Source organism: Sturnira hondurensis, unplaced genomic scaffold (genome assembly GCF_014824575.4).
Source record: "Sturnira hondurensis isolate 20B ecotype Veracruz unplaced genomic scaffold, ASM1482457v3 Scaffold0008196, whole genome shotgun sequence".
NCBI classification, from domain to species: domain Eukaryota; kingdom Metazoa; phylum Chordata; class Mammalia; order Chiroptera; family Phyllostomidae; genus Sturnira; species Sturnira hondurensis.
Genome location: NW_028080827.1, coordinates 27,263,187 through 27,407,365, shown reverse-complemented (window position 1 = coordinate 27,407,365; position 144,179 = coordinate 27,263,187). Strand labels below are relative to the sequence as shown.

The following is a 144,179-nucleotide window of genomic DNA, read 5'->3' as shown; positions in this document are numbered from 1 at the left end:
GACTGGGAATCAAACCCATGACCTTTTGGTTTGAGGGACAGTGCCCAACCGAGTCACACCAGCCAGGGCTCCCTCCATTTCTTTTATGTACTTTTTCTCTTTTCTTTTTTTTCATGTTCTTCCTTGATTTTGGTTCCTTTCCCTTTTACTTTCATCTTCCCTTGTGAAAATTTTTTCTTTCTTCCTTTGTCTTTTTCCTCGACTTTTCATCTTTTTCTTCATCACTTTACAAATATAACTCTATCTACAATATACTAATTATTTTATTAAATATTAAGCATTATTAAATAAGTATGAAATTTGAAATAAAATCTTATCAGAACTTAGCCTGTAAGAAAAAAGAAAACTCATCAAGAAATTAAATTGTCCCTGGTTGGTGTGGCTCAGTGGGTTGAGTGCCAGCCTGTGAACCAGAGGGTCGCCAGTTTGATTCCCAGTCAGGGCACATGCCTAGGTTGTGGGCCAGCCCCCCAGTAAGAGGTGCTCAAGAGGCAACCACACATTGATGCTTCTCTCCCTTTCTTTCTTCCTCCCTTCCCCGATCTCTAAAGATAAATAAAAGCTTTAAAAAAAGAAATTAAATTGTTTTTCTGCTTGTTTCTCATTTTACACAATATTTATAGACAATAACCTTTCTTATTCAAGAAAGGTTGACTTCACCTTTCTTATTCAAATACCAGAAAGTAAAAACAAAAAATATATAAAATCACTATTTAATCAAAGTCAGTTTTAATGAAAATTTAAAATAAATCATATAGCTTTAGTTTCTCTTACTTTTATATTACCAAATATAACACATCTGGCAAAATATTTGCTCATATTTGTCACCATTGGTTCATAAGAAAAAGTGACATTATAGAATAAAAATATTGGGTGACAGGAAATACAATAATCACAAGGAAGTTCCTTAGGAAAAATGGTGCCTACAGATCAAAGCGAAGCATTTTAGAAACTAGCAAAGCATGGTAACTTCAAAGGTTGTTCTCTGCACAGCTGTGAATCTGCTTTATCTGCTTAGGTATAAAGCTTACAGGAACTTGAGCATCCTGAAAATATTCCAAGTTAACTTCCCAATTTGAAAGAAAGCAGTTAAAGGCCCTGAAGAGAAGAATAGTTTGAGACCTAAAGCTCAGAAATTCATTTCTAAGATATTGCTTTCTCCAGGAATCTTTTTCTCAAATAAAGCATGACTGAACACTTTGTTCAGGAACTGAGTTTCATAAACTATGAATGTTCAAACTTAGGAAGAATAGCAAACATAGATGGATTCTAATTTGTAAATGCATTATCAAAGATCACACCAATAATACCTGATATTCTTTCCTTTTGGGGTGTCCAACCTGTGGCCCATGGACCAAATGTGGCTCAGGATGGCTATGAATGTGGCCCAACACAAAATCATAAATTTACTTAAAGCATTATGAGGTTCTTTTGTGTGATTGTGTATCTCGATGTATTTAATGTGTGGCCCAAGACAGCTCTTCTTCCAGTGTGGCACAGAGATGCCAAAAGGCTGGACACCCCTGCTTAGGTTTTGCTGCACGGATGTCTCACCACCTCTTCATCTCTTTCATTACTGTTGATCATATTGCATCAAGTTGCTCCATTATTACCTTTCCTGTATCTGCTCACTTGGCTTCTTCAATATGCTCCAAGGATGACACTTTTGTTACGAGATTGGAGAACATAGTAAGTATCACTCAGAATTGCTATTTCAATATAAACACAATATGCTTTTGTATTGTAGTGAAACAAATGTTCATCACCCTTTGTGCATTCAACATCAATTTCTCCCTTCATTTCTTTTGTCTCAGTGATGCCACTTTTCCTTCTACAAACCTCAAGAGTTTTCTGTGCTCAGTGTGTATCTGCTAAGACTTTCAAGGGTCTTTTTCTATGTTGTTTTCTTCCCTGCCAAATGTAATTTTAATTTTACCGCACATTGGGGCTTTCTTCTCCCTTGCTCTCACATTGTAATGCAACTCAATTGCCCAATAATAATTCAGCAATGAGGTAAATTGTCCTCATTATATATTTTACTAACAGTTGAATTTTCATACTAGGATAAATTGCTTTTGTTAGCAGGAATACTCACACACACACAGGTATAATAAGTACATATTAAAACTCAAAGGAAAGTGCCAGGTGAACCAGAGTGCTTAGTTAAGGCAAAGCAGGAATAATGTTTGGTCTCCTGACTTTAAGTCTAGTGTGTTTTTTCTCCCTCGCCCTGTTTTTTTAAAATATATTTTATTGATTATGCCATTACAGTTGTCCCACTCCCCCCTTTATTCCCCTCCACCCTGCACACCCTCTCCCACCCACCTTCCCCCCCTTTAGTTCATGTCTATGTGTCACAAGTTCTTTAGCTTCTACATTTCCCATACTATTCTTACCCTCCCCATGTCTATTTTCTACCTACCATCTATGCTACTTATTCTCTGTACCTTCTCCCCACCTCTCCTCCTCCCACTCCCCTGTTGCTAACCTTCCATGTGATCTCCATTTCTGTGGCTCTACTTCTGTTTTAGGTGTCTGCTTAGTTTGCTTTTGTTTTAGGTTGGTTGTTAATAACTGTGAGTTTGCTGTCCTCTCACTGTTCACATTTTTTATTTTCTTTTTCTTAGATAAGTCCCTTTAACATTTCATATAGTAAGGGCTTGGTGATGATGAACTCCTTGAACTTGACCTTATCCGAGAAGCACTTTAGCTGTCCTTCCATTCTAAATGAAAGCTTTGCTGGATAGAGCAATCTTGGATGTAGGTCTTTGGATTTCATGACTTGGAATACTTCCTTCCAGCCCCTTCTTGCCTGTAAGGTCTCTTTTGAGAAATCAGCTGACAGTCTGGTGGGAACTCCTTTGTAGGTGACTGTCCCCTTATCTCTTGCTGCTTCTAGAATTCTCTCCTTCATTTTAATCTTGGGTAATGCAATTATGATGTGCCTTGGTGTGTTGGGTCCACCTTCTTTGGGACTGTCTGAGCTTCCTGGACTTCCTGGAAGTCTATTTCCTTTGCCAGACTGGGGAAGTTCTCCTTTATTATTTGTTCAGAGAAGTTTTCCATTTGTTGCTCTTCCTCTTCCCCTTCTGGTGCCCCTATAATTTGGATGTTGGAACATTTAAAGATGTCCTGGAGGTTCCTACACCTCTCCTCATTTTTTGGGATTCTTGTTTCTTCATTCTTTTCTGTTTGGTTGTTTATTTCTTCCTTCTGGTCCCCTCCATTGATTTGAGTCCCAGTTTTTTTCCCATTACTATTGGATCCCCGTGCATTTTCCTTTCTTTCATTTAGTGTAGCCTTCATTTTTTCATCTAATTTGCAACCAATATCAACCAGTTCTGTGAGCATTCTGATCACGAGTGTTTTGAACTATGCATCTGATAGGTTGGCTATCTCTTAGTTGCTTAAAATTATTGGCTCTGGGGCTTGGACTTATTCTTCTGTTTGAGCCATAATTTTTTGGTCAGGTCACACCTGTTATGTATGAGGGGCAGAACCTTAGGTGTTCACCAGGTTGGGGCAACCAGGTGGCTGGGTTACGACGCTATATGTGGGGCCAGGGTCAAAGAGGGAGCAATGTTGCTTTTTCTGTGCTCTCTCAGATTTTGGTCACTTCCCACAAATTGGGCCCTTCTGGCGCTGGTTCCCAGGTAGGTGGGCTTGTGTATGTTCTAGGACCTTGTGGGTCTCTCCAGTGAACTCTCCTGGGAGGCTGGGAGCCTCTCCTGGCATGTTGACCTCCACAAGTGTTTTCAATTGGTGCTTTTAGGCTTTATTTCCCGTCGCTGGGGCCCTGGGTTGCACAGTCTGTCTCACTGCCTGTTTTTTGCCTGGTTTATCTGCGCACAAATGTGTGTCCGAGGTCAGCCAGCCGCCTTGTGCGTCTCACTGGGTTTGCTTGATTTCTCCCTGCACCCGGTTCTGCTAACCATCGCCTCTTCCTGCTGGGACCCTGTAACAGGGCAGAGCCAAGAGGTGGGGCCCAAAAAGGGATTTGGAATGGGGTCTAGAACTCAAGGTGTCCAGGAGACATATAAGATGTCCTCACCCCTTACCCCCACCATAGGTGTCAGTTGGGGAAGGGAAAAAATGGAGCAGGGCCATTGAGAGCTATTTTTCTTTTTTTTTTTTTTTTTATTTTTTAAATATTTTATTTATTTATCTTTCGAGGGGAAGGGAAGGAGAGAGGGAGAGAAACATCAATGTATGGTTGCCTTTCGTGCGTCCCCTGCTGGGAGTTGGCCTGCAGGAAACTGGCCTGCAACCCAGGAATGTGCCCTGACTGGGAATCGAACCGCGATCGTGAGAGCTATTTTTCATAGCAACAGTTTCACAGATAACCTCTAGAATTTAACATATCTATAACCTTTAACTGGTTTCATAGATATGTTAAGTAGCTGTGGCCATGCTTTGAGCCAGGGAGAAGGAAGAAACTTCCACCCAAGATGTAACTGGGAGGCAACTCTCAGTCCCCATTACAGTGCCTGTGTGAGAGCTTGGAGAGGATTGGCTCCACGCCATGAGGCTACACCTGCCCAGACTCACAATGGCAGCCCAGTAAACTTGGAATAATACAGGAATGCTGGCAAGTGTAGCTGATTGTAGGAGGAGTCAGAAATGTGGCTGCAAAGGAGGACTGGTGTGGGGATTTAAAAACCAGACATGGCAGCCATTGGGGGGGTACCACGTGGCTTTGCCAGAGTGGGGACTCCTGCAGCCGAGTGAGAAGGAGAGGAGAACCATGCAGCTTTGCCAGGGTGGGGACCCCTGCAGCCATGTGAAAAGGAGAGGGAACCATGCAGCTGTGGCAGTGCAGAGAGAAAGCCACGCGCTTTTGGGCAGAGTGGGGACCCCTGCAGCTTTAGTAGGGGGAACCACCATGTGGCTTTAGCAGAGAATCACCACTCGGCTTTGCCAGAGTGGCGACCCTATGGTCTCCGCACCTCTGGTGGAGGAAAGAAGAGACTTTGCCTGGAAGAAGGGTGAAAGAACTCTTTGCCACTAAGCCATGAGAAGGTGCCACATGGCTTTGGAGTAATTAGAGATCCTGCCTGGACAGCGACACAGCTGACAGTGACAGTGGCCCAAAACATGGACGTGTGCTTCTTTTCCTGAGTTATGGTACCCCGAATTAGGGCAAGGGGGATAAGGGAGTGCTGTGGGCATCTATGGGTGTCCAAAAGGACTTTGATATTTTAATGGGGACATTGGGTCACTACTTAAGTCTGTATAGCTTTAAATAAACTGTTCCTCTCCTTTTCACAAATATCTGGCATTGAGAGATGTCTTTCTGATTGGCAGCAAACAATTGAGCCCGGTAGGTGGCCCTTTTGGTATCAGCATACCATCCTCTGGAGTCTGGGCCCCTGTGTGTCTGTTCTGTAACAACCCCTCTCTGCCGGCCACTGACTCTGCCCCTCTTACCGATCTGGATGGATGGTTATCAGACTTCCATGCAGTTCAATTTTCTGTCTGTTCTGGTTGTGTTTTTGTTTCTAAATCTTCGTTGTCCTTAAATTTGGTTGTGCCAGGTGGCACAGAGTACCATTATGTGTGTCATCCTCAGAACTGCCATCACTTTCACAACTTTCCTCCAGGATAAAGGACTCAGGACATTAAGAATTTTTTGAAATTTTGTAAAATGAAAAACAAATGCCAAACACTTTAAGACATTGTACTCTGAGTACTCATTCATATCGTTACTCTACTTGGTCCCCCTGAGTTGCTTTGAAAAATATAGGAGGGTTATCGATTGCCCAGAATTGTTCTACTCCCTTTAAATAGTTCCTTTTCGCTTTGATGTTAAGAATTTATATAATCTTATTTTCTCTAGTAATACAATGTCTTTGAGTAATAGAATCATAGATCTATTTCATTTAATCTATTTCATTCTTTTGATGCTAAGCATAACTATACTCATACTAACCAAGTTCATATTTTTAAAAATCTCTATGAGGCTCTATGGCTTTGTGATTCAGCATCCTATCTTTATGTGCTTACTTCTGTCATCTATAGAGCTACTAAATTACTCAGAACTCTGCTATTTTAAAGGTTATCATTCTATTAAAGTTATGTTACACATTCAACTCATATATTTTATCTTCTTAGTTGAATAAATAGCCAAAAATGTTAATAATCAATGTTGCATTGGACTTAGCTAATGATAAATAATGTCCTTTTAAAGATTCCTATGTTCTGGCTGAGTAGCTCAGTTGTTTAGAGCATTGTCCTGATATGTTAAGGTTGTGGGTTCAATCCCCAGTCAAGGCACATATAAGAATCAACCAGTGAATGCATAAGTAAGTGGAACAGCAAATCAACGTTCCTCCCTCTCTTTCTCTCTCCTTCCCTCTCTTTCCCACTCTCTCTATAAAAATCAATTTAAAAAGTAAAGATTCCTGAAAGTGTGAATCTTATTTTCCCAAGTCCTATAACCAATGGAAATGTTTTTGATAATTGTGAATAAAAGTGATAAAAGGCTTTTTATAAAAAAGAATAGACGGGAAGCACAATTCTACCTTTAATTTTTTGTGGAACTGTGGCCTCTTCATTTTACATTAACACCAGCAATGCATGAGGGTTCCAAGTTCTTCACATTTTTGCCAATACTTGTTAGTTGACTGTTTTTTAAACATTTTTTATTGATTGATTTTAGAGAGAAGATAAAGAGAGAGAGACTGATTTGTTGTTTCACTCATTTATACATTCACTGGTTGATTCTTGTATGTACCCTGGGTGGGGATCAAACCTACACCCTTGGAGTATTGGGGCAATAAAAATGTTCTAGCCCCCTGAGCTACCTGGCAGGTGCTAGGTTTTAAGTTTAAAATATAGAAAAAGAAAACACTTTAATTTTTTAAAGGACTCCAATAATCAGCAAAGTACATATTGTACTTTTTAAAAGATCTGATTTTTTAAAAGATGTGTTTAACATTGCTAAACACTCAATAATAATGTTTGAAACAAAAAGAAACCTGTGGCTTAAAGCTATTTGACACAGGGAAAGCATTATGACTATACAAATCTCTTTTAGTCCTAAACCTAACCCGTAGCTAATTTCTTTCCTTGGGGATACAATGGGCAGAACGGAAAGACCAAAATATTCTTATAAATTTGGTGAAGTCCCCCGGGTCGATGATTAGGGACATCCTGTAGCAATGGCTGGAGGCCGAACATCTGCCAACTGTGCTACCATAAGACAGTTGTTTTCTTACTTTTCTTAAAAGCAGAATTTCCTTTTAACCTCTAGCACTTCTTAGCAGTTGCTGCCTGTGGTATGATTGCCTGATGGTGTACTTTTAGCCAGCAGGTGTCTTCACAGGGGTTTGTCTGTCTTGAACATTCAAAGAAAAGGAATGGCTAGTTAGACACGGGCAATCTTGTTAGCTAAGATTTGAAACAGGCTTAGATAACAGCTGATGGAAATATGATGTGTATTGTGGAGGAAGGGATAGCAGATGTAATAGTGTAAAAAACCATTAAAAATAATAAGACTAAAAAATTATGAAAACAGGTAAATGGCTATTTTACCTAGAGGTCAAATTCTTGGAAAATTGAAGGTATGAAATAGAATTAAGTGTTTTGCAAGTACTCTATTACTCAGAAACAGCAGAGGGTTTTTGCCTAATAGGTTGCAGGAGCAGAGAGGGGGTAGGTGGCACCCATGGAAACACCATCCCTGGGACAACTGGGAGCTCTGAAGGGCAGCCGGGCGGCCAGTGCCCATAGGCAGAAGCAGGTAAGCCTTTGAACATGACCAGTCATGTCTATGGCTCTTGGTCCAGCCAACCTCTAAATTGAATTTTGCCTCTTGCCAAGGTTTTTCACTTGGGACATTCAAAGCAAGACCAACAAAAGAACTTAGGGTGTTGTCATGTTTTGGTACTATGAAGAATAAATAAAAGAGTCCTGAAGATTCAGGCATTTAAATCGATTCATCTGCTTTACTCCTCAGGGTCCATGTTACTATTTAATTCTATTTCACAAAGTACTTGTTCCTGTGAAGTTTTGTGTGAACACTACCACATAGCCATAAAGAAATGGCTTCAAAAATATGTAATAAAAATTTGTCTCTTGACAGATAGTACTTTGTGGATAGTTTCTATTCTCTTTTATATTAGATACCTAAGAATCTGGAAAGTTTTCCAAAAACATGTTCTTCAATGTCACAGCTTCCAGCAAGGACAATTATGCTTACTGTACTTACAAGAGGCAGAAGTGGAAATTGTTGAAGCAATTTGTCGAAATGATCTAACGAATTCATGATTGAGCTATAATTGAACCTGACTTGGTAGGGTCCTCTCTTAATGATTTAGCCACTGTTTGTTCAAATAAAATTATGTTGAATTTAAGGCAATCACAACTGAGATGCAGTTCACACTTCTAATAATTTTCTCAGTAATACTGTTTCATTTCTCACCTGGAGATAAAAGCATGTGTAAATGTGTTAAATTATGTATTTCAGTAGCACAGTCTCCAGGTTTTCACAAATTAGAAAAATTATAAGATGGAGACTTAGGAGTCAAAACAAGAAATTCAAGATATTAACATATAAGGTCCTTTTTATGCTTTGTACTTCTTGGAGAAATAGTAAGGAGAAGAAATAACAAATAGAGAAAATACAAAATTGAGACTGATCTCAAAGTAAAATGAGTAAGTACCTGTGTTTCTGTCAAGTAAACCAAAACAGCAGGGTATATGTAATTGGCTAACTGAATTTTTAAATTGTAAATTTTCGAATGACCATCTGCATCAACTAGCTCCTTTGCTTCAGCCATAGTGCTATTTGAAGGCATAGGTTATTTACAGTGAACAGTGATAGCATATTTATTTTCCTAAGATTAGAATAAATTATGCTAGATAACCTCCCTGGAATACTATAAAATTACCAAGATTGTGGTCAGAGTTTCATTTTTACTCAACAGGTAAAAACAAGTTTCTAATTTAAATTAATATGCCTTCTGAGCAAAACCAGAAAACAATTGCATAATTAAGCATATACCAAGAAATAATACCTTATTCAAAAATTCTAATAGAACAGTTACATTTATATTGATTGGCCTTAACATTAATGGCAAATATATATTTGAATATGCATAGCTTACTATTGTTATAAAACCCAGCATTACATTATTGACAATTATAAATAACAGTAAGATAAGCATATTTTTAAAAAAGATTTCATTTATTTTGTGGTTTAGAGAGAGGGGAAGAGAGGGAGAAAGAGAGGAAGAGAAACATCAATGTGTGAGAGAGACATCCATGAGTTGCCACTCACAGACCCCCAAGAGGGGACCTGGCCCGCAACCCAGGCACGTGCCCTGACTGGGAATCGAACTGGAGCCCCTTTGGCACACAGGCCAGCACTCCGTCCACTGAGCCACAGCAACCTGGGCACGAAAAGCATCTTGATAAACACAAAATATCGTGGAAATACACTTTGCAGTTACATAGTTCTTTCATTGAAGTGTTTTCACATTTATTATATCCTTTTATTCTCAATTTTAAAACGATGACTTATTTTTACCTCATATGTATTCATGAAATTAAAACATCTCTTTAAAAAAATCTCTTTCCACTGAAAAAATAACAACCAAATATTCACATCTCTTCTACCAATTATTTTTAAACCTAAGTTGATATTCAGTGTTGTTTGTTATTAACTCCTGTTTCACAGTCTCTACTTTCCTTTGTTCTAGTCTCTGGAATACTGCTACCTCAGGAAAATCTTTATCCTTGTGATTAGAATTCTTCTACTCTTTTTCTTTCCTTTTCCCATTGACTAGCACCAGTTAGTATCTTCTTTCATAACTAGGGCATATTCTTTTTTGTATTATTACACTATAGTGTTTTGCAGCAAGATGTTGTACTCTTCAGATTATTTTCCACATTTCCCCAATTTGTACTTTTCTTTCAGAACATGGAGCAGAGATAATAAAGATTTAATAAGGAATTAAATTTAAAATCAGTTGTGTTGGCTCTATAATAAAGGCTGTATCTATTTGTTCTAATTTCCTTTAAGACATAAGAAATACTATATCCTATGTTTTTATAACAAGTGCTCCTTGGTTAAAACAGCTATAAACATATAACAATATGTACTTAATAACTATTACTCTAAACAAAAAAATCTTTTTTTTAACAGGTTTTATTACACACAGGGGCTCAAGGGTGGGGCTCAGTCCTTCTTGGCTGCTGCCTTACTCATGGCTGCAAGGACATGGCTCAGCTCACTTCTCTTCTCCTTGGCACCGAAGTGTGTGCCAACCCTTTTCTTGATGAATTTCAGGGACCTCCTGTCCTTAGAGACCTCGAGCAGCTCCATGGTGCGCGACTCACATCAGGAAAGCCACCCATGGCTCAGATCATGTCCTGCACAAACTTGGTGAGCTGGGTGAGATGCCCGCTGGGGCTGTGCCTGGACTTGCTCATGTTCTTGGTCGCCTTGTGGCTCTTGTTGAAGCCATAGCTGTAGGGTAGCTCAGAGCCTTGGCTTCTGTTCCTCAGTGGCTGCCGTGGTGGAAGGGAAGCAAGCAAAAAGTGTTCTTAAGATACTATCTGCTGAATTGTCATGAAAATGTCAGTAGGAAACCAGATTTACCAAGATGATAACTTGTCTTATTTTTATGCTTCTTCATATATTTTCTTTGCCAAAACTAACATCTTGTTTATTTTTGTGATTGTTTACAGAGACAGTAATATCAGTTACTTCTCCAAAATTATTGATTTTGTAAAATGTTATAACATGTGTTGGTCTATTGGCTCACAACTGTACAAATTGTATGAATTTACAATCTCATCAGTATTATAATACCTACTGTTCAAGATCTATGTGTTTTCTATTCTCTCTGTTTGGTTGTCTCAGCATACTCAGAAACCCACTATGTTGTTCCTCAAGTCTTCTAGTGTGGGAGCTATCCAGTTGTGATTTTTCATAGAAATTATTTGTGGCAAGTGATTGACTTATGTCTTCCAGAGCCTTTTGCTCCCAATACTGCCACTGGTGTCCCACCATGTCTCATGATGAAGGTCGCGGTCCATACTGAAGAACTGTGATGGACTGTGAATGAAACAATCACTGTCGTTCTTCACCCGTTTTATATTTTTTAAACTGGACTCTCAGAATGAATTACTAAACACGCGATGACTAAGTCTGCTGTGACACAGCTATGTTGCTGCCCCTTTCACACCGTGTTTTCCTAGCAAGTTGCGAGAATGAGTTATTGGGGTACATTTTAAGGGGTAGTATTAGTTGCAAGAATAGTCATCACATTATTATAAACTATTTAATGACTCTGTTTGCTAGAGTCACAGACAGTATTTGAACTTAATCCAGTGCCATTTCCATGTTGTTCAAATAAGAAAGTGGCTCTCCTGGGAATTCCTTCACCGTTTCGGTCTGCCACCAGCTATTAGCAGATCAGAGCAAATGCTGGGCGTGTCATGGTGTCTAGGGGAACAGTAGCGCATTTACCTTTCTAACTTCAAGGATCCTTGAGGGTTGACTTTTGAAGAGACTGTTTCCTGAACACAAAAATAGACAGATACCTGACTGGAATAAGGATCTTCGAACCACATACCTACAAATAAGAAAGAAAGCCAAATAGGACAGGCCACTTTGCTTGGTGTCTGCTTCTTCAGTGTGCTGGGGACCTCCCAACCTGTAGACGTTTCCTGTTCAGAGAGGCCCTGTTTTAGACGCCCAGCATCGCACTGGGACTGGGACTAGTGGGCAGCGGCCCTATCCTAGAGTTGACACAGGAGAGAATCCAAAAAGGATGGCATGAGAAGTGTTTTTTTCTTGCTACAATTTTATGTTTCATTAAGTATGGAAAGGTGTAGATTTCCCTAGGCTTTCCTGCATTGATAAATAACATCATAAAAACAGTTAAATCCTTTTATAGATGGTTTTCCTGGAATTTTTCACATCCCCACTACATAATAGGGATCTGCAGAAATCATGCAACTAGGCTTTATTTCCTTTTCTATAAAATGGAAAGAGTAGTGGGTGCCTCTTTCTTATACAATAGGATGTTCTATACATGTTTAAGAAATGTTCATTTAAGAAATGAACCCTACAGGCAGACAGTTCTTAATAACCATAGTATCTTATTATTGTTATCCATAATACTAGATGAAAGAAAATGTTTTTCATTTACTTCTTATTACAGAAAACAGTGATTTTTTAAAAAGTTATATACCAGCTGGCAGGGGACACTCAAAAGAGTGGCCTATGAGGATTAATGGGACGGTAAACAGCCAATGGGTAATTGAAAGGGTTGGGGTTGTCAAAGGGTGATGCGGGGGACATGTGCTGATAATAGAAGCATGTGGCTAATTCCTTAGGCCTCCAGAAAAGAAAAACTGCATTTGGGTTTAGTTATTGAAGAAAGAATTATTTTTAACAGTTGTGTCATGCCTCATTTTATAGTTCATTAAAAAAAAAAGCTCCAGCTTAGAATCGGTGAAGCCTGAGGAGTAAAATCTCCATATGAATAAGCATTCAAACATATACAGAAACAAGGGCTTTCAAAGACTAGAGTGCTGTCTTCTCGCTGTGGAGAATTTTCCGGAGGTCCAGAGGAGATGTGTCCAAGCTTCAGCTGGAGGGGGGGGGCAGCTGCTCTTCCACGAGAAGAAGGAAAAGTGTCAGGAGTTCACTGCCATCAGTTTGGTATACCCCGTGGTGACCGCCAGTCGTTTGTGGGCTTTTGTCTATTCTTTGTGTAGTGTTTGACTCAGCTGGAGGCGAAAGAATCAGCTGCTAAAGCTGGAGCCTACCTTTCTGTAGAGAGAGTGATGTTTGATGTTTCTGGACATTTTGGTAACGCCTAACCCCTACCCCAAGCTCCTGCTGCCTTTACCAGCACTTCTCACATGAAAGTACAAGACTCAGAAAAACAGTACCTTCCACACAGTGCACTCCTGTTGAGGAGGCAAGCAGACAGTGTTTTCTGACAGCTGGCTGTCCATCTGGTGTTTGATGTGGGGCCGAAAAGTGCAATGGGGTAATAAGGGAGATGGATGTTTTTCTAGGTGACAACCTGGTGTTCCTGAGAGCAGACTTCCCCGGGCTCCCTGCCCTTCTGCCCTGCGCTCTGCCTCTCCACATAGAATGGCCGACAGGGTTTTAGTGTAGCGCAGCTAAGCCCTCTGTGTACCTACCTGGCTTTTCATCAATTTGCAATTTCTCCATCACAACAAACATTTCAATCACTTTGTTGTAGTGTTGTCAGCGTGAATGCATTGGAAAGTGTGGGGCTTTTTTTAAAGAAAAATCAACTTCCATTCTTTTTCAATTTTTTTTGTGCCTGGAATTCTCCCCAATTTTTATTCATTTGTCAACATTTTCTAGCCTCTCTGTTCCAGAAAACTAGGAGGAATATGTATGCTAGGCAAAACGTAATCATCTGGCAAACTCTCAGACCAAAGACAATTTTTTAAAACTAATAATCTTCAGTTTGTTGTGTTTAAAGCTAATAGATAGTTCAAATATCAACATACACATTGCCATGCTATACAAATCCTGTTTAAGAATTGTTCAGATATTTTCTGAAATAACTACATTTAAAAAAGTGTTCATGTCTACAAAAATGTTTTGAACTTTTGACAGAATATTGTTGCTTTATGAGCAGTAGAACATGAAGAAGCATGAATTGCTTAAATGTCAGAAATCAGAATTCCCTTATTACAGCCCTGACTGGTGTGGCTCAGTTGGCTGGGCATCATCCCACAAAGCAAAAAGTTGCTGGTTTCATTCCTGGTCAGGGCACATGCCTGGGGTTTGGCTCGGTCCCTGGTTGCTGTGCATGCAAGAGGCAACCAACCGATGTTTCTCTCCCTCTCTTTCTTCCTCTCTAAAAATAAATAAATAAAATCTTTAAAAAAAAGAATTACCCTATTTCAGATAAAATGACTATTTTTAAAACAATATGAGTACCAAAGTTATAAAATACAATTGTGTATGCACTTTAAACATAGAAAGTATTTTAAAAATCAGGTTATTTTATTTTATTTTAATCTTCATCTGTGGAAATTTGTTTCATTGCTTTTAGAGAGAAAGGAAGAAAGAGAGGGGGAGAGAGAAACATCTATTGGTTGCTTTCTCCTATGTGCCCCAACCGGGGATCCAACTGGTAACCTGGGTATGTGCCTTGACTGGGAATTGAACCCGTGATCTTTGGGTCCACAGAATGACACTCCAACCAACTGAGCCACACCAGCCAGGGCATTAAACACAGAAAACATTTAAAATTTTATTTTCGGTCTTAGCATGTGATCTGAAAATAAGCATCACTCAGAATCAATTAAAGAGAAGGACCCAAAGGCTGCAACTTGAAAAGAAACAACTCTTCTCAGCTGTGATTATTAGGAAATTTATTCCAGGAGGAAGGAGAGGGGCATCGCAAGGAGTAGCCAGCCTTCTCACCGATACAGAGCCGCTCCTTGGGATGGATGGGTATTTTGCTGTAAAGACAATGCCAGCCTTCTTTCTCTTTATCCAGTGTTGTCCTCTCACTTTCCTTCTTTTTCTCCTCACATTCTTTGCCAGTTGGCAGTGAGAGCGAGGCCATCATTATTAGCCATGGCCTGGCATCTAGTCTCAGGAAAATGGGAGAAAACAGTCCAGAAATGGCCGAACTCAGCCAGGCCCACTCTGGGCCTGGCTTCTGCCTCCTGTATTGAAAAACCAAGTGTTTTTTGTCCTTTCCTAGTAGACAGAAGCAAATAATGGATTGCATATTCTTGCTTTGTGAGGCCAAATTGGCTGGATGTCAGGTTAGCTAAATTGGAACTCTTTGCTGTGGTTGCTAGCAACACAGAAAAAAGATGAAATTTAAGCTTTCCAATAAGTGAGTTGAATATACTCCTTAGGTGTTAGGACATTTCTGTTTGTCTTATTTAAAATGGAAAAAAAATCTCTTCTTAGGAAGCACAGTTTTAAGAGGCCTAATGAAGCATCTAATATCTGCAAGTAAGGAGATTAAAAGGTAAACCAAGGGAAGGCACGCAGTGGTCCCTGTCCCAGAGCTCTAGTCAGAAAGTCTCTGTGGTCTGCATCTGCTGAGCAGAGCTTCGATTTGGCCCACCCTCCAGTAAGAGCTGAGAGATAAACAAGCAAAAGAAGCCAAAAAACAAACAAACAAACAAAGACCCCAAAAGCAGAAACCACCATAGGAGTTTTTCTTCGAATTTTGAATTCTTTCCTTAAACTACTTTATTCTTTTTTTTTAAATTTTCATAGTGCTCAGGTAGTTGCTTCTTATCCTTTGTCCAGAGTTTTAATTTATATTTAGTGGGAGAGAGAAAGTTAAACATATAGTGTGACTATATATATATGTACATTTATAAATGTAAAAATATATGAAATTATACATAATGTGTTTTTTTAAAAGACCAAAAGGTCAAAATTATTATCTTGGCTATTTTGGACTGGGGAAATTGTTTCCCCCTCTGTTTTCTATTTTTTAAATGTTTTATAATACAGCTTCCCTTTAGCTTTAATCATTTTCTTCTTCTGAGTCATTGGTTAGCTGAATCTTTTCTAAAGGATCATGTAGTTTATGATCATTATAAGCCATTAAACGCTGCACCAGTTAGATTGCTTTCAGCTGCAAAAAAAACCCTAGAAATTACCAACACAGTGCCTTAAACAATAATAAAATATATTTTCTCGCGTAATAAAAAATCCACAGGAAGGTAGCTGCAGGGTTGGTTGATACTGCAGCTCCGTCTTATCACCTGAGCCCTTCTGTTTGGCTTTGGCCTCTGGCTGGTTTCCTTCCTGGTGGCACAACAGCTGCAGCAGTTTCCCAGTGTTACTTCTAGACACAACAAGGCGTGGAGGCTTAACATCGGCCATCTCTTTCTCTAAATGAGTCAGAATGCGGCTTGATAGTAGATGACAGAAAACCCGAGATAGCAGTAGGTTAAGTGTGGCATCTTTTTTGTTCTTCCATACATGGTCTTCATTCCCAAGGTCATTCATGATCTCAAGTGGCAATTTCAGGTCCACCCGTCACATCCCTATACCACATAGCCAAACACAGAAAAGGAAACAGAGCAGGTAAACGGCACTTGTCAGCTTTTAATAAGAAAGATTCCTAGGAGTTGCCACAGTGCACTTCTGCTTTTCCGCTATCAGTCAGAAGCTTTCAGGCCTAAATGGGCTACAAAAGAGGCTGAGAAATGTACCCTTTATCCTGGATGTCCAAGTACACAGGTAAACTTCCTACTGTTGTGGACTACACGGAGCATGCATCGTGGGTAACAATGAGCAGTCACTGCCATATTCTTTTCCTCCCAACAAGCTTTCTTAGAAGCCACTAGCAGGTTTTCCCCTATGTTTATTGTCCAGAAGAGCATTGCCTTCTCATGCCTAAGCCAATATCTTGGCAAAGACTAGTACTGCCATAATTAGTTCACATCAAACAAGGTTCACCATCTAGGCTTGGGGCTAAAAACATCTTTGCAAAAAAAGGGGTAGATAGATACCTGAATGAAGTCAGAATTTTTAGGAGGAAGGGGTATAGGAAAAGGAGGGGCCCAGAGCGGAACTGGTAGGCAAGGTCACCTGCACATTCTGTGTATGGAGTATAACAGTGCCCATGTCCCTGGTTTCATTTTAAGTGTCGTTGAAATGTTTATCTGTGAGAGCTCCTGTCACCATTCCGTCTCTTCACAGCTGCTTGTCTCAGGGTGAGAGACGGGAGTGGAACAAAGCCCAATAAAACTCAGTTACTGCTAGTGGCTCCCCCAATGTGGGTTCTTTCCTTCTACCCAAGAACTCATTGGATTTAAGTTCTGAATGTTGAAGTTATTTTCATTCAGAAGTATAGATTATATAAATGTCTAGGAAAAATGTGTTGCTTCTTTATGGTTGACTAGGAGGATCCCTAAAGAGAATAAAATAGAGCAAATACACTGGCATTTAGGGGGGTTGATTAGTCACCTCCACTCTTCCTTTGCCACACACAAATGTGTTGGGGAGGAAGGAAGCCAGCGCACAAAAAAAGATGAAAAAATTAGATCGAAGAACGGGGCAGTGAATCAAAGTAAGTGAAAGAGAAACAGTAACAGGAATATATGTGACAGGGAGGGAAGAGGCTGTGTGATTTTTGTCACTATTGTGTTGCTATGGTAATGAAGCAAAATTAGGCTGATGTTGCTGTTGGTTTTGTTTTGAATGAGGAACCAAAAACACGCAGGCAGAATTACAAATTAAGTCTTTAGTAAACCAAAGAGGCAGTATAACTATCTTTCGCCTAAAAATTCAATATGATTTTTATAAGAATTCCTACATTCTTATAAAAATGTAGTTATAGTTATAACTATAACTAGAGGTATAACTACCTGTTCTTTCTACAGGTGGCATTTACTTTTCTATGGTTTTGAAACCTGAGGTTTTGCAGAACCTGCATCTACCTACATAGTCAGAATTTGGAGATGCCAGCCCAGCAGATAACTAAGCATTGAAATAATATCTAAAGAAGATTCTGAAGACATACAATAATTCTGAAGTTTTTGTGTGAGTTAACTTTGAATTAAATCTTCTCAGTTAGAAAATATATATTCACCGTAGAAAAAAATACCTGAAAGAACAAAGCAGATGATCGAAAAAAGACGACACCTGAGCCTATCAGTTAACTTTTTGATGTGTGGTTCTCCAGCCTTTTCATTTATAGGTTTGTAGCAATTGGGATTGCACTTTCTGTAAATTGAATGTTTAGGTCAATTCCAGGTTTAGGTGAATGTCTTAGCTTGGGCTGCTATAACAAATCTCCACAAAATGGGTGGCTTAAACAAGAAATATTTATTATTTCTCACAATTCAGGAGGTTGGGGAGTCCAAAGTCAAAGGTCAGCATATTCAGTGTCGGATGAGACAGTGAGCTGGTTGCGTCCTCACGTGGTGGAGAGCAAAGAAAGAGACAGCAGATTTCGTGTCTCTCCTTAAAGGGCACTGATCTCATTCCTGAGGTCTCTACCCCCATCTCCAAATACTATCATACTGGGGATTAGGGGCTCAATATTTGAATTTTGGAGGGACACAAATACTCAGTACATAACACTTTTATAAATATGAGCTTAAGGAAAAAATTACAAACTATTTTTCTACACCTACACAAAGTACCTAGAGCTGCTCTTGACACAGTGTAGTCATTCAACACATAGGAATTATCGTTTTCACTAACGACCAGACCTATGTTTAGGGGGTCAATATTTTGTTGACTTAGCAACCGGGTTGCTCTTCAAATGTTACAAAAGGTGTCTTGCAGGGTTCCTAATCAAGTGTATGGCTCACCCTGGAGGGGTGAGCCAGTCTTCTGCCAGGGGTTCTTTCTACAGGTGGCATTTACTTTTCTGTGGTTTTGAAACCTGAGGTTTTGCAGAACCCGCATCCACCTACATAGTCAGAATTTGGAGATGCCAGCCCATCAGATAACTAAGCCCGGCAGAGATGGCTGGATTAAATTCTAATTGGCAATGATGAATATAACTGCCAGACAGATGGTGCATTCAACCTGTACAACCAATATATTCTCTTACGTAGTGGACCTACTGTTACCGAACAAGGGTCCAAGGAGGGAGGCAATACTTGACCCACCCAGGGATGTCAAAAACTGCTTCAGAAAACAGAGAAAGAGACAGCAGATCTCTTTCTCTCCTTAAAGGGAGAGATCATTATAAGCCATTAAACTCTGCACCAGTTAGATTGCTTTCAGCTGCAAAAAAAAAAACACCCATAAATTACCAACACAGTGGCTTAAACAATAATAAAATATATTTTCTCGCGTAATAAAAAATCCACAGGAAGGTAGCTGCAGGGTTGGTTGATACTGCAGCTCCGTCTTATCACCTGAGCCCTTCTGTTTGGCTTTGGCCTCTGGCTGGTTTCCTTCCTGGTGGCACAACAGCTGCAGCAGTTCCCAGTGTTACTTCTGACACACTGGGAACTGTGGGTCCTCAGGCCCCTCCCAAGGACGGTATACTAATATCTACTGGGCTCTTCTGTCCGCTGCCAATTGGAAAGACATCTCTCAATGCCAGAGATTTGTGAAAAGGAAACAAAATGTTTATTTAATGCTATTGAGTCCTAATGCCTTCATTAAAATATTAAAGTCTTTAAGGGTATACACCCACACACACACACATACACACACACACACACACACACGCACACACAGCACTCCCTTCTCCCACTGTCCCAACTCCGGGTACTGTAAATCAGGAAAAGAGCACACGTCCGTTTTTCAGGTCACTGGCACTGTGGGCTGTGTCGCCTGTCCAGGCAGGATCTCCAATTAATCCAAAGTCATGTGGCACCTTCCACTGGCAAGAGTTCTTTGTACCAAGTTCCAGTCAAAGTCTCTCCTGCTTTCCAGGCCACTCGGCCAAAGGGAGCGCCCCAAAGCTGCGTGGGCCTCTTCTACCAAAGCCACACTCCACCAAAAGCGCATCTTTCTTCTTCACCTGGCCACAGGGATCTCCATTCTGGCAAAGCTGCGTGGTTTTCCTTTTCACCTGGCCAAGAGGGGGTCCTCACTCTGCTAAAGCTGCGTGGCTCTCTCTCCTAATGGCTACAGGGGTCTACATCTTTCCAAAACAGAGTGGCTCTCCCCCTCATCTGCCCGAGAGGGGGTTCTAACTCTGCTAAAGCCACATGGCTCTCAAGCAGGGACTGTCTCAGAGAAGCAGCCCCCAATTCCATCCTGGGTAGCAGCCACTCACTTCTCCCTGGCCCCAAACTTGGCCACAGCTATTTAACATATCTATGAAACCAGTTAAAGGTTATAGATATGTTAAATGACTATTCTAGAGGTTAGCTGCAAAACTGTTGCTATGCAAAACAACTCTCAATGGCCCTGCTCCATTTGTCCCTTCCCCCAACTGACACCTGGAGGGGAAGGGTGAGGACATCTTAATATTTCCTCCAATATTCCTATACACTTTGAGTTCTGGACACCATTCCAAATCTTTTTTGGGCTCCCCCCTTGGCTGCACCCTGTATCACTACCACAACGAAAATGAGAGGGTTATTGAAAAACCAAATCAGATAAGATTTAAATGTGTATGCAGCCTTGTCATTTAGATAGATCACTCTCTTTTCCAGTAAGCACAGTCTCTCCCCAGTTTTGCTACCATATCATTCACTATATGTTTTCCCTTTCTATACATATATTCAGGATCACCTTGATTGGAGTTGTGGGGGTTCCTAATTGTGGTGGTGGGGGTTAAGTCACTTGTTAACACAGTCTTGCTTTGCTTCCTCAGATGGCTGTTTATGTTCGTTATATGTATTACTAGTTTAGCTCTAGGGGTTACTAAATAACCATTGTTGCATCCACCACCCACGAGAACAAATGTCGGAGACTTTCAGGGTTTATGATCTTACTTTATTGGCCAAGTTTGACCTGTGCAGGGGCGAACTCTCAAGACGTCCGAGGACATAATACCCACAAGGGCTGCAAACGAGAGTCGTGCCTAGCGCTTACAGCTAAGTCCTTATATAGGGGCAAACAAGCAAGTGTTACATAGAAGCAGACATGGCAGTTAGCTGTTTGCTTACAGAGCCTGCGCGCGCGCGCGCGCACACGGGAACAGGGTGGGGTCTGAGCGGAAAATTATAAAATAAGTCCTTATATAGATTATAATCAACCTAGTTTGCCCAAGGGAGAACATTTGCACTATGCCGGATAGTTGCTCAACTCCATCCTGTTCTCAGTGTTCTTTTCTATTTTTTTTAATATTTTATTTATTTATCTTTAGAGGGGAAGGGAAGGGGAAAGGGAGAGAAATATCAATGTATGGTTGCCTCTGGTGTGTCCCCTGCCAGGAACTGCCCTGCAACCCAGGCATGTGCACTGACTGGGAATTGAACCGCAATACTCTGGTTCGCAGGCCCGTGCTCAATCCACTGAGCTACACCAGCCAGGGCCTCAGTGTTCTTTTCTAGTTTCCCTTGGCCTCAGCACACTACTAGTTCTCAATTTCCTTGTTCCCAACACCATATTTCTTGTTATCACCATATTTATCACTGGTCCCTGCTGGACAGAGCATTTTAGCAGAGAGAATTAGAAGGTTTCAGCCTCCTCACTAAAATACAGAATAAAATTTTAAAGGCAATGAATGTAACTTGAGCATATTATTTGCTGGACAAATATTATTGAATACTTACTGAAAAACAAGTGGAGTAGCTCATTAGGAACTCTAAGTTCAGGAACTGTAGCTTTCTCTAGTGGCACGGAGGAGTTGTCATTGTAAAACCGTGGTAACACTCATGGCATCTTCTGACTTTCCTAAGGGGAGAGGAAAGGCTTTGGCCCGGGAACTCAGCCTGGGGCCACTTTATAACTGCTTAATTTGGGACTCTGCAGAGTGGTTGTGGGCAAGTCAGCTGAGTGTCGTCTGAACCAGGACATGGCAGGAGTCTGTGAATATTCAGATCTCAGTCCAAGGGATCAGTCAGGATGGCCATGGCCTGCTCTCAGGCTGGTCAGTGTCATCTGTGAGCTCCTCATGATTCTATACAGACCCATAATCAGACCAAATAGGATGACCCTGTGGTCCACGGTGAAGGGAAGCAAGTAAACGTGGCAGGAGGCCGGTACAATGCACAAATGAGCAAGAGACTGCAGACTGGCACCTTGGATGAAGCTGAAGATGGATTAAGTGCGTGTGTGAGATTGAGGGCGGGGAGACAAATGTGGAGTGAGAGAAGGCTTTGAGGGGAGAGCGGAATTTCTGAGGTGGAGGAATTCCAGAAATACCCATTTTCAGGATGTGGTCATGAGAATGGGTTCTTGTTAAAAGATAATGGATAAAGGATGCTAGGGACATTTGTCACTTTGCCCAGCACCATTATATCCGTTGGGGTATAATCCTTCCGTGTAAATGGTCCTGGTAGAAGCTGCCAATTGATACGGTCCACCCTCTTGGTCACAGAGTTGGGCCTATCATCCAAGCCATTCAGAATTCTTCCACAGGACATTTTAATACTTGGTTGGAGAAATGGGTGGCAAGAGAAAAAGGGAGTTTCTTTCTTGGGCGTTAAATGGTAACAATATGATCCTGGAACATTGCTTCAGTTCACTCCCAAACCTTATGTCTGTGGCTCTAATCTCCTTTGTCCTCTAGAATCCCTTTAGACATCTCCATCTGAAGGTCTCATTCACCAGGGCCAAGGCAGGATTCTTCATTCTTCCCAAGCCAAACTGATCTCCATCCTTGGTCGCTGTTCATGGCCCCAGGCATCCCCGCTAGAAGTCATCCTTAACTTCCCCCTCGCCTTCCCCCTCACCCTCAGACACAGTCAATCAGTAACACCTGTTAATTCTACTTTATACATTTCTTCCCCTCTCTCTGTTTCCACTTCTGTGGCCTTAGTACAGATCTTTATCACAAACTCTTAACTGGTCTTCTTGCCACCAGTTTCAAAAAATCTCCAATCTGCTTCTTCCTGTTCCCACCCCACCCTCACCCTGGGTAGAAAGAGCTTTTTCCTTCAGCACCTCAGGGCTTGCTCCTGCTTGTTCTGCAGCCATTTCCCGGGACACAGCCCTGCTCGCCAGCCACACTGAACAGCCTGCAGGTGTATGGACTGTCCATCCATGGGTTTTCCCCTGCTTTTAGCTTTAGCTCAAAGGCTCCTCCTCACTTTGCCTCAAATGCCCTGTTTTCTTCACAGCTAACTTCTGTTCTTGCTTTAGACGGACCTTGTGCGTTGCCCCTCTGGGCATCCTTTGCTGACATTTTCACCTCTTCCTCCCTGGCTGAGATCCTCCTGGACATGTTCTCACAGCGCGTTAGCAGAGGGCTCGCCGCCCTGTGTCGTGAAAACAGAGCTGTCTGTCTTTCTTCCCTACTAAGCTGCAAGCTCTTTAGGGGAAAATTGAATCTTATCTAAATGTGTATTCTGTTTCCTGGATTCTGATTCACAGTAGACCCATTGACTAAGTACCTATGGAAGAATAAAAAAGTGAATGAGCAGATCCTGGGAAGATGCATCACGAACTTTAGTTCTCTGATCCTGTGAACCCATTCTGTTTTTGAGTAATAAGGGTTCTATGATGCACTGCTAAATTATGTCTTGTGTGAACACTGTATCCTCATTAAAATGTACTTTGCCATCAAACTGGAAAAACAGTCAAATGTCTTCATTGTCACAGATGAAGAAGCAAAGACACAGAGAGGTTCAATGGTGCTCAAGAGCACACAGCTGGACCAAGCCAGCGTGGGCTCCCGGCCTCCTTTGCCCTGAACCCAGAGTTTTCTCCCAGCTATGCTGCCTCCACAGAGCAACTGTAATTCTGAGTACTTTTGATCTTGCTTCTTTGAGGAATGTGTTGGTGCTTCTGGCCGCAGGAAAGGAACACTTCCACTTTCAGACAACTCTCGGAAAATATTGATCTCCTTTCTAAAATGATGTTAGTCCATATTTCAGGCAGGAGAGTTAAATGTGGCGCCTTACAATTTGGCTGCCCCTGGCTTGTTCATACAGTTCTGAAATTCCAAGGAAAGTCATCTCCTCTCACCGGTCTGGGAGCATGAACATGGGCTCTGAGATAGGATTGACTTGGTTGGGTGATGCGCCTTCCTGGTAGGTTTTTATAAAAACCATTCACAAGTCAGCGATGAAACAAAAACATTTGGTGCTGGCGGTGGTAGGGTGGGTGTCCAGAAAGTAAAATGCAAAGTTGAGAGGTGTTTCATGATCATTTTTCGTAATAATTTATGCTTTTTTTTCAAGACAAATCTGGTGTTAGTGCCTGTTTTAATTTCCTTTTTTCTTCCACTCTCTCTCTCTCGCTGACTCCATCTGTTAAAATGATCGTGCTAAAGAAATAAACTGATTATTTGTTTCCAGTTTAGTTTTGTGATCACTGTACTTGTTGCTTGTGGGATTTATACACGTCTAGCAAGTCAGCTTGACTGAGGTTTTCTTTAGTTATATGATGTAATAGTTTAACTAGTTGATTTAGTTGAATTGCTACATTCAAAATATTGTTGGGCATTTTACATTAATTTTTTAAAAATACTCACCTGAGGACAATTGTTTTCACTGCGTTTTTTAGAGAAGAAGAGAGGGAGAGAAACTGATGTGAGAGAGAAACATCAATCAGTTTCCTTCCCCACACATGCCCCAACTGGGGATGAAACCTACAACCTAGGTATGTGTCCTGACAGGGAATTGAACCTGCAACTCTTCGGTTAAGGGAGGATGCTCCAACCAACTGAGCCATACTTTCCAGGGCATTTTACATTACTTTTTAAAAAATATATTTTGTTGATTATGCCATTACAGGTGTCCCATTCCCCCCTTCACTCCCCTCCACCCTGCACACCCCTCCCCCACCAATCCCCCCTTTCATTCATGTCCATGTGTCACAAGTTCTTTAGATTCATTTTATATTAATTTTTAAATGAAGATGTTTTATAGATGGTTAGTCTGTCAAAGCGTTGCCTTTTATCATTTCTCAGATGTTTTCATATTTCTTTTTATAAGTGATTGTTTAGGATGTTTAATTATACCCCCAACCCCCCAAAAAGAAAGTAGAAAAAAAGCCATAAGCCTGGACACTAAGAGGCAAACTGATAGTGAACTTTTCAATTATCGAGGCCTTTCTAGGTTTACCTTTGAGCCATAGATTGCATGATATGTATATATACACATACATATGTACAAATGTATTTTGTGCAGATGTATATGTATACCCACTACATACGCTTGTTGGGGTGTCAGATCAAAGCACCCTCAGAAACATTTTCCACTTAGAACAGGAACAATTTTGAGCCCTGGGGGAATTCTTAGGAAACCTAATTAAAAATATTCCATGAGCAGAGAGTGCTCTTTCATGTCAAGTATCTATCACAGCATTTTAGCTTTCTTTTAAAAGGGCACTCCAATGTTTATTAATAAAACCTTCTGAAACAATTTCTTGTTCACTTATACTTGAGAAATAATTGAAAAAGCTAGGTGATCAACCTGCAGTTTACGATTGCGCAATAGAGAAGAGATGATTCTGGAACTGAAGGTGCACGTGCATCCCATGGCCGAAGCTTCACCTGCCAGGTGCGGGTGTCGCGCCCTCACAGATGCTTGTCCCCCAGCCCAGCCTTCCCTGCCAACTCTGAGATCGCCAGTCTGGGCGGCCTCCAGCTTCCGGCAGGGGCTGCTGTTGTCTGATCCGAGGCCTATTGTTCTCACTAGAATTTGGTTATTGCTTCGGATCTTTTCTAACCTTTGCTCTTTCCCAGGATTTAATCTGTTTAAATTGATATTGGTTATTTGCTCTTGAGTTTACTGTGAGTTTAATCTTATGTTACTGTTTAATACATTAAAGTGCTATTTTGGTAGCTGCCGCTGCACTGATTAGCATTAATTTTCCCCCAAATGTGTTCAGAATATCAGTGAGCTTGTGTTCAGGAGAATGAATAATTTCATTGTTTTAAAAAGAGCGAGTGAAATATTTGATTACTTTATAAAAATGCATGAAGTGAATTTTGATGAGGTCGGTTCTGAAATGAAACTAAGACTTTCAGAGGAACTGAAAAACTGGCCTTAATAGACAAGTTTTGCTTTTAAATGTTCATTTTTCTGCTGGTACAGATGCTTTATATTTGCATTTTTGAGCCTGAATAATTCTAATTCCATTTTTATTGCCCAAACCCAAGAGGAACATTTACTTTGTTTTCACTGATTACTTAGTTATGCAATCACTCTTTTCAGATACTACATGGCCTGTGAACCATAATATTATATTCCTTGCTAATACGTTTTGGAAAAAGTATTTACATGAAAACACAAAACATAAATGTAATGACTTTCTCCAATGAGTACATTGTTGCCATGAAGCAATCACCTTTATTTTAATACAAGAAAAATCCATTAAATTTTTCTTAATTAGCAAGGCAACTTTTCCAAATGAACCAGTGAAGGAAAAACACTGCCTGTCTTATCCTAACCCAGCTGATTTACCTTTATTACCAGATGCCTGTTTGAGGAGGAGGAAAAAAAAAAGAAGTGTTTAATTTTAATAAAGTCGACGCAACACTATCTCCTAGGGGATTCGCTATGGTTCTGATACACTTAGTTTCTTTTCGGTTGGTTTCAAAGCAAAAGTTAGATTTGAAAGCAAAATCCTTTGAAGCAAAGATACCACCTTCAAGACTCTCTCATGTTGAAAGGTGGAACTTGGAGACTCAAATGAACAAACCCTTTGAATTGCAAAAGTTACTTTTAACAAAAATAATAATGTATTTCCCCTTTCAGTAAAGTGTTTACATCCCACTCCCCCCACCCCCATAAGTCTGATAACTGGATTATGTCCTTTGACACGGACGGCTAAGTTGGTCCTTGTATGTGTAAGTACAGATGTAGCTTTTAGGGAAAAATACAATTAACTTTGAATTCACATTTACGTAGTATAGATTTCAGATTAATTTAATGTTAACTGCCCTTTTCTGAAGCAGTTTTTCATTTCTAGTGTTGGTTACTCATTTTATGTGTAGAGTGAAAACATCTGTTTTCCCCCTTAATATAGATTTTAAAAAATGGCACTGGCAACACACACACTGAAAGACTCAGAATGTAGGATTTAAAATCTGTTAGTTATTCCTAATAAAAATGTGAAGACTAAGAAAGAGCGCTATCTTGTATACTAATGGGATTCCTGCTTTTAAAATACTCAGTGTCACTGAAACTCATTCTTGGAATACCTGTTTAACCTTCTTCAGATGGATTATAAAATATTAGTTAAGTAACATTTCTAAAGGTATGATAAGGTTAAGACTGAAAATTTCAATTTGTAGTGCTGTTTTTCTAGGACAAGGGATAGCTAATACAGTCTCTGCCTAGTAGTGAGGTGTTAAAATAAAGTTTATACTAACCCCGAAGAACGTTATCAACATCCTTCTCTTTCCCTGGTATTCCCAATAGCTTTTAAGGCGGGGCAGGGGGAGTCCTTAAAAAACTCACAATAAATTAGGGGTATGTGACCTTTTCCAAGAAAAGGAAGTAGGCTCCTTGGGAAAGAGGCATTTGGGATTTAGGGTGCAGGCTGTGATATTCGTGAACCTGGAGCATCCTATACTGCCCAAGAGTACGGAAGTGCTTAAAAAACAAAGACAAACAAACAAACAAAAAATAAGGCATGTTAAAGGAAAATAGGAGTCAACTTAAAAGAACTACCAATGGATGAACCTGGAACAAGTTGGACAACAAAATAAATAAGATAACTTATGATCTAAAGTATAAAATAAATATCCAGGCATCCACAACTGAACACATGACTTTTTCCAAGGAAGAGTTCCAAATAATTCTTGTAGGTACTCACCACAGCTCCTCAAAGAGGTAGAACCCAGCTCTTCACTGTTTGAGTATCTGCTGGGGCTGAGGAGACATGATGAATACATATAATGTGAGAACCTGGAACAGGGTCCTTGAACAGGGAAAGATTAGTGAAACAGAGCAAACTGTGGGGTTCACTTAGTAAAGTACTGACGAAGACTCTCCAGTTCTGTCAAATGAGCTGCTCCGGACGGTAACAGGGGGAAACTGCGTGAGGTGTGTTAGGGGACTCTCTCTGGTATTTCCGCAACTTTTCTGTAAGCCCCCCCGCAGAGTATTCTAAAAATATTCTAAAATAAAAAAATGATTAAAAACAAAGGGCATTTAAGATTTTATTTCTGTTACATAGGTCTGTATCGATTTGCGGGAAGTTGTGGGTAGAGAAATAGGAAAATGTGACCCCCAAACGAATCCTTCCTTTAAAAGGCATGTGTGACTTGTGAAAAATGCTCCCATCCTGCACCCACACTCACACCCAAACCCATCTCACCCGTCTGGATATCAGCAATCATAATGTAAATCAGGTCTGAAGAAGTGTATGTTTTGTGTTAAGCTAGTGGCTAACATGATGGATATGCCTGTCATGTGGAATGTAGGTAGAACTGTTATTCCGACACCACCCAGGCTGGCATCTTACTGCTTTTGCCTTACGGACTCCCTTTGCCTCTCAAATGTTTAGGATCCTCAGTTTATTGGACTCTAAGTTTGTTCTTAATGGGTTTTCTCCCCTTGCCCCCCCCTTTTTTGTGGGATGGAGAAAGGACCTCCTCCAAAAGTTACATGAAAAAGGATTCATAGGAGACAAATGTGTGGGAGCTTGAATTTCCGCAAATGTCTCATTTAAGAGATATTTTGACTGAGCCTGGAATTACAGAATGGAAGTTATTTTCACTCAGAGTTAAAGGTGATGCTCTATTTTCTACAAGTTCCTTGTATTCTCCTGAGAATTCTCATCTGGCTTTCAATCTCAATCTAATCTATTTTCTCCCTTTGGAAACATCATGAATCTTTTCACTGTCCTCTGAGTTCTGAGACCTTATATTTATAAGCCTATTGTAATTCTATTTTTATTAACTATATTGGACATTTTCTATATGGAAACTCATATTCTTTATTTAATTTTGGGAAATTTTCATTTTCCCTGGCATCCTATTATTCAGGTGTTGGATCTCCTGTATTTCTCTAATTTTCTTATGACTGCTTATATTTACTATTTGTTTTTAATCTAATTTCTAGGAGAATTTTTCAGTTTCTCTTCTAATCTATCCATCAAATTCTAATTTCTGTTATTATACTTTTAATTTCCAAGAACTCTTTTTTAAATATCTTTCTGTTTCTTCATACTAGAATCTCTAGTTTCAGGTTTGCAACATCATCTCTTATTTCTCTGAGCATTTTAATGATAGCTTTTTAAAAAAAGGTTTTCATGTCCTATAGTCTTTGTTTCTTCCAAGTTGCAATTCATCTCTTTTTCCTTTTGTTCATTTGGACTTTGTCTTTGATGTTGAAGATTTTCCTCATATACCTGGGGATTCTTGCCTGCTCAGTAATAATTAAGATTGTATCACTTAAAAGCTCGGTGAAAGGTTTGTGCTTAGCCAGGGAGGCCTGATGGCTGTGCGTCTCACTGTAGCATGGCTGGGCAGCTTTGTTTATGAGAATGTCCAGCTCACATCAGTACTTCTAGGTAATTTTTCTTGGTGAGGTCAGATTTCCAAAGAAGAGACTTGCTCACTCTTGCATGTTATGACCCTCACTGTCTGCTTTCTGGGAGCCAAGTCGGAATAGTGCCAGCAGTGGTTTCAACATTTCATATGCGTACATATTTTACTTAATTCTTCTCTTTTCAACATGGTGTCCACACCACTAACTGTTCCTAAAGGCTCCAGTCCACAGGCCCTCTTTTCTCAGCTCCCTGAGGGAACCAGGCCCCAGTTTTCTGCCGGGTAGAAGGGATGGACACTGGTGTTTTGCTTTCCCCATCATTGCCTTAGGATTCAACTCTCTTTTGTTTATTAGGTAAAATACCTGTCCTCCGGCTTTCCAGCTTCCAACAGTTTATTGCTATCACCTCCTTTCCCATTGTCTTTGAGACTTATGCCTTAAAAAAATCCTTTGTGTGTGTGTATGTGTTTTGTAAGGTTGTCACAGGAAACGTCTCATGTTTAACTTGCCATCTTTAGGTGGTAGTTCAACGTGCCTTCACTGAGTACCTGCCCTGGACTAGACTGTCCTGGGAACAGTGGGGAATACACAGATATTCTTTTGGGTCTCAGTTTTTACCTGAAATCTAGACTTGAACTTAGGAAGGACTGAGTAATTGAAGATGCTGATTTCCTCATGATCAAGAGCCAAATCAAAGGTGGAAAGAAAGCTGATTATGCAATAATGGTACCAATTAGAATGAGCAAGAAAACCTTTATATAAGTACTTTATGTATTGAGTTTTCTCTACGTGGTAGTATTTTTTTCCTTTTTTTCTTTCACTAATAGACCAAAAAAATTAACGAAGAAGATGGAAAAAAAGAACGACTTTGTTTCTTTCCTTGAGCATGTCTAACAGTCATGGGAAAATAACTCTTCTTCGAAGGGCTCTTTTTGAAGTTCCCCGAGATTCAAATGTGTTGAAGTGAAAGCCACACAATCAGATGTCCGTAGAAGCCACACAGGTGCTTATGGAGTCACATCATGGACAAATAAGAGTGTGTAATAAGACTATATGGCAAGAAGCCTTTGACCCTACAGCGGGGGCACTACAGGAAGCAGTGGGAGCTGCGGAAACTGTAAAGGAAACGCTCTGAGTGCTTGCCACAGAACTTCCGCTCGTTGTTGCCTGGTGGAAATGAGTAATCCAAGTTGTCCATGGAAATCAGAAATCTGTATTTTAATATAAAATAGAAATTTAAATATTATTATGAAATAACCCAATTTAAAATTTTAACTGTTTTCGAATAATTTTTAAAAATTTAAAAGTACTGTACAAAGAACACATATTTATGAGCTAAATTGAATTGCAGGTCTTCAGTTTACAACCTATTTGCACTGGCTTCATTTTTCAAGATAATATAGGGGCTATTCAAAATTTCTGTGGCAAATGTGCTTGGCTCTGAGGCACAATGGATAGTGCATTGGACTTCTAAAATTTCTGTGGCAAATGTAACCTTAAAGTTTGATGCTAACCTCTGAGGAATAATTAGCTTGTTAAGATGTTTTTAAAAAAGGAGATTTAGATTTACTTAAAAGACGGGACTAGAAATTCTGTATTCTCTTTTCTCTGGAGTGAAACTGCTTTTTTATGGTGTTAACCCAGCTCCTCAAAACCAACCCACATTTCCAGGATCCTTCTGATCAGAACGACCCTGTAACACCACCTAGCTGCTGAAAGCAGTGAAGATGCTCCCTACCCACTGGCAGGAGAAGACTGACAAGGCACACCGTTAGATGAAGAAAGCAAGGTAGAAAACAATATGTTTAATGTGATACTTTTTGTATTAAAATAGAGAAAAATAGATATAATAGTTTCATAGTTGCTGGTATATGTGTAAAGAAAATCTATAAGGTTACATAAAAAAATTGAGAATGTTAACCTATAGGGTGGAAACTGGGCAGATGGGGCAATGTGGAAAAGGAGGCTTCACTCTATGCCTTTCATTTCAAGTATGATATCACCTTTTTGAAAAATCAAATTTAAAAATTCATTTTAATCACAAATCCATATCCAATTACTTAAGTTTGGAAAGAAAGGATGGTTCGCTGGCTGTGCCCTGTTCAGTGGCAGGGCAGCTGGAAAGGCATGGCTGGAGAAATCAGAACTTGTTTTTTGTTTTTTTTCTGTCTCTAACTCTCAGGTCCTGGGTGTTGGCTGCATTCTCTTTTGCAGCAGATGGCTGCCCCACCAAGGGTCAGGGAAAATGGCCACAAGATGCATGAGGCTTATATTATTCTGATAGCTTGTCAAAGAGGGAGAAAAAACATCTTTCCTGCTCTGGCAGTTGAGTCCCAAGATAAACTCTGGACCGGCTTGGATCACACATCCTTCTTGATCCCTGTACCTCATTGTGATTAGGAGGTAGAACATTCCCTCCGGTTGGCCAGACATAGGTCATATAGGGGTGGTGAGGTTGCCCTCCCTTGTACCACACAGAAAGGGGAGAAATATTGCCCCAAGCCAGGGGTGATGGGCAATAAACACATATCTATTATAAAGCCAAATGTGCTTAAAACCATATGAAACTTAAATTCCTGTGGCTCAGACAATCATGTCTAGACTTGCTGAAGAACTCAGTGAAGCACAGGATGATAGAGACATTGAAAATGACCATTAACTATACAACAGTGTATTCTCCATTTATATGGGTGACGGACTTGAAACTGGAATACACCATCGTTCTCTAAAACCCTGCATGGTTAAAGTTGTTGCAAACTGGGAGTCATCAAACCCCTTCCCTTCACAGGCTGTTCATTCATTTCTGTGTTGGTAGTTACTGGGTATAAACATAAATGATGAGACAAAGGAAAATGTTGTGGTCAAAAGAAGGAATAATACCAGAAGCTCAGATATCAGAAATGCTAAATTAACCTCCACAAACCTGCCACATTTTTAGAAGATAAAAACCTCAGTTAAGTTTATTAAAAAATCATCTAGCCTGATGACTGAAGGCAAAAGTGTGTCCAGTTAGCAAGATACCTAACTCATGCATCTTGCAACCTTTTCAGAACCTTGAGAGAGCCCATCTGCTTCAGGAGAGAACCCAGGTACACTCAGAAACAGCTACACACCGTGCACTGTGAGAGGAAGCTGGGTGAACTAAGCCGCTTGATACCCACAACATACCAGTTTCCTGGTCTATAAGTGGAGACAGTAAGTTTGTTTTGCAAAATTATTGGGAGTTGTACTAGTGCCCTCTTGCTACTATAATGTATTACCATAAATTTAATGGCTTAAAAAACCACAAATGTATTGTCCACAGTTCTGGTGGTCAGAAATCGAAAATAGGTTGGCAGAGCTGTGTTCTTTTTGGACTCTCCGGAGGGAGAATCTGTTTTCTTGCCTTTTCCAGCATCTGGAGTTTTCCCATATTCCTCGACTGGTGGCCTCATCACTCTGACATCTGCTTCCCTTGTCATGTCTTTTTTTCTGACTCTGAGCCTCCTACCTCCCTCTCAATGTCACTCCTGGTGGTGACATTAGCCCACCCAGACCATCCAGAATAATCAAGACCCTTGACTTAATCACATCTGCAAGGTCCCTTTCACTTTCTGAAGTAACATACAGGTTTCAGAGACTAAGACATGGACATCTTTAGAAGGCCATTATTCTGCCTACTATAGTAGTATAAAATGAAAGGATATCTGTGAAGTTCTTAGCATTGTACTTGCCACGTATAAGATACTTGAGCAGTGCCAATTTGCAGTTTGTAACTTTTAACAATCCAGATACTTACCTACATATGCATCCTGGCCAGCATTAAATTCTTAGATGTTAAATACCCTAATGGGGGTAGAACATACAATGTTATGTTTGTGAGGATGCCATCCTTTTGTGTGTGTGTGGGGGGGGTGTGTGGGTGTGGGTGTGTTTGTGAGCTCTGTGTACTGACCTTAGTAGATACTTTCGGTCCAAAAGTAAAGGACAGTCCTTGAATAGAACAATTTTCAACAGCAAGACAGCCAACATCCAAGCTCTCTTCAATGGCTCTTTAATGAAGACTAAATGCAACACATAGGTTGTGGAGAATTTTCGGAGAATGCACAGTGTCCTGTCTCACATCTTACAAAAGATGTGGTGGGAGTTCAAAATTTGGCAATACAGATGTTTGGGCCTGAACAGATCCCCTCATCTGTGTGTCCCAGGTTTCCAGGGAGACCCACTGTCCCTGGGGAGGGTCCCGCTAGCTCCAAACTATGCTTAGCACAGCCTAGTGGCCCTGAGTCAGAAGGGTGGATGCTGAATGTTGATGGTTTTCTCCAGGTTCATTGTGCTCCAGGGACTTCACAATGGCCGAACAAGACTCCCTATCACTTTAAAGAAGGTGTGTGGTGGCCTCTGAGAGCCACTCTAAAGATTCATGAAGCTCAGTTCATGTATCTCAAGAAAGGTAACGATTTAGGCTCCCCTAATTTTAGGGACAAAACCCAACACCCATGCTAGCCAGAGGGGCCAGTCTTTGCAGCAGTGGATTTGTATTTGGTGTGCTGGGCCATCCCTAGTATGTGTCCTTTGTGGTTAATAATCGTGTTTGTTTAGCAGTCACTTCCCTAAGAGGGCTTGCTAATGTAATACACACTGAGTTTTCTGCCGCTGGCTGGGAATTAGCCGTAGGTCATAAATAAACTACCACCACATAGGAAAGACAATAAAATTACACATACTCCTACTACCGCCAATTACAGTAAGTGCTACAATTATAAGGTTGTACTCCTACAGCCACCCTGGGGAGACAATGAGAGGAAACTGTTCCATTAGCTCGGTGCAGAGAGCGCAGCATGCTCTGGTGGAACCCCTCACTGTGCTCACCCATGCTGTGCCCCAGTGAGTGCGTGTGTGTGTGTGGGGGGGGTGTGGGTGTAGCTCAAGGGGAACTCAAGACGCAGGCCAACAGTAACAGTGAAGCCTGTACGTTCCCTGAACCTGAAGAAGAGAAGGAGACATTTCTTTTTATTATTATTATTATTAAAGATTTTATTTATTTATCTTTAGAGAAAGGGAAGGAGAGAAGGAGAGAAACATCGATGTATGGTTGCCTCTCCTGAGTCCCCTGCTGGGAACTGGCCTGCAACCCAGGCATGGGCCCTGACTGGGAATCCAACCTCGATCATGTGCTTCGCAGTGTGGTTCATAGGCCGGAGCTCAATCCACTGAGCTACACCGGCCAGGGCTGAAGGAGACATTTCAAAGAAGCACATTTACGTTTTCTTCACTCCTTCTTTATGAAATGAGAGTGAGTGTTTTCACTTGTGGAAACAAAGTGAGTCGGGACCGAAAGTTTATTTTACACAGAACTCTGAAGTACTGTCGGCAGCCTTGCGGGACAGCGCACATCAGTGCATGGCGCTGTGAGTAGCAGGGGAGGCTGAGGACCGTGACAGCAGAGGGGTGTTCATGCCCACCTGATTAGGGGAAGGATGCAACTGGGTTAATATGAGTGGTCTAGCTCCGGCGTACGTACGTATGCTACGAAGGAGACCACGAGAGAAAAAAAGTACCTCTGAGGACTCTCACTCCCACTGCCAAAGAATGCGGGTTGCCCGCTGGAAGGCACTGGGACTCAGGGAGAAGAGATTCCCTGAGCCTGGGGCCCTGGGCTCAGATTCCGGCCCCACCACTTAATCTTGTCAAGCCCCAATCTTCCTCTTTTGCAAAATGGAGGTACCAAACCTCCACGGGTTATTGGGAGGATTGAGGAGAAGATGGCTGGGATTAATCAATGAATGGAAAGTGCTTAATGAGTGTTAGTTATCGCTATCTACCTTCAGAATCAGCCTAGAACAATATGAATTTGTATGGTATAAGTAGATATTTATGTGATGATGAATACTCTCACAATTGTCATCTGGAGACTAGGATTTAAATTTAGGTGTAGACAGTGAAAAGTTACTTGCTTTCATCTCTATTTAAAAAGCAAGAGATACTTGTGCGATTTGAAGATGTCTGAATTGCTCTTCGAATTATCCAGAAGTATATGGATAAATGTGGGCATATAACGGGTTCTCCCCTACTCCACCCCCTTTCATTCAGAGCACAGGGGGCTTTTGTTTAGCTCAGTTTCACCCAGTGAAACCACACACTACTGACCTGGATCATGCCAGTCCGCTCCTGCGCACCAGTCGGCCCAGTACCTCTGGTTCAGGACTGGTTCAGCATAGAGCCCTCTCTGCCCTTCCCCGGAGTTCACGCCTCCAGGAATTGGGCAACGTCTCAGTTTAAACCCTCAAAACACCCCCAGAGGGGTTTCCTGAGTTGCAAATTTCCAGACTCTGACTTCAATACCTTACTGATAGAAAGCTGAAAAAGGAAAATGACAAGTGCAATAGACTGCATCTTATTGAGAGACAGTATTCCTTCCCTAGGACCTAATGTTTCAAGTATTAGTATGCTTAGTGTCTGATTTTGCTGGTAGGTCAGAGGGTAGTTTGCAACTGCAATTAGGCTTTAGATGTTTTGTGGAATTACTGCAGTTGTTTTTGTGTCATTTAGTTTCTACCCAGATAAGGAGTTTGAGAAGTACTTCTCAGTTACACCTTCATCTGTTCTTGTGACAAGCAAGACACCTCTGCTGTCCTCGAGACAAGCAAGGACCGGTTCTTGGCTAGTGTGGACGCCACTTTTCACAGGACTTGGTGCTCTTTTTTTGATTACAAAGGTTCAGTGTTGCCCCCACCATGCCCCGCCTTCTCTGACAATTATGCATTCTGCTGTAAAAATTGGACCCACTTCCACCCTCCCACACGCCTCAGCCTTCATCCTTCTCTTTCTTCTTCTTTTTAAAAAAACTCCTGAGAATTTATGACTACCTGAAAGACTTCCATCTTTTATTGGTATGACTTTGTTAAATTAGCATTTGTTAAGCAGAGCCCCAGGATGTCGGATGGTGAGCGGAAGGTTCAAAAACAGACCACAAGGAAAAGTGAAACAGAGGAGTTTATTACTCACAGGTCCTGTAGGGCACACAGAATGCTTTGAGAGGCCGTGGGGTGGTGATGAGGGGGAGGGGGATGGAATAATGTCTCTAGAATAATGACATAGCAGATGCTTAATCAATAAGTTGTAAATTAAAGAAGAATCTGTAGGTAGGAAATTTATCAAAATCTTTGTGTGTGTGCATGTGTGACCCAACCAGGAAAAGTCTATAAGGGAAAGATTTTTATATTTCCACAACTTCCTAACCATGACCCCTGAAATCATTCTCTCCACCATCATTTTTTCCTGTTATTAATAATTTGTCTCCTCTCTTTCCCAAAATGACATGGCTACACATGGTAAAATTTAGTTTATGTAAACGTTGGTTTACATATACATGATAGAAGCAAAGAAGGGAGAAGAACCTTAGACATCTTCCAAGCATCTTGCCTGTTCCCACATTTTTCAGCTGAGGAAACTGACAATAAACAATCCAGTAGTTGTGATTGGATAGCTCTACCCACACTGCCTGAATTTGGGGGGTTTTGTTTTAGTTTTAGGATAGAAGTCTTCTGACTTTACAGAAAGATTTGAAAACCCTGTCCTCCTCAGGATAGAAGCTCCCATTAGCTCATAAGCCCTAATTCCCCGTTCGTAATCATGAGGTGATCCTTTGGGCTGAGTCACCTTATCAGGGTGGACCACGTGAGTAAGGAGTCCTTGATGTGGTGTAATCTGAGAGGTAGCACAGAGGCCCTATAACCCAAATACAGAATACACACAATGTCAGAATTTGCATCACTGGCGTTTGTGCTAAGCTTCACTCACTCCGCAATCCTATTTGAAAAGCAAATCCCCTGAATGATGAGATACACAGATTTCTAATACTTTAGTGGGCACACAGAAACTTCAAAGTGACCCCAGAAATGTGGGACCACAGGCACACTGAGGTTCTAGGTTTGGGGAGGGAACAGAGTGGGAACTAGGAATCTGCTCAAAGGTGAAGCAAAAAGGTTGAGGGTGAACTGCCCACTGATACCCAGCTCTGCGTTTCCTCTCCAGTTATATAACTAAAAAAATCTTGAAAGTGTAAATAGTGGGATATAGCGCAGAACTAATCATGTTGTATGACAGCACTGGGATGCAGTAACAGGGCTAGTTAAGAATTATTAACTTTATTAATAGACAGCGTGCTCGGATCTCCTCAGTGAACATTGATGAATACATAAAGTGAACTTTGGGATGCACAAGGCACTGCTCTGGATGTCTTCTGCAGTTGTAGCTGGCATGGAACAAAGCTGGTTTTGTGCGTAGAGATGAAATTAGAATGGGCAGGGATGTGTTAGGGGCAGGGCGGTCCCTCCTGATGTAGGCAACGAGGGGACACACTGTCTGTTGAGAAGCTGAGCACAGGAATGAAACTGACCAAAAGTGAGTCTGCTTTTCATTAGTGTCATGTGCCAGCAATTCTAAAAATGTTACTGATGAAATGATCATCTTCTGTACTACCTCTTATTAGTCTAAATTCTAAGCAATTACGGTGATTTTTGTTGAGTTGAAATATAATATATGAAAGTTTCAAATTAGCACATGTTGATAATCTATCCTTTTATAAACCTTGCATCCTGCGTATAAGTTAATTTGGGGAATTCCCAGTCACACTGTTAGCCCCTACACTTGGACTTGGCTGCACCCATTTCTCTCCAGAGTCATTATGATGGCAGATGGTTGAAGCTTGCTAGCTTTGAAGTGATTTCTACCTCCAAACTTTGGGTACTACATAATCCTACATTTAAAAAAGTGTATTTGAGAGTAACAGTTTAGCACAGTGATTTGAAAGATGAAGAGATAGAACTTGAGTTCCTTTGAGTTTGTCATTCTGTGCAGTTTTCATTGCAATAGGGAAACAGCATGCTGCCCTAGAGCTGTGATATTTGTATTTGAGAGGTGTCAATTTTATTGCAAACCTCAAATATTTTACTAAATTTGATATTTTACTGTTAATTATTTGTTTTAAACTAAAGAAGAACTCAAGAAAATAGAATGTTTGGCCAGTGGTACAATTTGTTGTCTAAATTGTACCTTTCATAGATGTTTTAGTTTTATTAAAATTTACCTCTCAGTTACTACAATGTTGTATGCATTACTGTGACAGACTAGTTTGTAGCTATAAATTTGTCCCCTTTTAAAAACATATCTATATAATTTAAACATATTGGCGTATTATTCTTTATTTGCTCTGTAATAAATAATTTTATTTTACACTTCATGGGCATGATTGTTATGATACACGAAGGGCCGTTTTCACTGCCAGCGCTCTGTTTCTGGTTCTCATTATTTCTTTCATAATTATTACTGGAAATAATTTTGTCACATGGAGGTGATGGATGTTCAAAATAACCCACTCGGGGTGTCCAATACTCCTGGTAGGCCACTAATGTCTACTACACTGAGGTCTTCTCTTAGGGTCTGTAGTAACTATTTGCAGCATTGAAAACATACTTGCACTTTGGTTGATTTTTCTAGTGATTCCAAAGCCAGCAATGGGCTATATAAGAAAAATTTGAGTTCCATTTTTAACTCCATCAGCAGGTAAGAATCCTATGATTGTAATTACTTTGTCTTTGCTGGTTAAATTAATACTCAGCTATTGGATATTTTACCTACCATGGGTTCAAAGCAGTCTTGTCACAGCAACAGCATGCCAGCAAAAGAAGCTTTATAGAAAATAGGTAAATACATGTCTTTTGTGAATTAAAAGGGGGTAATTATGTCAGTCTTACTGCATTTGTGGGTGAATGGCTAAGAATAATAGAAGTAAAAATGTCAGGAAACTTTAAACATTAAATACAAATAATCACAAGATTGTCATAAGCATGAGAATAATATATCAAATGTGATTTTTGTTGCATTTGATAGAGCACCCAAGTTAGAATATAAACACACAAGCACAAACACCCCTTCATTTTCCTTTCCTTTATTTTAAGGAGCCCCAAACCTGTATACCACAGGTACAATTGCTATAATTTTCTTGTCAGAGTAGACCTTTGTTACAAAGAATCCCCAAATTATTATTTTTATTTAAAAATTTCTCTCTATGATTTATACAAAGTAGCCCAAGTAAATCCTGATATTGAAAATATTTTGGCTTCTTAGGAACATGTAGGATTTTGCTGTATAAAGTTGTGCTTATTATCGAGTCATTTGAAAGTAAACACACCACACCTTGCAACTGAGCTTCAAGGTATTCTCTCTGCTTAACCACACACCTACTCTGAGATTCAGTCATTGTGTTATTTTTTTCTGGGAATTCCTTTTTTCTTTGTGAATGACCTTCCAACCAGGTGGTATTGTCTTTAAAATATTTGATTTCTTAAAATGAGATGGTTGATTAAGCTCAGTAAAGTGGTTTTTACTTTAAAAGAAGAGGCAATCCCAAGGTTCATTTTTCTTCTGTAGCTTCTGAGTTAGTTTCGAAGGCTTTTGCAAAGGGAAGTCCCCTAAATATTTCCTGGCTGTGATGGCTTCACAAGAATCATCCGTAGAGGAGACTAACTTGAAAGACTGTATCTATTTGAATACATGAATGGGTATAATTGTTAATGATGTCAGTGCCATTTTAAAAAATAGTGAAATAGATTCCAGTGGCAGTTGATGTAAAACAATGGTTGGGAGCAGAAGTAAGTTAGTTGTGTTTGAACAAGAATGAAATGCTTAAAGTTAGAAGTCACCAGGGAACTGTCTGACTTAATCAGTTTTAGGATCATATTAAATTTTCTCCAATCTTTGTCTTTTAAATTTTGCCTAGAACATTATCAGTGGTGGACTAGTAACACTATTTTGCATATATAATTATTATTCTTAGCCTATTCCAAAAGAAATGTGAGGAAACCATAAAAGATATAATAGTATAACATTAATAAAGATCAGTATAGTAGAATAGTATAGTACAGTAGAATACAACAGAATAAAAAATAAATTAAGCAAAGGGGAAATATAGAATAGTAAAGTGAATGCAATACAAAGATAATAACCAAAAATGCATATAAAATGCTCTGGAAAAATTAAATAAAGGTCAAATTTTCAGCTCTCAGCTTTTAGTTACGAAAGCAAAGAGGAAAATTACCTATTACAAGAGTTCATTTCCTGTGTGTGTGTGTGAGAGAGACAGAGAGAGAGGGAGGGAGGGAAAGCGACAGCAAGGGCAGCGGTAGGGCTGGTCAGCATAACTAGATACAAATCTAAACCCAACTTGGCCATCAACACAAACTCCTAATTTCTCTGTGTTGCAGTAAGTGTGGGAATTTAATATTTCTCTTTTCCCCATTTGGCTAGCACATTAAAAAAATGGAGTCTAAGTAATTGGGACCTACTGGCAGTTCCTAAGTCTTTAGGAAAAGACAGCTGACGTGTTATTTGAGGGGAGACTCAAAGGAAATGAAGGAGCATCACCTATGTCCCACTCACTTTAGATGTGCTGTGTCATTTCATTCATGCACATCCTACGAAGTAAGATTCCTGTTTCACAAATGACGATCCTGGGTCGAAGGTTTACTGAAACAGATGTAGCATGTGAACTGTGTCTGCCTAACCCTAAATCCAGAGTGTGTTTTCCACTGATGACCCTGCTTATTAATCCCTCCAAGGGCTTCACTGAAAAAGTCTTAAGTAGCCTAATGAAGTTATTTCTACTTCAGATTCTCTGAGAATCAATCTTTAACTTTCAAAAAGCCTAAGATAACTTCTGTGCACTCATCTGGGTCTAGACCTATCTGTTAGCCATTTAGACCTAAACTATTATTTACTCAATATTTTAATGTATGTTTATTTCTCAATTGAAGAAGGAAACTTAATGTCACTATTAAAAATGTACAACCGGTGTGTTTGCTAGAAATAAAATGAAGTATAAAGAGAAATAACTAACAATAGGTGTGAACTCATGCAGCCCTTAGAAAGCTCTCAGGCACCACCAACTGGGCAGGTGCAGAACTGGGAAGTCAGTGAGTTCTTCCCCTCTTGGGGTTTAGGGGCCAGGTCTTCAGCAGAAGTGTCCTGGGGCTCAGAGAGGCTTGGCATCGTGGTAGAGACTCAGCTCTAGGGAAGGTGGAGGAATATGCCCACTGCTATTGGAAAGTTGTAGCTGCAGCTTAGACTGCTTTATTCAGTAAAGCTAGTTTGGGCAAAAAGTGCTGATGGAATGAATCAAAACAAAATGTCTCTATTCTATGAGAAGAGAACAACTTATTTTCAGATCTTTTTAGCATTACTAATATTTAAATGCTCTCATTCTAAAATTTCTGATTTCTAGGAAGGTAAATTTGACAACTTAAATGTTTCTTTAAATCAATAAATCAAGCAACCTGATATTTAAAAGATATTGAGTTGGCAAAAAAGTTTGTTTAGTTTTTTTGTAAAATAAGACATATTTTTCTTTTTTAATTAAAAAAATTTTAAAGTATATTTTCTTGATTATGCTATTACAGTTGTCCCAACTTTTCTCCCTATGCCCCTTTCCACCTGGTACCCCCATTCCCCCCAACAATTCCCCCTCCCCCTTAGCTCATGTCCATGGGTCATGCATATAAGTTCTTTGGCTCCTCCATTTCCTATACTGTTCTCAATCTCCCCCTGTCTGTTTTGCATCTATCAATTCCTGCTTCTTCATCCTGCACTTTTCCCCCCTTCTCCCTTCACCTCCCAACTGATAACCCTCCAAATTATCTCCATATCTATGATTCTGTTCCTGTTCTGCTTGTTTGCTTAGTTTGTTATTTAGACACAATTATTGAGAGTTGTGAATTTATTGCCTTTTTAATTTTCATCATTTTGATCTTTTTCTTATAGAATTTCCTTTAGCATTTAGTATAATAATGGTTTAGTGATGCTGAACTTTAGTTTTGCCTTGTTTGGGAAGCACTTTCTCTGCCCTTCCACTCTAAGTGGTAGCTTTGCTGGATAGAGTAATCTAGGTTGTAGGTCCTTGCTTTTTATCACTTTGAATACTTCTTGCCAATTCCTAGCCTGTAAAGCTTCTTTTGAGAAATCAGTGGACAGTCTTATGGGAGCTCATTTGAGGGTAACTCTCTGCTTTTCTCTTGCCGCTTTTAAGATTCTTTGTCTTTAACTTGTGTCATTTTAATTACGATGAGTCTTGGTGTGGTCCTCTTTGGGTCCAACTTCTTTGGGATTCTCTGTACGTCCTGGGCTTGTATGTCTATTCCTTTCTCCAAATTAGAGAAGTTGTCTTTCATTATTTTTTTCAAATAAGTATTCAATTTCTTGATTTTCCTCTTGTCCTTCTGGCAACCCCATGACTAGCATGTTGGTATGTTTGAAGTTGTCCCAGAGGCTCTTTATACTATCCTCATTTTCTTGAATTCTTTTTTCTTCTTGCTGTTCTGATTGCTTTTTTCACTCCTTGTGGTCCAAATCATTGATTTGATTCTTGGCTTTATCCCCTCCACAGTAGATTTTTCTTTATTTCACTTAATGTAACCTTGATTTCTGCCTGGATCTTTTTTATACTGTTGGAGTACCCAATGAGTCCCGGAGCATCCTGATAACCAGTGTTTCGAACTCTCCATCTTATCTCCATTTCATTTAGAGTACTTATCTCCATTTCATTTAGTTCTTTTTCTGGTGTTTTGTTCTATTCTTCAATTTGGGCCGTATTTCTGTTTCCTCATTTTGGCAGCCTCCCCATGTTTGTTTCTGTGTATTAGGTAGAGATGCCTTGACTCCCTTGGTAGCATGGACTATCGTACAAAAGTGCACCTGTAAGTTGAGTGGGGCAGAGCTTTAGGTAATTGCCAGGGTGGGGCAACTTGTGTAGCCACTCTGTGAATCTGTCTTGGGGTGAGGACTCACAGAGGGGACAAGTGTGGGGTTTTTGGCAATTGCTCTGTTGCCAATCAAAATTTCTCCCCATATGCCACTGGTGCCCTTCCAGCTGTTGTCCTGGTGCTGTATACCTGGTGGGGTGGGTCTGCATGAGTCCTAGCTCAGTTGCAGGCCCTTTAAGAGGAGTCTCCTGAGAATCCCAGTTTCTTCCACCACCTCAATCCCCACTGGTTTTTACAACCAAAAGTTATGGGTACTAATCTTACTGGTGCTTGAACCCTGGTCTGGAAGGTCTGGACTAAGGCTGAAATCCTTTGCTCCTGAGTAATCCCTCCCAATTTTTATCCACCAGACATGGATGTGGGACCTTCTGCCCCGTATCTCTGCACTTCTCTGTGCCACTTGGCCTCTCCACCTCTCTGCACCTCTCCACGCTTCTGCCTCTCCTCCTCATCTGGACGAATGTGTCTTCTTTAAATCCTTGGTTGTCAGACTTCCATACAGCTCAATTTTCTGACAGTTCTGGGTGATACTTGTTTTGTAATCTAGTTGTAATTTTTGCTGTGGTTGTACAGGGAGGTGAGATGTTTTCTCATGCCTCCATCTTGACCCGAAGTCCAAAAGACATTTTTCATTTCCACCAATAACTTTATTGATTTGGATATTTTAAAAAAATTTAAACTTTTTTATTTATCTTTAGTGGGGAAGGGGAGAAATATCAATGTATGGTTGCCTCTTGTGCGCCCCCTGCCAGAAGAGAACTGGCCTGCAACCCAGGCATGTACTCTGACTGGGAATCAAACCATAATCCTTTGGTTCGCAGGCCTGAGCTCACTCAATCCACTGAACTACACCAGCCAGGGATGATTTGGATATTTTGAACATGTCAAAGAGATGAGATTTTGAGCTATCTACTGCATGGTATAATGTTGATTGTTCTTAATGTCTCCATTTGATTGCTATCCACTTCAACTGGTCTACCTGTGAGCATCACCCAGTGAGAAATTTCCAGCATGAAACCTCGAAAAACACTTCTGACACATTTGGTCAGTCACAGAGCCTCCTCGGTATGCTACACAAACAAATCTTTTCTTTTGCGTTTCAGTTGTATTTTTACCTTTCTTGAAATAATAAAGCATAATATGCCAAAAATGTTGCCTATTTCCTTCCATCTTCAATGCTAAAATGGCCACACAAAAATTTACCCATTTTGATGTCTTTTTAAATGCATGCCGATATGACAGCTGCCACAATACAATCTAACAAAATTGTTTCAAATGAAGTTTAAGACAACCAAGTGCTACTAGAGCCATGTTATGGGGGAAAAAATGAACCTTTTGGCCAATTCAATATGTGGTCAATTAAATCAGTATTTTTGTATTATATTTAGGAAAATTTTTCAAGAAAATCCAGTGGTACACAGCTGGGACTTAAAACATTTCTAGTATCTTCCAGATTGTAAATTCTGGGAAAGCAAGGGTTTGATCTTTAAATTTTTTCCTAGAGCCTAACACAGTACATTACATAAATGTCTGTGTCAGAATGTTCTGAATGTATTCGTTTCCTTGCCAGACATCAAACTCAGGTTTAATCTGGTTTATTTTGTGGTTCACTTGTAGCAATTAGTTATGAATGGCACAGGTCACATCTCGGACCATATAAAGCCTCCCAGAAGTTGAGTTCTATTAATAGTTTGTGGGTCACTACTGCATTTGTTCTATGTTCAGATGAATTTCAGTTTTGTTCAATCCTATTTTTGTCAGAATATGACTTTTTTTTTCAAATCTCATGTGAATTTCGAGTAAATGTCTTTCCACATATAATGATGAATTATTAAACTTTAGCAACTTTTATAGAACACTAATGCCCACTTCATTTTATGGCTGTTTTAAGTCCACAGACCCATTCAAACAACAGAGAAGGCATTTTTGCAATACAATGTACAGCTGAATATTCAAAATTAAGGTCAAAAGGATAATTCAGCAATTTTGATGATTTTAAGGAATAACTAATTCTAGCCAGTAACAGTTGCATGAAAAGACCATCTTTTAACTTTGATATTAGAAGAGAATGAATATTGATTGAATACCTTTGAGCTTAGAACTTACTACCATTATTCACTGCTCAAAATAACCCTATGAAGCCAGGAAGAAAGCGAAGACCACAGAGGGTGAGTGATTCATAGGGAACCACCCAGCTTGTAAATGGCAGAGCTGGGACTTGAAATCAGGCCTGTATGACTTCAAAGACTGCATATTTCCTCTATACTACTCTGCCTTTATGGTTAATGAAAATATTCAAAATAATCACAATTCATGGGTACTGACAACTTTATTTCACCCGTATGCAGGAATCACTGAAAAGCTGTTGCTTTACAGGGTGTGAAGAGTCCAACATATCAGGTCATATTATATTAAAGTCAAGATCAACTCTGGGAACAGCGGGGAGCTCACAAAGCTGTTGTCCGGTGAGTGCCGGAAGGGCATTTCTACGACGGGAGTGCAAACACTTCAAGGTTCACCGAAGCATAACTGCAAAGAATGTGACCGGGACGGGGAGCAACGGCAGGTGGAGCTGGAGCAGGTGGAGCCGGAGCGCCGCACAGTGCGTCGGGAGCAGCGCCGCAGTGCCCCGGGGTCTGAACAGTGCCAGAGCGGGCGGTCGCAAGGCAGAAATCACCCGTGCACCATGTGGATTCAACCACTGTTTGCAGGATGGACTTTTTCTACACATGTGCGAAACCACCACTCGAACATCATCGATTTATTTTGGGTGGAAAAACAACCTACTTTATTATCTATTTAACATTTTGCTACTTGACTGAATCAAGACCAAGCTTCTTTGTGTTTCTGGTGGCACTGAGAATACAAGGCCTTCAATGTTGCCTTCAAGAAAGTTAAAAATATTGGCGTGAAAAGTGGAGGAAAGATTTGTAAACACACACACACACATATACATATTTGCATTTTTTCTTGTTTTATACATACACATATGTGTGTAAAACTGTTCACTTATCTAACAGTTCACTTCTTATATAGTTTCCTCCTAATCCTATTTATACATATTTTCTTCACGGGTATCATTGGAAAATCTCATACTAGTATATGTGAACATGCACTCAAAACCAGCAGCAAAGGGGTAGACAGTAGTGGAGTGCACATCTAGTTTGTAGGAGTCCCTTCACGTTTCTGTGTATATTAGACTGGAAATTAAATATGGTAATTACATTCCTTAGAAATTTGTATATATTTAAATACTCAAATCTCAAACATTTGGAAGAAAAAAATATGATCTTGCATGCTTATTCTTACCATATAGAATGTCCAGTTGTCTGGGATTCTGCTCATCAGACAGATGTACAGAGATACGATGTTGCCCCTGGGATGCCCTTCTTTCCTTCCGCCATCACTGATTTGGATGGTATTTAATTAACAATGTCTACAGTAAGTCTCCAATAGTACAATGCTAACACGTCCTGGATTTTTTTTTTTAAGATTTCATTTAGTTACTTTCAGAGGAGGGAGGGAGAAAGAGAGGAAGAGAAACATCAATGTGTGCTTTGATGTAAATATATTACAGAAAGGGTAAATAATAAAGTAACTGGCTAAAAGGTTCTCAAGGGCCTATATACAGCATGAACTAATAATCTTTGCTATAATAATCAAGAGTTTTAGGCTGAAACATGGAAGACTGACAACTTTACTGTTGGTGAATCTAATAAAATAGTTCTTCAAAATTAATCCATAAGAAATTACAGAATACTGAATTGTATTCAATAAAGACCTGCTAAGAGATCAAGTAAAATATGGCACTTTAATCCCTGTTTAATTCTATACTTCTCTTAATTCTAAAATATAGGTGATTTAAATTGTTCATTTTAGGCGTAAGCTTAAATTCTGAATTTTTAATTAACTTTCCCCGTTTCACTAGTACTTGTTAATTTTTAAATGTCAGAGTGGCATGTGTTTTCAATTGTTGTCTATTCTTAATTCAGTTTTTACAAAGTAGCTCAAGATAATTGCTCACAAAAGATCTCTCAATTACCAAGCTATTTCTCTAATGAACATATTATATACTCAATTACACACATCACTAATTTCACAATTGTTTATTTTTTGATTTTTTTGCTTATCATTTCTGAGGCACTGCAGTTTCTGCAAGGAAAGTTACATAAAGCACTTGTAAATAATTGGATTGCATCTCAACATTTCAGATAAGATCAAGTGTGAAAATAACTGGAAGTCATATTCAAGCAAATGAGATTTTTTTTTGTAATGTGACACATTCCCTGTGATAGAAATCTTTAAAAGGGAAAGTATAAAGTTTGATACTTAAATATTTTGAAGGTAGTTCACACACATTTAAGTTAAATGTCATTTACTTTCTAAAACGTACAAATGTCTTATTATTATCACTCATACACTATAATAGTAGGAAGAACAGCAGGTTGAAGATGCAGCAAATATTCTTTGAACACTTCCACAAACACAATGTAAACATTCACTTTAATAATGTTTCCTTTGTTGATACAAAACTGAGTGCATTTTTTCCTTGCCTCTGGCTGAGCCGTGACTGAGTAGCAACAGCAGAGTGCTGAAAGAATTTTTCAACAGCAATTTGCTTGTTCTAATTTACTTTTCAGGGTTGATGATCAGGATCACCATGTTGCTAGCAAAAAGATCCATTTCCATTAATTCTATCCAATCATTCCTCTTGTCCTCATTATATATAGTTCCCCTGACAGCTTTGAGTGAATCACAAGTGCCTCCAGTGCTCAAATTCTGTAATTTTATATATAACAAACTCCTATATCCTTAAGAAACGAATCTATCACACCCATTGGGAAAGATGGGTACAGAAATGAGTGACTCAGATGTGACCCCTCTGCCCTTTGTTCATCATACAGAAACACTCTTTTCTTAGTCAGCAGACCTATGAAACAATAATGCCAGAGCATTATCTGTTCAATCCTAATTCTGTTTAAATGAAGAAATTCTCAGGGGCTTTTGTTTTTTAGCTTGAACATAATCATCACTCATCAGCAAAATAAAAAAATAGAAACTGTAATTTAAAAACTTTTGCATATTGCAAAAGAAAGGCTTATTTTAAATGTATTAATATCCTAAAAATGTAATGGGAAGTAATCAAGTTATCATCCACATCTTTCATACATTTCAAAATAGGTAATTTTCCCAATCTCTTTTCTGTGAGGGACCTTGTACAGTTTCACTGTGTACAGTTTCAATGTTCAAAGAGCCCTAGCTAAGTGATTTGGAAAATTCAATGGTATTACATCTTCACACTAAACACAACTACAAAAACTATAAAACAGGCCAGGAAAAGAAATTCTTCTCTCAGTCACTGGAAAATTAACAAAGTTAATAATTAAAAAATATAGATCACATTTATGCAGGTTATGCTTCTAAAAGGGAAAAATCACAGGGTTTCAAAGTAAATATAGCCATAAATTATCTCTTTATAACCTGCAGAGGGCACTCTAGTCCCTTGAAAGAAAAAGTAAAAATTTTAAGGGTGATAACTTGTTCCATTTTTGTTATTCAAAGTGTTATCTAAGCCATTTTTAAACAAAACTACCATTTAAAAATACATTTAGAGAAAACATACACATTGAATTTAAATGTTTAATAGATTATTAAAATATACAAATTTTCACATCCTATTGGAAAAACAATTCAGCAGGTGGTTTCCACCCCAGGGCACGTCAGTCTGCAAATGCTGTGCATCACCGTACGTTACCACCACATTCACCGCATTGCCAACAATCATGCAGAGTGGCCAGGGCCTTAGAGACATCAACACGGACCTCAGAGTAACCTGCTGGGAAGGCAGTAAACTAGGTCTGCTCCAGGCTACATATGAACAATATTATAACCATAAAATGGCTGATGAAAAAAATCAGAAGCTAATGGGAAAGCTAATAAGAGTTTTCAATCATTTTGTAAGAGTGATTTCATGAGTTCTTTGGCAATTTTTATTTTAATGAATCGTTTCATTGCTGCTAACCAACACTGTGTTTGGAGGGAAGATATTTAAATATTTGACTTTAAATGTTCTTCCTCTGACACAATACTGAAATATTTCATAAGAAAACTCACCAAGTCACACACACTACATATTATGTATATTACATATTTTATATAGCTTCTTATACATATTTTATATAGTTTCTCTAATGGCATATTTCAAAATACATTGCAACATTTTATTACCTAAATATTTACTGCATAGTGAATTATTAAAAATAGTAGTATCTTAGCAACATAGCCAGGGGATCTTGCCTTTCATCTTATATTTTGATCCTCAACTTCTGTGATTAAGTAACTTACTATCAAAAGATAATTGGAAACAGTTTGGTTACTAAAATGAAATTCCAGAGGCTGATACCAAGGTAAGTTAGAAACCTACTTCTTTGAGTCATTGTTTCAATTTAGAAATTGGGTCATAAAAACCCTGAGCGAAAAAATGTGTAAGTAAATTATTTAAATACATACCTTATATTGCAAACTGCTACTAGAATAATGAACACTTATAAAGTATTTAAAACATGCTTTGTGTACAATAAAATTAATCACTAATAATAATTTAATATTTAAAACAAATTTGGTTAAAAATCGTTTTCTTTTTTAAGGGTCTTGAAATATGTGAGGAATAGATTATCTTGCAAGACAAATATTGACATTGGTAAGTTTTAAAACATGAATTTTTTGAGAAGTCCTGGCATGAATACATCTTAAAATTTTATTCTTAAAATACTGTGCAAAATTCCACAGAATATTTCAAAATTTCAAAGTTATGGAAGAGATACACAGTTAAATGAAAAGAAGGTAGAAGAAAGATAAACAGTACTGTGGAAAATGGCTATTTTGATAATTTAATCCTTAGAAGTATTTCTGTAATGGCATCATTTACCTTTAATGAACAAAAATCTTCATTATGAACAATTAACCTAAAATTAAAAAAATGAATGCAGGTATTCTTAAGTTGGGAAAATAAGTTGTTTTTCTCAAGAAAGAATAAAGTGAACAAATAAAGCTTTGAAACCAGAAGTCTTAAGAGTAATTGTGTATTACGTTTTCCCCAGTTGGATTCACCCCACAGCAAGGCGTTTTTTAATGGGAAGAGAGTGGGAAGAAATCATGCCGTTTAATAAAACAGAAGCATTTTTCTCAACCTAAATTGTAGCCACTGCTTTGATTTTTGGGTTATCTCAGGGCTGATAAGTATACACTCCAGTACATGAAACAAAACCAGAAAATACACCTAAAATGTACTCTTTGTTTCTTCTTTCTTCAAAGCCTGTTTTCTAAAGTCATTCTTAGGCAAAGCAATGTTTGTTTTATTACGTAAGAAATACACTTCATTTGGTATTCAATTGACTTTCTAACTTAGCAGACAGGACTTTACATCTCCAAATACTGGAAATAAATTGCATTCTTGGCCCTTGCTTTAGAAGGTTAGAGAGAATAAATGCACACCCTGGTAGTGTTCTAGTGATCTCCCTAATCTCAGCTGCACTTTGTCAGAACGAGGTAACTGGTAGTTAAGTGAAATACCCTAGATCAAAGGGGGATTAATCACCAACCGAATCCTTGCTGAATAAACCTGTCATTCAAGAAAATTATTTCCCCTGAACTTAGCAGAGGATTGAAGATATTTGCATAACAGGGACCAACATACTTCAGCCAGGTTAAAAGGTTCAGAATTCATCCTATGTTTAGCTTTTTGCCTCCTTTTCCTTTCAGCGGCGTGATACAATGGTTTCTAATCTGATAATACAGCTAACTATCTAAATGATGTCAGAACAGGAAAGTATTGCAAAGTTCGGATGAGGGATGGATCAATTTCACTTTCAGTAACTCCTAAATCTGATTTGTTGGAATTTAAGATGTAATCCTAAAAAAGTCCCTTAAACCTGAGGACTGTTTATTAACATCCCTTTTCTGACCTTTGTCTTAGAAACAACCGTGCTGCTGTGTCTGCTGTGTTCGGAGTCCAGGCTCTGGATGAAAGCCCCACCTACCTGCCTCCCAGGGGCGGAGCAGGAGTCCATGCAAGTCTCTAAAAGTGGTTTGAAATACTATCACATAAATATTAGTTGTTGTTCTTATGTATAAAATTGTGCTTTCATACAGTATATAAACTCACAATAATTTAACTCAAATATTTAGCTGGTGTTGAAAAAACTTAAATGTTATCAGACTAATGTTTAATTAAGAAAACATTTTTAAACAAATAGTTTAAAGAACTTTTGACAAGGCTATTATTTACTTCAAACCTGACATTTAAATTAATTATTAAAAAAGTTATAAAAAAAAAGCCTACCCCTATAAGGGTATTGCTGGCCTTAAAAAGTTTTAAAAACCTTGTTTAGAAAAGAAGGGTTTTATCAACATCATGAGACATCTTTTCTGGAGCACTTTTTTTCAGAAATGTAACATTTTCTGTACCTTTTGGGTCTACTGAAGCATAATTACTTATATGATAGACATTATATTTCATAATCATATTTTTCCACTAAAAGGGAATTTAGCCATTTTGCACCTAGAGTAGGTGTGATACCATCCAAATGTGGGGAAGTAGGTGCTCATATTCACTGCACACGCAAAGCATCTTTCAAGTTAAAAAATGCAAAGAATAGCTATCAAAGAAAATGAATAAAATCCATAGTGAGATAATTTTTTAGAAAATGATTGAAGTTTTAACCCAAGAAAGGACTCTTAGAGTGTCTTATAGCTTAGAATAAGAGCATGTCAATCACGATTAAGCTTCTGGAATCGGAATCCCTTTGAAATGCAGCTGTTTCTTCTTTAATTGTGGCAGCAGACTCTCAAGAAAAGAAAGGTCCAGCCTTAAAGATGAGTAAGGAATACAAAATAGCTCAGGATTAGTTGTGGAGTTCAAAGGTCGCTAATTACACTAAGGAGTTCCCAGACACAGGGAAAACATTAAACAGGTCACCTACCAAACGGGAAACGGACCTTGTCTTCAGAAATTATCCTGAAGTGACAGGTTTCTAGACAAAATCAAAAGCGTCACAATGTGTCCAGCTGATCCTAACAGGATGAAAACATGAGTTGGTTTCAGTTCTGTAATGTAACATTAGGGTGGGATGGAGACAGATGGCATCAGCTTGCCCATGGCCCACACTCTTTCCAGGACTCCCTAGATTTTCCTCAGGTTTCTCTAAATGTCAAATCAAAGATTCACTGGTTTTCTGATTGCTTATAAAGAAAGTTTTCCCTGGGGCATTATTATACCGAATCTTTTGTCAACTAACTAGATAAATGACTCTTGCCTATTTTAGTGTACTTTGCTAAACATTTATACAATCATGATGTCCAAATGGCTCCATTAATATTAACATAAGTTAAATGTTAAGCTTTCCTTGAGTTTAAGAGATCAAATAACTTAGGGGAAATATTTTTCTTATTCTTTCAAAAGAAAGGTTTTTACTACTGATTATCAATGATTAAGCTAGAATAACAAGTTAAAAATCCTGGTCAGGCAGTTATTCTACTTCCTTTGTTACTTGGGATAATTTTGAATGGGGAACACTATGCCATGCTAATGCCTTGCAGAAAATGAGTTTATAATGAGGAGGATTGATTTTAATTTAAAAATCATATTTCAAATCCTAAATTTATATGCTATATTCCTTCAAACTCTTTTTCAAGGACTTAGCAGCTTTTTCTATGCTTTTCCTTGGGAAACTCATTAAAAAATAGAAACCAAGATACAATTTAATTAAATACTAATTTATAACGTATATTTTTTCATAATACTTCTAATTCTGTAAAAAGAAACTTGACATGAATTAAGTTTTGAGAACCTTGAGATTTCATCTTTTTTTGAATGGTCACTTAAAGTCCAACTTGACAATGAACTACTTTGGATACAGAATGAGACATATAATTGTCAAGACAGGTAGAGAATAAAGAGTATGACTAGATTCTGAGGAACACAGAAGAATGCTAATAAGAGAGTAAGAATAACCACCTTCAGTAGAATTATGCAGATTATTTATAAGTCAATTGGATAGTTCTGATTAAGAACAGTTTACTGTTTACACAATTTTCCTTTGTTTTAATTGGCTGTTTTTTCAAGAGATTTACAGTTGTTTCTAATACGGTCTCTGGTATTTTGTAACAACACGATGTAGTAGGAGCTTAGTACTCAGGTTTGGAAGAGCAAATAATTTTTTATTATCTTGCATGTCATCTACAATTCATCAGGAGTGGATGCCTGTAGCTTTGTACTGAAGAGGAGGCTGAGCCTGTATCCAGAAATCTCAGTGGACAGAGGGGACTGTGATTGATTAGCCATGTCTGTGATTGATTAGCCATGTCTGCTGCAGGCACAGGAAGGACCATGTAACAGGCTGACCCAGGACGAGTCTAAAATAAGCCTGAAATGAATAACTGGTGGTTTATGCTCTGAATTATTTTTGAGTAAAATCAAAGAGTAATGAAATTGGAGACATTAATCTTTAAAAAAATCTTTTCAAACTATGTCAGACTAAAAACATCAAACAAGAGCATTTTTTAATGATTAAAGCACTCAGTGATTTCTCACTTACAGGTTATATGCATACACATTAAAATTAAAGACTATGATTTAATGTAGGCTATGTTACTATTGCATAAATCCCATTTACACATGAGATAATTATAGTAATAATGATCCATATGTTACTGGAGCAGGAGCTTTAGAATTCCATATGTAATAGTCAGAAGAAATTAGTTTCCGGTCTGAAAAATGAAAGAAATGATAAGACTATATTATATTAACAAAATTTAGTAAGAGACTGATACTGTAAAATTGTGGAGCACAATTATTTCAAGGAAGGAAACTTTTAATTTGATTTTATCAAGGCACATTTACAACTTTCACCACTTTAAAAACATGAGTTCATTAAAATATTTAAATAATCTACTTATAAACTTATTTATGACAAATTTATGCCAATATGCCTCACTTAACGCCAAATCTGCTAATCTCCCCCTCACATTTCCCCTAACTTCTGTTTCTTATGGGCCGTTTACTTTGAGAACAAGTACTCCTCTTTGTAATCTCTTTACCAAGGTCCTGATTCTGATCTTGTAATTATTCTCTACTCAGTCAAAGTTTCAAAGCTATAAATATACAACCTTCTAATAATGTTTTTTAAAGACTGCTTCAATGGTTTCTTATTGTTTTGATCAAATTTAAGCTTTTTGCTTCAATAGCTTTGTAGCTTTGGACAAATGACAACACTCCTTGAACTAAAGTTTTCTGATATACAAAATTAAGATAATGCTAATTTGAACTACACATATGTACTGTATATTTTGGACTATAAGATGCATCGCGTGCCCTCCTCCCCCCAATTTGGGAGGAAGAATGGTTGTTATTGCTGCTGTTAAGTTCTGTTTATATTTACACTGGTGAAATACCACGTTATTTATGTTATTAAATATTTTACCATATTTTTTGCTTCAATTTTTTTTCCTATTTTCCTTCTCTAAAACCTAGGTGTGTCTTATGGTCCGAAAAATACAGTAAATTCTTTTTTTCTTTTGTTCAAGTACAGTTGTCTCCATTTTCACCCTACTACCTCCCTCTGCCCTGTAAATTTTTATTATCATACCCTACTGATATTATCATATCACTAAACATCCAATTCTGCCTTTTTTTACTTTTCTTCTTCATAATGAAAGAATACAGGTAGGATAGCTAGGATATATTACTTTATCTTTTTTTTTTCCCAGTTTGGGAACTCAACAACATTGAGAGTCAACACAGCACATGGTTTAAGCAGCCAGGCTTGGAGACAGACTACTTGGGTCTGGTTGCCAGTTCTGCCACTGACTAACTAGGTGGCCCCAATCTCTCTGTTCTGTCAGCATCCTCATCTGTAAAATGGAGATAACACTTAATAGGATGTTGTACAGATTAATGAGTTAACACACATGAAATATTTAGAATTGTGCCTGGCATATAGTAAACAATAAATGTTAGTCATTATTATTTAAATTAACATTCTGCACTCAGTAACTCATGGATATAATCTACAATATTGGTGTTTGGATTTAGACAAAACCAGTTTGTCCAAACTGACATTACTGTATTATGCCTCCACATACATACAACTTGCACTATGAAGACTATTTCATATACACGCATCTCTTTAAAATACTGCCAAAAAATGATATAGGAGAAAACAGGAAAAACTTTGGGGAGGTAAAGAGTATGACATAGAATTACATAAAATTTATTATTGCCCTTACAAGTAATTGCTTAGAATACTGTAGTTCTGAATTCTGTAATTCTTTTGAACATTTCAAGTAAGAAGTCCTGTCCTATCCTTCCTATTTTAAGGGCCCTAATCCTTAGCTTTAAAAAACTTATCTAAATACAGTAGTTTTATTCTCCTTAATATATGAGGCAAACAATTTCTGCTTATATTTAGCTTATTCTACCTCATTCTAGCTACATTTCTGTTCTATATCACATATGTGTATTTGTTTTGGATTAAATAATTTTGAATTCATTTATAAATTACTTTTTGTCACCCTAAATTTTCATATAGACCATATACATATTTTGTTACGACCAACAAATTCACCAAACACAGAAAACTTTCTTTCTATTGCCTTCCTATCTGTAAGATAGAGAAGGTACTAAATAATGCTCATTGACTACAACATTTGCTAGAAAGTTAAAATTTTAAATACTCATATGTAGCATTTATTGAATCCATACTACATGCTAAGCATCATGCTAAGTGCCTGGCCAATATAATTTTATTTAAATCTCATGAGTCACAAGGTAAATAATACTATTATTTACATTTTACAGATGAGATAACTAAAACTTTGAGCTGTTTACTTACTTGCCTAAAATCACACAGATAACAAACTAAGCTAGACTTAACCCTCTTATCTGTTCAACACCAAAGTGCCTGTGAGAAACCCCTAAATAACAGTGTATGTTAACAAAGTAAAATAAATGTAACTTTATACTAAAGTCCAACTCCGTCAATCCTTGCTGATCCAGACAATTATAAACAGAAGACAGAGGGCAATGTAAAGTATACCAAATGTTACATGGAACAGAATCAGACCAATTTTTATAAACTGGGATTGCTCCCTCATCTTTTTCTGCTACATTTTAATTTTACCTTAGGTAATAACTGCATAACACCATTTTAATTCCCTCAAGTCAATATGAATGTATACAACTTACGTGTACTTATTTTTGGTTTTCCTGACGCAAAAACTTGAACAGAATGCTGATCTGCATAACATCCAGTAAGTGTGTAATCTAAGATCCTAAAACGAAGCTGGAAAAAGAGAAATGTACCAAAAATTAACGTGATTCTTTGGTAAAAATAATGGTCACACTTTTTCCTTTGGCACAATTTTAGGAATTTACTTCACACAGTTCACAAAATTAAAATCACAGAATATTAAACCTGAATATTGCGTGTGTGCATATGTACAAATATACACACACCACTTCCCTTTTCCATTACTGTCATTTCTTGGTAAGGCTGGCATTATGAAGTCCTTCATATGTACCACTTCGCTAACATGAACTCTAACCCTGCAAAGTATCCCTACTGTACAAACGAGGGAACTGAAGCTATGAGCTGGCATTTGAACTCAGACCTGACTGATTACAAAAGCTGATGCTCTGTATTTTCTTTTCTATCTCTAAGGCTATGCAGTATATTTAGATCGTAATTCTTCTATAAGCAGAAACATATACATGTTCTAGCAAAACATAAGAATGCAATTACTAAAAGAGAAACACCAGTTTATTCTGGTGTTTAGAGGAAATGAGATGCTGTACTTAATGGTCTAGATAGCTGAAATTTAACTTTTATATAACTAAGCTTAGAAATCACCCTTTCTCTCACAAAAGCTTTCTAAAATGTAATTCTTAGTTCCTAGGTCTAATTGATAGTGTGGTATCATCAGTATAAACGCCAATTATTATTTTGCACTATAATAGAAAGGGCTATTAGTACCTTCTCTGAAAGCAGTGCCGGGTGCCTGCCTCACAGTGACAGTCACAGGAACTATGAAACTTGTGTAATTGACACGGCTCCAGTCTCCTTTTGCTGTGCTTCTCTTCATCTCTGCTGCTAAAAGTGCCTGATTTTGCAATATTATGGTATCTTTTACTATGTTGTTTCCCTCCCATCTCCCATCTTTGCAGATTTATCCTATTTCTTAACTTTCTCCTTTCAATTACCAAACTGATCACTTTCATAGAATGTAATTTTTAGATCTTTGACATTTTTTCTCAAATTATCTCAATAGTAAAGGGCTTTTGCTTGCTTGTTTAATATAATTCTGGATGCTTAAAGTTACAACAAGACTGACTTCCAAAAACCTAGATATTATATAAATCTATTCAGTGAACACAGATTGGTTGTGCATACTTTCGATTAAATTATAAGTGGTTAGGTGATGGAAATGAAAAGTCATAATCCCTACCTTTGAAAGACATACAGTGTAGTGACACCCCACATTTTTTTCTGAAAAATATCTAGAAGCAGGAATTTTTAAAATAATCCTTGAAACATAGCTTGTGGACATAGTTGAAACCAAGACAGAAGAAGTAAGTATCACAAGTGTACTTCTGACTTCACCATTTCCCCTAACGCTCTCATGTAGAGATTTCAATCTCTCTTCTTTGATACCACTCTGTGTAGGTTTTCTGCTACCTTTTTGATCACCTCTTCAAGCGCCTTCACTGGTTCTTCCAAATCTTCCTCCTCCTTTTATCTTTTTCTTGATCTTATTTCTACTGTCTCAACTATGGTATTTCTTATCCACAGATAACTCCTAAATCCTGTATATAGTTGAGCTCTCTTTTGAGAATCAAGTTCCAAGTCGTTAGCTCCCTACTAGACACTTACACTGGGATAGGTTGCTACCAATAGCAACATACGCGACATGAAATGCACTCCCTCTCAACTTTCTCCATATCTGTATTATCTTCTAAGTACTATATTGATCCACTCATCAAATATTTATGTGGCAGGTATTGGTCTGGATATTGGTAGTAAAACAAGGAATGAATGAGACTCACATGGTCTCTGCTCTCTTGGAGCTTCATCTGGTTTAAGTGACATACTTTTTAAACCGGGGGCCCCCAACCTTTTTGGCACCAGGGACCAGTTTTCCCACAGACTGGTGGTGGAGGGTGGTTCTGGTCCACAGCCTAGGGGAATGGAGATCCCTATTTTATGTAACACCATCTCTGATTTTAAACTATTTTTTGTCTCTATATTTAATTAGTGGCCAAGGCTTTACCTTTATTACAACTCCTGTCACAGTCTCTTCCATTCTCTTTCTGTGATACCACAGGAGTTCAGCATGATCACCTATTACTTTTTAACCAGAATACTATTAGAGCTAAAAAAATAGTTTCTTTGTTTATAGTTACTATTTCTCTTGCCTTCCTCACATACATTCTAGATTAATCTTCATAAAGTATCACTTTCTGAAACAAGATTCCCCTCTCAAAAAAATTCTTATTTTCTAACAAAGGAATAGAAGTAGATTCAAACCCTCTATAATCCAGACCTGAATCTTATCCAGCCATATGTGTCACTATTGTTCCTGATACTAGTTCCTACTTGTTTTGTTATCCTCATTCTCATGATTAAGTTACCTCTTTAACCTATACAAATGTTAGTCAATCTTCATGGTTTCATATTTATGCTTAGCTGGGTCTCAGAGTTTTGTTTAAATTCCATCTCTACTGTAATGCGTTCCTTGACCACTTTGGTCAGAAGTGCTCACTCTCTCCTTGAAACACCAAAAACAGTTAGCACTGATCAATTATTGACATGGACCACTGAAAAAAAGTCCCTAGAGGAAAAGGACTATATCTTACGTTTCTGGCATACAAATCTCAAACATGGTAATTACAGCTAGGCAGAACTAGACTGAGTTGAGATGTGTAGGCCATACTTACCTGTTTCATCTTAAAAGTTTTATAGTATAAAGTGAAATAGAAAGTGACTAATACTAAACAAAAAGAATCTCGCAAAAATAAAAAAATAGCACAGACAAAAAAGTACGCACCCAGAATTTAAAAAACAGTGGCTAGCAAACATTAAAAATCAATTAGATATATGCAATTTAAAAACCAAGGAAAGGTTTCTAATATATTGAGTAATATAAATATATTTACCTTTAAATATGCTGTATTCCCAATACAAATGTGGTCAAATGGCTGCTTCTCATGGTTCTTGGCTCCGAAAGTTACAGTTCCAGAAAGACTAATTTCCAATGATTTTGGGAATTTCTGTCCTAAAAACAAAAATACACAATATCCTAAGTTAAGTAGATTCTATAGCTAACGAATGAAAAATAATCAATAAATAAAACCCAGCTCACCAATAATCCAGATCAATAAGCTTTTCTCTCGAAATACTTCGAGCTGGCCAAAACTAACTTTGTATTCCACATGTGTGATTGGACCTCTTTAAAAAAGGACACAATACAAAAAAAATTATCACACATACAATAATTTTAAGAAATCTAAGTCAAATCTTGCTACTGTTACTTAATATAAGAAAAGATAAAAGCATTTCTACATTCAAGTTTGCAGAGGAGAGTAGAACAGATAATTATTACATCTCAAAAAAACACCAGAAACACAATAAGCATTTTTGGTGATGACATATATTTCATTATTAATTCTGAAGACATTTTGGTGATGGTATACATTTTATTATTATTCTAAAGACAACTATAAAAATCATACAGAATATATAAACAGTCATATGGATTGACATAACATTAAAACTATGATTTTGTTATACATTAGATACCCTTTGAAAAGAACTATGCTGTAGAACAAGTTTAAGAGTAGAATTATGAGGAAGCAGTTCACCCTTGAATAACACGGGTTTCCTACACAGTTCAAACCCACGTTTTCAAGGGTCAACCTTTCAAATCCATGGTTGGGATCTGTAGGTGCAGAGGGGAAACTGTAGTTAAATTTTTGAGGGCCCGAAAGTTATACGTGGTGTTTTCCACTGCGCAGGGGTCAGTGGCCCAACCCTCAATTGCTCAAGGGTCAACTGTAATCTTATGATACTACTGACTTAATTTACCAGATAGCTGATAGTTGAGCTTGACCTGACTTGTATGCAGAATACAGAGAAATTGTTAGAAATAAAGCCAGGAGTGAAATAATCTCTGAGAAAGCTACACTGGTGTAAATTTATACTTACTGGCAGGTTTAACCAAAAAATAAAGACACATGTGAAGGTAAATAGATTATTTTTACTGACTATGTTTTGGTTCAGAATCAGCGTTCATTTGAATGACATAAAAAATCTTAAAAATAAGGTAGAAAAACAAAGACAGGTAATTTATGGTTGGGCAATGAAAATGTACTAAGGAAGGAAGAAATTATGGCATAGTGCTATTTTATTCCTACCTATTGTAAAAGGGTATATGAGCTTCACAGAATTCAAAATTGTTTTTCACACTTTCGTGAAGTTTTAAATTGGCCGTTATTTTTAGCTGTACTCCTTCCTCTTTCATTTGATAAAAGCCCAAAATAGGTGGGACAGGAACCTGGAAATAAACATAAACTTTTATATAATACTAAGGTTAATAAGTCTAAAATATCAATGGTGATTTACTCATTATATACAGTAATATACTCATTATATACAAATACGTCTTTAATGACTACTGGGTTACTCCAAGTCGTTTGGATAATAGATGATGGAGTTACATTTGTTGTAAGTGCACGGATTCTTCCATTTCTTTCTGTTTTCAGAGATGAGAAAGGTAGCTTACAAAGGTGTGCAGTACATTCTTACATTCTTTTTCCTACTCTTGTTAGTCTAGGTTCCCCTCTTTCCCTCCTCCAGATTCTCTATGACCTGCAATATAGGACATGCACTAACACCCTGCCCATGGTTCCTGCTGCCCTATTTGAAAATTGTGATTACCCCCTACCCATCAGCTCAGCAGCAGCTGACTTAATTAGTTATCAATAATTGATTGAAAGGGAGATAATCTGTACGGTGAATGAGCCAATTACTATTTCCGGTACATACGAAGTAAAAAACAGGAAGCACATATTTTACAGTATATACCCTAGAGCTGGAGGACAGATACAAGCAGAGAAAGCCAGTTGGAAGAGGAGACTGAGAAGCAGGGATGAGACAGGCGGTGTAGACCTTGAGTACAGAGTGATTTTAGTTTTAATTTTCTGATTCTAGTTCCAGTATAGCCTGGGCCTTCTACTTCTCATCCCTGAATGACAATGAGATTGACTCCTGTATTCATTCTCAAAATAAACTCTCTTACTTAAGCTAGCATGAGTACATTTTTCAAAACTACAGATTCACAACTACAAGAGACAAATGGTATAGTAGAAAAGATGTGGGGTTCAAATGCCGGCTCTGCAACTTATCAGTTATGTGACCTTATACAAGTCATTTAACTTCTCTGAGACTCTCCTCATCTGTAAAATGGGGCAAATAATACCTATTCTCAGGGGTTTTAAAAGTACTAGAGAAAATACATATGAAATGCCTATGACAATGTTTGACACATAGCAGTTATTCAATAAGCAATAAAGAGCTATTAATATATTTGTAACCACAGTTGCCTAGGATAAGAGAGGTATCTTTAAATGCTCACAGTTCAAACAATGACTAAATCATACAAAGTTCTTTCTTATGAGCATGAATTCCTTACTGGAGAACATTAAATAAAAAATCCCATGATTTTGAAAATCATTCAGTGCTGTTACAGACACCAGAGATTAAGAGGCGTCCTAGTTAAAGAACTGAACCTTCATCGTCATCAATTACTCTCTGGTAAATAACTCATAAAAAGTTTTCCTTTGGACCAAATGTATGACTTGCAAAGTCTGAACTTTTCTGAGGTTGTTTACCTGGGAGGTGTAGTAGCATAAGTTGAATGACTCTAAAGGTGGACTGAATGGAAATTTGTAAGGTCCGCTAAATGCAGAATCATCCATTGCATCAATGCTACTAGAAGTCAGAATGGCAGAGTCAAGAGAAGTCACACAAGGATGAACTAGAATGTCCTGAAGCGGAGATCCATTGGTGGGGAGACTCAAGCTGATGGTAACATTTGGCATGATTCCTTCTAAATCACACTGTAATACAAAAGGAAACACATTACCAAGATCTTAGAAGTATAAATCTTCTGGGAGAGGTTTTCCTGACTTTATCTGAGTCATTTTCCACAGTATAACTCACTTTTCTCTCAAGGTATTGTTCTCTGTGCTTTCTGAGTTCTCCTTAACAGTTTGACCAGGCTCTCAGACATCCAACCCAGAGACCAGGAGAAACTTCCTGGAGCCCTCTGCCTATATTTACAACCCTTAAAAAGCTATTTCAAACCCACCGACTTCTCTCCATTCCTGTTGCAAACTTATTGGTACAGGCCCTTACAATTTTTGTCATAGTCTTCTAAAAGTATTTGGATTTGTTTTCTTCTAATCAATCGACCCTCAATCAGTGTCGAGTTATCTTTTTTTTTAAAGATTTTATTTATTTATCTTTAGAGGGGAAAGGAAGGAGAGAAGGAGAGAAATATCAATGTACGGTTGCTTCTCGTGAGTCGCCTGCAGGGAACCGGCCTGCAACCCAGGCATGTGCCCTGACTGGGAATCTAGCCGTGATCGTCTGGTTCGCAGGCCCGTGCTCAATCCACTGAGCTACACCAGCCAGGTCAAGTCATCTTAATAAAAGATAATTCTCGTATTTTGACCACATTCAAAACCTTTCAGTATTCTCTCCATTTTGTATTACTTTTAAAGGCTTTCACATTTCTTTTATCATTTTCTACCCTGTTACCCATTAGGTAGCATTTCTACCTAATGCTGTAGACACAGGATGCTTTAATTTTCCTGAATAAATTATATTGTTTTACCTCCATGCTTTTGAATGTGCTATTCCCTCCAGCTACAATCTTCTTTTCTCTCTGTAACCTCAGCTTATTTGATGCTTTGTGCAAGTCCTTACATTCTGTACTGTCACCTCCAGAGCCTACCCCTGCAACGGAGAGAAGCCCAGGATCTTTTTCCTGTGTGGTCTGGATTGGTTTGCCAATGAGAGATACTCATGAGAGACTTGGAAGGTGGAAGGGAAAGGGAAGTCAGTATTCTAGGAAGGCCATGGAAGCCAAATTTGACAGCTCCACAGCCTCTATTTTTCTTGGTACCTCTTAGTGTCTAGCACATGGCTATGCGTAAGAGACACTCAGAATATATTTGCTGAATGGGTTATTGTTTTCTAATTTAAAAACCTACCTTCATTTACCATTCTAATATGAAATGTTTTACCTTTTTGTTTTATCTACTGCTTGACATGTGTGTGAATTCAAGAATATATGTGCTATAAAATGTAAGCATATAGGGAGCATGCAAGAATATAAACAGTACCATGTATATTTAATGTCCTATAAAGGTCTTTGGTGACAGTTACAATAAAATCAATCACATTTGAAAATAAAAATGCCAAATAATCTTACTATAAAACTTTAAAATATTTTAGTGTTTCAACTTCTAAACCATCTGCTACTTCACTTTCTACGTGTGAACCAGCAAGAACAAAGAGAGATATGATTTTAGACAGATATTTGTGAAGATAATAAAATAAGCAAATATTAATAGCAAATACTATTAAATTTCAAAATATTCAATTTATACTTATTAAATTAGCTTCTAACATTCTTACAGGGATCAGAAAATTGTAGCCATTATGGAAACCACCAACAAATGATCCACTTCCTAGGTATCCACTTCCACTTCCTGGTCTGTTAAAAGACCAGATCAGCAGTCATTTACTATAGAATAAAGACATCTATTCCAGAAGAAATCTATGTGCTACCCTTTAAATCAGTCTAGCATATGTAAACATAGACTCTTATCTAGGAATTATGAAAACAGAAGGGACCTAGGAGTTTATCTCATTTTAAAAATCAGAAAAGACTTAAAAACATTATGAATTTTCCAAAGGCACACAGAGAGTTAGTGATGGAGTGGGGACTAGAACTTCAGTCCACTGGCTGTCGGTTGGCTACCAGGACTAAGACAAAGTGAAGATAATTACCTTCTATTTATAAGAGGCCTCACAATAAAACTCCCTTAAATACTAAGTATTTAGTATTTAGACATCTCCTTTAAAAGATGTTTGGCTAACAGAAACACTATTTACATATAAGTTTAAAGAAACATTTAGGGTGTGGGTTAAGGTACACCCTTACACTTTTTATTTTTAGAATAAAGTTTTTCAAAGAAGAAAGTTTTCCATCATGATAATTTGTATCAGACAAGGAACAGGACTCAATCCAAAATTCCCACACACAATAAACTAGGGTCAGCTTATTAACAAACTGCGACATTTAAACATTACGATATTAATTAATAGTAAATGATATATAACATATCGCCTATTTATTGTCACAGAATGAAAAAAAGAGAATTGATGGTTTTTCCTACTTTTATCTCACAGAATTTATGAGAAAAAAGGATTAAACTGTTTTAAGATTTACAAATAACAATCCACGGACATCTCAATTTTGAAGCTCTTCACGATACCTACTTCTAGTGACCTTAGTAACGGCTATGTGTTTTTGATCATGATGGAATTGAGTTTAACATGCTAACTTTTAGATCAATTTAGGTTAAAAGGGAAAAGGAAGACCCGATTTGTCTGCCAGGACTGTTCTACTTCCCTGTTCTTGAAATCCATTTTTTTTAATCTATAGAAGTTGTATACAGCTACTCAATATTAAATTTGAGATACAAAAAGTTTATATTCACAATGCAGAGAATAAAGAAAGGTATCAGAAAAATAAAGATATCTGAGAATATTAATATGCACTTTTATTTTTATTTATTTTTTTAGAATAATTCTTTTTTTTTAAAGATTTTATTTATTTATTTATCTTTAGAAGAGAAGGAGAGAGGGAGAGAAACATCAACGTATGGTTGCCTTTTGTGCGTCCCCTGCTGGGAGTTGGCCTGCAGGGAACTGGACTACAACCCAGGCATGTGCCCTGACTGGGAATCGAACCTCGATCCTCTGGTTCGCAGGCCCGTGCTCAATCCACTGAGCTACACCAGCCAGGGCAATATGCACTTTTAAAAACTGTACTTGGAAGGTTTTTATTTTGGATCACTATTCAACATGGTACTGATCACTGCAAACTGTGTTGTTTTTTCGTCTTTTCCTGTTTTCTAACCAGGTAACCCTATATTAACTCACTGACTTGTTTAAATAAAACAAGAGCCCTTCAAAAGGGTTTTAGATATTAAATCAAACGTTTGTCAATTTCATTCCTGCTAGAGAAAATGGAAAATAGATATAGTGGTTTTAAAACATTTTCATATATTTTTACTCTTCTTGAAAGGTGGAGCCTAAGTCCAGCCCCCTTGAGTGTGGACCAGATTAGTGACCTGCGCTAACAAACAGAAAATGGTGAAAGTGATGCTCTCTAACCTCTCAGTCTTGGTAATAAAAAATTGCTTCTACCTGTGCCCTGTGTCTGTCTCTTGTCTAATCATTTGATCTACAGGAGACTAGTCACTAAGCTGTGAGGACTTTCTCCAGCAGCTTGTTGAGAAGGCCACATGTAAAGGAACTAAGTCCTCCCACCATTAACTGGTCGTGTGAATGAGCACCTTGCAAGTCTATCTTGAACCCCCATCAAACATCTAGGTGACATTGCTCCAGCTGATATCTTGACTGTGATCTCATGGGAGAGTCTACACTAGAAGTTCCAGCCAAGCTGTTCCTGAAATCCTGACCCACAGAAAGTATAAGGATAATAAATGTTCTTTGTTGGGACAATGGGCAATTGATTACAGAGCAATATATAACTAATACAGTTAGTAGAAATGCAAAAGGTGCCTTTACTAAATTTGACATGAATCTAACATCTAATGACTGCTGTTTATAAAAATCAACAATGTCACATAATAATGTAAACTAAGGTTAGCCAATTTTACCTTCTCCACAGATGATAAAACAAGTACCAGCGAAGAATCTTACCTTGCAAGTGACAGTTCCAACTACTTGCCATGTATCTGCTATATCCTGTTTATCGTATTGCATAGAGTTCACCTTTTCAGTGATAGAAATAGAAACTTGTGGTTTTCCTTTGTATGTTCCAGCTTTCCAGGCTGGTTGTTTTTGTGGATGAGACACAGAAGCAAAACTCATACTATCCAAAGAATTCTGTAAGTTGGCATCTAACAAAGTTCCAAATGGGCATGCCTGTAGAAGCAAGTCAGGCAGTTGGCTCAATTTTGTATTTAGCTCAGTGTCATTTTTTTGACTTGAGTAAAGAAAATCCTGAATCCCAAAGAGAAATTCAAAGCCTTGTGAAATTGCACTAATGCTAATTAATGGCGGACGAGGGGATAAAGACTGTTCAACTAATGGAACACAAGCATATATTATGCCATTCTTCAGAAAAGCAACCACTGGCCAGAGTTCTTCACTTCCCACTTTAAGTCCATAGACAGAGGTTTTATTGATGTGAGAACAGTTATCAAGACTCTCCACGAAGTCCTTATCTTCATCCAGTAATCTAAGTTCCCAGAGCAGTGATTTAAGAAAGGGACCATCTTCAGGAACAGGCACATAACTTGCTCCATTGAAGACTTGGGCTCGTTTTTCAACAGTTGGATACCGCCTGCAGTATGGAAACAAAAACATTACAAATGATTCTTCCAAATAAAATACCCATGAAAGAATCCCCCCCAAAACCCCTCAAAACTGAAGGCAAACAGTAATAACAAAATACTTAATAATACCTACACACACAAAAAAACCACAACCTAAAAATATTTTATTACATGTTAAGTTCTGACTATAGTAACTGTTGTATACTTAGTATATTATCTCAAATGATAAAGTATTATCTATTTCTGAAAATAATTCAACTTAGTTCATTTTTTAAAATAGGTAGAGCATTCAAAATCCTAGTCTCTTGGCCATTCAGATTCCCATTTGGCAGGCAAGGATTGTATACACATTTTGGGCATCTATAAGAACTTTCCCCCCAGATTCCATCTTAGTAGAGTAGGATCAAAAGAAGGGGCTTGATTTAACCCTCTATAATTTTGAATTCACTAGTTGAGATGATACAATTGTAAAAAGAATGATAGGTTATTCAACCTATCATGAATAACAGGTACCCTGAGTTTTCTTGCCAACCCCTACAAAAATACATGAGCATTTCAGTAATAATGGTTTACCTCTCTGGCCCTGGAAGATAGTATGGCCATAAAACAGAATACAATCTGAATACTTTTTTTATGATTTGCATGTTCTAGGGTGCATGGTAAGTTACTACTAATTCACCCCCCATCATGTGGGAAATCAGATTAAAAGGTGCTTTTGTTCATTTACAGAAATGTTAGATCAGGTTTTCTTAGTTCAAAAAATATGTGCTTTCCCTATTCCTTACCTCTCTATTCTACTGTCCAGAACAAAGTCACCTATTGCCTATTAACTTCCCTGTAAATCAGCTAACTTCCCCAAGTCTTTTTTTCTTATTTGTAAAATAAAGAGGTGGCTAAAGAATATACCAGCAATTCTCATCAAGGATCAAGAATATACCTGGTAAAGATAATTTTTCCACTAATTCTACTAATAAAATATTGATGTTTACTAGTATTCTTTAAAAAGAAAATAAGAATGTATTCAAAGTCATCAATATAGTAAACCTCACTCATTTATATTCTGATGCATTTTTTTGATTGAGAAGGGGAAAGAATTAGCACTCTAGTAAGGGAGTAGCAGGTAAATGCCATTTCTTTCTTTGAGTCTCTGAATAAGAATCATTGAGGACTTTGGACTAAATTCTAGTACAGTGTCTAATCCTCTAGTTACCTAGAGGATAATTAAATTTCTTCTTATGTGCAAGATTCTTATGACTGAATGTAAACATAAGTTAATCTGGGACCTTCTACAATGGTTCAGTATGTGATCAATAAATATTTTTGTTGGATAACTCAACCTGTCATTTTAAATTTATTCAAGGCCTTTTCTAAAATAGGACTCACGCCATAAACGGCCCTACAACTATGAGGTACAATACTAACCTCAGCCAGACTTAACCCAATACTATTTATCTGGGCAGCAAACCTCTAAAACAGAATCTAGACCAAGATTTTTTTTGTGGTGGAGAGGAGAAGAAGGGGGAGTAAATAGATAGGGGAAAGGTCATTTGACTTTTTAAATCTTAAGTGATGGCCATTATCCTTTGGTATATATGTGGATAATATGCCAGTACATACCTGTTTAACCCTACCCCAGCCCCAAGAGGAAAGAAAACTGACATAGGAAAACTTAACTAGTTCATTCAACAATACAGAATTAGTAAGCGACAAATGAATTATTTGAACCCAACGTGCTGCTTCCATAGAGATGTTGAAGTGCCCACCCAAACACACCTTTTTTTCTGAAATATTCTGAGCACAGTGGGAAAAAATTCTGAAAACAAGCATGACTTCTTTAAGGAGCTTATTTCTGTAAGCAGGAAAAATCTGACTTCTATGAGATATTGAGATAAGCTACAAAGCCACAGATATAAATACAGTATGGTACTGGTACAGTAACAGACAAAGTAACAGAACTGAGACAGACCAATGTTTACATGGGAAACACAATAAACTACCAATGGCTCCATAAATCAGTGAAAAAGAATATGTATCGTTTGGAAGACGATATTAGAAAACTGGCCCACAGTATTGAGAAAAACAAACTGGGATCCCTGTATTAACAACATATCCAAGGATGGACTAAATGTAACAGATACAATGATAAAGTTAGGAAAACGCAGGTGGATATCCTTGGGAGACAAGCGTAGGGAAAGACTTCAACAAATTTCACGAAGCACTAACTACTTTGCTTGCAATAAACTCAGTGATTTCTATTTAATCAAAGGCAACATCAGGTAACTGGCAATGATAAAGTATTTGTAAGAACTAAAAAAACAACATGGGACTAATGTCAAGAATACACAGTAAACTCCTGCACATTAACAGACACTGCCCCCTCCCCAGCGAATCTGAAAGAAAAAAATGAACAAAGAATATCTACAGGCAATTCACAGAAGAGGAAACCCAAGGGCTAACAGTCTTTGCAACACAGAGAAAATGAAATGAAAATAAAATGCTATACTGGCAAAAACTGAGTTTTAGGAAAGAAGGGAGATATGGGAAACCTTTGCTCTCTGCTGATGATCAGAGTGTAGACTGGAGAAAGTATTACGAAGAGCCAATTATTTGGAAGCATTTAGTCAAAATCAGCATAGATATGCCCCATGGACCTTTTGAGAATATCTACTGCAGCCCAGTTTTGATGGCAGAGCTGGAGGTAACCTGGGATACCTCAACGGGGAACAGGATAATAAGTAAGTAACACGTGGAGGGTGAACTATAGAGTACTGAAGAGTAATGACCTAGACATGTACTCGTCAGTGTAGAGGCCACTATCCATGTCACTTTTTAAACTTAAAATGAACAAAATTGAGTCCCTCAGTTACAGCAGCCACATTGCAGAGGCTGCATGTGGTTAGTGGTTACAATATCAGACAGCATAGATTTAGAACATTTTCCATGTCCATCACTGCAGAAAATTCTATTGAACAGTGCTGCTCTAGATGATCACAAAATAACATGAAAGTTTCTTTAAAATAATGCTGAGAAATCTAACAAATATAAGAAAAAGAATGAAGTCTATAGAACAATTACAGTAATTTGAAAACTGCATACACAGACACACAAATACAAGGATAGCAAAAAAGAGATACAAGTTACCTATGAGGCAGGGAGAATGGCAGAAATACAGATACCCAAGGGACTATATAAGTAAAATGGGGAGTACCTCTTACAGACCAATGAGGCTAATGAACCACATTAAAGAGTATTATTAACTCCCTTACTTCAGGTATGATAACAACTATAAGTCAGGTACGCTGGGGGAAAATGTTAAACTCCAACTGGGATGTCCTTACTAATAAAAATTGTTAGGTTGCAAAGTGGGAATTTTTCATGTTCACATTGCCAACCACTTTTTATTTAAATTTGCACTCGTCTTTATCTGTCTCAACCTCAATTCAGGGCTACACTACTTCACTATAGAGCTTTCCTCAGGGAAGAATTAATTTGTTGGCAATATCAAATTGTCATAGGCACTGAGAATAAAAGGTGAAACAAATTACTCGCACTCACATTTTACCAAGAATTATTGTACAGTACTCTTTCACAGAGCCATTTTGATCAAATGTGGCAAATTTAAAAATGAAGCCAGATCAGCTTACATTATCTAAGAAATAGTGAATACAATTTAATTTTTGTATTTTTTCAATTTTATTCAACAACCAGGAACGTTAAGCTATCTGAAATTTTCTAGGAATGAAAAAGAAACGTGGTAAGATGAAAATAACAGTCTGGCATTGCTCAGCAAGGATTTTACACAAGAATAAGTTAAAGCGTCATTGACTGATTTTTATTAATGAAGAATTTTAAAACGTACAGTGCTCAGTAAATTTCCTTCCATTTATCATCCCCAAATCAATGCCAAGCAGGTGGAGTTAAAGATACCGTGATACTAAGTAACACTGTATTAGAAAACACATAATACTGAATATGTGTCAGTCATCAACTCATTTAATTCCCACAACACTAGGAAGTAGTATTATTAAAACGTTCACTTGACAGATGAAACAAAGGTTAAATGATTCGCCTACACACTGCATCACAAAACTAGGCTACAGGATCCATCCCTCCGACTGATCGCCCCTGACGATGCAGACTTGCATTTACCTGGAGAATCTGACGGTTCCACAAACTGGGGTTCCCGGTTCGTGGCTTACGAGCCACACTGCTCGCTGAGCCATGATACGCCGCTAAAGCATCTGTTCACTTCCAAAGCCGCCACGGAGGAAGAGCGCAGACCAACTACCTCAGATGGACTTTTGTTTATCCGAACCACCTTCTGCCCGACCACAAATACTTCGGGCTCAGCAGAAAATCTAGTTCCTTCAAATGAAGAGAAATAAAACCTCTGAGTTCGTCAGGAGCGACCCAAACCACAAGAAGTTCCGTGAGTCCTCCCCTAGAATCTCGAGAACTCAATTATACCCAAGCAACCCTAGTAGTTACTTCCTCTAAATTCCACTTCCGGGATGGTGGCCCGCACGGACCAGGATTCCTCACTCGCCCGAGCGACCAGCGTCTGCGGTTTGCCGGCGGTTCGTTTCCCTGGTCTGCCCCTCCCGACCGCCGTGCCGGCGCGCGCAGCTCCACTTCCGGCGTACGAGGGGGTGACAATGGGAGCAGCGCGGGCGGCGCCGGGAGGCAGCTGACAGGCGTCTGCGGCTTCGCTTCATGGCCGCTCTCCAGCCCCGCCTGGGCTCGGTGGGAAGTCGGGGAGCCCGCAGCGTCCTGGAGCCGGAGCTGGCGAGCTGAGCAGGGACCTCTGCGCGGCGCCGCTGAGGCGCAGCATGTGAAGCGGAGACGGCGTCCAGTGCGAGGCGAGCCTCTCAGCCGGCCGGGATGGCTACGACGGCCGAGCTCTTCGAGGTGGGTCCTGGCAGCTTTTTAGAGAGTGCCAGGCCCGGGGTGAGGGTAGCCAGATGGGCGGACTGAGGAGTGAGCGTGTGGTCACTCGCGGCCCGGGAGCAGCCCGCGGAGGAATGGTGCGAGAGCGGAGGGGTGGGGCGGCGGCTCGGGTGTCGGCGCTAGCGGAGCATGACATGGGGGAGGGGTGGGTGGCACGGGGACCGGGGTTTGCAGGGGAGGGAACCCAGAGTCGTAAAGGAGGGAGGGGGGCTTGGGGGGTCGGGGCGTTGGACGATGTACTCGGGTGAGTGGTGGCAAGGGCTGACCCGGGCGCGGAAGGAGGAGTCAGGAGCCCCAGGCTGGGCGAGCCCCGTCCTGTCGCTTGGATCCTCGCGTAATTTTCTCAGGTGCCACCTGAGATCCGGACGACGGGGGGGCTTGTCGTTCTTTGTAATCACAACGTTAGTAAGTAGAAGTGGCACTCGCCTCTTGCCCGTTGACCCTTACGTTGGAAAAGGCCGCCGTATTTTTGAGCACAGTAAAGGCCTGCTGAGCCCTTCAGAATCCTCGGAGGCGAAGCTACGATGAACATTTGTGTGCGGGGCTCGGGGAGTCGGCGTGGGTTACAAACGCCCCGACTGCGAGCGGGGGCGTCCTTGACAGCGAGCGTGCTGCGGTGTTTCCTTTTGCTTCCCAGTCTCTGAAAGTTAAGGTTTAATTCAGTGAGAGCCAGTGTGCGAAGCTGCAGTGTTTGAGATAATAGGATAGGAAAATTCTCATCGGACCACAAAACAATGAACAAGGAACAAATGTGAAGAAAGCGTTTCCTTTTGTGAAAGAAGTCGAAACGGGATGCGAAGAGAAAGGAAGACCCAGGAAGACCCGTTGTGTGCGCGCTTGTTTCCTATTGAGTAACTAAGTGGGAAGTGAGGAGGTCGCAGTCCACAATAGAGAATTTCTCCAAAAGTGGAAATTGGACCCTTTTTCTGCTTTAGATTCAGCAGTCACTTCTTTTCTTTTTGGCTTACAATGTAAATCCCACCGTTTTTATTACAACTGGGAATTTTTCATGTTTGTTACTGTGACTATGTTTCAGGTTTCTGTCGGCTTTTGGATAGAGACTGCTTTTGTTGACAGGAATATTATGCCGTTGTTATAATAATTTGTAATAAAATGGTGATTTGAGAGTGAAGGGCTTATTTACAAGAAAGAATTTGGAAATACTAATTACGTTTTCTCATATTTAAGTATTGAGTACATTAACTTTTCTAATTCCATCTGTTTATTGATTGACACAGGAGCAGGGGGACATTTTTTTTTTTTTAAAGATTTTATTTATTTATCTTTAGAGGGGAACGGGAGGAGAGGAGAGAAATATCAATGTACGGTTGCTTCTCGTGAGTCCCCTGCTGGGAACTGGCCTGCAACCCAGGCATGTGCCCTGACTGGGAATCGAACCGCGATCGTGTGGTTCGCAGGCCCGCGCTCACTCCACTGAGCTACACCAGCCAGGGCCTAGACGTTCTTTTTAAAGCTTTTACTGTGTGTTGCTGGGCATGATGCTGAAGAAGTTCTGTAGTTCCTTGTCTTTTTTTATTTACTTATTTATGCATTTATTTTACATCTTATAAAGGTAGAAAACTATTTTTAAAGTTGAGATTTGTAATATGCCTAATGAAATACTTGGATAGCTAGCTTTTAATTGAAAACTGACTTTATCATACAGTTCCTAAGGCATTAATCTTTCAGTTAATGAATACTGTGTGTCGTTCATTCCCAGTTGTGTTTCAGACAAAACTGTGTCTGTTTTTCTTTAAATGTTTTATCACATGAGTTCCACTTAAATTACATGAAAGTGCATTTGATTTATGCTCTTCTCCAGGAGGAGGGGAGGAGGTACAGAAATATATATTTTGCTTTTTAGGGTCTCGCCATTTAGTAAAGTAGTTAAACCAAATTAGGCTTTGACTTAACTCAGTGACCCCAGTTACGTGATAGCTGGTAATATTCACTTGCGGATAGAGCAGCGATTTTTGAACTGGTGAGCTGCAAGAATTTTTAAAACCTGCAGTATTTGACTATTTAGTCAGGGGCACATACCTCTTTTCCCTTAGGTTGTCAAATAAAAAAATGACAACAGCCAACACAACAATGGCTATCCAGTATGAATGAATCAAAATTATACCTATTTTTGTCAGATCAGCAAAAAACACATTTTTGATGTGCCATAGAATTTTAGTAATTAGATTATGTGTACCATGAGATGAAAAAGGTTGAAAATTGCTGCTGATAGGGTAATGTTAGAGACAGACTAGTTCTTTGGCTGAAGGGTTCATAGAGCAATTTTAAACATTCTAATGGATCTTGACTCATGTGACTTTCTTTTTCCTGACCATATGTTTGTGGTTTGTTGTTTCATCAATATGAAAAGCATTATTACATCATTACAGTTAAATGTTAAGAATGATTAAGAAATGTATTTACCTTTTCATCCCTAGAGTTGGCTCTCTCCTCTTGAATAAGTTTTCATTCCTAAGTGAAAAATTGGTCTCTTTGCTTTAGAGGGAGGAGAGAGATAAAAAACCAAACCTCAGGCATTGCTGCTGTTTTCCGTTGCTATGTGGATAGCCTCTAGGTTTCAGGGCAAATAGGGGAGTGTCTTTTCCTTGCTTCCCTTTCTTGGTCACAACTGGACAGCTGGAGAATTGTGGGAAGCAGAGGTCAGAACATAGTCAAGGATATTTTGTTTTTATGCAACCTGGTTTTAATGCACTATTAAGTTGGATTGTGCTTTCATTTCTCCACATTGAAAGAGGTCAGTACAAAATTATGCTTTGAATTCATGAAATCTCATTTGTTAACTCTACTTCTTTTAAAAACTTACTGGTCCCATGAGACTGCCTTATTTTTTTTTAACTTAAACACTTTAGTACAACAAAATTAATTATAGGATATTTTCTCACTTTACAGAAATGATTAGTAATATATTCAGTCATTTTAATAGTGAAGTATCCACCCTGGCTGGTATGGCTCAATGGATTGAGTGCCAGCCTGCGAACCAAAGGGTTGCTGGTTCGATTCCCAGTCAGGGCACATGCCTGGGTTGTAGACCATGTCCCCAGAGGGGCACATAAGAGGCAACCACACATTGATGTTTCTCTCCCTTTCTTTCTCCCTCCATTTCCCTCTCTCTAACAATAAATAAATAAAATATTTTTAAAAATAGTGAAGTATCCTAGAAATTCACCAGAATACCTTCTTAGTTTCAGCATACATGAGCACACCTTTCTGAAAGAATGTATGTGCAGTGTTTCTAAATGATCACCTTGGGATGGACATTCTAAACAGGCATTCTGTGTGGTTTCCTCCACATATAAAAAGTGACTGGGGTATTGAATTCTTTTTCTATTGTTGTGAATATTCTTTTCTCCTTCTGTACTACTGAGGACATTGTACTCCCTTCTCACTTGCTTTTTTTTTTTTTTTTGTCGTTATTCTTCTGGAGTCTTCACTTCTCTCTGGGCAAGTTACCTTAATGGGAGAGTTGTTAACTAGGGTCAATTACCCATTTATCCAGCAAATATTTAAGTACTTACAGAGTTCAAGATAAGGTGCCAAGATTAATGAATTTGCATGCCATAGAAATATTAATTCTGTGCTATATGCTGCAAAAAGTTCAAAATGGTTTAGAGGCCAAGTAGGTTTTGGAAATGGACATACTTTTGTTTCATTAGAGTTTTACAGTATGCCTTAGTATAGTAAAATTTTTGAGAAGTTCATTTTCACAGCTTCTTTGATTATGATACTCTTAGTTTGTATTGCTTATTAATTTTGTGAATTCCATGAACATACTTTCGAAAATGTTGAATTATATATAGAACCAGCCCTTATTGTTAAATAGAGGAAGGAAAATGGATATATAACTACATACTCTTGAAATAAAGCTATAAATGGCATCAAAGAGGTCTAGATAAAATCCTATAGGACTTGGGAGGATGGGAAGACTCCTTCTAGAAGTGGGAAAGGATGAGGAGATGGCATTTGAATGCTATACAAAGGATAAGTTAGATTTGAGTTTGTGGAACTGGGTGGAGGAATTTTCTAATACAGCAGGCAGTGAAATCTAAGACATAAAGGAAGGTAACTGGAGACAGGAAGAGTTCATTTTGGCTGGAGTGCAGAAGAGGAGGAATGGCACGTAAGGTAAATTGAGTTTTAATTGTACAGGTCCTGAGTGCCAGAATTGGGAATTAGGTGTTTTTTTTCTTTACTATAAATGCAGGAGCCTTGATTATAATAGTATTCGAGGTCATGTAATTTGACAATGGCTTTTTGACATCTAGATTAGAATTAGAATAGTTAAGAATGCATTTTCTGCTCTGGCTGGTGTAGCTCAGTGGATTGAGTGTGGGCCTGCCAACCAAACAACCACGGTTGATTCCCAGTCAGAGCACATGCCTGGGTTGCAGGCCAGTTCCCAGCAGGGGATGCACAAGAGGCAACCATACATTGATGTTTCTCTCCCTCTCTCCTTCCCTTCCCCTCTAAAGATAAGTAAATTTTAGAAAAACTTTTAAAAAAGAATTCATTTTCACATACAGGTTTATGTCTCTTAAATTTTCAAACTAAGTTACTTTTCTAAGTCTGTTTAAACAGACTTCTCTCTTACAGTGTTAATAGCTAAATATATATTAACAAATATGAGATATTCAAGTAAGGACCACTCCTTTACCTTTAAGGTGCTGAAATGTACTTGTCTTCAGCCATATTAGCTGTTAAATAAATGTTTGTGGAACCTGGCTGTCGTGTGTGAGTACCATGTGTGTGAGAAAATGTATTCATTCAGCAAACATTTTATTGAACACCTTACCTACCTTCTTCCAGAAGTCATTCCAATTACTGGAGTCAAAAGGTGTTTTGAGTTAAAAATCTAGTTGAAGTGAAAGAAACAGAACACTTTCTTCTCTCAGCACTCTGCCACTGATCTCAGTACTTTACCTCTGACACTAGATGTGTGGGGATTTTCCCCACAGTTCAGTTTTCTGGTAGACACTGACTGGGTGTCCTACAATTCAATTTAATTCTGACATACTCTGCCTAGAGTTAGCATCGCATCCCACAAAGTTAAGAGCTCAGGTCCCACAAGACACCTCTATTTCAGATACCAGTTGCAGTCCAGGTTGTTACCTGTGCTTCCTGCTGACTGGCTGTGTATTGGGGGTTTTCAGGACCCCCTCTTCAGATTTGATAATTTGCTGGAAGGGCTCATAGAACTTAGGAAAACTACTAGATCACTGGTTTATGATAAAAGGCTCCAACTTGGGGACAACCAGATAAAAGAGCTGCATAGGGCAACATATAGGGGAAGGAGTGCAGTGCTTCCGCGCCCTCTCTGGGTGGGCCACCTTACCAGCATTTCGATGTCTTTAGCCACCTGGAAGCTCTCTGAACTCTGCTTTAGGCGTTTTTGTGGAGGCTTCATCATGTAGAAACAATTATTAACCCAATGTCTAGACCATCCCCCCTCCCTGGAGTATGGGATGTGAGGCAGAACGTTCGTCTTTTAATCATGTTTGATCTTCTGATGATGAGGCACCATCCAGGAGCCCACCAAGAATTTCTTCAGTAGAACAAAAGACACTCCCATCATCCAGAAAATTCCAAGGGATTTAGGAGCTCTGTGTCAGTAAAGGGGGTCAAAGACTAAATACTAGGATAAAAGATGTTTCTAGCACCTTTATCATTCAGGTAATTCCAAAGGTTTTAGGAGCTCTGATCAGGAACTGAGTACAAAGAGCAAAATGTGTATTTCTTATATCACAACATTGCAGGGGACATTGGTTAACAAATAATGCAGTGCAGTGGGAGTACAGACTTTCTGGCATAATTAGGAAAGGTTTCAGATAGTAATGACATATATATTGCACATTGATAGGTGATTCCAAGACATAGACAACTCCACTTTGTAAGGCGAAGTGTATTCAGGAAATAGTGTGAAGAGAGAAGATCCTTATAAGCATTAGGTGTGGAAGTGGTGGCTCATAGTAAGGCATTGCTGCCACAGTAAGGGCAGTTGGGAGAAGCTTTGAGAAGGCTTTGTAAAGACCATGTCTAAGGGAGCTGACATGACTTTTGTCTGTGGGGGGGGGTATGGAGAGACAGATATGGGTGGTTGTAACACATTGTATTAGATCTATAGTGGAGAAGATGCTATAAGAATAGAAAAGTTTAGTTGGGTATCTCAAAGAAACAATGTTAAATTAGGGATTTATGTTCCTGTCCAAGATCTTAATATCTTAATTTTTAATTGAAGTGATCCCAAACCCCAAGTTTTCCTAACAATTGATAGCATATGTAAGGAGTATAAATGAAATCAGTTTAATAGAGCAACACAGTAACCAGTTATGTAAAGTTGAATTTAATATGATAGTATCTTAGTCTGTAGTTTATATTTCTTCAACTTTTGTTTTTGTTTTGGCAATTTTTGCTTTTAATTACTGTAGTAAAATAGAAGGTGAAGATGCACCTTTGTCAGGTTCACGAAATTCTAAAAGATTTTTGGAGGTGGTACTTGTTTACAAGTATCCTTGAGAATCCTCTTGGGAGGACTTGGTCATTTGGAGGTCATAGAGCTTGCTAATTTGGCTTTTTCTGATTGTAAATGCCTTTGTAGCAATGTTGAGTACTAGAAAGCAAGTTATAGAGATTTATTTGGTTTTAAACACAGAAAGCAAGTTATGGAGAATTATTTGTTTTGTGCTTTGATGGAACTTTGGTTACATTAGGTTCATTTATCTTAAATTTCTGTGGTGAATGGATTGCCTCTGAAGAGAAATCCTGTGCTTTGTTTCCAGGACATTGTTCTTTCATAATTTTTCCCTCCTCCTTCACTGGTCCCTCCTGCTATGTTTATTTTATTGGATCTTTTTCCTCTCCCATGTCTAAATGTTGGCGCACTCTTCTTCCTAATAGGTGATCTCATCCAATTCAGAGGTTTTAAATGGTATTTTAAAAATTATACCTAGTTTCAGTTTCTTCTCTGTAATACAACTTATTTTTCTGACTGTGTGCTTTCACTTGTATATCTAATAGGCATCTACAACATAACAAATACTGAATAAAATTCTTGTTCCCTTAATCTCTCTTCCATCTCTTTCCTCAGTCTCAGGAAATAACACCCACATTCACACTGCAAACCTCTATGAGTAATCACAATTCCTTTTTTAAATTTCTCCCCACATTAATCCTTAAGTAATTTGTATGAGTACGTCCTTTAAAATGTCACATGCCTTATCATTTTTCAGCTCCCCTCCACTTGCACTTGCATCTGAGTCATTATTGTCTCTGATTAGACTACTGCTGTGTTGCAAGTTGAATTCTCTGAGAAGACTTTGAGACAGAGTTTAGTGTGCAGAATATTAGGAAGTACCCTTGGGATGAACAACTGTGAAGCAGCAGTGTAAGGATGCACGACTGGACCTATGGAAAAGTAGAGCTACAATGCTGGTCCAATGACAGTGTTGGTGGCCCCTTTGGGGAGTTCTGGAACTAAAATGACCTATCAGAGTTGTCCTGCATTGGACCAAAGTGCTCAGACATTTATAATCCCCATCTTGGTCAGTCATTGGGTATAGACCTCATTGGTAAAGGTGTAACTTTGAATGAAGTGTTTCTCTGCAGCTTAGAAGATCTCTGAAAATACTGTCAGATGAAGGCCCTTTGAGGATAGCACTGCTAAGAGGTAGAGCACATCCCTCTTGAAAGGTGACCTGGATGACACATCACTGTATCCACCATAGCCCAGCATGATGCCCCTAGACTCCACTTCTTTGTATACATTTGAGGAACAGTTCCTTTAGCTTTCTACTTGGGGTTCTTATCTTAGAGGAAAATTGGAAATTTAGTGGGATTAGTTGCAGCTCTTGGGTTGCAGCTGATAGACACTGTTTCCCTCCTCTACTCTTCTAACCACCTCTCTCCGGCCCCGCTTCAGTTAGTACTTCTGCTATTCTTGGTGGTTTTACCATACCCTTCTTAGGCCAGAGTAGCCATATTTGTCCATGTACTTTAGAATTGGTCAACAGAGTATCAAGAGATCTCCATGAGGAGACCAATGTGTCAGACATATTATCTGTACCCATTGTGTAATAGCAGCCCTGCTTATAATGATTAGCCTCAAATGCCCCTGACAAAGATGGCTACTCTTCACCTTTTTCCCCCCCTGAATATAAGCAGTCAAAATGTATAGGCAGTACCTATAGTTAGAGTTTAAAGGGACTTCTTATTACGTTCCCAGGCAAAAGTGTTTCCCATTGGGAGTGTAAGTCCTTTAACCCTGAAGATGCCAGAAATGCAGGAATAGCAAGCACAAATCAGGGATCATTATAAGCAAGGCCATTTCTGCTTTTACTCCTTGTTCCTAGACTCGTGTTTTTCCAACTTTGAGGACACAACATCGTATAAAAGTTTTTAGTTCAGAATGTATATACGTCTTGGAGGATAGTGCTCCATCGTTAGAGTATTGTCTGTGAACTGGTGCTTCAGCTGTGCCTTCAGTGGGCTGGTCAGTGCTCTGTCAGACTGGCAGTGGCAGCTTCTGGTGGTATGGTTTGTAATATGACCAGTGGATCCCATGGTCACCACCTTTGCTATAAAATGGGTCTCTTGATCTGATATGATATATGGGCTCTCGTGCCAGGGGAACAAACACTCCCTCGGAGGAGAGACAAACCCAACTTGAAATGTTTTTCATTTTCATCGGAATGAATTACTTTTCCAGACTGGAAAGGGCTCAACGTAGTCAGCTTGCCACCACATAGCTGATTAGTCTACATGAAGGATGGGATTGTATAAGGGCTCAGAGTTGATCTCTGTCACTGTTAGCCTAGATATTTGGCTTTCACGGATATTTAGCTTTCACAGTAGGTGGATCAGCCTAGGTAAGTAGGACTTCATGCTATTGGGGCCATGTAGTGTCTATACTGTGCCCTGTTCAGTGTGCTAATAATGCTGGGCAGAGGCTGGCTAATGTTGACTGGCAGAGGAATTTTGTCTTCTAGGTTGTTTAATTCTTCTTTTGTGGTGGATGTCTGTCCTCTGGGGCTGATAACATGTGATACAAAGATCTTTATACTTCATGCCCACTCTCATGTATTTGTTCACATGACTCTACCCCAGACTTCCCTGTCTTCAGTCTTTCTTTCTTTTTTTGGTTTTATTTATTTATTTTTAGAGAGAGGGGAAAGGAGGGAGAGAAACATGGACGTGTGGTTGCCTCTTGTGCACCCCCTACTGGGGACCTGGCCTGCAACCCAGATATGTGCCCTAGACTGGGAATCAAACCAGTGACCCTTTGGATCATAGGCTGGCACTCAGTCCACTGAGCCATACCAGTCGGGGCTGTCTTCAGGCTTCTAATCTTTGTCCTCTGAGAGCCAGGCCCTTTGCTATTTTCTCTGAGTCTGTGTATATTCTAACCTCAGATGTGTTCTCTGTCCACTGAAGAGGATGTCCACGTATATTTCTGAACCTTTGCCTCTTGGGAAGATACTTGCCACTGAATTTCATGGCCACCCCTGAGTGAGGATGTGACTACAGCTGCTGTCCAATTTTAGTAAGCACTCAAATGCCTGGCCAGCTCTTCGTGAACCAAGTTCAGGCTTTTTCCTTGTCCTTCAGCTAGTTGTAAAAGATCACCTCATAAGGCCCTAGGTGTACATTGAGAGAGGGATGCTAGTGCAATAGTGGTGGAAGACAGAAAAGTTTGGGCTATCTGCTTAGGCAGTTTGCTTTCTGGTCCTATTTGCGTGTTTGGTTCTGCGTTTACCACCTCCATTTTATGATGGATAGTTCCTGAGTCCGCTTTTCATTTAGTAAGTGTATTAGAACCCAGATAATGTATAGTTCCAGATGCATGGTCACTTTGTCATATGTGGTCAGGTGTGCTATCTACCAGTGTCCAGTAACCCACCAGGAGTTGTTTCTCAAAAGATGTATAATTTTTTGCTGCTGCTGGAGTGATCTTGTTTCACATCCAGGGGTCTGTGCCATGATTATCCCCTTGGACTTTACCATAACTCCATATGACATCGTTTCTTAACATTGATACCTTTAATACTTTAGTAAATACTGATTACTTTAACACTATAGGGTCTGCTAGGTTGTATGGCTCAGACAACCAGGGTTGGTTTATGGCCCCCACTTTCGCAGAACCCTTTTCTGCTTTTGTATCGCCTGATATATGTGCCAGGGCAGGTGTGGAATATGCTGCCTCTAGAACCGCAAAAAGGTCTACCAGGCGTTGTATGTCCTACCTTGTTATGGGAAGTGCAACAATTTGTTCTTTATTTTGGATGAGATGTCCAGCATGCCCCTAACAACCTTAAAAATTTTACTGATTCATTTTACCATTGAATCTTTGTGCAGAGTTATGTCCCACTCTCTGGAATATAAGTATTATATCAAGGCTCCTCCAATGTGCTAGTTGCTGCTTGCTTAACCCAGCCCAATTATCGTGATGTCAGTTAGTATGGATTAATAAGATGTTCTTAGAATGTCATATGGTACAGATAATGTTATAATACAGTGTAGGAGAGTTCACACTGCTTTGAAGCAAAACTAGATGTATACCGTTGTCAGTTCTGTGTGACTGTGAATTGTCTGATCCTCTTTGCTGTTAAGGGTAGAAAAGTATGTAACTGCCAAATCATTGGCCATGTACCATAATGCTGGGAGATATTACATAGGTTGATTTTGAGGTAGCTATCCTCCAGATTTGTCTGGTTCTGAAAAATCCAGACTGATGAAAATGATGGGTAAAACCACCCCTGCATTCTTTATATCTGGAGTCAGTAAACTTATAGCTCATGGGATAGAGATCTGTTTTTAAAGTTGAATTGATAAACAGCCATATCCACTTGTCTATACGTTATCTATAGCTGCATTCGTACTATAATGGCAGGGTTGAATGGTTGTAATAGAGACTGGCCTGTAAACCTAAAATACTTACTGTCTGGCCTTTTAAGGAAAAATTTGCTGATCTTTGCTTTAGAGCATTAAGAAAAATCCTAATTTTTGCCATCCTACTTGATTTACTACATTGAGTTAGAGAGGGGCAATTTCAAAGACTTCTATTTAGACTTCCCCACTGCAATAGCCCTTATTATATAGATCAAGTGCCCAAAATTATAATAATGGTGATGATAAAAAGTGCAAGGTTATCTTCCATTGGTCTAAACTGGATCTCTTCCGCATGTGGTTTCTGTCATCTACTCCATGCTTACGTCTTAGTCCTCTAATGGGTTAAGCTCTATCTTTCTTTCCATAGTGGTCTGGAATACTATTTATTCCATTTCTGTCTGGCTGAATTTTCTCCTTTCCTCTGGTACCAGCTTAGTATCATGTTCACAGAGAGTTTATTTGTTGCAGCATCACTTCTTGCCATTCTTCTTCACTCCCTCACCATCTGCCTATCCTTTTCTGTTTCTCTTACACAGGGTGGGCAAAGTATGTTAATAATAATTAATACAATGATTAATATATAGTAATACAGGAATAAACTTGTAATATATTATAATAATATATATTATTATATATTAATCTCTTTCACATACTTGGAATTACACACCTACTTTTGCCCATCTCTGTATACTCTTAAAATATACAGGACTTTTCTTTCCCTCACATTTATTACATTTTTAAAGTATATTTTATTGATTGTGCTATTACAGTTGTCCCAGTTTTTTCTTCCTTTCCCCACCTCTTCCCAGTACTCTCCTTCCCTCCAGCAATCATCCATCCCCCTTAGTTCATGTCCATGGGTTGTGCATATAAGTTATTGGCTTGTGCATTTCCTATACTATTCTTTACCTCCCCCTGTCTATTTTTAGCTACCAATTATGCTTTTTAATCCCTGTACCTTTTCTCCATTCTTCCCCATCCCTCTCTCCACTAATAGCCCTCCAAATGATCTCCATATCTATGATTTTGTTCCTGTTCTAGTTGTTTGCTTAGTTTTTGTTTTTTAGATTCAGTTGTTGATAGCTGTGAGTTTGTTGTCATTTTAATGTTCATATTTTGATCTTCTTTTCCTTATAAGTCCCTTTAAAGCTTTTCTTTGTCTGGGAAGTACTTTATCTGCCCTGCCATTCTAAATGATAGCTTTTCTGGATAGAGTAATCTTGGTTGTAAGTCTTTGCTTTTCATCACTTTAAATACTTCTTGCCAGTCCCTTCTTGCTTGCAAAGTTTCTTTTGAGAAATCAGCTCATAGTCCTATGGGAACTGCTTTGTAGGTAACTCTCTGCTTTTTCTTGCTGCTTTTAAGATTCTCTCTTTATCTTTAACCGTTGGCATTTTAAGTATGATGTGTCTTGTGGTCCTCTTTGGGTCCAACTTATTTGGGACTCTGTTTCCTGGACTTCTATGTCCATTTCCTTTGCCAAGTTAAGAAAGTTTTCCTTCATTATTTTGTGAAACAAGGTTTCATCTTCTTGCTGTTCCTCTTGTTCTGGCGTCCCTGTGATTTGGAAGTTGGCACTTTTAGAGGTGGCCTAGAGTCTTTATTCTCTCCCTGTTTTTTTGAATTCTTGTTTTTTCATCCTGTTTTGGTTGATTATTTATTTCTTCCTTATGTTCCAAATTGTTGACTTGAGCCCTGACTTTCTTCTGTTCACTGTTGGTTCCCTGAGGGTTTTTCTTTATTTGACTTAGTGTGACCTTCATTTCTTCTTTTATGTGTTCGCTGTGCTCAGTGAGTTCTCTGAACATCCTTATCACCAGTGTTTTGAACTCTGCATCTGATAGGTTGGCTGTCTCCATTTCAGTTAGTTCTTTTTCTGGGGTTTTGTCCTGTTTTTTCATTTGGGCAATATTTCGTTGTCTCCTCTATTGGGCATCCTCCTTGTGTTTGTTTCCATGTATTAGGTAGAACTTTGATTCCCTGTCTTAGGGTACCGGTTAACTGTGTGGGTGGAGCCTTAGGTATTCTTCAGGGTGGGGCAACCTGCTGCACTGTTTTGTGGCTCTGTATGTGGAGGAAGGGTTGAAGAGGCAATAAAGCCACTGCTTGGCTGCTGGAGGCTTGCTCAGCACTCACTCCACTTCCACTCTCTCCATCTTCTTCCTGTATGAGACTGCTGCCCCTCCTGCTGCTGCCCTGTTGGTGGTTCCCATAGTGGATGGGCGCGCCTACTTTTTAGGACTGTGGGAGCCCTTTAACTGGACTCTCCTGAGAGACTGGCAGTTTCTTCCACTGCCCCAACCCCCTAGTTTTTACAGTCAGAAATTACGAGGCTTTAATTCCTAGTGCTGGAACCCTGTGCTGGGCAGTGTGGCTTGGGGCTGGGATCTCTCCCTCCCAAGATAGCCCTCCCAATTTTTATCCACCACAGGTAAATGTGAGACCACCTGTTCCACTAATGCTGCTGCCACCTCACTGCCACCATACTGACCTGGCTCCCTGTCTCTGCCCCTCCTACCTGTCGGATGACTATGTCTTCTTCAAATCCTTGGTTGTCAGACTTCCATATAGTTCAATTTTCTGGCAGTTCTGGGTATTACTTTGTTTTGAGGTTAGGTGTGATTCTTCTTATGGTTGTACATGAAGGCAAGGGATGTCTGCCTACACTTCCATCTTAACTGGAAGTCTCAAACATTTATCACAGTTGAAGTTTGTTATTTTTATAATTATTTGCTTAATGTTGGCATTCTTAGAAGATCATTTCTATGAGGCCTTGCAATGATCCTGTCTGTTGAATTCACATCTGTATTCTTAGCACCTACCACCTTCCCCAGCTCATAGTAGGTGCTCAGTGAACATTTGCCGACTAAATGAGTACCCTATTTCTATTTGCCAACTACTTACTGAGTTATAACAACTCATTCAATTTTAATAGTGAGATTTGTGAATGCATTTTTAAAATTACTTATTGTATACTATTGCACATATATATATTTTTTCTAGTAGACAACAAGTTTCTCAGAGGTACAGTTTATCTTTTACACATCTTATTTTATTCTGAAGCGTAACAGAGTGCTTGACACTGAAAATTTTGTTCAATGAATGCATATCAGTGAAAATGTTTTAAAAGTATGATTAACAAATGGAAAGTTTTACAGGTATAAGAATTTAAACTGGAATCACCAGGAAATGCTGCCAGCCTAAGTTACATGCTAAGTGGGAGGCAATATATAGATGTTCAATTGGGTAGTTCAATTTACTAGGTAAATTAGTACATATTAATATAAAAATGAATTATTAAACTGGTGGTGAACATTTGAACATTTTTTGATCAGTACTTCTATTCTTTTTCTGTTTTTCAATTAATGCTTTTTTCTGAGAAAATTTTGTATACTGCTTTTTTCATCAGATTATTATGTGAGCATTTTTCTCATTTCATTAAATTTTTATAACATGATTTTAATAACATAGCTTTTTACTTATAAGTTTACCATGATTTTTCAATAATGATTTTGTTGAAAATTTATGTAGAAAAATTTTAATGTGTATAGTATTCAGTGAACATTCTGCAAAAATGTTTGTGCTCATATCTGCTTTTCCCTTAACATTTTAAAAGTAGAAGTAGTGGGTTAAGATATAAGGACATTTGTAATACTGTTGATGTCACTGAAGTATTACTTATTGCCCTCCAAAAATCATCATTTATCCCTCCAAAGGTCACAAAAATACGGTGCCTGTTAACATTCCTAGCAGTAATGAGAGTGTGAATTTCAGCTTACCCTTTCCTGCACTACATATAATTTAAAAAGACTTTGTCACTGTGAGATAAAAATGTGATAATTTTACCTTATTTGATTATTAGTGAAATTGCATCTTATTTTTCGTGTTTTTTGACCATTTGTATTCTATAAATTGTTTGTGTGCTTCGTACACTTTTCTGTTAGGATGTTTTAACTGTTATTAGTAATTTAATTTTAAGTTCTCACATAGTAGAACCTGTTTCATTTTTGTAAGTGGTATTATCTTCTATGAAATTTTTTAAAAGAACATTTGTTTTGTAAACTAGGAGCCTTTTGTGGCAGATGAGTATATTGAGCGTCTTGTATGGAGAACCCCAGGAGGAGGCTCTAGAGGGGGCTCTGAAGCTTTCGATCCTAAAAGGTGAAGTAAATTTTTTTCATAGACTTGATCTAGTATGAATTTGTGTTTGAAATAGATGTGACTGTTGGAATCTCTTTTAATGTTCATGTAAAGGTGTATCAGTTAATAAGTGGTCATTAAAAGACATAAACATTAGAAGTTGGGCACTGATTTTTCCTCGTTTTGCATTCCTTTTATTTCAGAGAATGACTTTAACTGGTATGAGAGAAGGGATTTTGTCACAATGTAAGAATTTAATATTTTCTCCAATTAGTAATAAATTAGAGTTGGTACAAAAGCATGTTGAATGTATTGTTTTTAGCTGTAAATTGGGGGAACAGAAAGTCAATGTACCCTGGAATGCACAATATTATTTTTATATAGTACATTTACCTTTGACTATTTCTTTGAAATTAGTTTTGTTTTGGGGGTTAATGGAGATTCTAGGTGAGGTTTTTATTCATGTCTGCGATGGTTCCAACAAGACGCTATAGAGAAGATTAACATGATCATCCTATTAATACTTAATTTACAATTATAAATGAACTGGTTAGTTCCAAAAATTAATCATAGATGGGTTTATACATATTCTCATTTTCTCTATTAGGTTATTAGAAGAATTTGTAAATCATATTCAAGAACTACAGATAATGGATGAAAGGATTCAAAGGAAAGTAGAGAAACTAGAGCAACAGTGTCAGAAAGAAGCCAAGGAATTCGCCAAGAAGGTACAAGAGCTCCAGAAAAGCAATCAGGTAAATATTTAGCTAAACAATGAATAGTTTATATAGCTGTAATATCCTTGTTTCCTTCCAGCTTTAAGTTCTTAATAAAAATCTAGTCAAATTATAGCAAATATTGAATTTCTCTCTGCTGTTCCCATGCCATTGGATAAAATTTTAGTGAATTCTTATTAGACACTCTTGGCAGTGGCTAACTACTGAGTATTGGTTTGGATCACAGCAGTCCCTTCTTAGGATGGGGTGCTATTCAGTACAGTGTGGTCCTTGCTTCCCCTCTAACAATGCAATGTTTCGGGAATGATGTTTCAGCAGACCTGTATCTTCAGGGGTTCATTGTTAGGTTGGACATTTAGGTAGTCATTTGCATTCTCATTTAATCCTCAGAGTACCACCAGACTAACTGTTGCCTGAATGAGGTTTTTTCCTAGGGGGACTCTGGTCTGGGAAGTTTCACCAAAGTCCTGAGGTGTGTCCTAATAAGAATTGTAATGTAACTTGGGAAAAGTAGGTGCAGAATTCTTCTTCAGTCTATTTTGGATTAAAAACAAATTACTAGACTGGCCCTAGGGCTAAGTAGACCAATCTTCTTAGGCCCTACACTTAATCTGGAACCTCCAAATGCCTTTCACAACCTGGGCCTGATCTAGAACTTGATTTCCCTTTATTAGTGTATAAGTTTGAGGAACATTGTTTAGCTCTGCTGCCTCCAGGAGACTGTTCTTTGATGTTAGGGATTGGCAAACTGATTGATCCCTGCTCAGATTTATTAAGTTAGAGTCCTTCGAGTAAGGATATTTGACTGTGAGAAAATACTTAATAAAAAAGTCAGTAAATTGCATAAGATAGAAAATTATTTTTAAATAGTTAAGGTGATAGATTCCAAATATTATAAGGCAGTTTTCCCTCGATGATAATAATAGTATTAATAGTTAATCTAATAAGTTCTGAAGCTGATGTGCTCTGCTAAATATTAGCTGTATAAACTCAAGCAACTCAATCTTTGCCTCAGTTTTTTCATCTACATATAAAATAGGTTGTTGAAAGAATTAATTACAATAAATACATGTAATGTGCTTAGAACAGTGTCTAGCGCAGAGGAAGTCCTTAGTATATGTTTGCAGCTTTCCTCCCTCAATTTAAGGTTAGAACAAAAGTATCATACTGAGTTATCAGCAATTTTGTTGTTGGCAATTCTAAGGCATTCAGCTATGTAGTTTTTGTTTTCCACAGGACAGTCATTGTACCCTGGGAAAAGGGATATTCTAGGAAGTAATGTACCTTAGCCTAAGTAGAATAATTATCTTTTCTGCTTTCAAAACTGGGCAAAAATATTGTACCTTGTTTATGATACTAGCATTACTCTTAAGATATTTAAAATAAAGGTATGTTAAATATTCTTTTTAATCAGTGTCTCTTTAACATATTTTTGACTCATGTTAGTGTAGCAGCAAGTGAGTTGTTCGGGTAACTTGGTCTCTTTGATCCTTAGTTCATTGTTATCAGAATTGTTTGCAAGTTAGTGGTACTGGGAACTTTGGTTTGCTGTCTTGTTGATTAGCAAATGTATTCATGATAAAATATGATTTTAATAGTTAAAATATAACTATATATTTTTATATATTTTAACTATATTTTAGTATAACTTTATACTATTGCAGTATAAAAGTCTGCAACTTTTTAGAAGTTTTTAGATTATGTACTGATCTAATGAGCATGAATTGTTTTTGTAGATCATCTCATATATAACTTCTGTGTTATCTTTAGCTACATAAATTTGAGAGAAGTGATGAGTTGGTGTGTTAATTTTGATACACATTATAAGTTAATTCTGGGTGCTGTCATTGTATTATAAGTAAAAACTGGATTATGCCATTGTATTTTATGCTTATATACTTTTTTTTCCTAGGTTGCCTTCCAACATTTCCAAGAACTAGATGAACACATTAGCTATGTAGCGACCAAGGTCTGTCACCTTGGAGACCAGTTGGAAGGGGTAAACACACCCAGACAGCGAGCAGTGGAGGCTCAGAAATTGATGAAATACTTTAATGAGTTTCTGGATGGAGAATTGAAATCAGATGTTTTTACAAATTCTGAAAAGGTGAGCACTGTCAGAAGGATAAAAGCAAACTATAGCATTAATAACAATGTCTTAATTATAAACTGCAATTACTACTTTCCAGAGAAGAACTTCAAATCACTGAGTAGATGACTTCTTAAAGGTTATTGTTTTTAAATGAAGTTAGTACGTTTGCCTACAGATTGCTGATAAAGTATTTTTATTGTAATTTTTAATTGGATTGCTTGGCATTTTTCTTTATGAAATTATGTGTGGTTTAGAATGCTGAGCTAACTGTGTTGAATATTTATTTTCTGTAATTGATTTTAAATATTAACAGAATTTCTGTAGTGTTTGAATAGTTACATTTTGCTGGATGAGGGTTGTCTGATCTAAATCATTGATAATGTTAAAGTGGCATTTTTGTTGTTTTATTTGCTTAGCTTAAAGTGGAATATATGCAGCAGTATGATCTGAGTAATTTTCTTAAATCTTGTTTACCCTTTTTGGATTCATAAACTCAGAAGAAACTTACACTTCTGCTTTCAGTAAGCAGTGAGTTGAAATTTTTCAGAGTAAATGAACTGCAGGTTTCATTGGGAACGTGATTGTAGCATTATAAAATCGTAAGGTTTTGGTGCCAGAATGACAAACATATGCCATATTAACTCATTGGTGATACCCTAGATGTATTCCTGTTGTTAAGAATACTTTATTTGTTGTGGACTTTGAAAGAAAATTGTTTGGGTGAGGGTTTGTGGGTATATATAGGGTAATATTACTATTTTCAAATGTCAACTTATTTATATATATATAAGAGTTTGTAAAAAATTACTGCTTTTATTTTTTCACAGATAAAGGAGGCAGCAGACATCATTCAGAAGTTGCACCTAATTGCCCAAGAGTTACCTTTTGATAGGCAAGTTTATTTTTCAAGAGCCAATTTGAATATATGGTACAATTAATGGAATAAACTTGTATTTTTCCCTGTATGACTTTGCTCATTAATTCAACAAGGATTTATAGAATACCTCCTTTATACAAGGTGTAGTATATCGTAGTTGAATGAAAAAATATGGTCTCAGTTTCTAAACTTAGTAATATACCTTGAAATAGTTTCAGTCCTTTGTTTTCCTTCAGGGGAAAAATGATGGAAAAGTTTTGAAATTTACTAAAGTGAGAGCTTAATTTTAATTTTTTGGACTTTGATAACCAAGGCGGGAGAAGATAGGGAGAGGTTAAGCATAGGACCATTCAGCTGCTTTTTTCCAGTCTCTAGATGAAAGTTCTTAAGTTTTTTAAGACCTAAGTTACCTTTGGAAGGTGATGAGCCCTGGCTCGGTGACTCAGTTGGTTGAAGATTTCTGTCCACTAAAAGGTTGTAGGTTTGATCCCCGGTTAGGGTGCAACCTAGGTTTGGGGGTTGATCCCCTATTGGGGCACATATGAGAGAGACAGCTATGTGATGTTTCCCACATTGGTGTTTCTCTCTCTCTCTCTAAAAGTCATTAAACATATCCTTGGGAGAGGATAAAAATAAATGTGAGTGTTGTTTGAAAGAAAAAAGAAAAGTGGATGAAAGCTCTAAAGTTTCTTCAAAAAATTCAGATACACAGATTGTTGTATACAGTTCTATGGAATTTTACACTAACTAGCTTATTGGCGAACTCCTCCCTAGGGACTTCAGGTTAAGAACCCTTGCTTTAATTACAAGGCCTTGGGGCCATTGCTAAATCAGGTATTCATGGTTTTATTCTAAAAAAACTTCCTGAGCCAAAAAATTTTACATGATTTCCTTTAGTCCATCGAATGTCAGATACTTTAATAAAATATTGGTAGTAGTGGTTTCCTCATGTGAATATCTTGAAAGAAATATGCCTTCCCAGATGACATACAGCCTGTTATTGGAAATATTGGAAGGTCTTCTAGTATAGGTAAAATGTAAATTTATAATTATACTTAAAGCTTGACTGTTGTACTCCAAACATAGAGACTGAGTACCCCAAACATACCCCCAAAATATATCTTATTTTACTCTCAACTCTGTGTCTTCATAAAGTATTAGCAGTAATGGTCACCTATTACTTAACTGTTACTAATAATCTCATACTTGCCCAGCATGTTGAGTAATTGTTTTTAAAATGACCCACAAAAACCTCTCTTTTAATTTTGTGGCATTTCATAGTTGGGCCATTTACTTAAGTGGTAAAATGTGTGACTCATGATAGGCGCATAATAGTTGTTGGCCACCCCTCCCACCCCTCCCTCTCTCCTGCTTCCTCTATAAAGCACACATGCATATACTCATTTTCTCCCCTTCTCAGTTATACAATTACATACTTCTCTTACAGTTTTGCTTTAGCCTCTGCTAAGCTGTAGGCTATACAATATAGTATAGGCATGTAGTAGGCCATACCATCTAGGTGTGTGTAAGTGCACTCTGTGATGTTCATACAACAGTGAAATTGCCTAGTGGACCATTTTTCAGTATGTATTCCTGTTATTAAGTGGCACATGACTGTATATCAATTTTGGATAATTCTAAATTTATATTACTTTTTTTCATCTGTCTTTGGCATCTCTTCTGCCAGCTACTTTCTTCTCTCTTCAGACTGATTGTGTAGGATCTCAGCATCAATTTTCCATGATGTGCATTCCTCTTGATATTTAATATTTGAAACAATTCTAGTCTGGTTTGTGTGATACTCAGTTTCTGAACTTGCAAAGATTGAATGATTGCACATTTCTGGGTCCTTTTCTGTAGCTCCTATACTAGTTTTAAAATAATTCATTTGTATATACCTTTTATTGTTTTTCTTTTAAGTAATAATAATTGAACTTTATACAAAAATATCCTAACAGAGGGAGGAAATACGCAAATAAAAAGTGAATTTAAAGTGCAAGTGAATATGACTAGGGGCAGTAGCTCAGTTTTGGGGCTGACTGAATTGTTAATGCCCCATACAATTCTGCCTGCTTAAAAAGGGAATTGGTTATTCAGGGTGAATTTCCTAAATGGGAACCAGCTACCCCATCTGAATTGCTGAAATACAGTTTTGTCACCTGGTGTGCTTTCTGTCAATACTCTTCTGCCTTCTTGTTTTGTCTTTGTTTTTCCTTTTTTTTTATGATGACATTTAATACAAAGGATTCCCATATATCTCCAAACTCAGTTTCCCCTTTTATTTATATTTTATATTACTTTGGTACATTTGTCACAAGTAATGGATTTCATCATCGGTCTTTATTTTTCAGATTTTCAGATGTAAAATCCAAAATTGCAAGTAAGTGGTGTTCTATTTATTTAACTGTTGTGAACAAGTAATAAATTACTTGATCAGAGAAAAAATTAGTAAAAGGAGGGATGGTGGAAACAATGTCACCCTTCCCTGGTGTCCCTGAGTTTGATTGCTCTTCCTTGAAACAACCATTTCCAGTTTCTTTGGTATTCTCCCAGAGCATTTGGGTGGGCAAGCATAGAACATAAATCATGTGTACATAGAACATAAATTTTACACATAGAACTATGTGTGACAGGGAAGGGTGACATAGAACTATGTAAAATTTAGTCCTATCCCCATTTATTTTAAAATAATTAGTAGCATACTATACAAGTAACTTTTACCTTCCTTTTTTATTTTAACAATGTATTTTGGAGATTGTTTTGTATTCATACATGTATCTCTGAAGTAGGTTATTTTTTGTTAAGCTAAGCTCATATGAGCATTTTAGTACCTATTTAATTCCTTATATGACTAATTTGATTCTTACCAATCTTTGGATTATATTTTAGGCAGATCATTCTAGATTTCTGGAATAGCCACTGTATTTGCAGGCTCTCAAGATAGCCTGAGTCACTGTTTGAGAGACCATTTTGCATAGAAGGTTCAAAGAACTATCTATTTTCCCAAAAGTGTTAGAGAAAGGTTGGCACTTGGACTTACCTGCAATATTTGTGATCACTATAGATTAGTCCAAAGTCCAATTATTCACAACCATAATAGCCTCAAGAATGTAATGAATCAGATATCACAATTTATCTTAAGGTGAAATTTGATGTTGAATTCACCATTGTTCAACGTAAAGGCATCTGAACTCAAGTAAAAATTTCTATAGTCCTCTCCCTTCCTGTAGTTTTTAAGATTTTTCCCTATCTAGGAGGTATTTCCCAGTCAGCTGCTTTTTGAAGTAAAGTGGTAAATAACAGTCAAACTATGAGAACTCAGCTGTTTTATTAGCTTAGGAAGATTTTGTGCCTTAAAAACTTAGATTTATATACCACAGTATATTGTAGGGTCTAGATTCTGCTGTCCATAATCTCATATTATTTTGTAATTCTTTCAAAAGAAGGCTAGATCCGTAGTCATTATATTTATAAATAATTCATATACTGGCAAATAATTTAGATACTATGTCTCATTGTAGCTGAATGATTTTCTTTTTTATTTTTAGGTAAATACCATGATTTAGAATGCCAGCTGATTCAGGAGTTTACTAGTGCTCAAAGAAGAGGTGAAATCTCCAGAATGAGAGAAGTAGCAGCAGTTTTACTTCATTTTAAGGTAAATAGTAAAAATTAAAAATGAAGATTAGTCTTTGAGACTGTGGAGCTTATATAAATTCAGTGTATTATAGTTCCTGATTTTCCCCTATTGTGTGACTTCACAGTGATAACTTCTGTTGTTTTGAATAATGTGAATGTACATGTCATAGCTCTTAAGTGATGTTGAATTTTAGGTATTTAATGTTAAAATAGGTATTTTATAGTTTATAACATTAATATTTATCAAACATTAATGTACATATTTGGTATCACTATATATTAAGCTATATATGAATTTTTATTTAGTTTGACATAGAAAATCATATTGTTTGCCTTTTTGGTTTATAATGTATTTTTTTTTCAGTCAAGCATGATATGAAATAGGTCAAAAGCAAGACTTGACCTTAAGTATCTGGTGGGATGTAGGAACCATGGAGTAGATGGAATATGACTAGTAAAAGACTTAAATTAAATCCACAGGATCTCAGGTGATAATACAAAGGAATATTCTATTATGGAACTGTCTCCCTGTAATTTGAATTAGGAAGAGAATTCCTGTATGGAAATGCATTTCTGTAAACAAAATGCTTAAAGAAATAGTGCTTCCTTCAGTCTGTTTCTTTACATTCATATCAGGTTAGGGAAATATAAGCCATTTGTTGAACTTTTCATTTAAGTACCATGTTTAAGTATTAAGAATGGCTCTTGATTTTGCAGAACTGGTGGGAAAAGGTGAAGGGATTAAGCAAAAAAACAAAAATTAAAAAAAATAAAAAAAACTCACAGACACAGACAACAGATGGTGATTACCAGAGAGAAAGCAGGTAGGGGGAGGTAGAAGAAGTTACAGGGGGTAAATGGTGATGGAAGGAGACTTGACTTAGGGTGATGATAGAATTGTACACCTGAAACCTACAGAATTTTATTACCCATGTCACCCCAATAATTAAAAAAGAAAGAGTGGTTCCTGAGACGATATACTTTCTGTTGCTTACCTTACTTGTTTATGTGTATGATTTGCTAATAAGCAAAAGTCTCATACTGAGCTTCATATGACAGATTGTTTTATTTAAATACATTTTATTCATGCACGGCTGGTGTGGCTCAGTTGGTTGGACCATTGTCCTGTGGGGTGTGTATAGGAAGGCAGCCAATCAATGTTTCTCCCTGTCTGTCTCTCTGCCCACCTCACTCCCCACTTCTCTCTCTCTAAAAGCAATGAAAAAAATATTAAACACATTCCGTTAAATGGATCCAATTTTTAAAGTAAATTTCCAGAATGTCAGTTCAATACAACTCTGTCTGCTTTGAATTCAAGACAGGAAAGATAGACACATAAAACCTTCTCAAGACCTTCAGTCTGTGAGTGTGTGTGCTAGTGCGCATGTTTTAGATTTGAAGGAGGACTAGGTGGTGACTGGGTAAAATGGCTATAAAGAACCAGTTATACCTTTGTTTTCTTCTTTCAAGCCCAATAACTATTGGCCATTCCTTGGGACATAGTCATAGCTTTACTACATAGAAGTTGGGACAAAAGTAGATTTATTCATATGGAAAATGTGAACAAATAATAATACAAGAATAAACTGTTTTGTGTACTCACAACATAAACAACTTTTGCCCCACCCTGTATAATACCTGTTTTATTGAGATTATTATAATTTAACCAGAACAGTGATAATGTATTTCTTTCTTCTTCATAGGGTTATTCCCATTGTGTTGATGTTTATATAAAGCAGTGCCAGGAGGTAACATAACAGTATACTTTATTGGATTTCACTTTATTTTACCTTAATTTGTGTTTTAAAAGCCATTTAAAAATTAATTATTCACTATGTAAAATGCTTCTGCTATTTAGGGTGCTTATTTGAGAAACGATATATTTGAAGATGCAGCAATACTCTGTCAACGGGTGAACAAACAAGTTGGAGATATCTTTAGTAATCCAGAGACAGTACTGGCTAAACTTATTCAAAATGTATTTGAAATCAAGCTACAGGTAATTTTAAATAATGACAAAGTAGCTCTTAAAGCAATGTCTGATTTTTTTCTCTATGTTTTAAAAGTTTTTTGAAAATTAGCTTACTATGTAATGCCCTTAAGTAGTAATCTACCTATTCAGTGAAGGGGAAAGGAAAGACAGCCTCATGCTTTTTAAAAAAAATGTTTTGTTGAAAAAAATATGCTAATCATCAGAGCACATGTTTTAATTGTGTTTACCAATAGTAGCAGTAGCAACAGGTTATAGAAGGGTACCCTTAGATTTTTATTTTGGGGGGTCCTCACCTTGACCAATAGATGGCATTTGTGAAATTGAACAAGAATTACAAATGCAGTCTGTAAAATGTTTGTAATATGGTACTAACATGAAGGGAAGAAAACACAGGAATTTAATTTGCAGCTTTTAATCTTGTAGCACTATACTTTAAAGCAACATTTCTTAAAACTATGTTTACCACTGGATTAAGAAACATTAAATAAGTGTTTTTAAAACACAAATCAGGTTTTTAAATAGCTTTTAAAGGTACTAATGTGTGTGTGGTTCTCTGGAAGTGGTGGTGGTGTAATGTATAACATTTCCCAGCTGTAGAGTAATGCCTCTTAATGTCCCAGTGGACACTAATGCTACCAAGACTGTAGTTTGGTAAGTGCTGCTTTCAGGAATGGACTGCAGTGGTGTAATGGGGTTTTGTTCTGGGGTTGGTGGTGGTGTTTCTTTTAATGTACTTTCTGAGTCAGGATAGGCCTCTTTTTTTTAATAAAAAAGGATATTTTGAAATTCTTAATACTTCTTCCCAAGACTGATATAGATGGACTAGTAAGTGGTAAAATTTTAAACCTGTTTTCTTACATTTTTATATTGGTCTGTTTTCTGTGCATTGTCTTTTTCATTGAACTGTGTCAAAACATTATAAGAATGTGAAGTTAATTTCAGACAAAAATACATCCTGACTATGTAATTTAGTATTTACTTAATTGACAGAATGTTGACTTTTTTTTTCAGAGTTTTGTGAAAGACCAGTTAGAAGAATGTAGGAAGTCTGATGCAGAACAGTATCTCAAAAATCTCTATGATTTATATACAAGGTATATTTTTAATTATTAGAAAATAATAGCAGATCTTAGATTTTGTTTTTTGGAAAATGGGGGGAGTATTCAGGTATTTTTGAATGAAGTTTGGCAGATAGCAACATGCCTTTAGCATTAAATGCTTGGCTGTATAGTGTTCTGTAGTATTCTTAGTACATGAATTTAAGTGATTGGATTTTATGCTTTATATTAATGTACTTGAATGAAGCAAAGCTTTATTTACCTTCTTTAAACTAAGACTTGAGAATTTTGTTTCTGATTTGAATTCTAAGCTAGTTTATTCTTTAATTTTTTCTCCAAGAAGTAGTATAATTACATTTATCTGTAGTTAAAACTTGAGAAATTGAGAAAGGAAGTGACAAATTCCTTTAAAATGACAATTTCAACCTTAAGTATCATGTGAGAATTTCTCTTTTTTTTGTTTGCAAACAGCAGTTTCATAGAGAGTTTTTACCCAACCCTATTGCTTATTCTTCAGTGTCATACTTTCGGGAGGAGAGTTTTAAAAAGTAACCATAATCTAACTGAAAGTTTCTATCAGTAACAACATTATCATGAGCCTATCTTCAACAATGGGAAACAAAATTAGAGAAAAGTTCACATGGATAAACATAAAATAGAATGATCAGAGACTAGACCTCTCAGTATTCTGGCTTGTGTACCATGTTGTGCACGGATGGCATTGGAGCGTGCTTGAAGCCATGTGCCACTGGTTGCCATTTGTAGAGTTGTCGATTTCCTCAGTTTCCTCTGCTGAGTCACTCCTAGGAGTTCATGGCAGCTTTCAAAGCCATAATGTTGACTTGAAACCTATAATCACATTAACCAGTTTAACTTCAATAATTTAATAAAAACTGCAAAAAAAAGAAAACAAAACAAAAAAACCCCATAATGTTGTTTGTAATATTCATTCTACTTTATATAACCCTATACAGCTGTTCTCTGCTTCCTAATAAGTACCTTACCAAATTTTAAGAATGATGGTTTAACATAAGTTATTAAAGTCACATCGCTAAAGTATATATTTCTTATTATTGTTACTATACCTAAAATATAAATCTTTTTTCCTCCTCTTCCGTGAAAAGAACCACGAATCTTTCCAGCAAGTTGATGGAGTTTAACTTAGGTACTGATAAACAGACTTTCTTGTCTAAGCTTATCAAATCCATTTTCATTTCCTATTTGGAGAACTATATTGAGGTGGAGACTGGATATTTGAAAAGCAGAAGTGCTATGATCCTACAGCGCTATTATGATTCAAAAAACCATCAAAAGAGATCCATTGGCACAGGAGGGTGAGTGTTTCTGTTAAATATCATATATTAAGACTAAATATATTAAGAACTTAATTTTATTTGCACAAACTTGTCAAATATTAAGCCATTGGAATTGTCTTTGAAAAACTCTTTGAAACCAGTTTGTTTATTGATCAAATCCTATCTCTTGACTCACCTCTTGAAAATGACCTAACATAACATAATTAAAAGGTAAAGCAGAATATCAGTACTGTAGAGAGCTCTGTGGGCTCTTTTTTTATTTTCAAACTCAGTACAGTGTTCCAGGTTGTTAACTAGGAGGCACATTGGTTTTTTTGTTGATTGTTGTAGGTGTGGAAAAAAGCAAAGAAACCCTGAACTTTTTAATGATGTGCGCATAAAATTAATACCTTAAAACTTGTGATTGTTCACACACTTGAAGAATGTGATTTGGTGTAAATTACTTCGTGATTTATAGAGGTAGCACCTCACTAATCCAGACTACAACTATCTAGAGCCCCAGCTGATTCTAGGATGAGGCAGAATGACTTCTCTGGAATCTTATAATCAGGGTTCAGAGTCCACTTACATACACACTCTATTCAGTTTCTTATTTTCCAGTTTGTCATATATTAAATAATGATCAGGGAAAGGTTATAATTAGGAATAAAAATTGACATCTGAAAGAAGTAGCAAGTAAAGGAAGATAAAAACTAAAGACAGTTATAAAAACTAAAGAAAAATATCTAGGGCTATATGTTCTAGGAGAAAAAAAAAACAAGTCTAACCTGATGATACCACCATATAATGTTTAAAGTGATCCTTAGTCATTAAGAAAAGCTAAATCATGTTTAATATATCTTGTTTAATAATGAAGAAATGTGCAATATATTGATTGAGATTATTATAACTGTTGTGTTTAAATGGTTAAATATATTTTTAAAAAATAAAAATTTTAAAGTTTATTTTAAGCAGAACCATTTATTATGTGGAATATTACCTTATTTGGAAAAGCCCATTTCCTATAAAACTGAACAAAGAGTTTTTGGTTACTGAGTCAAAATTGTAGAGCTTAAATAGAGATCCTAATTCTAAATCTCCTAATTTTTCAGATGAAAGTCTTCTATTTAGAGATTTAAGGCTTACCTTTCTTTACAGAAATAATTATTAGAATTAGAACTTTTAGGTCTCCTGGCTATTGGTCAGTTTTTTTGTTGTTGTTGATATATACTAAGTTTGAGAGTATTTAAAGTTGAAATCTATGTATACTGAAGTGGTTTTTTTTTTAATTTATTGATATGATGCTCTAGTATTCAAGATTTGAAAGAGAGAATTAGACAACGTACCAACTTACCATTGGGACCAAGTATCGATACTCATGGGGAAACCTTTCTGTCCCAAGAAGTGGTGGTTAATCTTTTACAAGAAACCAAACAAGCCTTTGAAAGGTGTCACAGGGTAAGAGTAATTGTAAATTTATTTTATTTATATATAATTGTATATTTTAAGTTTTGCCTTGTTTATATTAAGGTATAAATCTGCTCTCTGGTTAGGAACAACTATTTTTATAATAAAAATATATAAGATTTTTGTTTTGCAGGACTAAATTACTTTGAAATTATTTAGAAGTACATTTGTTAAAATGTTATGCTATCATACACCAGGGTGGGTTGATGGGCATATTTGATACAGTAATATCTTTAATTTTGTGAATGCTGAAAATATTTTAAAACATTTCTAAAGCCTCAGGTCATCTGACATGTAGCTGTCAGCATTATATAGGGAGGGGCAAAAGTGGTGAGGCCTGGATCTTCCAAGCTAAATAGGATATCTTTAAGAAGATGATTCTGGCAGGTTGTTTCAGGCAGAGAGAATAGTAAAAAGACATAAAAGATCAATCATACAGCATAAAATGTTTGAAATAAAAGGTACATGCGAAGAGTAATAAGAGGAGGTTGAAAAGGTAGGGAAAAACTCCTTGCATACTAAGCTTAGAAATTTGGATTTGACCTCATAGTTGATGATGGCAATGTTTAAAGGATATTAAAAAGGGAAGTGTAATGAGTAAGCAGATTGATTTTTATTTCCTTATTTAAAAATAACTTTGAGATATGTTAATAATTGACATTCAGTAAACTATATTAAAACAATTTGTTAACTTTGATAAATTATGTGTACACTTTTGAAGCTATAACTGCAGTCAAGATAATGAAAAGATTCATCACACCAAAAAGTTCACTGTTGCTCTTTTATTAACATAAGCTCCTGTTCCCCTCTTTCCACTTCTATCCTCAGGCAACCTCAGATCTGCTATATGTCACTATAGATTAGATTTTTAAAAGAAGGGGACTAAGTCATTTGAGGACTAAGTCATAAAAGCTAAATAGGATGTCTTCAAGGAGTTGATTAATTTTCTAGAATTATTTTTATAAGAAGAATTATAGCATATTATAGTATGTACATGTGATTATGGCTTATTTCACTCAGTATAATTAGTTTGAGATTCATCCATGTTGTGTATATTAATTAGCATGTTCTTTTTCATTGCTGAGTAGTATTTTATTGCATGAATATACTACAATTTATCCATTTACCTATTGATGGTTTAGATTGGTTCCAGTGTATTGACTATTATGAATGAATTTGCTGTGAAAATTCATTCATATGTCTCTGTACAGATAATGCTTTAATTGCTCTTCCGTGTATACCTAGTAACAATGTGGTAGTAGTCATTCAGGTACTATTTTCCAAAGCTGTGGTTTCATTTCACATTCCTACAAGTGGTGTATGAGTGTTCTGTTTGTTCCACATGATCTGCAGCATTTAGTATGATGAGTCCTTTTACTTTTAGACAATCTAATAGGGTGTGTAGTGATACCTCATTGTGGTTTTATTTTGAATTTCTTAATAACTAGTGATGTTTAACATCTTTCCATCCACATATATATTCTTTGGTATATTTTTGTACATTTTTGAAATTGGGTTGTTTGGTACTATTTTTTAATAGTTCTATATTCTTTATGGCTTATTAAGGGTATTTGTTGCGGAGCATCTGTGAGCAAATAAGGGAGGTGAGAGCTCTGGTAGAGAGGGCTGTGATATGGAGGGTAAAAGTTGGATGGTATTAAAGAAGACCAGGAGTGGAATTGAGTAATACTAAATCTGTTTTTATAATCAGTGAAGACTTAGGGGATTTAAGGTGGGTTATATACTTCACTCCTAGCTGTATATATCAGGTAATAAGCATTACTCTGACAGGGTGCATAAATGGAGCTTACAAGTAGGCAACAATCAATTGATAAATATGAAGAAAGCATTTATAAGAAGTTGAGAGGTAACTTTCTAAATTTTTAAGAGGGATTTTATTTTTCCAGGTAACTACTAATAATTCTTTTACTGAATAGTTAATCAGAAGCATCAACATGAAAATGAACATTTATTGTTATTTGTTTACTATGTGCTAAACACTGCTGAAGGTACTTTAAGTGCATTTTCTTTCATATTTTATTTTCACCTCAAGGCTAGGATATAAGTACAATTCATATTATTCCCACCTTACAAATGAAGAAATTGAGGCTTTGTGGAGTTCAATAACATCTCAAGGGTTCACTCAACCAGAAAGTGATGAAGCTGGGATTTGAACCTTTCATATTTTATAGTGCATTGGTTTACTGGTTTTCCTATTCCACCCCCAGTAACATAAAGAGTATATTTTTTATTTCAAGTATTGCTAGAATAGCCTTTGTCTAGTTGGTAGTTCTTAAACTTCTTTGACTCTGCCCCACAATAAGAAATGCACTTTACTTAGCAGCCCAGTGTACATTTTATTTTTGAGATTTTGTTCATTTTTGAGAGAGGGGAAGGGAGGGAGAGTGAGGGAGAAGAACACTGATCAACTAGTTGCCTCTCTTGCACACCCCCAACCAGGGACCTGGTCTGTAAGCCAAGGCATATGCCCTGAGTGGGAATTGAACTGGTGACCTTTGGCTTTGTGGGTCAGCACCCATCCCACTGAGCCACACCAGTCGGGGCAGCCCAGTGTACTTTTGTTATATGTGTATGTGTTCATGTGTATTTCATGAAACTATATTTGGTTTTACTGTGTATGTTAAAAGGGATTTTATTACACTTTATGTTCTGTTGGTTCTCTCTCAGGTCAGAAAAACACTGATCTAGTTTAAGCCAGGAGAGTTGTAGGCGAATATGGAGCGTTATATGTATGTGAGAGAGGCACTGGAAGTGGGGAGGAAGAGGTCTAAGTTGTTATTTTGGTACCTTAATATTGACTACTGCTTATACAAAGTTAATTGCTTAAAAAAAAGAGTTGCCTTTTTTTGAAAGGTAGACTTGTGAAGTGATGTATTTGGTTTTTGTTTTAAAGCTCTCTGATCCTTCTGATCTACCACGGAATGCCTTTAGAATTTTTACCATTCTTGTGGAATTTTTATGTATTGAGCATATTGATTATGCTTTGGAAACAGGACTTGCTGGTAAGTATATTTATCTGTGTTATAATTTGTGTTAAATTCCTTTGATCTTGCTTGGTTAAATGAATGTGTAATGTTTAATATATATTCAACTCTACATGTCAAATTCAGTTCAGTTCAGTGAATGTATTCTGAGCTTTTCTAATGCAAGAATTTGTCAGATGCTGAAAGCTATACATTAATAGGGTATTAATGACTTCTTCCCTAAATTCTAGACCTATTAATCTAGTTGCCTCCTTGACCTCTCCACTGTTCACCATGCATCTCAAGTTTAACATACCCCAGATGAAACACTTTATCTTCCACCTAAACCTATTCCTCTCCTATTCTTCCCAGTGTCTTTAAAGGGCATTGCTATTTACCAGTTGTTCACGTCCTAAAGTGTGGAGTTGCCACAGTTCCTCCTTTTCCTCAACCCTGATACACATGTCCAAACATAACTCAGATTCATCTACTTTCCTCTGTCCTCACTGATGCCACTCTAATTTAAATACCATCTCTGTCTGCTCCTAACTGATCTCCCTGTATTCATTCTTGCCTCTCCAAATTACTTACTCCATGTAGCAGTTGTCTTTTTATTGTTTAAGACCCTTTAGTGGCTTCCTATTACTCTTAGGGGGAGAATAACAACAAGCTCTTTATAGAATCATGGCTTTTTGATCTGCTTTCCTCATACGTATTCATCCTTAATAAGCATTTCCCCTCGTTACCCTAGTAGTACTTCTGGCCTTCGTTCTTCTTCACTCAGTCTCTGGACACTTGGTTTTTCCCCATCCCAAGTCCTTTTCCTTCAGTTCTTCTTGTGTCGAGCTTTTCAATTTTCTTACCTCAACTAAGATATCACCTTCTCAGAGAGGCCTTTGCTGATCACCCTAGCTAAAGTAGCCCTCCTCTTCTGGCCTACTCATCATTTCATCACTGGGTTAGCTTTTTTCATAGCACTTGTCACAATTAAATTTTCATCTGTTAATGAATGCCTCCATTCACCAGAATTAATTCAGTACGTACTTATTAAGTGCCTACTTCTATACTCATGGAGCTTGCATTCTTGTGGAAAAGGTAGACAAATGACTAAGAAAAATAAAATTGAGTAAGGGATAGATACAGAGTAGTAATGGGGAGGTGGGAAGGGATATTCAAGGACAGAGGGCTTTTTTAGAAAGGATGTCTCTCTGAGGAGACGTATACCAGGGAGCTAAATGAAGTTGAAGAATAAACTGAGTATTTGGAGAAAGAGTATTTTAAGTACAGAGAACAGCATATAAGCTCTTGTGGATAGGAACGTGTGTTATTCACCATTATATTTTAGCACCTAGGAAGCACATAGCAGACACTCAAAAATACTTATCGACTGTATATAACATTATTCCATAAAGTTTCTAACACTGAAGCAAAAAGACCTATAATTTAGTAATCTTGTGGTTTATTGTTACCCATTTTTTATATAATTGCTCTCATGATATAGATAAGCATTTGCATCCTTTTTGTTTGTATAATTACAGCTGTCTCTGACATCAAGTATTTTAACATTTACCTTTTGCAAATGACTTTAAAATATGGTAATTTGTATTGGGGTAATAATACCTTAGAGGTATAAAGATTTTTAAAGTTAATGAAAAAAGTAACATGAACTAAAATCCATATAGTATGAATGATTTGTTATTTAGCTAGTATGGAAACCTAGCCTCTTCATTTTAATAGCAGTATTCACATTTGGAAGGGCTTAGAAAATTTCCTGGTAGAATAAGAATGCCCCTTATATTCATAAATATTTTCCATACATCTATTTAGTTACTACTTACTGATATTATTTCTAGTGATTGTCTAAAATTCTGTCACATGTATATATTATAAAGTTAACCATCCCTTATTATTAGACATACTAAATCTCTTCAGCAATTTATTAATATAAATAATGCTACAATGAAATTGTAGTGCTTAACGTGCTTTCCTTATCTTGAATTATTTTCTTTGGATAAAATCCCAGAAGTGAAATAACCAGATCCAAGTGTGTTACAAATTTAAAAAATTTTTATACGTACAAACTGTTTTTCCTAAAGAGTTTCCCCCCCACTATTTTACACTGCTACAGTCAGGTGTGACTGTACCAGTGTTTCTGCACACTATTGAATATTCTTTTAAGAAATTAAATAATTTAGTGATTAACATATATATATACTTATTGCCTTAATTTTCATGTCTTTCATTAACACAGATTAGTATTTCTTACATGTATATTGACTTTTTTATCTTGTATGTTTGTGTTGGAGCCTTTAATTTTCTTATAAAGGAGTAATTTTGTATTTTGTGGGAAAACAAAACACCTTTGATTTTCATTTTTAAAACTGAAAAAAGTCATTATTCTATAAAAAATTCTGGGTGTTAATTTTTCATTTGCTGTGAATATTTTTCTTAGTCCTTTATACTTTTTAGTTTTAAGTAGAAACGTAAGTATCTAGGGTTAGAGGGACCTTAAGAGTTTACTATTACTCTATTACACAAAAGAGGGAATTGAAATTTGGAATGGTCATCTGTATTTTAGGGGGACCAGAATGTGGAGTGGCTTGAATACCATACTGAAAATTAAGAATTTATTTTCTAGACAGTGAGAAGAATGAGTATTTTGAGGTAGTAGTGGAGACCATGGTGAGTGAAATGAATAAGTATGTTGCTGTGTGTGGCGTAGCAGATAAAGAGATTTGAACCAGGAAGCTAGTAAGAAAATGATTTTAACTGTTCTCAGAAATAAAGAGGCCTGACTGTAAGAAAAATGGAGACATATGTTCATGGCTCAAGTGAATCATTGGGCACAAGAGGGTGGGAAGAGGAAGGAGAAGGTATAGTTTCAGATAATATATTTTTTGATCTACTTTTCAGTTTATCTCAGCAGATAAGGAAGAGTGAGTAAATGGTGAAAATCTGGGCATGAAAAGTTTGGGTGCATTTTGTTACCTGATGAACAAATTTAATTGTACTCTTCTGCCTATAGAAATCACTGTTAATTTATTAAAACAGCAGTTACTTTTATTCATGTGTATACATAAAACTACACATTTATCTGTTGCCAAGGTGAACTTCTTAAAGCATGACTCTAACATATACATGCCTTCCAACTTTAGGAATTCCTTCTTCAGATTCTCGAAATGCAAATCTCTATTTTCTGGATGTTGTGCAACAGGCCAATACTATTTTCCATCTTTTTGACAAGCAGTTTAATGACCACCTTATGCCACTAATAAGGTTAGTCAAATTTTTATTGCTATTTTAATAACCATTATAATATTCTATATATCTTTTTGTTAAATATTAAAAGGGGGGAGGGTTGTCAAGGAACATGTGTGAAGAACACATGGACAAAGCCAAAAGAAGGTAGGATCGAGGGTGGATGGTGGGGATGGCCGGGGTTGGGGGGGAGTAGTGGGAGGAAGTGGAGACAACTGTACCTGAACAGCAATACAAATAAATGAATACAAACATACATACACACAATTTTTAAAAAGCAATACATATTAATAATAACATAAAACAGGGCAGGAAAGTGTGAAATAAAAAGTAAAGATTCTTTTCCTTCTTCCTTGCCTCCTATTTTCTCTCACTTCTGTGGTGTTAAATTTTGGTTTATTTGAAAAGACTGAATCTGTCATCAACCTACATCTGATGTGAAAGAGGACCTCTAGCTTATAACCACTTTTTGTCATCTAAGGACATCAGTACAAATTTTTATGAGATTGATAGGGTAGGTTTTGATGAGGCATTAAGTAAGGTGTGGTTTATGTGTTCCTATCAATTTATGTGAACTTTTACAGCACATGAGGATTAAGTTAAGTAGTGTATATGTTAACTTGCTTTATAAAACTGTATGTGTAGTACTATTGTTATTAAAGAGGAGGAATGTATATAAGGTAAAATTTCAGACATTTTGCTAATAACATTGATATGCTAAGAAATTAGTCCAGAAACAGTTTCAGAGATAAAGATTACTTGTGATCTCAGAATCACTTTGAAAGGAAATTTACTTTTTAAAGAGCTATAATGCCACATGGCAGAGAATTCACATAACTTAGGGAGCACATTTCTTATTATTTTGGGTATTTTTGACATTTAGGTGGCATTCAGAAGGCAAATAGGACTGTCAGGTATTTCATTTGTTTTTTAATATAAGAAAGCTAAATACAACGGTTGGTCTACAGATTTTAATTAGTGTAATTTACTGTGGTCTTAAGTCTCTGGTGATAGTCTGTGACTTTTCTTACTATTATACTAGAAATTTAATTAACAAGGAAACCAAATAGTTCCAAAATTTCAAAATCACATTTTTATATTCTTAAGGGATGTCTTTTCAGAGGTGAAAGTAACATACCTAAATCTTCCTTTTGTTCGTTAACTGGTTAAGTTTTACTAGTGTGACCATTATAATGAATACTAAATACAGTTGGCCCTTGAATAATGAGGGAGTTAGGGATGCTATCCCCACCCTGTCCCACCCACCCCTGCAGTCGAAAATGTGTGTATAACTTTTGACTTTCCAAAAACTTTACTAATATCCTACTGTTGACTGGAAGCCTTGCTGATAAGATAAATAGTAAATTAACACATATTTTGTATGTTATATGTATTCTATACTGTATTCTTACATTAAAGTAAGCTAAAGAAAATGTTATTAAAGTCATAAGAAAGAGAAAACACATACACAATATTTACTGAAAAAAAAAGTCCACTTATTAGTGGACCCACACAGTTCAAAGCTATGTTTAAGGTCAACTATGATTACTTAACAACTTGTGTTTTGTTCCATTTGTGAGCATATTAAAATAATGTGTGTGTTTATATAAATGTATATAGCAATACACACATGAATATGAAAAATTTAGAATTGTAAGACTACTAATGGGATTTTTTTCTTTAAACATTTAATAGCTCTTCTCCTAAGTTATCTGAATGCCTTCAGAAGAAAAAAGAAATAATTGAACAAATGGAGATGAAATTGGATACTGGCATTGATAGGCAAGTTGTTGGTTTTACTTTTCCTGTTGCATTTGTAAAAAATTATAAAACAATTATAGCACCATAAAAATGGTTTTCAGGAAAGAAAAACGTCTATCTTAATTTCACCATTTGCCTTAATTTTTACATGTTGATTTCATCCTTATTAGAATGTTATTTTTATTGGATTTGTAAGCTTATTATTTCTGCAAGTCAGTGTGTTTAGATTTACTTTTAAACCAGATTTAGTTTAAAAAACATTTTTTGTCACCAGCCCCTCCTCCACTTGCACACACACACTCTCCAAACTCATTAAAAATGGTATGTAACAGGGTTTTATTTTTGTTTAGAATTTTCAGGCTTACACTAATAAATACACTAAAATAAGTACACTAATTTTCTGCTCTGACTGGTGTGGCTTGGTTGGTTGTGTGTCCACCCATGAACCGAGAGTTTGCAGGATCGCTTCCTAGTCAGGGCACGCACCTGAATTGTGGGTTTGTTCCCTGGTCAAGGCATATGCAGGTGGCAGCTGATTGACGTTTCTTTCTTGTATTAATGTTTCTCCCCCTCTCTTTCTCACTCCCTTCCCCTCTTTCTGGAATCAATATAAATAAATAAATGAATAAACAAACACATTTTCTAAAGGTAACTTTTTTAAGTGAAGGCAAACTCCATTCAAAATAATTTTGTAGTATTTATTATAGGTAATTACCTATTTATACTCTAAAGCAGTGGTTCTCTTTTTTCTTTGAGGTGATAGTGGGCATGCATTTGTTGATGATTATGATAGCTACCATGTATCAAGCTTTTGCTTTAGGCCAGGCATAGTGAAAAGATCTTTTGCTTGTATTATTTTATTTATTAGGTAGCAAATATCTTTCCATTTTACAGATGAGGAAATGGAGGCTTAAAAAATTAAGCCATTTGCTCAGCATCACTCGGTTAATGTTGGTAGATCCGGGGCTCATTCTAATGCTCCTTTTACAGTAGATAAAACTATCTTTTTTATTTACTGTAATTCTACTCCTTGTCTATTCAAGAAAGCATATTTGAATGCAAGTTAGTTACTGTGCTGTTATAAAGAAAACCTGGAATCCACTCTTTTATTAAAAAGTAAATAGCCCTGGCTGGTGTGGCTCCATGGATTGGGCATTAGCCTGCAAACCAAAAGGTCGCCTTTGATTCCTGATCAGGGCGCGTGCCTTGTTTGTGAGCTAGGTCCCCAGCTTAGGGGCATGCAAGAGGCAACCAATCAGTATTTGTCTCACACATTGATGTTTCTCTCCCTCTGTTTCTCTCTCCCCCTAAAATTACATAAAATTTTTACTTCATTAGTAGTAACAAACTTGTACCTCACCTCTCAGTTAACTTCTCACTAAGATCAAGAACTGCCATAGAGCGCTGGCTGGTGTAGCTCGGTGGATTGAGTGCAGGCTTGTGATCCAAAGGATCATGGTTCAATTCCCAGTCAGGGCACATGCCTGGGTTGCAGGCCAGGTCCCAGCAGGAGACACACAAGAGGCAACCATACATTAATAGTTCTCTCCCTCTCTCCTTCCCTTCCCCCTAAAGAAAAATAAATACATTTATTTTAAAAAAGAACTACCATAGAGTATGCGCTAATAAGGGAAAGAAAAATAAAATGGAAGAATAAAACAGGAAAAATAAGGATATTATAGAATTAGTTACTGATACTAGTTTACTGAAGAATTAAATGGTTAGAAGAATCCCAAAAACTGATCTCTCCCTTTGGTTTTAGTGAGGACCACATTAGATTATACATACACAAAACTTCTTTTAATAAAAGTGTATATGTATACATTATAATCCTCACTGTAAGAAAGTATATATTTTTATAACAAATTTCCCAAACTAACTTGTTTCTTCTTGCTTTGCCTCAGAATACCTGAAAATCGTATTTGGGAGGTGGGGAAGTTGAATATGTCAAAAGTATAGGAAATACAATTTTCCTAGTTGCCTTTTTAATATATGTGTTAGGTAATTTCTTTTTGTCTTTGCATATAAGCCTTTGCCTCAAAGTCTTTGTATTAGTTGTATAATTGAAGACACAGTGGTCTGTAGAGGTCTCTTTTTTTTAAATTTTATTTATTTATTTATCTTTAGAGGGGAAAGGAAGGAGAGAGGGAGAGAAATATCAATGTATCATTGCCTCTCGTGCATCCCCTGCTGAGAACTGGCCTGCAACCCAGGCATGTGCCCTGACTGGGAATCGAACCACAATCCTCTAGTACATAGGCCTGCGCTCAATCCACTAAGCTATACCAGCCAGGGCTGTAGTGGTCTCTTGAATGTGAACTTCCAGTTCTTCTTTATACCCATGTACAGTGAGGCCAAGGGGTGAACTCAGCATTCATTTGTATTCTTTCTGATATTTTCAGATCAATATCCATCTACTGTTAGGCCAGATTCCTTGCCTTTGAAGCTCACATCATCTTTACTTTTCTTTTGCTGTTGTGTCTCACGCATTTATGTCAGCTTCCTAAATTTATTAAGTATTTGGGCATCTGCCTCACAAAATTTTTCTTTAAACCTTCTTGGTTTATTTCCACCTCCATGTGTGTGACACAAGTCTTTTTCTTGGTCAGCTCCACTTTAGCTGCCTACTTTCATATGCTGTTAGACCTTGTTATCATTGGTAACAAAAACCATGAACCTGAATAATCCCACTCAGTGCTCACAGTCTCCTATTCTGCTTTCTGACCTCAGCTGGAATTCTTCATCTTTTGCTAATCTGTTTTTCTTTTCCTAGTTTTACTTCATTATTGTGCTTAGATTACTTGCTCCACCCTTGAATTACTAATAATTACGCTAAAGCCCATTTTCTTTAACCATAACTGTCTTAAAGATCCTAAACCATGGATCAGTGCGGTCTTTTTTATTCCCATAACTGGGTGGCTGATTGCTATTGGAGAACATCGTAAAACTCAAACATCGTTTGCTATTATAAACCCATACTTTCATTTCTCAGCTGGGTCTTCAGTATTACTTTTCCCCAGCCTCCTGCTTGTCTTTGGACAATGAAACGCATGTTCTTACCTGCTTTTCCAGACTTTAGCAATTCTTAAGCCCCCTTTTTTTCCTTTCCTAAGTATTCTTTATATGTAGTTGTTAAGTAAGTAAATAAGTGACAGGCTTCTAATATTTTAAAGATATAGATTAAGTATTTGGCAAATGAATTTTTACCCCATTTCGAGCAGGAACCTAATAGAACCATGAGTTCTTTGACAACAAGACCTAGATTTTATTTTTTCTAAAATCTAAAGTCTAACAATAGTAAAAAAGTTTTATGGTGATATTACATTTAATAATTTTAATTTAATTTAGTATAAATAATAAAAATAAATGAATCAAATATCTGCTATTCTCAATTCTTTAGAACATTAAATTGTATGATTGGACAAATGAAGCATATCTTGGCTGCAGAACAAAAGAAAACAGATTTTAAGCCAGAAGATGAAAACAATGTTTTGATTCAGTATACTAATGTGAGTAGAATGATTCAATATGTTAGTAAGAAATATGTGCTTTCTTAATACGTTTGTTATCATTTTCATTGGTTTTTCTTACTGTAGTCTTAAGGGGTTTTTTTTTTCTTTTTATACTTAGGGATTAATGAAAAACAATATATTTTTCCTTAGCTAACATAATACACATTTCTATGTAATAAGTGTAGAAAAAATTTTACAGGCCTGTGTTAAAGTCTGTGCTTATGTAAGAAAACAAGTGGAGAAGATTAAAAATTCCATGGATGGGAAGAATGTAGATACAGTTTTGATGGAATTTGGAGTACGTTTTCATCGACTTATCTATGAGCACCTTCAACAATATTCCTACAGTTGTATGGGTGGCATGTTAGCAATTTGTGATGTGGCTGAATATAGGAAGTGTGCCAAAGACTTCAAGGTATGTATTCACAAATATCAAACTTATAAATAGGCTCAAGAACATGTCAGACCATGATTAAAAATCTGTACTGATTTATCTCATTTGTGAAAAAGTTCACACATTTTATTGATGCTTAATGAGAGTAACATTTCCTAATTGAAAAAGTATTGTTTTAATGATATTTCCATATTGACACATTTTTGCTTCATGCTTTATTTTTATACAAGGCCATATTTCCCCTAGTCCAAATGAACTTGTTCACTTACCATCACTAACACTGTATGTCACGCATCAGCAGAATATGTCCTTTCTTCATGTACATCTCTCTGAAATCACTTTTTCTAAGGTTTAAATTATTTAAGAAAAGTGCTAAATTAATGATAACTAGTTCTAGTCCACAAAAGTATAAATGATGATTACTATTGGAGAAAATTCACAAAATATGTATCTTTTCAGAAAGATTATAGCCAAGTTTATGTAATGGCTGAAATATTTGAGTTTTGATGCTTCAGGAGCTTTCAAAAGTTGTAATATATTGAACCCTACCACTTGTACATCCTGACCAATACTGTGTATGTGAGAAGAATTTACTAATCATGAAACTAGAAATCACTGTTTCAATGTTTTGTTTTTTATCTTATCTCAATTTAGATTCCACTGGTATTACAGCTTTTTGATACTCTGCATGCACTTTGCAATCTTCTGGTAGTTGCCCCAGATAATTTAAAGCAAGTCTGCTCAGGAGAACAACTTGCTAACCTGGACAAGAACATTCTTCACTCCTTCGTACAACTTCGTGCTGACTATAGATCTGCGCGTCTTGCTCGACATTTCAGCTGAGGTTGAATTTGTAAGGAAAATGTGTCGTACTTCAGCAGGCCTTGGTTGATAGAAAGCACAGGAGATTTCTTATGACGTAGCCAACACTTTATGGAAAAATGACTGTTTGGAAAAGCAGCAGCCATACTTACCCTTGAGATTTTTGTTTTTAAATTTGGACTAGTAGCCATATTTTGTTTTTTTACTCTTAAGTTGATTTTTAATATCATTCTTGAACATATAAGTTTCAAATTCTGTGAAAGTATATGTCAAGTTTTCATCCTGGGAAATCTTAGTGTCAGAATGCAAATGAGATGCTAACCAGTTTTCCAGTTCACGTTCTTTAACATATTCCATTGGGAAATTTCACCATCCTATTTTACCAATTTTAATGACCTTTCAGCACCAGAAATTGTTAACCAAGTTATTTTAAGTATTCCTAGATAACTTTTTGCCTCTTTCAAAAGGTTAACAATTGAGCATAATTTCCTTGGTTGATTGGATTTTTTCTGAGGTACAACCCTACTACTCTTTCAAGAAAATTGTTATATACTAAACTAAAATGATGAAATGTTTTATGTAGATATTAGGAATGAATTAGAATATATCTGCTTTCTGGGTAAAAAAACCACAATATAAAGTTTACTGTTTCTTATTTGGTAAACAGATTTTAAGTCTTTGCTAGCAAGAAATTAATAAAACTGCTTTGTTTTATATTTCAGTTAAGATAAGGTGGAGGACCTTAACAGAAAGACCATATTTATTCATTATTTTAATATTATAAGGGAAGTAAAAAAGTGAGGTATACTCTGAATAGTACATATGAGAAATATTGACAATATTTAACAATAATCCAGTCCTTTAATAATTTCTAATCTTGAAGTCAAATTGGAATAATATGCGGTGGCTAAACATGCAGATAGTCTTGTATTTTAATAGGAATTGGGAATTGATATTCTAAGTCTGGAGATGAGCTTTCCAAAGTTAGTTGCTTTTCAAATCTGTAGTTTCTGTCATTATCTTTTCAGGGCATTTCTGAAGCAGTTTCTACTGAATGTAATTAATTGAATTGGCTTGATATGGTGACATAATAAATCACTTATAAAATTTGAAACATCAAGTGGAAATTTAGAAAGGCCGTTAGCTCTATAAACTTGCTCTGTGAGAATGCATTCTTAACTTTGTGTAGTGTTTCAGCTCCCGTTGTGCTGTTCATCTAATGGGAACAGATACATTTTAATGTTTAATTCATTCATGGCATTTTTTTCTCTTAATGTAGGTTTTTTGGCCTAATTTTGGAAACCTGCTTTTTTGTTTCTTAGTGATCATCCACTTTACCAAAACTTTTTCAGGTCTAAAGCTGGCTACTATTTAAGTTACTGTTGACTTAATTCTCTTTGTTTTCTGTTTAGCCCAGTGTTATCAAGGTGATCGAGACAAATATGCCAACATTGGTTAAAGCATTTAAGGAGATTGTGGCAATTTTAGAAGGCTGTCTAGTTTTCTCTTCCTTAGCCAAAGGAGAACCAGAACAGTTTTTGGATACTAGGGAAAGTCATGTGCTTGTACTATTGCCATTTTAGAAAGCTCTGATGTGAATTCACATTATACCTCTGTTACCTAAAAGCCAACAATTTGAACCCAGTAGTTTTACTGGCCATTTGAACTCTTTGTATACAGTGTCAATTTGTAAAAAGGGGTCGGGGTGCATCTCAAATAAAACATGAGAAAACATTTTAAGACTTCCTAAACAAAGAAGCAGTTCAAATTATTTTGTTTAGATTAATTTAAAAAATGTATGACATATACTTGTTGCGTAGATATTTTGTTAATTATTATTTACGTGCTTGAGTTCCGTGCAATATTTTTCATTATGTCCATTGACAGGGCAGTGACAAAACTCGTAAGTGATTACTTAATTTAGAAATGTTAATATTAATGCTCAATAAACAAATTCCCTGCAATTGTTTTTTTTAATTTCACTTATTTTTTACATTTAAGGACATCCATACTGAATTTTATAAATTACTTTTCTTTAAATTTTTAAGATTTTTTTTTTATCATAGGTCTTCTCACTTTTTTAGCAGAAATATTTAAATTTTTAAAACATTCTTGATATTCACAGCCACTAAAAAATTTTGCCTAAGCCCTGGCTGGTGTAGCTCAGTGCATTGAGTGCAGGCCTGCGAACCACACAATCGCTGTTCGGTTCCCAGTCAGGGCACATGCCTGGGTTGCAGGCCAGGTCCCAGCAGGGGATTCACAAGAGGCAACCATACATTGATATTTCTCTCTTCCTCTCCTTTCCTTCCTCTCTAAAGATAAATAAAATTTTTTTTAAATTTTTGCCTGAAATTTATGGCTCAAAAGAGATGATTAATAAGAGAAATGTTTTTCATATGTACATGGTAATTTTAGGTAGCAATAATGAAACTTTGTATATTAGTAACTTTAGCCAACATTTGAATAAAGATAATCTTTGCAATTTTCTGCAGTTCCACATGAGTTAACAATATTTAGGTAATGTGTTGAAGTTGAAAATGTGCTCTAAAACGCTATAAATTAATTATTTTTCTAAAACTTGAGTATATTATGTTTGCATAAAATGGTACAGAAAGTGAAATATAGAACACGGTTTAAGAAGGAAGTCTAGCTTTTATGACATTGGAGAAAGACACTCAGCCAGAATAGATAAATAGTCCTTATGAAGAACTATTAAATAATATCTGGATGGAACAGTAGACTATGTGATTATTCCAAGAAACTTATTTATTAGCCTCATTTTATGGGTATCACCATGGTTGCAAGTCTCTAGCATTTTTCTTGTTTTAAAAAGAGCTCCTAATAGGTTAATTAGAAGGTTAATTTTTTGCAAGTAGGTTAATGCGTGGTATATTTTAGGCCATTTTCTCTCATTTTAAATACTTCACCATCTGAATGTTATCCTTCTGGCTCTTAGTAAAATAATTGAATTTTCAGCCACTAGATTGATTCAAAGTGGAGAATATGCTGCTTCCTTAACATTCCCTTTTCTCATCTGTGATATTGAATATTTACAAGTAACCAAATAAATTTTGGTTCCTAAAATGCCACAAAACCCCTTAAGGTAGTTCAGTGTTTATGTCAGTGCCTGAGGCATGCTTGAACTGTGACAATAAGGTTCACTCAGCATAATTTGTTAGTGACTTAAAAGGCTCACATCTGGGAGTTTAACTGTTTTTAATGTAAAAATATTTTGCATATTACCCATATATTGCTCATTTTGACTCACATTTCTAATGGAGCATTTGATACACAAACATTCTGTGCTTTCATCCACTTAGTTTAATTGTATTTAGCTCCTGTAGTACTTCTTTTTGTTTGAGAAAGTCTGTCCTGAATACATGTGTACTTTGGAGGAAAAAACCAGTCCATATTGTTAGAGTAAATAATTCTATATAAAGTAAAAAGAGCAAATGTTAAATTTTGATGCATGATAAAGATAATTATAGCTACATTTATTGACTTAAGTTCCATGCACTGTGCTAAGCCTCTTGCATGTACTATCTCATTTGATTCCAAACAGACCTGTTCAAGGTCTATAGCCAGTTGAAACCTAACTCTTACACACACTATTCAATGCACAATTCTTATGTAACATTGACTCTTTTTTTTGATAGACTCATGAATTTTGCTTAAGACTCATTAATTTTTGCTTCATCTAATTTTCTTTTCATCAAATATTTAGTTCTCATTGTAGTGTTTAGGTTATGAAGTTGATACACAGTTTCAGTATCTAATTTGCTATTGGATTTTTTTTAGTGTGTCTAATGTGTGATCAGTACTTTTTAAATTTTGTTTTTAAAATTTTATAAGTGGTCATAAAATGTTAATTGAATATTAAATTTGTACCTAATAGAAATATTTCCATCAAAAAGTTCTCTTTAGTGAGTATTATTTTACATAATCATAATATTGTTTCTACTTAATTTTATAACAGAAGGAGTCCAGATATTTTGTACCATATCTTGTAACATGGGAGTAAATGACAACTCTTTGGAAGATAAGAAGAAATCAGTATTTTTACCTTCAAAACCAGAGTGTTTTAATGTCATAAGTTTGCCAATTCTGTTAATTATTTAGCACATTGGTAGTTTTTAAATGGCAAATGTAGGAGTATAAATGTGAGGGAAAATGTACTCAGCTTATTAACAATAGGTGATCATTTTTATGTATCAAAAATTGCATGTTTAATCTTTTTAAAAGTTGCCTTAACTCCTAACTTTTATTCTTACCACTGATTAGTTCTTTCTCTTTCAAATTTAGAGGAGAAACAACCCAAGTGTATTTGAGACAGAAACCTGATACATTAGAGAGTAAGAAATGTGTTTGGTGATTTGAAGCAGCTAGGTTGATAACCCTGGGCTTAACAAGACTGATGTTTTTAAACTAGGTCCTCTGTACTTTAACACTTAGTTGGGAAGTAACAGTAAACCAGTTCTTATGAATACTATCACTTTTGGGGGGAGACACAGGCAATTAACCATACTTACTCATTTTCTAAGTGGTTTAGAAGGTTGCAGTCTGCCTCACCATACAAAGCCAATTTAAATATGAATATATCACATCATACTCCAAACAGCAAACAGTCTCAGAGGAAAGTCATTTATTCAGAAGGCATAGATTTGTGCTCGACAGCAGTGATGCATTACAAATATATAATTATTTGCACTAATATTTGAGCAGGTGGAATGGATTAGAATATGGTCAACATTATGCTGCTGATAACATGTATTTTTCTATATTAATATGTACTGTGCAACATGTATTAAAATGGTCAATAATTCATTTTAGTCATGATACTAATATTTATATTACTGTGTCGAAGAGACAGTATCCAACTGAGCCACTTTTAATTTAAAAGTCAAATTGGTTATTAAGTTTACTTTGAGAAACCACTTACTTTATAATCATTGGAAAGTCAGTAAAACAGAATTATCAGTGACTAGTGACTTAATAGGAAGAAATATAGAGGGTTAAGAATAGGGGTAGAAATAGGGAATAAGTTGTTTCATTTGCAGCTCAGATGAGTGACTTCCTCTTGTTCTCACCATTGGCAATTTTAAGTGAAGGAAAATGTCTTACTCCTTCCAGAGTATCTTCATATTAATAAGCTAAGCCTGAAGATGGGATAGAACCAACTCCAAAAAATTAATCTCCAGTGGTGGACTTTCAGATTTTTTAGATTAAACTTGGAGAGGTAGGAAGCTTTCTTGATGTCCCTGTTATCTTGAATAGGCAGGTGCTTTGAATGAGGCCATCTCTTTTTACCTGCCTATCATTTTAACCTTTATACTGTGGGTAAATTTGGTTCCTTTGAACTCTGGTGTTTTCTTATGGCAGTTCTATCAAATCTGCAGCCTTTTGCTATAGAGAACATTATCCAAATAGAATCTGGAAAATGCTGACCTAAAGAAAACTGAAACTACCTCTAAGTATATTGTTTGCAGATGCTGTGTGCTATTTAGAGGATTCACATGGAATTGTGTGAAAATACTTGATAAGGTATACTAAGTGCCTTTATATTAGGATTCTCCAGTGGGATGTATTTTTAATTTCTGCCACACGGGGGAGATGTTATTTTTATAGTAATACCTACATTTTGTTTGATTATAAAAATAGAACTCACATAGTTTCTCTCTGCCAAATGGCACCTAAGAACATGTCACTATCTTAACAGGAAAAGAGAGAGAGCATGTGTGTTTGCATGTGCATGCACATACTTAAATGAGATTCTGAAGGTTATTTGTGAGAAAAATTTCTGAGTGAATTAATGACACAAAATTAATACAGTTTTGAAGAACGTGTGTACCCAGGAGTTGTCTAAAGTCCATAGTAATTAAAGTTATGTTTTTTTAGAGTTATATATCATGAATTGCTCTATCAGCTCTAAGAAAAATAATTTATGGATTGGTTTTCTACATTCTTTACAAAAAACTTTTGGATACAATTTCAAACTTACAGAAATGTTGTAAATACTGTACAAATAAACATTTTCCACTTTAACAGTACGTTGCTGTTATGATGACACATCACACTTCAGTACTTTTGTATTTCCAAAAAGAAGGAATTCTCCTACTGTGACCATGATACAACTTCAAAATCAGGAAGTTAACACTGATTTGTTACTCCCATGTAACCCTCAGACAACATTCAAGTTTCACTAATTGCCCCAATAAGGATTAGTTGGAAACCATATGTTAGCTTAGGTTGTAGGCTTCCTTGTTTCTTTCACCCTGGAACAGTTCCTCAGTTTTTCTTGACTTTATCCTCAGCACTTTTGTAGGCTATAAGATAGTTATTTTGTAAAGCATCTGCCCTTAAATTTGGATTTATCTGTTTACTCATGATTAGATTCCAGTTGTGCTTTTCTGGCAGGGGTATTAAAGAAGCAATTTTGTGTTCTCATTGCACCCTATCAGGTAGTGTACAGTTTGTTTGCCTCATTTCTGATGATGTTCAGGTTGATCAGTTGCTTAAGGTACTACCTTTCCGGCTGCTTCACTGTAAATTAACTTTTTCTCTGTAGGTATTTTGTGGGGCGGTCATTAGAAGCTATGTATATATCTTGCTCCTAATCAAAATTTTAATTTATTAATATTAGTGATTTGTGGTTTTCTAGTCAACGGATTATCTGTTATTTCTTTAGATTCTAATTGTTCCACAGTTGGCCAGTGGGAGCTCCCTTCAACCTGACTTATGTGCCCTTTTTGACATGTTGTTATCATTTTTTATGCACTTTTTACTTTTGAGCACGCAGATTTTTCAGACTTATTTTGTACTTGCCTTGTTGCCTCAGTGCTGGAATCAGCCATTTTTACATCTTTTAGTGGAAATTGGTATTTAGAAGCCACTATTTGTGTGTGAAATGTGCTTATTATGATTGGGATGCCACTGCCTCCACCCCTTCTCAGTGGACAGTGCTAGGGAGCTTTATGCAGCACACATGTATGCAGCACACATGTATATTTTAAATGGACGCACATATACATACATCCCTTTCTTTGTGTGATACCCTTCTAACCGCACTTGAACTCTTAACTCCTCATATTGGGTTTTCCCTCCCCACTCAGGAGGAGGGCTTCCTCACCCCATTCAGCCACCAAGGCTTTGGCTGTGGCACAGAGTTGATGAAAATGGTCATTACAGAAAACATGTAGAAAATGTGAAAGTCTAAATAAAAATTATTCATAATTTAATCATTCACAAACAACTCTTTTTTGGTGTGTTTTCCTTTTACTGTAGTGAGCAAAATAGTAAAGCTGAATCGAGAACAGTAAAGTGTTTATGCCCAAAACATGGAACTTATATTTTGAAGTAATTAAATTTCAAATGAATACCGTATGTTTTTCTATAATATATTTCCTTGCTACTAGGAAGAGTTGCTAATCATTGATAGAGAACATCAGAGAAACTTGATTGTATGAATGGAAATCTGCCCATTCAGGGCTGAATAGAATATTTTTACTAATATGATTTAAATAAAAGAAGGTAATCCAATTGCTTTGTAGGCCACAGAATAAAACTGCATTTCAGTAGGACAGACTTTATGTGAGGAGGGGTCTGTGTCTGGGTTGTATGTCATACATGTTAAAGTAAACTTTATGTGAGCTAGAAGTCTGTATACATGGACAAATCAGTCAATTCTCCGCTTCTTTGTTGGGTCTCTTATGATCACCGCTAGAGCTAAAATTATATATAATTCTAAATGCAAGAAAATGCAGGCTTTCTTATTAAGAGCCTATAGTGATGTCAGAAAAAGATTAGCTAAAGTAGTCATATCTGGCTCTGAGAATATCTGAGAGTCAAGTGCTCAAACATTGCCACCAGCATGCAGCGACCCTACAGGGTCTATCCAGAAGGTATCCAGCCACATAACAGGAAAAATAGAGACATTTGTTGAAGATAGTAGAAGATACAAGAAACATTATGCATAGGACAGTGACACCTCAGTCCCCTTCAAAGCAGCACCTTGCGACCTCACACAGTTCTCCCAGTCACCATCAGCTGCCCTATTATATTTTCCTAAATCTCATCGATGGTCTGAAATCTCTTCCTCTCAAAGGATGTAATCAGTTTGTGGAAAAGCCAAGAGTTGCAGGGCACCAAATCTAGGCTGTAGGGGGGCTGAGTCACCTGGGTGATTTGATGTTTCGCAAAGAAACTGAGATGTGATGCACAAGTAGGAGCATTGTCATGATGAAGCTGCCAGTTCCTGGTTGCCTAGAGCTGTGGCCTTCTGAATCATCCAAATGTTTTCCACAGAGGAATGTTCAAGCTTAACACAAAAGTTGACGCAGATTCATTGCTCAGTCATCTTGAATGCAGGGGCCACGCAGTACCTACACAAGCTACTCTATGGGGTCTACACTCTCGCTGACTAGTGCAGTGGAGTCTCACATATACACTTTTCAGCCCACTCTCTTTGGCTGCCAGTTTACATCAATGTCATGCAAATCATTCTCGTTATTGATGGCTGGACATTTTTCAGACAGGCCTTGTGTATATACCATTGTGATTAGGAGCTAAGGCCATTGAATCATACAAATGGCAGATGTGCATCTTGACTCTATTTACTAGTTATATGACTTTGTACAACTGTTGTAAAGTGGGGAGAAAAGACATTTGCGATGATTTTTAATCCTACCACTTTTACTAGTTTTTTTGAAGGTGTTTCCAGTCCCATGTGGGATCACTCATTCAGTCATTCTTCATCTGGCAAACATTGAAATTCTGTTTTTTGTCAGGCACTGCACTAGAAGTTACTATATTAAGATAAATGCAAAGGTCCTGCCCTCAAGACTAGTCTAGTGAGAGTTAATGTATGCAACAAATTATAGTCCTCTCCGTAAGCGCCATGATAGTAGCATGGAACCAGGTGCTGTAAGAGCCCAGAGGGAACAGGTGTTAGAATTTGTGAGGAAGTAGGAGTCGGTAAGTGATTAAAGCTGTTCAAGTTACTTTTTCTTAGACACCTACTAAGTGTCAGGCATCTTGCTAAGAACATACTGCACTAAATCCTCACTCTGGGACTTAAGTACTGTTATTATCCCCACTTTGCAGGTGAGGGAACTGAGGCACACAGACATTAGATAACTTGGCCAATGTTACATATTTAAAAAGTAATGGAGTCAGAATTGAAACTGTACTTGCATGTTTCCAGAACTGGTGCATTAACTATTTTATTCTATTGCCTCTAAGAAGTTTTCAAAAAAGGTTACATCTCAGCTGAACTTTACAAAGGCAAGGAGCAATTCAGGAAATAAGGCAGGGAAATGGGGCATTCCAGGTTGAAGAGAGTCACACTTGCAAAGTATGGTGCATGAGTCACTGGTATATTCACTGATGGGAGGACCCCTACACCCCTGTCAGTAGAGCTCAGGGTGTGTGGTCTATCAAAAACAGGCCTATGAAGCTGGAATACTTGGGTGGGGTTAGCTTATTAAAAGTCTTGAGTACTATCACAAAGATAACAACCAGCCATTAATGATTAAGAAGGTGAATGACATGAACAATTCTTTAAAAAGATGACTGATAGGAATGTGTGCACGTTGAATGAGAAGGGAGAAGAAAGCAGAAGGAAGGCCATTGCATTAATCTGGCTGTTGAAGTCCTGCACTAGTAGAGTTGATGGAGACTTACATTATACATTAACAGAAGTAGATTTAGGGGGAATGTCAGTGAGTGCCGGAAGAACATCTCTTACCAGAAGAACTTGGTTAAGGTCATGTAAAAGAATGTAAGCTATTTTTAAAATCTGCATTTTTCTCAGTAATACTAGAAATGTGGCAGAAGAAAAATCCATTTTATTTTATGTCTTGGGAATGTAGGGATGGTTTTGAAATTTGAATCATACACTAGGTAAATTTATAATTGCTGAGTTTTCTTAAGAAAAAAGCTTTCTAGCATTTTAGTGTATGGATATAATAGGCAGACTCAAATGGAATGACACTTGTTCCCTGACGTCAGTCCTTGAGAAAGTTTAAATTGGAAAGTATATAGATGACCCTTTATAGTTGGACTGTTTACAAGCTTGGAATGCTTTACACCTTGATTCCCAATTGTGAGCCAGAATTTTCTACTTTAATTCTGAGGATGTCAGGTAGCTTCTTCTGGGAAGACGCTGCAGAGCTTGAGATATTGCAGATCTATAGCATGGTTCTTAGCCATTCTGTTTCACTGTAATCCCAAAGAGGACATGGTTATCTCAGTAAGGTTAACACAAATGACTCCTTGTCAATAGTATGGGGAAAGTGTAATTACATATTGTGGATATACCACAAACTAATTTTTTTATAATTGATGGATTTCAGACAGGTGTTTTGAAGTATATTTTTGGATCTTTTAGAAGTTTGATTTAACTGGGTTGTCTGAAGTAGGCTTCTACTGGTTAGCCAAAGGGTTAGCGAAATCCTCTACATGGAGTTCGTTTCTAAACCTGATAGAAAACCCCACACATTGTTATCCTTATATTTCAAGTGCTTTCTTTTCTGCTTTAGCAATTTTACTAACAATGAAGTCAAATTATTTTTGTTGTGATTACTAATGGCTTTGATCAAAATAACATTTATAGAATATTAAATATTTCAAAATTTATAGATATAATTTTATTGAAATTCTGAAACATTTAGTAAATATTTTAATGTTAATACATTTAACTTTAATCAGTAAAGATGTCCTCAAAACATTTTAATATTTTGATTTTTCTATAAAAGATATATAAAAATATAAAGGACACATGGACAAAAACAAGGGGAAGTGGAAACAGGAAGGTGCTGGGGAGGGCTGGGGGGTGGGCTGGGATGGGTGTAAAAGATAGAAAACTACTTGAACAAAATAAAATTAAAAAGAAAAGTAAGTGGTAGTGACATGTAGCTACAGGATACACGTTTACTTCAAGTGCATATAGAAATTCACAAAATTGATTATGTGCTGGACTGTAATGTCCTAACAGTTTTCAAAAACTAGAAATTATTCAGAGTGTGTACAGTGACTAGTGGAATTAAGTTGGAATTCCAGCTTAATAAAAGTTGACAAAAATATTTTCTTATAATTGGACGTTATAAGAAATAAACAATGTCTGAATAACTCAGAAGTAAAATTACAATAGAAATTAGAAAATATTTGAACTGAATGGTGAAAATACAGCTTATCAAAACTAGTAGGCTGCAGGTAAAGTAATGCATAGAGAAAAATTTAAAGCCTTAAATATTTTGGAAAAGAAGCGGAGGTGAAAACATTACTTAAATATTCATTTTAAAAGGTTAGAATAAAATATCAAAATAAACACATGGAAAGAAGGAAAATAATAAAATACAAAACACAGGAGAGAGGCTCAGTAAAACCAAGTTTCATATCTCACATATGAGTGGAATAATGCTGTTCTTGACTTTTTCTCTGACTTGTTTTGCTTAGCATGATATATTCTCAAAATCCATCCATGTTGCAAGTGGCACTATTTTATCTCAAGGCTGAGTAGTATATACAACTGAAAGTGACAAGTGAACAAACAAGACAGACAAATAAAATTCACAGACACATAACATTATGGTGATGACCAGTGGGAAGGTGATGGGGGTAGCAAACGATAAAGGGGGTCAAATATATGGTGATGGAACAAGATTTGACTTTGGGTGGTGAATACACAATGTAATATTAACATGTATACCATACATAGAGTTGTACACTTAAAACCTATGTAATTAGCAGGTGATACCCCAATAAATTTAGCAATGAAAAAGTTGTTTTCTGAAGACTAGTGAAACTGATGGACCTCTGCAAGAACTGATCAGGAAAAAAAGCATAAACAACCAGTGTCAGAAAAGAAGAGGGAAACTTCTGTGCTTGTTCACTGACATTAAAAAGAAAACAAAAGGTTAATATGACCAACTGTTTGCCAACACTTTAGAAATTAGATTAAGTGCTTCAAAAAATTTTAAAACAATAACAATGATATAAATTAGAAAACAACAATTTTGTATTTATTAAAATAGTCCATAATTAAAGACTTTATTGTGAAGAAAACTTTGGTTCAGATTACTTCCTTGATTAATTCCCCCAAACATTAAAGGAAGAAATTACACCAATTTTTCACAAATACAGGATATAAAAGGAAAAAAAATTCCCAATACTTATGATGACAATATAATCAATGCCAAAAACAAAGATGTTATAACAAAGGAAAATTATACAACAGTCTCTTTCATGAGCATGGATGCTAAAAATCCTAAACAATATTAAAAATCCAAACCCAGTGATATATAAAAAGGAAAATATATCACAACCATATTAGGTTTAAGAATGCAAATTTGGTCAAATATTTGAAAATCAAATTTACTATAATAGTTAAAAAATAAAAGAAAAACATTAAATTCAATACCCATTGGTAAAAATAATACCACTTTGCAAATTAGGAATCAGAAGAATTTCCTTAATCTGACAGTATCTACAAAAAATTATATAGGTTGAAAAAAAGTAGGCTTACAGTTGTAATGTAGATAAAATAATTAAAATAATACAAGAATTAACTCATACTCAAAACTGTAAACTTAATTTTACCCATCCCTATATATAGCAAACAATGTTGAAATACTGAAATCAACATTCCTGAGATCAGTAATGAGACAAAGATGCTTGCTATTACCTCTTCTGTTTAATATTGTGATGGAGATTCTAGCCAATGCAAGACAAGGAATTCTTGAGGCATACGGGAAGAAATAAAACATTATTGAACATGATGTGATTGTGAACATAGTCCAAAGGGCTTGCAAATATTTTTATAATAACTTTAGCAAGATTGTTTGATTCAAAAGTCAATGTACTACAAATTACACAAATTACTCTCTATATGAGTGAGCAATTTGAAAATAAAAACTTAAATGATACCTATACCAAAAACATCAAATATCTAAGAATAAAATTAATGAAACACATGCAAGATATCTATGCATAAAGCTATAAAACACTGACAGAAAGGCAGTGAAACGCTATATTCATGGGTCAGAAAACTCAGTATTATAAATCAATTTTCCACAAAGTAATCTACAGATTTAACGAAATCCTAGTCAAAATTTCATCTGGCTCGTAGAAAGTGATAGGCTGATTCTAAAATTTATATGGAAATGCCATGGTCCACTAATAACCAAGATACTCCTAGAGAAGAAAAATTGAGAACGTTCATCACTAGATACTAGTACTTATTACAAAGTTACCATAATTAAGACAGTGCAATATTGACAAAAGAATAGGAAAACAGACCACCGAGCAGAAGATATGATGCAGAAATAGACTGACACGTGCATGGATACTTGATTTATGATAAAATTGGTGCTGAGGAGTATATGTGTATATGAATCATGATTCCCCCTACATGATATCATACACTAAAATAAATTCCAAATGGGTTATGCACCCGAATGTTAGAAAGAAAATAAAGCTTCTAGAAGATAATAGGCAAATGTCTTCATGATTGACCAAAATATCTTTGCAAATGACAAAAAGCATTAACTTTAAGTTGGATTACATTAAAACTAGGAACTTCCAATCATGCTAACATTTGAAAATGAATGGATTTTGCAATTTAGAGTGAGGGGGTTAGGACAGAATGCCTCTGAATCTCTGGGGCCTAGAATTTGGGGAACTAGGTTTAAAGGGATGAAGATTCTTGAAGAAATTTGTTGGTGGGAGTTAAATTGAAAAGGCAACAGAGTAAGGAAGATATTTGCAGTCAGCACAATTGAAAAGATTCATATTCCGAACATGAGAAACATCTACAAATCATTAAGAAAAATTAATAGAAAATTTGGCAAAAGATTTGAAACAATTTACAAAAGAGGTTATCCAGTGCTCAATAGACATATGAAAACATGCCCAACTATACTCATTATCAGGAAACTACAAATTAAAACCACACTAAGATACCCTTACACATTCCCCAGAATGGCAAAAATTAAGCCTTTGGCAATTCCATGTGTTGGCAAATGTGAAGCAGGTGGAATTCATATACATTTGTAATGGGAACAGATATATTGCTCTTTGAATAATTATTTGCTATCTTCTATTGCATATGCATACCAGCAATTCTACTCTTTTCCTTTAAGGAGAAGGAAAGGAGGGTTGTGTCTCAGGAACATAGCTTCTGGGGTGCTGTTTTCTTTCTTGGGTACAGTTATGTTGAGTGTGTTCACTTTGTAATAATTCATAGAGAAGTACACTTAATTTGTGTACTTTTATGAATGTTATATTTTAATTAAAAGGTTATTTGAAAGAAAGTAATTGAATGTAACAGAACTACTTTACTTTTGTATTCATAGTCTTTAATTCATGGTGCTGTGAAAATACTGTAGAATTCGGAGGCACATTTTCTAGAACTTTCTGGATGTACTACAGCTCTGGCTTGTGCTGTTTGTTGAATATTAGCATAGTCTGACCTCAAATAATAAGACCCCACAATAGGAATTTCTGTGTAGATGGACTGAAACACACACACACACAGTCTCTTTTCTAAAGTAATGTGTACATGCTATAAATGCTTCAAACATTACAGAAATATACGATGTAGTATAGCCAGAAATCTATAATGCAGTGTCTTACTGGCTTGGTCTACAAAAGGTCAACTTTAAAAAAACTACTAAAATCTTATGACTTCAGTTCAGCACTTTGAATTCCCAGCTAAGACCCTAGTGGTTAATCAAACTTTACTGCCTGTTTGGGGGATAACCAGAGAGCAGCTCCAAAAGCGATTTAGCCTGCCATTGGCAGTAATTCTTCTCAGTTCATGAGCCTGAGATTCAGTATCAGGGACCTTGTGGAGTCTCAGGCTCCCAGACGTTGAGGCCAATTTAATGCCCGTCAACAAAACTCTTCAAGAACTTCCATCCTCCAAATCCAGGCTCAAAGAGGCTCCCCCTGCCCCACTCCCACACTCCTGATTCCAAGGTCCATTTGGTTTTCTGCTTTAAAAGGATTGAGAGAGGGACTAGAAGGCCAGTCACAGATTTCTCAAAGCCCAAATTCGTTTATTTTCGTAACACCACATAGGAACACTGAGAGTCGCAAGTAAATCTACATTTAGGAAAAGTGTTTCTCCAGTTCTTCAAGAGTCCAGCACAGCCAACACCATTATCTAGTTACTGAATAACTCCTAACAAGGATAGCTAACACTCATGGGACATTTAGTTTGTGCCAGATGCTATTTTAATTGGTACATTCAGTCTACACAAAAACTTTATGAGGTAGATGATATATTGTCAACAACTTTTTATGGATGAAAGAGTCGAGGCATGGAGAACGCAACGTAAATCCACCCAGGTAGGGGCAGGTAGGGAGAGGATTGAACGTGGACAGTCAGACATTGGTACCTGTTCTCTTAACCACTGTGTGACATTTCTGGGAAAATCAGCTGCTCAGATTATAATATTTGCATTTGGATTTATGACTTCACATGTTTCTACAAAATCAGCCGATGAACTCGTAATTTTGTGTAAAAGAGCCTGTTCTGGATAATGATCTACAAATGACAGGTATGTCTCATAATATAATGGATTTGTCTACCAGAAATCCAAACTACCCAGCAACCCCCCAAAGCCAGGTCATTTCACAAAACAAACAAGAACACTTTAAAAGTGAAAAATCCCAATACTGTCAGAGCTCAACTCAATAGTTATACCGTGGATTTTGATTGGTGTAGCTTCTCAAACTTGTTCTTAACACTTAAATAAATCCACACTCTTCATACTTAAATATGCAGCAAGTTGAATATGGATGTGGCTCTTCATCGTATGAACAGAGGGGAAACACCTGAGCCAACATAAAGAATTGAGGGAGTGAGCCTTCGCTTTGTTATTTAAAGCCAGTGGTAAGAATAGACCAGTTGATAATAATGTTTCCTAAATGTGGGGCGAAGACAGATCCAAAGCTCGGTCCAGGTTCACAGATGGGCAATAAAGACAACCTGGACCCATTTGAAGGTTATTTTTACTCAATGAACAAACCTGCAAATGAGCGGTAATATGGACATGTGAGTGGAAAGGCCCGTGGAAGGGTGCCCAAAGTTCAGAAGTCGGTGCAGTACATTTCCAGTGAGGAATAATCACAAAACTCGGCCTCAGTGACTTTCAGCCTTTTCCTTCTCATGGCACACACAAACGATTGGGTTGGCCAAAAAGTCCGTCTGTTTTTTTTCTGTTAAGTAGAAGACACATTTTTCATTTTCACCACTACCTGTTGATTTGGGTATTTTGAGTACGTCAGCTATCTCCCACATGGTATAACATTAGTTGTTCTCAGATAGTGTCTCCGTTTGATCGCTATCAATTTCAGCTGGTCTATCCCACCTTGGAACCTCATCCAGCGAGAAATGTTTAGCACGAAACCTCACAAACCACTTTTGACACATTTGATCCATCACAGCACCTTCTCCATACACTGCACAAATCTTTTTTGTGTGTTTCCATTGTGATTTTACCTTTCTTGAAATAAAATATGCCAAAAATGTCACATATTTTCTTCCATCTTCAGTATTGAAATGGCTACACAAAAATTCACCAATTTTGATTTTTTTTTAATGCATGCTGATACGACAGCTATCACAATACAATCTAACACAATTGTTTCAAATGAAGCTAAAGACAACTAAGTGCTACTAAAATTTTTTGGCCAACCCCCAAATTACTAATATTCTGTGGCACACCAAAATACGTATTTTTTGCTGATCTGACAAAAAGTATAATTTTTACTCATTTATACCAGATGGCTATTGTGTTGGCTATAGTCATTTTTTTGAATTTGACAGTTTGAGGGAAAAAAGGTCAGTGCCCCTGATTAAATAAGTGTTGCATGTTTTAAAAATTCTTGAAGCACACCAGTTCAAAATCAGTGGTTTCCCTCGGAGAGTTTAATTGGGTAGAAGGGAGGCCTGTCAGCATCTGAGGGCTCATTTCATCATTCACTCAGGTCCCTAAATGTCCCCTGGACACCTAGAATGTTCTGGGCACTGTGCGAGGCACATGGGACACATCAGTGGACAAAGTCCCAGATGCTTCAGAAGTGTCATCTGGCATCAGAAGCCAATCCATGTAATTAATAAACGAACTCTACAATACAGTAGGAGACAAATGCTTTGAGGAAGAATATTACTGATCGGAACACAGAGAAAAAGAAGCGATGGCAGGGGAAAACTTCCTTCTTGAATGCGGAGGAGAGGGTGGCAGGGTCAGCTTTGTGTGTGTACAGTCTGTGCAGCCGCACAAGGCCCTCAGTCAGTGGGCACCCTCCTTGGTTTAACACTCTGCTGACATCATCTCGAAATTCTTAGTGATTTTGCCTTTGAATTTTTGTTTTTTAAGTGGAATTTAATGAGACAATGGAGTGTGTGTATAAGAAGAGGGTGCAAATTTTGCATGTCTGCCGTGTCTGTGGAGTCTGATTGAAACTGCATTGCGTTGGTATGTTAACTTGGGGAGAATTAGCATTCTAGAATATTAAATTATTTGCATTCAAGAAGATGGTATGCTTTTTAATGTGGTTTTGTGTCCTTCAGTGATAGTATATACAGGGTGGGGCAAAAGTAGGTTTTCAGTTGTTTATATGGAAAATAATACAGTAATTAGAAATAATAATTCAAGAGTAAACTTTCACGTCCTCGCAACTGTAAATCTACTTTTGCCACCCCCTATAGGTATTTTCTGGTTAGAGTCAGTACATTTCTGTCTTATTTGTTTGAGTTTAAATTCTGTTTGAATTTATTCTTAGGACTTTCCTGGGGAGTCCGCTTCATGGCACATACATGCAAGGCACATTTTTTCATATTATTTTTTATCCTTGACTGATAATCATAGAATAATTGTAAAAGTTTTGGAGAAACATACAACTACAAACAAAACAGTTTATTGTTTTCTGGCATATTTATAGCTGTCTCTTGCTTGCAAGTTTATTCTTCTCACTCAAACCCATTGGAATAGGATAAATAACCCCTTCCAGGGGAAAACAGAGAGATCAGTGGTCTCAAAGTCAGAGTAAGGGTGAGCAAGACAAGGCCCACACTGGCCATGAGAACAGACAGCTCTGTGTGTTTACTTGTTGGGATAGCCATGGTTGTCAACAAGACCAAAGAGAAGTTGCCAGAGAGGTCAATGACCCCGCGCCTCTTGGGTGGGGTCTGCATATTTACCTTTGACACTGATGATCAATGAGGACTGAATACAAAGATCAACACAAGCGACGACCACAGGGGCTGATATGATGTGTGGTCCAGGCCTGATGTGTGCAGACCAGGGAAAGCGGAGCTCATCCACATCAATCAGGCTGCAAGTCTTATTGTAAACCACAACAGCCGATTTGGTCAGCAGGAATATTTTCACCAGCCTTGTGGAATGTGCAAATGCACAGAAACGGAGCGGCTAGGTAAAAACTAAGAGCGAAATCTGAAGAACAGCTACAGCATCATGGGAGAAAGAGGAGGGCATTCTAAACTAAAATGAGGGGACACAGAGGTGCTTGTTATGCTGCTCTAGGCCAGCAGCACATTGTCGAAGACATTGTGACTCACAGAAGGCAAGTAGCCCAGCCCGGCCAGGACAAGCAGGTCTTCAAGGGGAGACGTGGCAGAGGGGAGGTACAAGACTAGGTCTGAGACCGCTTCCTATCCTCTTTGGGTTATAGGAAAATACCTAGACTTAGAGAAGATATTTGGAATATAGTGAATTAGTTGTGCCCAAATGAACCAGTTGAGTGGACCTACAAGCCATTTACTCATTCGGATGTAGTTTCTTACCATTCATTCCTTTGTTCACAGTGGCTGAGGAGTGAATCTTCATGGAGGTATAAAACACGACAGGAACCAAGGCCTCCTCTGCACCCAGCTAAATTTCAAGCGTGATATTGGTTTCTACCAAAAAATTTATCGTCAGGCCCCAGTTCCGTAGACCCCTGCCGTTCTGAGGTCATGGGAAGGTAGCATGGCGGCTGTCGTCGGGCTGCAGAACGGCGACGCGACTATCGCTGAGCGTTTTTCCCACTGAGCATTGTGGGAGTCGCAGGCAGGGGAAGCGTTAAGCGTGTCAAACTGCATGTACCACGTAAGGGAGAGAAAGAAATGTTACTAGCATATTTTAAAACAAAAGATGTGAAAAACGGCAGCTCTTCTGAGTAGGAAAAACGTCCTTTTCCTACATACTGACAGCCAGAGGGGGTTATTATTGAGAATATGAGTAAAGTTACTGCCAGCTTCTGCTGGTACTCATGTTTAAAAAGAAACTATGGAAACCAGCAGAAGGAATATTAATTAAGTGAAAATTTGGAATGTCTGTGCCAGGAGCGGATGAATGAATTCAGTGAAGCAACCTGTTGGGTTGTAATTCCGGGTTTTGTTAGCATTTTAATAGAACATTGAACTTTTCATAAATTAACACTTTGTTTTAATAATCTTATTAAAAGGTTATTTCTTGATAAGATTAGTGCTGGAATGTGATTTTTGTTTTAAATATAAAGAACTAGTATATATTTTTTACAATTTTAGATAATTGCACAAGGGATCATTACTAAAAAATGTTTAATACATTTACATGATTTTAAAAAGCACAAAATGATATGGATAAATGCCTTTCTCATTCTAGACTGTCAGTCTCCCCTCACCTCTAAATAAAGAAACCTGTTATTAATTTCTTGTGTATACTTTAGAGATATTATTTGGACATCTATTTTATACAAATTCACAAAATCTGTTTTTTTAGAACTATTATAACTTTTTATAAGTTATATATATTATATATTTATTTATGTACACACACACATATACATATATATTTTTCCCAAGGCCCTTGGATGATTACATCTTTGGGGTATTATTCACTATGACACATGCCTCTTAAAAGAATATTTTCTAATAGTGAAAATAATATGGATGTCTAGAGAGGGGAATGATAATGAGAAAATACAAAATGGGAAAATTATTCACCTGAACGAGCCTGGAGAGTTTACAAGTAAAGCTTCACTGGTCACTGCAGGGCTTAAAGGAAATTTCCACTTTACAATGTGAATGTGTTATGGTCGTCTTACTTCTCAGACTAATTTGCTTCTTTCTGGTGGGGAGGATAGCAATGCAGAGAAAACACTGACTAACCCGAAAATCAGCTCCGTTTAAATGTGAAGCTGCGTTCCACATGCGAGCATAGTCCACCGAAGGGCTCTGAACCTTAAGCCGCATGCCTTGCTGAGTTTCATTCCCAACAGACAACCGCAGATGGTAACAATGCACTTCTCATAAATGGTAGGAGGGAGGCAGTCTTGTTTCAAGTAATGCTATTTCTGGGCGATAATCCAAAATGCACAGTAGTCAGAAGTTAAAAGGAAGTGCTTGCTTTTAGGTTTTTAAAATATATCCCTTAATCCTGAGTAATGATTGACGATCATGATTTTAGAGTATGAGGGGCCTCTCTTTAATCTGGCAAGTTTGATGTTATTTGCGTATCTAGTAGGGCTTTTATTCAACTAAAACTAAGTGGAAGTCTGTGCAATTGATGCCACATTTCAGAATTGATTCCTGGCCTGGTACTCTATTTACAGATTAGTAAACACACAGGATCCGTCCTCCTCATCTTTTTGAAATTTAAGGGCTGTGAAAGGCACAAATACAATGAAAATGTTTCTTGCTGTGTAAGACTACGACCAGGAGATGAGCTTTTTTTCCTGTAATTTAATTTCTTGAGAAAAGAAAGACTCTATAAAATTATAATAATCCTAATTTGATTTCTAAACTGCAATGTTAGCTATTGATATTTACAATGATTAAAATGTTGTCCTCACTGGCTTGGTGTAGGTTGTTGTAAGTTGTAGGGAGAAATTTTAGTGAATCTCCTCCAACCTCTTCCTCCTGTTACAAGTTGTCTAGGTAAGGAGCAGATCAATAATCCAACCATTGTATTCCTGTTGTTTTATCAGCTGTAACAGTAAATTGATTTTAAAGTGCCCATTGTTAAAATATAATTAAGTCATAACCTCCGAAACAAGGTATCACTAGGAAGAGTAAAGACGCAGGAATGAAAGTTAACGGACGGATTTGACGACAGTCACGGTCCTGTTTTTCATCGAGGCGCTTAAGCCCCAGCGTTAATGTCTGTCACAGTTGCATTAAACACAGCAACGTGGGCGGATGAGAAGTGAGGAAGAGCTAGATGTGAAGGCCGAGTAATTTAGTGTTTGACTTGTGTTCTCATTACTACGTATTTAATTATGTAAATTTGGGAGTCATTTTAAGCAGTAAAATGTTCATCAAAACTTTTTGGAAAATACGGAAAATTCCAGTTTTCATAGACAACCGCCGTTGTGTATAGTCGTCACTCCCCCTCTGTCTTATTGTGCTGCAAAGGTCCGGGTGTAAGGGTTCAAACGGACTTCCCAGGAGACACCCTGGCTGCCGGGAGTGTGCGGAAGCGCCCAGAGGCTCCAGCGGCCTCTGGGGTGAGGCTGAGTACAGGTTTGGCCTGTGTTTTGTAGCTGTGTCAGCAGAGTTTTCTTCCTACAAAAACCCCAGTGAGGGAGTCCTTTGTGTTTAGAATATATTTTAACCTAATAAGTGAATGTTGATAATACCACTTTCTGCTAACATTTCAAACGCCTATTTTTGCTGCAGAATCATGTGTTTGATATTTAAAGGCTAATAAAACAAATCCAAGAGATAGAAAAATAGTATGAAAATCACACGAATATCCATGGCAAACAGTTATTAAACCCGCATTTCCTTTTTGCCTTTGGACTTGCAGTTACCTGCCAGTGAATGATTGAGTGATTGCGACAATGGAAACACCACTTGCCTACAGTTTTGCTGAATTTATTAATAAGAATGGCATAGGTAACACATCGAATCTTAATGAGGATTTTCTGAGAAGTATAGGCGGTAAGCCTAAGTCTACAGGCTCAAAGATTAAATCCCAACCTCTCATATTGCCAAGCCCAGGGCAAGTTCAAGGGCCTTGCTCTCCAGTCAGGGATGGCCATCATCCCAGAAACCTGTCCTGGCTCCCGGTTTTCCCTCTGCCTGGCACTCCCTTGCCCTCCCTCCCTCCTGTGCCATGAAACCTTTGCCTACTGCTCTCAGCAAGGTCCCCGGCCGGCCGGGCCGCTGCACTGCCAGGGTGCCTCGCGCGCACACCTCCACTGCAGCTCTCATCACTAGTTACTCATCACTCTGTCTCCGCCTTCCCGGTGCGCTCCCACAGCCTAGCATAGCGTTAGAAAATGATTTGTTGACTGATTGAATTACCAAATAGATGAATAAACAAATGGATGGGTGAATTTGTTCATGAGGTAAAGGTGTCCGGCACTCAGTCTCTCAGCACAGTTAGTGTGCATAGTAGCAGAAAGTCTCAGATGCCTGTTACAGTTACTGAATGAAGAAGAGTCATCAGACATTGTGTTGGGTGCTTTAATGAGTTACTCGTTTGTGGTGATATTATTACCCTTGTTTTACAGAGGAGGAAACTCTGAGGTGTAAAAGGAATAAAACAATGTTCAGAGGCATACGATCAGGAGCTTACAAGGTAGGGACTCGGATTCACGTTACCATTCCAAAGGCTGTCAAATACTGTCCTTATCTGCAGTGGGCAGTCAATACTTGCTGAGCAAATAAGTAAATGAATACTTCCCTGTATGGGAGGAGTTTGGGTTAGGAGTAAAAAGTTATAATAAGGCTACGCACCAGAAATATAGTTAAGTGTTCAATAAATGGCAGTGCTACTGGCTTTGCTGTCAGTCATACAGAACACAAGAAAAAAAACCACCCCAAACAGCACCAGGGAAATCTAACATGAAATGAGGGCTGGATGAACATATGTGAGCACTGTGGGTGTTGAAAATACTCGTTCAACATTAGTATAGTGAGTAGGGGTCAACACTGACAAAAATGCTTTTCTGTTTTCCCTTTTAATTTCTTTTGGAAGGTCATCTAATGTAGTAGCAATGGGACTATATTACATTTTGCCTTTTGTTAGGAGACCTGAGTTCGCTGGCAATACATTCTGTGGTATTTTTACCACTTCTAATATATTGATACCTCCGGCATTTTTTTCTGGTTGGTTCACCCCATAATCCAGCTCTGTACAAATATCCACATCAGTATGATAAGAGCCAAACGATGTCACAAGTTCTAGGTGATCTACATGGCTCAGCAGTTCCCAACCTTAGTTTTGAATCAGCTCATCCAGGTAGTTTTAAAGACCCTCAAATTCCCAGCACCCAGTCTCAGAGTCTCTGATTAAGGAGACCTGGGGAGGATTGTGGTTGGCATATATATATATATATTTAGAAAACTCAGCCCAGTGCTTTGGGGTGTTCAGTTTGTGTTCAGGACTAATGAGGCATGTAGTAAACACCTCTTCAGTGTCTGGTATGTAAATAATATAAATATAAATTTAACTATAAATAGCTTTTATTACCTGACCCCTCCTAAACAGGATGGCAGACAGAGAAATGGAGTAGGGATTTATTTCCAGCCTTATCTGACCATGAATATGCTAATTGGTTTCACAGATATACCGTATTTTGCCATATCTAATGCACTCCCATGTCTAATGTGCATCCTTATTATTTTTCCCTCAGAATGTTGGGCAAAAGTGTGCATTATACATGGTGAAACACAGTAGTTCAGTAGTTTGCAAACTTGGCTTTTCTTTGGAATCACCTCGGGAGAGTTTAAAAAAAATGACCTGAGTTCATTGGCAGTACACTTCTGTAGTGTCATTGGAACCCCTAATACACTGATGTCATGGGCGCCCAGCGGGGTGGGCGCTGATCTGATTGCTCTAGGATGTGGCCTGGGTATCAGATTTTTAAAGGTCCTCCCGCAAATAAGACTGGAAATCCACGGGTCTGAGTGAAGAGACTACAGCAGATGTCAGATAACTGACTCTTTGGCACTATCCCCTCAACTAAGGTGTCCTCTTGGACTGATTCTGCTGCCACTGCCAAGTCGAACTCTTAGAAGGCAGGGCTCTGTTTCAAAGGCAAGGAGGACAGAGGCAGTGAGTACGGCTAAGATGCAGGAATCTCTGGTTTTCTAGAATTTCTACGTAGGATGTCAGGAAGCATTTTGTAGAAGCAGTTTGTTTTATACTTTTGCTCTACCTTTCTTCTCACTAAGAAAGCTCTTGCCTGAACTTAGTTTCCTAAGCTAAGGTGCAGGCTGGCCAGCAGGTGGGGTCCATTGGGCAATCAAAGATCTCCATGAAAATGAGAACATTGCGCTGTGCCTTGTGTGGTAGATTAGTTATATACCACCCGTAAAGGCCTGACCACTCTGGAGTACTGTGATAAAACTGTGGTTTAGAGCCTATAAAACTGAGAACCGCCCCTGCTTTCTTGGTGATCCTACCAAACTGCCACCCGTGAGACTCGTCCAGAAAGAGACAGCCAGGGACTGTCCTCACAGCTCTTACTGACAGTGTTGAATTACTCATGGCCATTTGGCCCCTTAGCTGAAGGATGGAAATCACGTGCAGGTACTTGAGTCAGGCCTAGAAGGAACATAATTTGACAGCGTGGAGAAAAAATAGAGGTAACAGAGGGATCCAAGTGTAGGCAACACAAACAGCAGTCACAGGGTGCTGTGTCTAAGAGGCAAACCAGGAGACAGAAGGACCCTAAGCCAAATGCACATCTGAAGGACCCTCCTGTTACCCGTCCACACAGCCCACTAGTGGAGATGGAAACCAAAGGCTGCCCGCCCATAAAGGGGTGATTTCTACCCAGGGGCCCTCCTTCTCCCTTCAGTTCACCCACCACCTGCATCCATCTCATGGCCAGCTTAAAAAATCCCATCTTTAAGGCTCTATTATGATGTAAATTACAAATATATCCAGAAAGGGTGATACAGGGTCCAGCACAAATAATGCCTTTTTTTATTTCAATATCTTTTCTTACGAAATCATAAGCATGTAATTCTATAACATAGTATCACACTCAAGCACATGATACGACATTTTAGGTGAAATGCTCAAATGAAAACTATAAATTACTACACCCATTTACCCTACCGACCACAGTCAAGCAGGCGTCACTCCTGCTGAACCCCGTACTATAAGCCTTCCCGTGAATATACGTGCAGTGAGTCTCAACCCTGGCTCCATGTTAGAATCACATGGAGAAGTTTTTTAAGCACTGAAGCCAGGTCTTAGTGTGTGTGTGTGTGTGACTTTAATGTGCAGCCAAAGTTGGAAACCATTGGTCCAGAGTGTGAACACTTTGATTATGTCCTTTCTGGAGGGCAGATTTTGATTGGAAAGAAAAAGGAAAAAAAAAAAAAGAAAAAACCTGAGTCCTTGGGTGAAGGAAATAGGAGAGAAGGTACCTGGGGTTTTTAGACAAATTTGGGAGGAGTAAAGATTGGGGAGGTGGTGCTGAATATAAACTTCAATTTGTCAGTTTTGCCTAGGGCTGGCTCTGACCAGGACATAAGAGAGAAGAGGAAGAGAATGAGCTTAAGGAGAAAAGCGCATCTTCATGAATGCATATCTAAAGCTATCTCAACAAACATTCACACATCACAGGGTGGGGGGGCGGAGTCAGAAATTGACCACCTCTAACAAAGCAGTTTTAGTTCCCATTGTACTGATTTTTTCCAGGAAATTCTAAAACAAAAACTAGCCCCAAACCGAGTTACAATATGTCTATGGGAGTAGTGGTGAGCGAGGTGTCTGCTTAAGGACCCTCGGGACAGTCTGTATGAGAACCTTCAAGGGCACCCTCAGGGAAATGTCTTATTTTATTATTGTGAAATCACTGTGTAAATGTTTTTTTTTTAATTCCAAACTTTATCTTGTTTTTGTTTGCTTCTCCATTATTTTCTGGCCAAACAGCTTGCCCCTTGTCCTGTTCCCTAGTCACTTTGCTGGGCACAAAGAGTTTTACTTAGTTTTGTTGGGGGTCTTACTCCTTTTATTTGGAGCTTTTTCCAGGCTGCTGCTGTACGTCTGTTCCATGGCCTCTGAGAGGCAGTGTGGTATCATGCATCGAGCTTGAGTGGCCTGGGTTTGAATCTCAAGTCTTTGACCTTGGGCAATCTTTATTGACTCCCATTTCCTCATCTGTAAAATGGGGGTGATGCCAATACTTACACTTATAGAATTATAAGAGCCAAATGACAATACCAGTGAAAATTAGTTTGTAAACTATAACATGCTGTGCAAAGGGTTTCCTCCCTAGCCCCTCCTAGGCCCATTCCACAGGGAAGGCATGTCAAATATCTTCTGCACAGCACGAAAGGGCTGGATTATTTGGGGACAGCTTTAAGCCATCTGCTCTTGGTCTATGGGTTATTTAAGAACAAATGTGCTGAGGTCATCCTCTGGCCTGTCTGAAGCCTTGGCTCAAGAGTCATCGTCACCAGCCCCCGGGTGCTCTGCCCCAGAGTCTGGCATCGGAGGGATCTGCACGGACTGCTGCATTTGTGGATCCCACCCTGGGCAGGGCTCTAGATTAAGCCACTTCCGTTTGTCATCCTCAGAGTGAGCCATGTGGCTTTGCGGATATTGGGCTAGCGTTTCCTCTCAAGATCACCATCTTAGCTTTGGGTCCACCAGTCTCTCAGCTCTTAAAGGCCCCTTCCTGGGTCTGTAATTGCCTGGGGTTGTGAGTGTTAAAAACATCAATCCACCCTGGCTGGTGTAGCTCAGTGGATTGAGCACGGGCCTGCAAACCAGACAATCGCAGTTCGATTCCCAGTCAGGGCACATGCCTGGGTTGCAGGCCAGTTCCCGGCAGGGGATGCACGAGAGGCAACCATACATTGATATTTCTCTCCTTCTCTCCTTCCCTTCCCCTCTATAGATAAATAAATAAAATCTTTAAAAAAATTTTAAAAAGATTGTATTAAAAAAAGCACATCAATCCAAGTCAATGCCAGAGTAGAACTTGTGGTTGTTCGCCAATACGGTATGATGGAATCCGCTGTGCAACTACAGTTCCATAGGAAATATAGGGGGTTATTTATTCTTTCCTGTTCTAAGACTGCCTTTGTCTTGATCAAGGACAGTGACTCTCAGAGTGTGATCGCAGACCAGCAGTTTCGGCACCACCAAGGGGACTTGTTAAAAATGCAAACGAATCATCAACTCCACCCCCAACCTTCCACGTTAGAAGCTCTGGGGGTAGGCCCAGCGATCTGTGTTTTAATCAGTACACTGGGTAATTTCGACGCTTGCTAAAATGTAAAAACCACTGATCTGGAAGTTGGCTACCTAAAAAGCTGTGGCCGCCAGTGTTCTCTCCTGGGTTCATTACTAGTAGAAGTGGCAATCTTCAGGGGCTTCTCTTAGGTCACCCTCATTGTTGTCACCCGATGAAGGAGCCATCATCAAAGGCCCTGTGCCCCCAAAGCACCCCAGCCGGTTGCCACTGGGTTCTCCACCCAGCTGGTTGCAGTCTCAGACCTCCGCTTCATCCGCTCCCTGGGCTCAAGGGCTTTTACTTTTAGGCCTAACAATTTTGGGGAGAGAAGCCTATAATTTCTCTTCCTGGATAAACGTGCATTTTGTTATCAGACCTCAAGAAATAGCATGAAATTAACTTATTTCCCCTACCCTTGGTTAAAAGAAATGTAATTTTGTTCTGTGGCTCTTCACACGTTCGGTAATATCTGACCATAAATAGTTTTAGGACTAGAGAGGGTCAAGCAAATAAAACAGCCTTGCCCATAGGCTGAGGGAGAAATTCCGCCCCACACATTTAAATTGCCTTCCCTTTGATCATAATGCATATTGGTGGCCTGAAGGAGGATAGGGCCAGTGTGCTGAAGGCTAGAATTTCCATTTCTATCAGTTTTTCTTTATCCACTGGAGTGGCTATCTGAAGGACTGCTGGTCATACCCACTCTCTAAGTAGGGTTCTGCGTCACTTCCCGCTCTCAAAATGTGCTGGAGGTCTGCGTAAAAATGTCACTTCTTCCTGACAGCCGGTAATTTTCTTGTTTTGCATATTATATCTGGGTAGTCACATAAGGAAGACCTGGGGAACATATTTCCTTACCTTATTATTGGTCTTGAGTCCTAAAAGAATGCTTCTGATTGGTGAGGCCAAGAGACATTGAGAACCTACACATTCATGCGAAAGTGGTTTCTGACGGCTCAGCTCTGAGGTTCAGTGAGGTCGGCTCCACACTAAGCAAGGCCCCCTCTTCATCTGGTCACAACTCAAGATTCTGCTGGGTGGCAATGAACCCGTCACCAAAACTTTGTCAGTAGAGCCAGTAGGCTAGATCTTTTCCATTTCCTCACCACCAAACACCAGCAGCTGAGGGCCAGTGCGATTTGGTCTTCCACCCTATCTAAAGCCAGCCTTTGTCAACATTACTCATGTGGCAAGTGGGGGCAGAAAAAATCAATTGGCTGAAATACGAGCGACTGAATTATAAGGAAATAGCCAGGGTGATCCTGTTCAACCAGCTGCTGGGTACTGAGTAAAAATGAACCATACAAATCTTTCCCAACTGTGGTTGGTACGATCTGCAGCAACTTTTCTCCCTGGCTTATATGTCAATGTGAGTAATTCTGGATCTTGTAGCTGTCTGGTACAGACGAGCAAATGACAGTAATTTCTAAAATCTCCCAGATAATTACTTCTGCTTGCACTGGTCCAATGGGAGATTGGATTGGGAGGATATGGGCCCCACCTTCGGCTTCCCTGCTACCCGTTGCTTTGTCCCCAAGCTTCAGGCTCTCCCACAGAAAGCTACAACCAGCACCCTTTGAGAGTGAGGGCTGGTGGGAGACAGGAGCTGGCTGTTCATCTCGGTACATCAACACTACTTGGGGTTTCTGTGTTCGCACGGCCAATTTATGTTGGATTAATTGAATTGAAAACACGTACCCCTGGTGGTGAGGGGAAATGCCAATTTTTATTAAAACTAACTTTTTAAGAAGTAGTGTTCATCTTCTTTTTTATTTTACTTCTGTAACTTGGCATTTTGGTAGGTTGGGGCCTCTTTTGTGATCCACATTTCTCAGGTGAGGGATCTGAGGTGCAAAACAGGCCTAAGACAACACAGGTAGGCAGAAGGAGAGACGAGCCCGCCATCACTGCCCGTGATTTCCAGCCCGAAGCCTTTTCTACCTGTGCCTTGAAGCAACGAGTGTTAGACAGTGTGTTAGTCATATAAGGAAGATACTGCAGATTGCACCCTCCTTTCTGGCAGCCAGGCGAGTAATCTCAACAACAGTCTAGCATCGGTAAGACAGAAACACTGTTTTAAGGGTGGGGGGGTGGTTGAAATGAACAAAATGAGAATCAGACTCAGGGGAGATCAGATTTGTATGCATGTGCCCAAGGTTTTGGAGTTGGTTTCCTTCATAACCGTGAGCCCACACATGCTTTTTGCACCTCCAACACTGCTTCATCAACACTAGCAGTGAGGGACTGAGGAGCCCCCATTCACCTGTCTTAAGTTAGCCTGTAAAAAAGTGTTTTGTTTTGTCCACTGGGCATGTTTTGGAATTATCTTCTGTGTCTAGAAGAGATTTTAGAAGGGCAGAAACCACTAACTTGCAGGCTTATCTCATTATTACACACAATGGTATTTAACTAAGTAATTGTTTAACTTATTTGAAAGCAATGCTTTTTTTTTCCTCTAAGGAAAAGTAAATATTTATCACTATTTCTTTCCTCAACTCCTTTTTTCTTCACTTCCAAGGAAATGGAGATTTTATATTAACCCTGGGAGCTACTCCCCCAAACCCCCTAGTTATTCTTTATTATTTAAATCAACCAGGCAAATATGTACTCTTGCTAGTCTGAGGCTGTGAATAAAGGATGATGACTTTATTTTATAACTTGAGTATCCCCTGGAGAAAGGAACTGGCAAAAAGGTCTCAGTATTTTAGATCAAGGTTGAATTTTCAATAATTGACCCTGAACTGTATGCATTTAAAACCCAGCTCTTTGGAGCAGTCTGTCCTGAGTTCTGGAATCAGAGGGGGTGTTTTCGCTAGCCTTCATCTAGATCCCCCCAAGAGGCTTCTTTTTCATGGTAAAACCTATGTTGTAAGCTAACGTGCCTGATACTGTTCATCCAGCACGGTATGTCGGCAGACTTCTTCTGGGAAGGCCCAGATAGTGAATACCTTAGGCTTTGTGGGTGTGGTCTCAGAAACACATTTGATCTTTGCCTCCAGCGCCTGTGCCGAGCTCCCGAAACCCTGTGATTTCCAGAGCGATAGAGGTGCCCGGAGCCGCTTTTGTTCTAATACTCGGTCTTGTACTTAGCTTCCTGACAGAAGAGCTTCTGCGGCCCTGGGAATCTCTGGAGTGGTGACAGTGTCTGCTGTGTGCCGATAAGGTGGCCCGTGGCTGGTCCTCCGAAGGCCAAGCCGTGATTGGGCGCCTGGAACCTTCAGCCCTGCCTGCTCTGCTCTGGGGCTGGAGATTGAGTTGACGATCAATCACACCTACATGATGAAACCGCCATAAAAACGCGCACTGCAGGATTCGGAGAGCTGTATTAGTGGATACAGCCCCATGGTGGCGGGTGGCGCACCCCGACTTCTCTAGGGCAGAAGCTCCTGCACTCAGGACCCTTCCGGACCCCACCCTAGGTACCTCTTCACTTGGCTGCTCATGTGTGTCCTTTACTCTAGTCTTGGTAATAAACCAAGTAGCCCAAGGGTTTTCCTGAGTTCGGTGAGCTGTTTTAGCAAATTATCAGACTTCAGGAGGAGGTTGTAGGACCCCTAATTTATAACCAGTGGATCACAAGTACAGAAAACCTGGGACTTGGGATTGGTGTCTGAAAAGGAGGCAGTCTTGTGGGACCCGGCCTTGAACCTGGAGGTCTGTGCTACCCCCGAGTCCTTAGTGTCAGAACTGAATTGCAGGGCATCGAGTTGGTGTCTGCCGAGGGTGGGTTGGTTGGTATGAAGAGAAACAGCCACACAGTCCGTGTCAGAGCTGAGTAGACAAAGGAAACAGTTTTTTCTTTGAAGGGCCGCACGATCTCGATCGCAGCTGCCCACTCGGCTCAGCCGCGGTGGTGTGGAAGCTGCTGCGGATGGCGGGCAAACAATGAGCATAGCTCTGTGCCAGCAACGCTTAACTCCCAAAAACAGGCGGTGAGGGAGATTTTGGCCTGTGGGCTGTGGTTTACTGAGGCTTGATCTAGGAACTTCTGGGAACAAATCTGTTATCCTGAACTAAAGAACATTATAGAACATAAAAAATAGAAGATAATTTAGTTACAGATAAGTCAACTGTCACTTCGTGACTCTGACCCCTGTGTTCAGCCCCCAGAACTATGCCTTTCGAAGAGGGACTTCCTGTCCTCCCCCCAGGACTTACAGTGAGCTGTTAAGAGAACTTTATTTAAGTGCTTCATTTTAAAATACAACTTTTAAATGCGGTATGTTCCTCTTGAAAATGTATATTATTTATGTGCGTGTTTGCACATATGTATTTATGTACGTATGTTTGTCTATATTATATCTATGTGCCTAATATCTCTATACTTCTATCTAGAGTGCTGTGAAAACTTACAACTTTGTCAAACTGATTTTCAGTAACTATTTTCACAAATAATAAGACTCGGCCCCCCTGTTTTTCTTAGACTCCAAGTGGAAGAAATATCTCAGAGCCACCTCTGTCTGTGACTCCAGAGGTGATCCCTTCCAGGTGAGAGCTGTCTCTGGGGCAGTGCGTTTTTGGGGACGTGTGACACCACAGCTAGCCCCCCCCCCCCAGAGCCAGGTTGTTTGATCAGGTAAGGGC

The 144,179-nt window shown here is 37.7% G+C and overlaps 2 protein-coding genes and 1 long non-coding RNA gene across 4 annotated transcripts; 2 read left to right on the top strand and 1 right to left on the bottom strand.

Annotated features, from left to right (window-relative positions):
• Window positions 1–52,381: 52,381 nt before the first annotated feature.
• Window positions 52,382–71,088, bottom strand: AP5M1 (adaptor related protein complex 5 subunit mu 1). Of its 2 annotated transcripts, XM_037054381.1 has the most exons (8): window positions 70,675–71,088; window positions 65,888–66,533; window positions 61,756–61,983; window positions 60,280–60,419; window positions 59,229–59,314; window positions 59,023–59,141; window positions 56,056–56,152; window positions 52,382–53,579 (listed from the first exon to the last, which is right to left on the bottom strand). In XM_037054381.1, the coding sequence occupies exons 1-8, from the start codon at window positions 70,746–70,748 to the stop codon at window positions 53,497–53,499; spliced, it is 1,473 nt and encodes a 490-aa protein (XP_036910276.1). In that variant the 5' UTR covers window positions 70,749–71,088; the 3' UTR covers window positions 52,382–53,496. The 2 variants fall into 2 exon arrangements, with proteins under 2 accessions (XP_036910276.1, XP_036910277.1); XM_037054382.1 differs by lacking the exon at window positions 56,056–56,152 and having other exon boundaries at window positions 53,470–53,579.
• A 91-nt stretch (window positions 71,089–71,179) lies between these two features.
• EXOC5 (exocyst complex component 5) lies at window positions 71,180–114,364 on the top strand. The gene is made up of 18 exons (XM_037054380.1): window positions 71,180–71,433; window positions 86,438–86,532; window positions 87,119–87,266; window positions 89,161–89,355; window positions 90,168–90,232; window positions 92,569–92,597; window positions 93,766–93,875; window positions 95,560–95,604; window positions 95,715–95,855; window positions 96,861–96,943; window positions 98,032–98,241; window positions 99,513–99,660; window positions 102,584–102,692; window positions 105,809–105,929; window positions 107,607–107,693; window positions 111,073–111,181; window positions 111,384–111,599; window positions 112,233–114,364. Exons 1-18 carry the CDS (start codon window positions 71,407–71,409, stop codon window positions 112,419–112,421), a joined length of 2,127 nt encoding a protein of 708 aa, XP_036910275.1. The 5' UTR covers window positions 71,180–71,406; the 3' UTR covers window positions 112,422–114,364.
• Window positions 114,365–114,674: 310 nt separating this feature from the next.
• Window positions 114,675–121,111, top strand: LOC118992438 (uncharacterized). Its single transcript, XR_005067638.1, has 3 exons — window positions 114,675–115,225; window positions 118,256–118,260; window positions 121,099–121,111. It is a non-coding gene; the product is annotated as an uncharacterized LOC118992438 (long non-coding RNA).
• The last annotated feature ends 23,068 nt before the right edge of the window (window positions 121,112–144,179 follow it).

Coding starts and splice junctions, on each gene's coding strand:
- AP5M1 (XM_037054381.1), bottom strand. CDS start 70,748: ATGGCTCAGCGAGCAGTGTGGCTCGTAAGCCACGAACCGGGAACCCCA. Junction 61,984..65,887: donor TTGGAACTGTCACTTGCAAG/GTAAGATTCTTC, acceptor TTTGTATTACAG/TGTGATTTAGAAGGAATCAT. Junction 60,420..61,755: donor TATGCTACTACACCTCCCAG/GTAAACAACCTC, acceptor GTTTATTTCCAG/GTTCCTGTCCCACCTATTTT.
- EXOC5 (XM_037054380.1), top strand. CDS start 71,407: ATGGCTACGACGGCCGAGCTCTTCGAG. Junction 90,233..92,568: donor CAAGAGTTACCTTTTGATAG/GCAAGTTTATTT, acceptor TTTATTTTTCAG/ATTTTCAGATGTAAAATCCA. Junction 105,930..107,606: donor CACCTTATGCCACTAATAAG/GTTAGTCAAATT, acceptor AACATTTAATAG/CTCTTCTCCTAAGTTATCTG.